The following is a 106260-nucleotide window of genomic DNA, read 5'->3' on the forward strand; positions in this document are numbered from 1 at the left end:
GCCTTCATCTCCTCCTCTTCCCCCTCTTTCCACCCTTCCCCCCAGTTGTACCTAAGCATTATGATACAGTCTTTAAATGAACTATTCATCTACCCTGTGCTCTGAATGAGGCAAGACTCCTATGGAAAAAATAGTATGTGAACACTTATTTAATGAGGAGCTATTCAATAGTTTGTTGTATCCTTATTGTTCAGTGCATGGTCCCTTGCCTTATTTACTGCATACTACTCAAACCCTGCTCATGAGCTTTTCTGTGGCGTTCATCACTGTAGAATCTGAGTGCTTCACAAACATTAATTTATCTTCACCTGTGTGAGGTGAGGGAGTAGTATCCCATTTTACAGATTACCCAAAAACTACAATCGCACAGTTGAGGAACCAGACTGTATTGGGTTAAAAAACAACCTGGCTTAGATGGAAGAGAAGGCAGCTATAAAAAATTATATATAAGAAATAGAAGGGGAAGTTGGTAATGATCAATCAGAAGGTAGGAATTATAAAAAAATTGATAAAGGAAGCAAAGGAGAAATCTATGCCCAGCAGAGGTAGGGACAAGTTAAATGGCCCTACACTCATTAACATTTTTATTAATGACCTGGAAGAAATCATCACTGAAAGTTTGCAGATGACCCAAAAATTGGGGGAAGACAGATCAATGATACAGAGTGATCTGGATCATTTGGAAAACTAGGGACAAGCAAATAATAGGTATTCTAATATGGCCAAATGTAAATGTATACACTAGGAACAAAGAATGTAGGTCATACTTACAGGGAAACTAGTTGACCCAGGGAAGCAGTGACTCTGGAAAAGAATTGGGGCTCTGATGGATAATCAGCTGAACATGAGCTCCCAGTGTAACACTGTGGCCAAAAGGACTAATGGAATCCTGAAATTCATAAACAGGGAAATCCTGAGTAGGAGTAGAGGTGTTTTTTTATTATTATTATTTTTATTTAAGAACATAAGCATGGCCATACTGTGTCAAACCAATGGTCCATCTAGCCCAGTATCCTGTCTTCTGACAGTGGCCAATGCCAGACGCTTCAAAGGGAGTGAACAGGATAGGGCAATTATCAAGTGGTCCACACTGTCATTCAGTCCCAGCATCTGGCAGTTATACTTTTGGCTTTCATGACATCTCCTGGCAATGAGTTCCACAGGTTGACCATGCATTATATGAAGTACTTTACTTCCTTATGTTTTAAACCTGCTTCTTACTAATTTCATTGGGTGACCCCGGTTCTTGTGTTATGTGAAGGGGTAAATAACTTTCTTATTCCCTTTCTCCACTCTATTCATGATTACACAGACCTCTCTCACATTCCCCCGCTTAGTCGTCTCTTTTCCAAGCTGAACAGTCCCAGTCTTTTTAATCTCTCCTCATATGGAAGCTGCTCCAGACCCATAATAATTTTTGTTGCCCTTTTCTGTACCTTTTCCATTTCTAATATACCTGATTTGAGATGGGGTGATCAGAACTGCATGCAGTATTCAAGGTGTGGGTGTATCATGAATTTATAGAGAGGCATTATGATATTTACTGTTTTTATTACCTATCTCTTTCCTAGTGGTTCCTACTAGGGCTGTCGATTAATCGCAGTTAACTCACGCAATTAACTCAAAAAAATTAATTGCGATTAACTCAAAAAAATCAGTCGCGCTGTTAAACAATAGAATACCAATTGAAATTTATTAATATTTAGGATGTTTTTCTACATTTTCAAATATATTGATTTCAATTGAAACACAGAATACAAAATGTACAGTACTCATTATTTTTATTACAAATATTTGCACTGTAAAAATGATTAATTGAAAAATACGATTTCTTTTGTTCATCTCAAACAAGTGCTGTAGTGCAATCTCTTTATCGTAAAATCGCAACTTACAAATGTAGATTTTTTTTAACATAACTGCACTCAAAACAAAGTAAAACTTTAGAGCCTATAAGTCCACTCAGTCCTACTTCTTGTTCAGCCAGTCGCTAAGAGAAACAAGTTTGTTTACATTTACAGGAAAGAATGCTGCTCACTTTTTATTTACAATGTCACCTGAAAGTGAGAACAGATGTTTGCATGGCACTTTTGTAGCCAACATTGCAAGGTATTTGTGTGCCAGATATGCTAAACATTTGTATGCCCCTTCATGCTTTGGCCACCATTCCAAAGGACATGCTTCCATGCTGATGATGCTTGTTAAAAAAAATAATGCATTAATTAAATTTGTGACTGAACTCCTTGGGGGAGAATTGTATGTCTCCTGCTCTGTGTGTGACCTGCGTTCTGCCATATATTTCATGTTATAGCAGTCTTGGATGATAAACCCAGCACACGTTCATTTTAAGAACATTTTCACTGCAGATTTGACGAAATGTAAAGAAGGTAGCAATATGAGATTTCTAAAAATAGCTACAGCGCTCAACCCAAGATTTAAGAATCTGAAGTGTCTTCCAAAATCTGATTGGGATGGGTTGTGTAGCATGTTTTCAGAAGTCTTAAAAGAGCAACACTCCAATGCGGAAACTACAGAACCCAAACCACCAAAAAAGAAAATCAACCTTCTGCTCCTGGCATCTGACTCAGCTAATGAAAATGAACATGCATTGGTCTGCACTGCTTTGGATTGTTATCGAGCAGAATGCATCATCAGCATGGGCACATGTCATCTGGAAAGATGGTTGAAGCATGAAGGGACATATGAATTTTTAGCGCATCTGCCACGTAAATATCTTGCAACACTAGCTACAACAGTGCCATGCAAATGCCTGTTCTCACTTGCAGGTGACATTGTAAATAAGAAGTGGGCAGCATTATCACCTGCAAATGTAAACAAACTTGTTTGTCTGGGTGATTGGCTGAACAAGAAGTAGAACTGAATGGACTTATAGGCTCTAAAGTTTTACATTATTTTATTTTTAATGCATTTTTTGTACATAATTCCACATTTGTAAGTTCAACTTTCATGATAAAGAGATTGCACTACAGTACTTCTATTAAGTGAATTTAAAAATACAATTTCTATAAATACAAATATTTATAATAAAAATAAATATAAAGTGAGCACTGTACACTTTGTAGTCTGTTGTAATTGAAATCAATATATTTGAAAATGTGGAAAACACGCAAATTATATTTATTCATCTATATCTATTGTGATAGGGTCGGGCCAGATGGCTACAGGAGATTAATAGAAGGCAGATATATTAGCCCCAGATTAAGTAGGTCCCTTTTCCCTGGGTAAGGTAACAGGGAAGTTTTTTTTGTTTGTTTTTTTTTGAAACAGAAAGAAAGTTTATTGGTAACGCTTACAGAATTACCAAAGAAAACAAAACAACTATGCAACAAAACAACGCAATCAGAAGGTATAACACAGCAGCTTTCAGGAGGGAGAACTGTTCAGGCTAGCCCGGGCCCAGAGCGGGGGGGCTTCCTCGACACTCGTGGTCTTCCACCCCCTCGAGTTACCTAGTGCCGCGCCCAGTGTCACCGATCCTCCCTCTCCTGAGATTGCCCGGTAAGATGGGCACGGCTGCGGGGTAGGCGGTTTAGGGGGGGGGGGGTAGACACCCATGTATTATAGGACCCCTCCTAGATGACAGGAATGATGGTATCCACAGCGGCAACGGCTGGGGCTGGCATCTCTCACTCTTCCCCTCAATCAAAGGGTCAGACGGAGGGAACCGGACGGGGTCACCGAGCAGAGAACCCCAGACAGCACCCACCGCTCCTCGAAGGCGTCAAGGGAGTTGGTGGACGCCGCCCAGAGGAACTCCGCCCGGATACGTGAATGTACTGAGGATCGAAAAACAGGGAAGTTTTTTTTTTTTTTGAAACAGAAAGAAAGTTTATTGGTAACGCTTACAGAATTACCAAAGGAAACAAAACAACTATGCAACAAAACAATGCAATCAGAAGGTATAACACAGCAGCTTTCAGGAGGGAGAAGTGTTCAGGCTAGCCTGGGCCCAGAGCGGGGGGGCTTCCTCGACACTCGTGGTCTTCCACCCTCCTGTGTTACCTGGTGGCCTAGAGCGGGGGGGCTTCCTTGACACTCGTGGTCTTCCACCCCCTCGAGTTACCTAGCGCCGCGCCCAGTGTCACCGATCCTCCCTCTCCTGAGAGTGCCCGGTAAGATGGGCACGGCTGCGGGGTAGGCGGTTTGGGGGGGGGGGTAGACACCCATGTATTATAGGACCCCTCCTAGATGACAGGAATGATGGTATCCCCAGCGGCAACGGCTGGGGCTGGCGTCTCTCGCTCTTACCCTCAATCAAAGGGTCAGACGGAGGGAACCGGATGGGGTCACCGAGCAGAGAACCCCAGACAGCGCCCACCGCTCCTCGAATGCTTCAAGGGAGTCGGTGGACGCCGCCCAGAGGAACTCCGCCCGGATACGTGAATGTACTGAGGATCGAAAAACAGGGAAGTTTCCAGAACAATCAGGAACCTTCTGGGGACAATTAAGACAGACAGGCTGATTAGAACACCTGCAGCCAATCAAGAAGATGCTAGAATCAATTAAGGCAGGCTAATCAGGGCACCTGTGTTTAAAAAGGAGCTCACTTCAGTTTGTGGTGTGCAGGTAAGGAGCTGGGAGCAAGAAGCGCTAGGAGCCAAGCGTGAGAATGCAGACTGCTGGAGAACTGAGGAGTACAAGCATCAGACACCAGGAGGAAGGTCCTATGGTGAGGATAAAGAAGGTGTTGGAAGTAGCCCAGGGAGTTGTAGCTGTCACGCGGCTGTTCCAGGAGGCACTCTGAACAGCTGCATTCCACAGGGCCCTGGGCTGGAACCCAGAGTAGAGGGCGGGCCCGGGTTCCCCCCAAACCTCCCAACTCCTGGTCAGACACAGGAGTTGACCTGGACTGTGGGTTCATGAAAATGGCCAAACTGAGGGCTGCTGTGAAGCTCCAAGGCAAGCAAATCTGCCAATAAGCGCAAGACCCACCAAGGTAGAGGAGGAACTTTGGCACACTATATAGTAAACAATAATAGAATAACAGTGCAATTAATTGTGATTAATTTTTTTTAATCTCTTGGCAGCCTTAGTTCTTACCAGTTAGCTTTTTTTGACTGCTGCTGCACATTGAGTGGATGTTTTCAGTGAACTACCCACAATGACTCCAAGATCTTTCTTGAGTGGTAACAGCTAATTTAGAGCCCCATCATTTTGTTTTAGTTGGGATTATGTTTTTTCATGTGCATTACTTTCCATTTATTAACACCATATTTCATTTACCATTTTGTTGCCCAGTCACCCAGTTTTGTGAGAACGCTTTGTAAACTCTTCAGTCTGCTGCAGAATTACTCCAGACAGTTAAATTTACATCATCTGCAAACTTTGCCACCTCATTGTTTACCCCTTTTTCAGATCATTTGAGTATGCTGAACAGCCCAGGTCCCAGTACAGATCCCTGGTGATACCACTATTTCCTTCTCTCCATTGTGAAAACTGACCATTCATTCCCACACTTTATTTCATATCTTTTAATTAGTTACTGATCCAGGAGAGGCCCATCTCTCTTATCCCATGACTGCTTACTTTGCTTAAGAGCCTTGGGTGAGGGACCTTATCAAGGCTTTCTGAAAGTCCAAGTACACTATAGCCACTGGATCACCCTTGTCCACCTGTTGGTTGACCCCCCCCTCAAAGAATTCTAATAGAGTAGTGAAGCATGATTTCCTTTTACAAAAGCCATGTTGACTTCCCCCCTGACCCCCCAATCATGTTCATCTATGTATCTGATAATTCTGTCCTTTACTATAGTTTCAGTCAATTTGCCTGTTACTGAAGCTAAGCTTACTGTCCTGTAATTGCTGTGATTTCCTCTGGAGTCTTTTTAAAAAATTGGTGTCACATTAGCTATCCTCCAGTCGTCTGGTACAGAAGCTGATTTAAGTGCTAGGTTACATATGACAGTTAATAGTTCTGCAATTTCATATTTGAGTTCCTTATGGGAATGCAGTTCCCATTTGGTCCTGGTGACTTATTACAGTTTAATCCAGTGTTTCTCAAATGCAGCCACCAGGGGTTTTTTCTTGTGGCCACAGCCTCCTGGGCGAAGATTTACGGGGGTGGGGATGTTGCAAAGCATTGGCCCCTCCTCTGAGGCAATCAGTAGTGGTTGGACCCTGCCCCCCTCTGGAGAGACACAAGCTGGAAGAGCAGGCAGCCAGTGAGTTCCTCACCTTCCTGGGGTCAGTGGGGTCACCTTCAGACCTTGGGTTGTGGGTGGCAGGCTCCAGCTGTGGGGCTTCAGGTTCCGTTCCCTGGCCGTGTGGTAGTGGGTTTGGGCCCGGGTGCTTCCCCCAGTGCCCCGCTGCCACTGGCCCCCACTGCCTCCATACCCACCTCCCCATCCAGGGCTTAATTTGTCCCCAGGTTTGCCGGACTGAGTAAGTCTGCTGTGAAAAGTGATATTTATATGTTTGTTAATACACTTTTCACAACAGACTTACTCTCTAGCAATTCTTTTTTAAAAAAAAAAAGGCAAAAAACCACAAGAAAAAAGACAAGAATGTGCAAAGCACCTTATTTGTGTTTCTGTTGTCTCTATTCTTTAGGTTCAGTAAATAGAGACAACAAACAGTACATTTTTAATATGATCATTGGTGTGTACCCAGCACAGTTCAGGAACTCCCCTGACAGCTGTCCTTTTTGCAGCGAGAGGGAGACCCTTACACATATCTATGTGGGATGCATCATGTAGCAGCCCCTTTTCTGGCTCCTCCAGGAGGTCTTAGTGGAGTTCTGGCTGCAATTCTCCCTGCATACCCTGATTTATGGACACGCCATCTCTGACCCCACAAAATTGCAAGACTTCCTCATCAACCTCCTCCTGGCGCTGACCAAGTTTTGGCCATCCATCACTCCAGGAGGAGGAAGTTGGATGGGTGGGTGCTTTGCAACTGTGGGGCCTATTTCTGTTCCCTCGTGAAGTCATGCCTCTGGGAAGAGTTCTTCTTGGCAGTGTCCAGTGATTCCTTAGACACCTTTTGAGGAGTTGGGGGTTTTCAGCTCAGTGTCCCTTTCTAGTTCCCTGATCTTTATTTCCCCCTTTTATCTTCACTCCTACCACCCCCCCACCCTTTTTTTTTTCCCATTTGTTGTCCACGGTATTTACTTGGGGCTTGGATTCAATGGTTCCTCCCCCTCAGTTGAGGCGGAGGGCCTTTAGTATTGGGCAGGCTTAAGCCCACCATCTCCAGGTAACCACAATAGGTATGCGCCTTCCATGCATGTAGTCCAGCATGGAGTGTGCTGGCACATCTTCCTCCACGTTCTCCAATACAGCTGTCAGCTCTTCTTTTTCCACGAGTAGGGCCCTACCAAATTCACGGCCATGAAAAACGCATCACAGACCATGAAATCTGGTCTTTTGTGTGCTTTTACTCTATACTATATAGATTTCAGGGGGGAGACCAGTATTTCTCAAATTGGAGGTCCTGACCCAAAAGGAAGTTGTGGTATTGCCACCCTTATTTCTGCGCTGCCTTCAGAGTTGGGCAACCGGAAAGCTGCAGCTAGTGGCCAGGTGCCCAGCTCTGAAGGCAGCACCGCCAGCAGCAATGCAGAAGTATGGGTGGCAATACCATACCATGCCACCTTACTTCTGTGCTGCCGTAGGCGGTGACTCTGCCTTCAGAGCTGGGCTCCCAGCCCGCAGCTACTGCCCTCCAGCTGCCCAGCTCTGGAGGCAGCATCACCATCAGCAGCAGTGCAGAAGTAAGGGTAACAGTACTGTGACTCCCCCTACAATAACCGCATGACCCCCCACAACTCCTGTTTGGGTCAGGACTTCTATAATTACAACACCGTGAAATTTCAGAAGTAAATAGCTGAAGTAATTACATTTACAATTTTTAAAATCCTATGGCTGTTAAATTGACCAAAATGGACCATGAATTTGGTAGGGGAGATGTCTCATGTGTAACACCCTGAGAGCTCTCTGAGCTGCTGGTCATTTATCAGGATGCCCTCAGGACCTGGAAGCTAGATCCTGTGACTAGGTCCATATTGGCCACCAAGGCGGAAGACCTCCTAATGGAACCACTGCTACACAACTGCCATCTCTGTGTGCAGGTGCTGGAGTCTCCCTTGGTGCACTGGAGGATGGTCCTGGCTGGTGCCACCAGAATCTGAAACCTCCTGGACTATGGCCAGAGGGCCTGGGTGAACCCCATGATGCTTGGCCAACATATAGGGTTGTCCATCCTGCGTGTCCCGTTATGTGCTCCAGGAGGTGGGGGCAGCTTTGCCTCTTGATTGGATCCTGAGGCAGGAAGCTTCCCACCCATCTGCATCCTTTGCCCTCCAGAATTTGCCATCGGAACCTTGCCCTGCAAGCCTCTCCAGCTGCCCACCCAACATGCCACCTGAGCTGGCTGCATGACATCCAGCCAAGCCACCTCCAAATTGCACCTAAAGAACATCCATCTGTACTCATGCTTCACACCATCCACTTCCTCATCCCCATGGCTGACCCCAACAGCAAGTGGCAGGACCTGTTGCCACCAAAGGAGGGCAAAGAACTCTGGTTCAATTGGCCCACAAGGGGCATTAGCTGGTGATTGCTCCATGGGACCGTAAGCATGGGCATGTCACCTGATGCAGTTCATGATTTCCCTGGCACTTGTCCCTTTAGCGGAGAGAGGGAGATCCTTGCACACATCTATGTAGGGGGCATCAGGTTGCAGCCCCAGTAAGGTTCTCTCTTACTGATATTCTGGCTGCACTTTTCCCTGCACCTCCTGATCAATGAGAACCCCATCCATGCCCCTACAAAGCTGTGAGACTGCCTCATCAACTTCCTCCTGGAGCTGGTCAAGATGGCCATCCACCATTCCAGGAGAAGGAAGCTGTGTGGGTAGGTGCTCTGTAACTGTGGGGCCTATTTCCATTCCCTCCTATGATCACGCCTCCAGGCAGGATTCCTCCAGGCTTCATCCACTGAGCCTCTAGACCCCTCTGAGGAACAGTGGGTGCTGTCAGGGTTCTTCACTCAATATCCCCCACTGCATCCCTGACTTTCAACCTTTGACCCATTCCTGCTGCTGTTTGTTCATTTGGCACATCCCTGACCCCACTACTTCAAATAATACAGGCCTTCTATGCACATAGCCTGGGCATGGAGCATGCTGCATGCCTTCCTCTGCTATCTCCAAGGGCTCCACTACAACCAGCAGTTCCATCTCCACCCACATGCCTGTGTTCCCGGCTCCGTGGAGCTGCCAACTAATATCTCTGGCAGGCTGTGGAACTAGAGTGGAGTACAGACTGACCCACCAGGCTTCCCCACCCTCCACAGGTGCCAACAGGTATGGGTATTTGACATCCTGGGGACATGCCCCTCCATAATTAAAGGCCCTCCCCCTTAGAGCACATGGGACATGAGAGTGAGGAAATCGACGGTGTGAAGCACAGCTGGGCCCAGATGTTCCCTAGGTACGGTTTGGAGGCAGATTGGCTGGAAGTTGTTCCACCTGCTCAGATAGCACGGGGCGGGGTGGGGTTGGGGAGGCTTATAGGGCAGGGGCCCAATGATGAGTTCCAGAGGGCCAGGGAGCACCCTCCCACAGAGCCCACTTGAGAGAAGCAGGAAGCAAGGATGCCTTCACCTCCTGGAGCACAGAACACCCAGGGTGGGCTGCCCCATGCTCTCTAGCCAAGCAATCCACCCACTTCCTCTGGCCAGAGTCCAGGTGGCTTCCGAATGTGGTGACAATAGCCAGAACCATTCTCTGGCTCCATTTCCTTAACTTCATTCTTGGAAATGGCTGAACCATTCTGGTTGAAACTTTCCAAAACAATTCACCTTGAGGCAGACGCCCAGCATGTAAAACTAAAGTTTGGCAAAGTTATAAGCAACTGAAAACAGAGTCCTTCAGTGGAGGGATGTTAGAACTAAGCTGCCTCCTGGCTCAGTTGCCTAGCAACCATGGGCAGCTGGTATAGGCCAGGGGAGGCTCAGCCTTCCCTGGTGCTGCTGTGGCCACCAGACCCTCAGTTGCAGGGTTTTGGGGGGGGAAGTTTTCAATTTATTATGTCCCATGCAGGTTCTGGGGCAGCTGAGGAGGCAGTATGTGCTACCATCTCCTCAGCCACCCAGGAACCTGCATGGGGCATAGCAAAAGCTTCTTCTGGAGAAGAGAGAGACACGCTTTTGGGGAGGGGAGGCTGCAGCTGGCCTGGGCAGGGAAGCTCGGGGTTTCGGCTGGTTGGGGGCTCCTCCGGGCAGGTGGCGGAGGTGTCTCAGGATTAGGCCAGCTCGGGGGCTCCTCTGGCTGAGGGGTGGAGGTTTCGGGGCTCCTCCGGCCGAGGGGGGGGTGTCTCGGGGCTTCAGTTGGCTCAGGGCCCCTCCGGCTGCATGGCTGGGGGGGGGGGTCTTGGGGCTCTGGTGGGCTTGGGGCTCCTCTGGGAGATGTGGAAGTGAATAGGCATAAACATTGTCTGGCATTAAGGAAAAGGTGCAGAGTTGCCACAAATACAACCATTTTGCCAGGCAATGCAGCTAAGGCGTCCAGTGATAGTGCCAGTGATGATTCCCTACACTAACGGTCACAGGTGCTGGTAAACAGGGAAGTGCATGCCACTGCAAACTAAACAGAACTGGGAGAGTGGCTGCCCAGAGTCCAGTGAGCTAAGTGCCACTGAATCCACAAATGAGACCAAGTGAATGTCTGAATTTCAACCGAAAGGAGACACACAGAAGTCGGAACCAGCTTCTTGGCACGAAGCCTTTTCCAAGAAATACACTTCCCCCCTTCTCACCCAGGGAGACAGAAAGCAGGAGCAACATCCGGAATGCAGTCCCGCTGCTCCGGACACAGGCGCCAACTTTTGTCAGTGCCAGTGGGTGCTCGTGCCCCGCCCCAACTCTGCCCCTATTGGATCCCTCCCCAAATCCCCACCCCAGCCCCGCCTCCTACCCCCTCCCTCCCAGGCTTGCACCGCAAAACAGCTGTTTTGTGGCACAAGCACTGGAAGGGAGGGGGGAGAAGCAGGACCCAGTGGCGTGCTCAGAGGAGGAGATGGAGGCGAGCTGGGGTGGGGTGGGGCGGGGGGTGCAATTTTTCCCCGTGGGTGCTCCAGCCCCGGAGTACCCATGGAGTTGGCGCCTATGGCTCCAGAGGCACCTGGACCCTGAGGAACTAAAACTCCTCCACCAGACAGCTGGGAACAGGTTCGATCGAGCCTTGCAGAAGTTGCTTCCAGAGGAGCAATAGTGACCAGTAAAGAATTCTCCAAAGCAGTCAGAGAGCCAGACTTGCAGCAAACATCTTTGAACACACATGGCCCAGCCTACAGTGAAATACAGTTTCAGAAAGAAAGGACTTATGGAGGATCTTAGGTATGACTTTCTTGGGAAAATTCATAGAAAATTTGTCTGCTAAAACTAAAGATATGAAAGAACTGCTCCCGGGTTGGAATGGAAAAGGGCAGCTGAACATGAACAAGAACACGGCCACACTGCAATATTTGACATTTCCTGCCCTACAAAAAAGTCTACAGAGACCGCAAAAGATGGACTAGACACAGTACTACTTCAAAGGGAAGGCTGTGATGGGAGACCTGTAGCTCACACATCCAGAGCTTCACAAACATTTTAATTTTGGAGAAGGGGAGGATGTGTAGAACAGCTTTCATGCAATGACGTGGGGTGAAACCAAAGATCCTCCTCCATTTTAGAAGATGGGGCTCTTGACTGCAAGGGGCAGATCAGAGAGAGGCAGTCTGCATCTTCTGGTTTCTGTGTTATGTAATGTTTGAATAAAAAGCATATAATTGTTAAATCCACACTCTGATTGATGTGATACAAAGATAACATGGGGAGGTGGTGGGCTGCAGACTGGCAGAGGGATTGGGGCAATCCAAGGGACACTAGAGGGGTGAGACAGGCCATGAGACAGCAAAAGCAGTGGGGCAGGCTAGGGAAAGAGAAAGCAGTTGAGCAGACCACATGATAGTATAGGCCCAGCTCCTGAAAGTTCTGTCTCCTACACTCAATTCCCCAGCCCCAAAGGCTATCTTGGGGATCACAGTTGAGAAGGAGAGTCAATCTCCCAGGTAGGAAAGGCCAGCCCCATGGAGGGGTTTGAAACCCAGGACAGAGTCCCAGAACCAGACGTTGCATTCATAAGAACCCAGGAATTGTCAGACCATGGCTCTATCGAGCTCAATTTTGTCTCCCCAGCAGCTGCTTCAGAGGAAGGGATAAGAAAACCCAGAAATGGACAATTATAGAATAAATTGCCCATCGAGGAAACTTCCTATTAATCCCCTGTGTTAGGCAGGGGATTTTATGCCTTGAATCAGAAGCATGTGACATGACTGAACACAACATCTGGGGGCTCTCACCCCAAAATACTATTAATCAAATCAGAAGCAAAGTAACAGGCTCCCCACAGAACCAACATTGCTTTCTCAAGGCACCCTATGTACATTTTATTATTCTACATAGTAGTTCAGCCCCCTCTCCCTGTCACAGGCCCAGGGACCTTAGTGCTGAATCTTTGGTCATTTTGACCTAGGAGAAGAGGCCTGCCTTCACTGAGGACAGCATGGTCCAGATAACAATGGACTAGGAGTCAGGACACCCGAAGTCAAGACACCCATTTCTGCCACTGAATGGCTGTGATACTGGACAAGTCCCTTCCCCTCTCTGGGCCTGCTTCCCCCTCACCCTTTGTCTGTCTGGGCTATTTAGATTGTAAGCTCTTTGGGGCACAGTCACTGCACATTTGTATAGTGCCTATCTCAGTCTGGACTGTGATCTTTAGACAGCACTGTAACACCAATGAGTATGAAAAATAATTTTCCCCAAAGGTGTGGACTCCAGGAAGCCTGGCCTGGAACTGTCCTCAGTTCTTATGGGAAGGCTCCTAGATGAATGGGCACCAGCCTCTTTCAACAGTTGGCTCCTGCAGCAACATTGGTTGGAACTGAGGTGATTCGGGCGTTGCTGTTCTCCCCAGGCAGATGACCACTAATCTGACTCTACTTCCTACAGCACCTACCTCCACAGAAGTCAAAAGTTCAAAGTTCTTCCAAGCCAATAGCTCATCGGGCTGACATGGTAAAGACATGTTTGTAGCCAGTGGTACACAACGGAGGGATATGGCCAGCATCATGTCCAACTGCCTTTGACTGCCCCAGTCAGATGGGTTAGGCACCCATTTTATTGCTGGGTGAATGGGAGGCGGCCTTTCAGTGTGGTAGCCGAGTGGTTAAGATGCTCGACTGCCGAGAAGGAAGCCCTAGAAATCACAGAAATTACTAGCAAAAGACCAAACTCTACCAACTTTAAGGGTCACCTGGCAACATGCCAGGAACCTGAGGGCAGCAACTAACTGGAAAAATTCATTTCCCCTTAGAGATAATATGGGGATCCCATCAGAAGAACACAGGACTCTTGTCTCTCCCCCTCCTCATCCCGCTGCTCTCTGGAGCAAGGCAGTCTCTGCCTGCCCCCTCCCCACAGTTCTCCTTTGGTGGATGTCTCCCCCAGTTCCTCTGTGCAATAGGAAATGGACTGCTCTCTGCAGCTTCTTTGGTCCTCTACCACCATGCAGCTGCAGAGAAGGAAGTTACTAGCCAGGCTACAGGAGCTCTTCAATGAAACAGCCCCTTACCTCACCCCGGCTGTATGATGCAGATCAGTGAAGACAACAGATGTAGTCATTCTGGAGAAAAAACAGTCAAGGGGCAGAGAACTCTGCAAAAGGGGATGTTAGAGAGAGGAGCAGACTTTCCAGAGCAGAGGAAGGACCTGAATCCCCAAGATGTAGGGGACTGGGCATCACAGAGGAAAGGCCCATAGTCCTGGGGTGGAAGGGATGGGGCACTACACAGATACAGACGGAGCCTACAGCTGCCAGGACAAAGGAGATGGGGCACCTGGGGGAAGAGCATGTCAGGGCCTGTCACAGAGAGACTTATGGCCTCAGAGCAGAGGCGATGGGACACTAGGGTAGCACTTACGGCCACAGAGAAGAGTAAGGAGAAGTGAGAGGGATACCCAGAGAAAGGTCCACAGCCTGAGTGGAGGGGAAGGGCCTATGGCTTGGGGTCAGAGAGGGGTTCGTGCAGCACCGCAGCTCCAAAGCAGAGGGCAGATGGCTATGAGCCCACTGGCTCATAGCTCACAAGTGGAGTGGATCTGCGCAAGGTGGGGGGGAGTCTCATGTCACTGCAGCAGGAGAGACAGGGCACAAGGAGAGGGGCTTAGGGCCCTGGGCTAGAGGGCTCTATGATGGAGGACAACAGCTGCTGGGGAAGAGATAATAGCCCTGCTGTGGTGCAGAGGGGGGTGCCAAGGACCCATAGCTGCTGAGATGAGGTAGATTGGTTTGAGGAGGGACTCGTGGCCCTGAGGCAGAGGAGACAGAACATGGGGGGAGGGGGAAAGGGCACATGGCCTTAGGGTATAGGGAATAGTATGCTAGGGGGCGCAGCTCCTAGCATCAGGGGAGGGGCCAGGGCAGAAGAGACAAGGGAGGGTTCCAGTCCAGGGCAAAAAAGGGGACAGAGTGTGGGGAGAAATGAAGGGACATGGCCCTAGGGCACTGGAGGGGAAAAGGGCCCAAGGCAGGAGGGACAGTGTACTCAGAACAACATGGGGAAGAGAAGGTTCCAGAGCAGAAAGAGGAAAAGAGGTTGGGGGATCTGGGCAGAAGGGACAATGTACTGCATGGTGGGGTGAAAGAGCCCAGGGTCCAGCTCATGGGGGAGAAGGGACAGGTCTCTGGTGGAAGTAGGTGGGGGAGGTAGCTCAGAGTACAAGGAACAGGGCGCTGTGAGAAGGAGGAAGGGCACTAGGGGGAAGGGCAGAGGAGACAGGGTGCTAGAGGGAGGGAGAAGGCACAGGGCACTGGAGGGGTGTGAAGGCCCAGGGCAGAGGGGACAGGGACTACAAGAAGGGCAGAAGGGAAAAGGGCCCTGCAGAGAGTGGGGGGTGACAGAGGGGACAGGGCTCTGTGGTGGGGGGGACGGCAGACAGGACAAGGTTGTGCAGGGCAGAGCCATACTGTGGGATGAACAGAGTCCTGTGCTGGTGGGGGGCAGAGAGAATAGGGCTGTGCCTGTGCAGTGCAAGGGCAGAGCCTTGGGGGGGGGGGCAGAGGGGCCACAACCCTGTGCTAGTGGTAGGGGGCGGAGCCCTATGGTGGCAGTGGGGGGACAGAAGGGACAGGGTTGTGTGGTGGATGGAGAGGCAGAGGGGACAGCGCTGTGCAGTGGGGGGGGGCAGAGGGGACAGGGCTGTGTGGTGGGGGGAGAGGCAGAGGGGACAGAGCTGTGCAGTGCAGGGGAAGAGCCCTAGAGAGGGGATGGGGCTGTGTGGTGGTGGGGGCAGAGGGGACGGGGCTGTGCAGCGCAGGGGCAGAGCCCTGGAGAGGGGACGGGACTGTGTGGTGGTGGGGAACAGGGCTGTGCGGTACAGGGCCAAAGGGTACAGGGCCCTACCATGGCAGTGGAGGGCTAAGCAGTAGTGAGAGCAGAGCCCTGGAGTGGGGAACAGAAGGGAAGAGCTGTATTGTGATGGTGGGGGCAGAGGGAACAGGGCCCTGTGGAGCAGGGGCAGAGCCCTGAGGTGGGAGAGGGCAGAGGGAATGGGGCCCTGTGCAGTGGGTGTCAGAGGGACAGGGCTGAGCAGTGGGGGGAGCAGAGCCCTGGGGTGGGAGGGCAGAGGAAACAGGGCTGTGCAGTGCACGGGCGGAGCCCAGGTGTGTGTGAGTGAGGGGACAGAGCGCTGTATTGGTGGGGGTCAGAGGAGCAGGGCTGTGCGATGTGGGGCAGAGCCCTGTGGGGGAGCAGAGGGGACAAGGCCCAGTGGTGGGGGGCAGAGGGGACAGAGCCCTGCACTGGTGGGGGACACAGGAAATGGGGCTTTGCCATGCAGAGGCAGAGCCCTGGGTGCAGGGGGCAGAGGGGACAGGGCTGTGCAGTGAAGGGGCAAAGCCTTGGGGTAGAAGGCCTGCAGTGGCGGGGGGGGGGGGAGCGGAAGGGATAAGGCTATGCAAGGGTATGGGGCAGAGGGGACGGGGAAGAGCCTGAGGGTGGGCTGGAAGACAGAAGGAGCAGGGCCCTGTGCAGATGCGGGTGCAGAGAGGACAGGGCTGTGCTGAGGGGACGCAGAGCGCTGGGTGGAGGGAGCAGAGGGGACAAGGCCCTGCGGTGGTGGGGCAGGGAGAACGGGGCTGTTCGGTGCAGAGCCCTAGGTGCGGAGGACAGGGCCCTGCGGGGGACCGGGAGCGAGGTCCCCACTTCCCCGGTGGAGGGAGGCGGCGGGGGAGGCGCTGGCGTGGCGCGGGGGCCGGGCTGCCCAGGGTGCTGAGAAGGGCCGGGCGTTGCCCTCGGCTCGGCCTGCGAGCTCGGTGCCCCGGGGCGGGGGCGCGGCGGCGGCGGCTGAGGAACTTGCGCTCCGCAGCCAGGGTGCGCCGGGCCGAACGCGGCGGGTCAGGAGGCACCGGCCGGTTCGCGGCACGGCGGGGCAGGCGGGTCGGTGCCGCGTCTCCCCAGGCAAGTGAGCCGCCCACACGCCGCTACCCCGTCTCCGGGCGGGGCGCTCGGGTCAAGCCCGGCCGGCTGGGGGCGCCTGGCCGCGCATCCCCGCCACACAGGCGAGGCGGCGGGCTGCCCGGGGGGCCGGAGACTTCTCCTGCGTCCCCGGGCCGGAGGGACCGTGCCTGCCCTCCCGGGGCGCAGGCTCCGCCTCCGACTGTGGGCGCCTGGCTCCGGGCAGCGCGAGGAGAAGTTCCTGTCAGCCCGGCCGGCCGTGGCCCCCCGAGCCCGGTGTGCGGCGCCCCCGTGGCTGTGCACCCCGCCCCCTCCCTTGGGCAGCGCCCGTCCAGTCTAGCCCGCCCCGCCGGGTAAAGCCCGCTCCCTGGGCGTGGGGCGCCTACCCGCCCCCCTCGAGTGTGAAGCGCGGTTCCCCGCCCCGGGTGTGGAGCCCCCCGACCCGGCCCCGGGTGTGGAGCCCGGCCCCCCGACCCGGGATGCAGCGCTCGGAGGCCCGGCCCCTCCCCGGGCGTGGAGCCCCCTCCCCTGGCTGCGCGGCGCTGCGCTGCTGGGTGCGGAGCCCCCTCCCACTCGCTCCCTCTCCGGACTCGGCTGGCTCTGCACACCCGACCCCCCCCAGCCGTGCGGGCAGGGCTAGGCGCGGCGCACCCTGGGAGTTGTAGTCCCCAGGGCTTGGCCCAGCCCGAGAGGGCGCGGGGGCGGCGGGAGGCTGGACTACACTTCCCGTCAGGCCCTGCGGCAGCTCCCTCTCGCCCTCACACTCCGGCTGCCGCTGCCAGTGTCTCCGCCGCCGAACCCTCGCTCGCAGCGCCCAGTGTCCGACCCGCAGCCTCGGGCAGGGGCCCGGCTCGGCCCGCAGCGCCGCGGCCCGCCCAGCTCGGGAACAGGTGCGTGCCCCTCCCGTCCCCGTCCCCGCCGCCCCGCTCCGGACACCCGGCCCCTGCTGCCCGGGCACCCCGGGCCCGTTCGCCCCGCACCCACCACCGGGGAGCCGGACCGAGCGGGCGGCCGAGCGGGCGGCCCGACCCATCGCCTCCGGCTGGGTCTCCATGGAGACCGGCCCCGGGACCCCCTCCGGGCAGCGGGCGCTGCTGGCGGCTGGGGCTCGGGCTGGCAGGGAGGGGGAGCAGCGTCCGGAGTGGGACGGGGAGGAGGGCAGCGAATCCCGGAGCGGGGGAGGGTGGGGACGGGGATCGCGAAGGCTGTGACAGCGGAGGCGCAGCGAGCCTGGAGCCAGCGTCGCTGGGCACGGAGGGATCCCGGCGGGGAGCTGCTGCTGCCTCCTCTGCACGTACCTGGGACGGGCTCCGCGTGTAGCCGCCGCTCCTTCCTCGCTTCGCGCCCCATCACCTGCCGCTCCCAGATCTAGCCGGAGGACGGACCCCCAACTCCCGGAGTGCATCCCCTCGACCTGAGGGGCCCCTTCTTGTGGCGGGGGGGGGGAGGGAATCTTCCGTGCTTTGCTCTCGACTCTTCTGTGCATGTGCACGTTGTTCTACGGGCTACACAGCTGAGACCCGGACCTGGCCCCTCGCTCCTTAGACAACGGGACTGGATAGCGTGGCTCCTGGAGTTTCGCAGCATGGCCCCTAGCGACCTAATCTCTAGCATAGGGGGTGCCCAGCAGAGACTCGAGGTCCCAGCCTGTAGTGCTTCATCTTGCTCCCCAGTGGATTCTGTAATCCCTCTAGGTTGGCAGAACCTCACTAGTAAAGATAAAAGAGAGGAGTCAGCTCCATATTTTGCCAATTAGGTGTTGCCCTTGGGGTCCTGGCATGTTGCTCTGGTGGCCCTTAGTTGGCAGAGTTTGGTCTCCTGCTAGCACTTTGTGATTTTTTTTTTTTTTAGGGTTTCCTTCTGTGGAGGTTGGTGCTGTAGGAAGTAGCATCAGATTAGTGGCCATCTACGTGGGGAGAACAGCAGTGCCCAGGTATCATCAGTTCTCCCTGACCTAGCTTCAGGAGCCAGCTGTTGAAAGAGGACAGTACCCATTCATCTAGGAGCCTCCATATCGGAATTGAGGACCATTCCAGGCAAGACCCCAAAGAGGGGCCTGGGCAAGGGAGAGTAACACTAAGTGCATATATTTATTGGTATTACAGTAGTGTATAAAGATCCTAATCAGGATTGTGCTAGGCACTGTACAAATGTATAGTAAGACCTTGTCTGCATTGGAGTTCTTTAGGTGATATCGCTTATACCAGTTCCCCAGTCTAAATAAGCTAAACTTGTAAAAGGACTTTTTGCCAGTGTAACTATCTGCAACTGGAGCTTTTCCTGGCATAGATACATTGGTTAGGGATGTGATTTCCCCCTGCCCCGCACACTACCAGCCAACATATCTATGCCAGTAAAACTCTTGCGTGTAGTCCAGGCCTCAGCAACAGTTTCTGCCCCAAAGAGCTTACAATCTAAGTAGACTAGACAGACAAAAGGTAAAGGGGAAGTAGGCACAGAGAGGGAAGGGGACTTGCCCAAGGTCACACAGCAGGTCAGTGGTAGGATTAGGAACAGAACTCAGGAGTCCTGATTCCTACTGCCGTGTCCTAGTCCACGTTGCCACTCAACATTACTTTCACTTTGCTCCTGGTGTGATTAATAATGTTTTGGAGTGAGGAATTGCTGGAGAGGGCTCCCAGATGTTATGGCCCATTCTTGTACACTGCATTCAAGATGAAAATTGTGACATAATCAAATTCAGGGGAAGAGCTGCCTTTTGTACAGCTAGGCTCATTGGGGAAGACATTGATTCCTTTCATTTAACTTTGATTTTTTATGGTGGATTTGAGAGAGCACCAGGATAGACTTTTATGGGGTCGTACCAAGATGGGAAGTATTGGGATAGTCTTTTGGGTCCTGATCTTGCAAGGGAATCTATATTTGTGGCTCTGTACGTCGGTGGGGGGAGGATTTGCCCATGTGAATCCCTCTGCAGATTTGAGGCCTTAGGCTGTATCTACATTAGCTTTTTTGCCCTAATATTTCCCACTATTGCTGCCATCAGTATAGATCCTTTGCCAGTACTTTTACCAACATGTCAACTATCTCTGCAAAGAGCAGCTCTGAGAAATTTGAGAAAACTGAATCTAGTGTAGACAAAGCCTTAAAGGAATAAATTAATGGAGGACTTTGAGGGGGTAGGACGGAACTGGGGGTGGGGAAGCATGCTTTGGGATAGTATCATATGTCCTGGGCAAGGAAAACTAAAAAGATTGTAAGATTATGTGCAATGTGTGATTTTCTTCCGATGTCAGAGATTTTGCAAAGATTTTCCACCTTTTGGTGGATTCCCCTCCCTCCCCCCTTTTTTAAACCACCTTAAGAATCTGCTGTGATAGCCTTCCACGGGGACAGGCTTTTTTGTTAGGCTGCAGTCAGTGACTTAGGTACTAGCTATAGCTTTAGCCAGTAGGGAGGATGTACTTTTTAAACACTGCTAAATTTTCAGGAAACTTTCCTAGTTCAAATACGGATGTTTTTTTTTTTTTAATTTAACGTTTCTGTGTATTATGCTGGTCACTGCAGTGACTTAAATCAGGGTTAGTGTGTCTTTAAACTGGCACAGGTAGATTCATGCACACAAGCTCAGCACAGCTGTAGCCAGTGGTCATACTATGCAACAGAATGGAAGACCCAAGTTTAGATCCAGATTATCATCTGCTCTGCAGGCCAAATGCAACATGAACAGTTACTACTGAAGACTAGGGTAGATGTAGCCTGGCTTATCCAGGACTGAATTTGGCTAGAGATTGGTATGACTTTATCACAGCTATGGTTTCCAAACTCTTTAAGGTAAGTAACATGATATGGTTTGCATTCAGTATTACATTTTTAAAACCTTTTTTCCAGTTGGATTCAAGACCCATGTATGACCCCTGCGAGGGGTTTTTATAGTTCTGTTGCAAACAGTTTAGTTTAAATGGTTTGTATGAAATGTGGGTGGAGCTGAAGCCATGTGTTCGGACAATTCTGGAAACTCTTTCAATTTGTGCTTATTTGGACTTCAAAGGCACTCTGTCACCTCAAAGATCACATATGGTAAACAAACATAATTCTTTGCCTGTGTTACTAATGGTATCAAAGATAGTTAAACTGAAATTTTTAAAAAGTAAATGTGATTATTACTGGTGATGCAATTTGTTTCCCTTTGGCATTTCTGTAAGCTTCGCTAAAAATCAGTCAGTTTAACTTTTTTTTTTATAGTCACGCCCACTCAGGTTCTCAGGAGAAGCATCTGGGTTGTATTCAATATAGATGATCATTGATTTGTTCAAAACAGTGGTTTCCACTGGAGTTTAAAAATATAATAGAAATATCATATTGGGCTTAGGTTTTGTAACCCCTTTTTAATGTATTGTACATTTTGGTCATAGATTTTATTTGCAATATCCAGTCTCAGCTATCTTGTGTTTCCAGGGTCAAAGTGCAACCCTTCTTAGCATTCCACAGTGCCCCCTGGCCAAATGAGTTGCAGAACACCTTAAAAAAAGAAAGTATCCATGTGCTCATCCTCAGAAATTCTTGCTACAGGCTGGGAAATCAAAAAGGAAAATTTCAAGGTTGATGATTCCCAGTCTCCTTCCAGTCAAGGCAGACTTCTAGGGTGTCTCACTTTAGAGAAAGCAGTGGCTGAGAGCCCATCACAGGGGGAAAAGGAGGGACGGCAGGCAGGCAGGGTTTACAGTGTTCTTCAAGTGCCTGAACTCCAGCTGTGTGTTTTTCTCAGGCTGCTCTGTTAAATAGTGTTAGCATTGAAATGGTCCAAGTTAGGCACTGAAGTGAACATCATTGCCCTCTGCTTTTCTAACATTTGCACCAGGCACAATCACTGGTGTAGATGCATCCTAGTGCAGATGAGCAGAGCCACTATTGGCACTGGTGGAGCTTACCCTTACTTAACCAGGATGTGCTGTAATGATGCAAATCTTGGCTCCCAGGGGCTTTGCCTGTCTGCCTTAGGCATGGCACTAGTGCACCTGTACTACTGGCTGGCCACTGGGCAAATCCCCAGTGGAGACAATCCTTTGTGCAGATCCCCTGGTGATAGCAATGGTGGGAAAGCTAGTGTAGACTGTCTGTCAGTGTTTTTACCACCCTGCCATCTGGTACTTGCTCTGAGCAAGGCTTGGATGAAACTCTGGTAAACTGCTGGCAGCTGCTTTACATTAGTGTTCAGATTGGTACAATAGCAGTGGTCAGAGAATTCCCTAAAAATCTCAGACCTTGTTGATACATGGATGTGTGTATACCAGTATAAGTAGAACCAGTAAAGTGTGTAAAAACTATACTAGTATAATTAAAGCAGTACAGATTCCTAATGTGGGTGCTTATACTGGCATAGCTTATTTCCATAAGGGAATGGGAATATGCTATACTAGTAGAAGGCAACTTTATACTGGTAAAATTGCATCCACACTGGGGGCTGTACCAATGTAGCTGCTTTGGTAGAAAATCATGCCCCCAACCAACAGATTTAAATTGGTACAAAAACTGTATGTGGACCAGGCCTTAGTGCAGCTGTGTCCTCTCATAGGCAAGTGGTTGGAAGAAGGGGGAGTTCACTAAGGGCTTGTTTTCCCTATTAAAAAAAAAAAGTGTGTTCTTAACTCAAGTTGGCTGACTTGAGTTGCAATCCTAATAAGACAAGGCAGTTGGTTTAACAGGAGTTAACAGGTTGAGTTAAACCCTAGGCCCCTGTACAGTCATAAACTTGAACTGATAACTCATGTTAAAAATACAACTGCCTGGTCTTCTCTAGGATATAAACCTAAGTTAGAGTATGTCTACAGAGTTATTCCAGAATAGCTCAGTAGTGTCGAAGGGGCTGGTGGCTCCGCCCTACGTTTCTCAGATAGATTTATCTCTGCACCTGGCACCTCCTGCTTCCAGTCCATCTTCTTGAGAGTCCTCTGATTCTTTTGTTGCTTCCTCTGGAATTGGGGTTTGAAACCACCTGAGTCAGGTGTTTTATTTTGTCTCTACATTTGAATGCCTTGATCCCTTCTCTTGGTTGGGATTCTAATTTCCCTCCCTATTTCTTCTTCATTCCCTGGGAAATGTCTGCCTTTGGCATTTATCTTGCATCCTCCTTGGATAACAGAAATCAAGAATTCATTTAACAATGTCTATTCTGTCACTACATCTTCCTAACTTTCTCCTAGAGGCCCTGCAGGTTTCATCATTGATCTCTTCTTCCTCATGCACTCAAAAATGTTTGTTGTAACTGCTTGTGAAATCTTGCTATCAACCTTCTCTCTTTAATTGCAAGCCACAATGGTTCTGCCCCATCAGTGCTTTCCTAGAGGTTTCCTAGTTCAGTCTCTCCACAAGTTTCCATTCTGTTTAGCACAGTGGTACATGTCTCTCTCTCCCCACTCCCATACAAGATTCTCTTGGAGCGCTCCTAAAATGTCTGTGCTGCCATTGTACCCTCACTGTCATATGCTTTCCCTTTCCCTTTTTTCAGTTCAGCCCAGGATGGTGACACCCCGCAGATTGATTGTTCCCCTATTTCCTTTGGGTTCTTTCATTTCTCTCCAACCATTGCAAGACTCCATCTCTTCCCACCCCAAGCCACCTTTCATTCTTTCCGGGTACAACCCAGTTTTCGGGGGTCTCTCACTCTGCCCAGGTACCCATTTCATTACTTAGTATTTCTTCCCTTTCCAGGTGTGTTTATTTTGGCTGCTAGTTTCTCTTCTCATTTTCTGACTTCTGGGTAGCTTCTCTTCTCTGCAGTCTCTGCCTGCTCAGCTAAACTCTTTCCCTCATCTGTGGCTCACTCTGTCCTCTCAGCCAGTACACTGGTATTTCTCTGGTTCCTCCTGCTTCTATGGCCCTTGTCTCTTCCCAAAAGAGTCCCAGAAACACCCCACTGACCTAGACTGTGCCTCTGTGTACCAGGTGTGTTCATACCTGACACTGAATGAGCACCTTCAGCTTTTTAGCTTTCTATCTGATTCCTCAAACCTTCAGTCTTCTTATCCCTATACAACTGATTCCAGTGTGGACTGATACTACAGACCATTCCTTGTCCTACCAAGAGCGTATGTTCTTCTGATATGTCATGTAGGCTGACCAGACAGCAAGTATGAAAAATCGGGACAGAAGGTGGGGGGTAATAGGCACCTATATAAGACAAAGCCCCAAATATTGGGGCTGTCCCTATAAAATCGGGACATCTGGTCACCCTAATGTCATGAAAGAAAAAACTATATAAGACTTTGGATCACATGCTGTCTTTAGATTTCCTTTCTGCTCCCCCAAGGATGCTGCCCATTTGTACCTCTTTTGCTTCATGTATGTAACATCTCTGATACAGGAACCTGTCTGACAATTTGCCTCCTTAATCTCTCTTGCCCAGTCTAACCTAGCCTGCTCCTGCTGGCCATGCACTTCAGATCCTTCCCTTCCCTCATTGCTCTACTAGTTTTTAGCTCAATTCATTCTCCTGAGCGATGGGACTCAAGTAGCAGCCCTGCTCTTAAAGTGCTCAATGAGACAACACTACTGCAATGGCAGGCGTGTCTTCCCCCGAAAAATTCCATCACAGAGGCAGGTATCTTGAGAGTGATTTGAGCATCAGCCTGCTAAACCCAGGATTGTGAGTTCAATCCTTGAGGGGGCCATTCAGGGACCTGGGGCAAAAATTGGGGATTGGTCCTGCTTTGAGCAGGGTGTTGGACTAGATGATCTCCTGAGGTCCCTTCCAACCCTGATATTCTATGATTCTATGACTCTCAAATCTCAGGGTTCTGCTCTACTTTCTGTCTCTAACCCTTTAGAATGCCTGTCACTTCCGAACAATAGTAAAGGGGAATTCTAGCAGTGAAAGCCCTGCAAAGTTTGTCAAGCAGTGCCCCCCACATACTCAGAGTTGGTTCCATGCAGGTGTACCCTAGGCACTTGATTGCCTGAACAGTCATCTTCCTCTCTGTACAATTGTCTCCTGAGCTGGTTAGTGTTGACTGATAAAGAAATATAAAAGATTGGACAATTCTGCGGTTTTATAAGTCCGTTGTCTTGGGTAAAGCTGCCTTCTGCCTGCCTGCTGTGTCTGGGAGACCTTCTTGAGGAAGTACAAAAGGGTACAGGGGGATGTAGAGGTGTCTGCACAGAGTGCTTTTGGGGGAGGCCAAGTCCTACTACAGATTGAATGGGTTTGGTGAAAAATCCTAGCATGAGTGTAAGCCTTGTGTATTGTCCCTGCCCTGAGTGTACCCCTCTCCTGAGGGCTTTTTGCAAACAGACTTGTAGCTGCTCAAACTATGTACCCCAGTTGCTTGGAAAGGAATCTGCAGTTGGCAAGTAAGGAGGAGGTGTTGCCCGCTCCTTTTCTCAGTGGTCTGGCTTGCAGGTGACCTCTCTGAACTGTACCACAGACTCACAACTTTGTTGGAGAACTCCAAGGAATGGAACTTAATGCAGGCTTTTGTCTTTGTGTTTTGTCTTTGCAGGTGGAGTGGCCCCGTGAGCCCCAGCAGGTCCTGGTTGGTGGTGAGCAGCTGTCATGATCTCTACAGCACCTCTCTACAGTGGGGTGCATAACTGGACCAGTGCAGAGCGGATTTGCATGTGTGGCCTCAACGAGGAGAGGTGAGGTGCGTGGGTAGCTTGTTAGGGGAAAGACTTTAAGCAGGGAGCTTGGGTCAGGGAATCGGAGAGGCTAGAAGCAGAAAGCATACTCAATCCTGTTTAGTGGCTCTCTTTGGGGCCAGTGCAAGCCTATTATCTGTTACAGAGCTGAGCTCATAAGGAGCACAGGGGTAGGACAAGGATGCATTAAGCAGTCAAGCCTTCTTTATGGTCCTTGTGTTCCATGCCCAAGGAAAAGAAAGGGTCTGATGCTTGCAGGGGAATGATACTGGAGGCTCTCTGTTTTCTGGGCTTTCTGGGCAAGAGCCACCAGCTGTATGGAGCCAGGGTGCTGCTTGTGGCCTTGCTACCCCAGTGTTAAGGCTGCTCATGGCGTTGTTGCTACACACTGTACCTTTGCTCTTTGACTTTGTTAGATTTGTGCTCTCAACTGACTGCCATTCAGCCTGACAGGTTGGGACCTGGGAAGAGGGCTACGTGGACAGTACAGGCTATGGAACTGAGAAGTGTTTCCAGTACGTTTGCTTGGGCAGTGCAGATTAGATCAGTGGTACTCAGCCAGGGGTATGTGTATCCCTAGGGGTAGGCAGAAGTTTTAAAGGGGTACATCAACTCATATAGATATTTGCCTAGTTTTACAACAGGCTACATAAAAAGCACTAGCTAAGTCAGTACAAACTAAAATTTCAAACAGACAAAATGCGAAAGTCAGCAATTTTTCATTAATAGTGTGTTGTGACACTTGTATTTTTGTCTAATTTTGTAAGCAAGTTGTTTGTGAGGTGAAACTTGGGGTACACAAGACAAATCAGAATCCTGAAAGGGGTACAGTAGTCTGGAAAGGTTGAGAGCCACTGGATTAGATAATTAGATAGGTGAATTGCATGAACACCACAGTCTAGGGCAGGACCTGCTCCTTGCAGGAGTCCTGATCTGTCCCATTTACTTGCCCTGGCAGTCTCCTCCAAACCCACAGCATTAGCACCTATCTAATCCTGCAGTTCTCAGGTGTTGTCCTCAGAACTGGCCAGCTGTTGGCCTCCCTGGTGTCAGGATGCAGTGGAGCTTTTTCAGCTGTGGGAAATGCTCTAGGAGGGTCTGAAAAGTCATGTTATATTGACTAAAATGAGCCATGTTTGGTGCACACTGTCCTTCATTTGGGATGGTAGGGTCTCAGGCATTAGGGATGCTGATAACTGCTGTAACAGACAAGCAGGAGAACAGTGGGGTAAGGGAGATTTTGGCATGTAATGTACGGCCTCTCAGCTTAGTTACCCCTTCATAAAGGCTATGCAGGCCTACTTCTTGATCCTAATAAATTTCAGTGTTTCAGGCACCTGAGCACTGAGGGGTCTAGTACCTTAACAGAAATACCAAACAGCCCAAATACAAGATTAAATCAAGACAGACAAACCAGGTTGATCATAACTGAATGGTGGGTTGTTGTTGTTGTTTTTTTTTTTTACCAGTTGTTGGCCCCTACGTAAAGTGTGTGGGTGGGGATAATCATTTGGGGGAACGCTCATTCCATTTCCTTCCTGGACCAGGTTTCACATCACGGAAATCATTGTCCCAGCTGGCTCCCTTCCTGGCTGTCTCTCAGCGCAGAGGCTAAGGGCCCATGGAACCTAAGCTCTCTCTGTACCAAGAAGTGGCTTCCCTAAGGCCAGGCTGAGGAATGCTGGCAGTGAGCAGTGTGGGTGCAGCTTGTTACTCCAGTGCCCAGGTTGTATGTGCTCTGGGGCTAAGGAGAAGAGCTCAGTCTCTGGGGCTGACTCTGTGGCCCCCTTTGCCTGCACCAGAGTCATTGTACTTCCACCTCCCCTCCCCAGCAGTGTGACAAACAATGTAGTTTGTATCTCCATTAGCTTTTGGAAGAGCAAGCTGCTAGTTTGGCTTTTGAGACAGTGGCAGGAACAAGAGGGGGTGCTTGCCCTGAGGCTGTCTCAGAAGCTGAGTGGCCAGCTCAGCTCCTTGCCTGGGCTCCCAGCCAGCCATTAACCTGTGCATCACCAGCCTGGGTGTGCTGATCTGCTGAGCCTTCTGAGACAGGTGCTGCCCTGGGGGAAGGGAATCGCTTCCCCTCCAAGGCAGAGGGAATGGCGTTGGGGGAGCTTGAATGGGATGGTGGTCACCTCTAGGGGGAGAGGGGTTATGTAGAACAAGGGGGTATGTAGGACATGCCCCTCTGGCAGGCAGGCTGCCCTCACCTGTTGGAGCCCTAGGATGCCGGAGCTGCTTGGCTTCACTGACTAGCTCAGTCTTTCGCCTGGGCCTGACTGTTGAAGCTTCCTGGGCTGTTGCAGGGCCAGGAACTGCACTCTAGCTCCACCTGCTGCCCTTGCCACGTCCCTGCCTCTGTCTCGGAGGGGACCAGGATTGGCGTAGGAGCAGGAGGTGGAGCCAGAGCGGGGCTCCCAGCTCTGCTGCATAGTGCATAGGCAGCTCTCTGTGCCAGTTATCCAGCTTGTTGTCACGGAGATGCCTGCCTGGCCAAGGTCTCAGCTCCCTAACACCCCTGCTCTTTCACTGATCCCATCCAACTCCTCCAGAGCCTACCCTGGCTCAAGGCATGTGCTGCTTTTTGGCAGAGATCCCACGGGACAATAGTTGCGGACGGGGTAAAGGCCATGAGGTTTTTGGCTCCTCTCAGCATTTCAGTGGGGGCAGGGTCGAAAAAGTCCCCTTAACTCTGCCTTTCCTGTCATACCAAGGCTCCAGCTTCATGGCCTTCGGAGGAGGGGGAGGCACAAGGGTCGATACATAGACACTGTCGATACCTCTCTTGCACGTTTTCAAAAGTCCCCAGCCTCTCAGTTAATGCAATTTAGATGTCTCACAGGAGGACACTGGGGGGGCCAGCTTAGACCTGAGGTCCTGGGGAGTTCCATCCGTGCCCAGCTCTGTGGCAGTAACAGAACACACATGTTTGCTGGGTAGAAACCCACAAGTTCTGCTGGGTAGAATATGTGGCCTGGCTACAAATCCTACCTGACTGACCTTGGGCATGTTCCACCCTTCTGTCTCCATCGCCCTGGCTAGCAAACTGGGCAAGAAGCAGGAACCTGATTCTGCATCTGAGCTATGTTTTCCTGGGTTACAAACTACTAAAAGCCTATCTCAGGCGTTAGTTCTAAGGGCCGTTCTCTTGCGATTCCAGCCGCCCCCCATCCCATCACCTCTCAGCTGCCGTTGGATCTTGCTGCTGCCTATTGCAGAAACCTGATCTCCCCTTATTAATAACAATCCTCTTAAGCCTTTTGCGGCCTGAGTAACTCTGGAAATCCAGGTTTAAGAAATCCATGTCAAATTATGTTTGTAAAGAATAACAGCAAAGATGATGTCTGGTGGAAAGGGTGCAGGGGGCTATGCGAGGTGCTGTGCTTTTGCCATAACACAAAGGAACTAGTGCAGCTGTGGGGAAAACCAGCATTGCATTTGTAACGTAGCTGTACCATGAGGTGGGGAAGCTGGTGTGGGGTCATGATACTGAGGGCATCTGAAAAGGTGTAATGGGCCAATACCAAGATGTTTAAACCTGAAGGTCATTATTCAGGGTACAGCTGCAGCAGATGTATCCCTTCGAGGGCAACCTTTGGGTGGCCAAGAGAGTGGAGTACCAGTACTGGATCCTGGAGTGATGGGGTTGGAGGTTTGCATTGCTTAATCCCTGTAGTAGCAGACAAGGGGAGAAAAGAAAAGACCACCAGCATCACAGTGTTTGTTCTGCCCCCACTAGCTTCTCCTGTACTTAGCTCTCACAGGCTGTTGTGTCAGCAGACAGAAAACATTAGGGTGGGGCCTCAAACCCTCCTAGGATATTGAACCCTGTACTGGGCACAATGCTGTCTCCCATGGGTATAGCTCCTGGTTCAGATGTTGACTTAGGCAGAAGTATTGTTTGTTTCCATCTCTCCAGTGTGACCATATCATGTGCACAGTTGTTGTCATTGGCCTCCCCCCATCTCCTTTCCTTGGAGCTGGTCACGGTCCTTACTCTGAATTCACTTTTCACCTGGAGAACTCCTTTGTTTGAAGCAGTGAACTGCCCTCTTTCTGTCTTGCGGAGGATAAGGGGTTAAAGCTCCAATCACACACTCCAGGTCCCTCCAGCCTCAAAGCAGGTCCCTCCAGCCTCAAATGTGCTCAGGCTCCTGGAGCAGTGACAGGACTCCGCAGCTATCTGAAGGGTCTATGAGGTGGAGACATGAATGACACTAGTGCCCTAGGGATGGGAAGAGAAATGATAGGTGAGAAGTATAGATGGTTCTCAGAGGAGTGTAGGGGAGATAAGACTGGAATACTGGGTGGGTGTGGAATTAAAATTACCTGGGGTGGGGAGGATTTGGTTTTGGACCAAAACCAGGGTTACTGGTTAGTGTGTGGCTGGAAGATGTGGGGGTGGGGGGGCGGGAGAGGAATCAGGGAGTAGTATGCCTGGTGGGTGGGGAATGAACAACAGATGTAATGTGTGGGTGTGTGAGAGAGACTGGGAGGGTGGGTGGGATAGGAATGTGAGTCTGGTGGGGAGGGCAGGATTGGAAGGTGGGGGTTGCAGATTGGGGGGGGGGGTTGTGGGGTGGGCAGACCTAGAATGTGCAAATGGGGGAAGACAGGACAAGAACATGAGGAGGCTGTGGGAGGGTGAGAACTCCGAATGAGTATGGGGCAGGCAGGACTGGGCCTGGGGGGATTGTATGGGGCAGGGCTGGGGGAGGGAGGGACTGCGGTTAGGAGGGGGAGTTGAGGGATGATGGGACTGCAAGTGGGGAGGGAAGTTCTAGGGGGACATTGGGGGAAGGTGGGACTGCCAGTTTGTGGGGGGGATGGAGCACCTGTGGGGTGGTGGGAGGCAGGACTGGCAGGCAGGAGTTTGTCGGGAACACTAGAGGGGTTGGTATGGGGGGGTGGGGCAGCTCCCTGCCCTTTGGGTGATGGTCATTTTGTGGGTCTCCCCATCCCCCACTCTGCCACTTTATTTGCCAACTGTCACTCCCCAACTGCCGTGGAACTTTTAGGCCAGTGCTTTCCATCTCCTTCTTAAAGGGGCAGAAGCCTAAAAATTACCTGGTGGCTGTTTCCCGGGACCTGGCTTTAGAGGGATCCCTGGGCCCCCACTGCCTGTGCACCTGAGGCGCTGGCTGGCTCCCCAAAGTGTGCCTGCTGTGCTGAATTTGGGAGCTTGGAAAGCAGCACAGGGGCGAGCCTGGAGAGGCAGGGATTTGGGCTCTAGGGGAGGAGTCCCCGCTCCCCTATGGCCAGCAAGCCCCTTCTGACTCCCTGTGTGCAGCACGGAGCTAACGGTGGGCTAGGAGAGTGCCTCTGGGGTTCATTGTGCCTCCCTTGTCTTGTCTCATCTCTGTCATAGGAGAGCCCCGCTATCTGATGAGGAGTCTAACAAGAGCAGCTCCCAGCACTTGGGGTCCCAGGAATTTTGCGTCAGCAGCAGCCTTTCCAAGGTGAGCTCCTTATACAGAGTGGCTGGGCTGAGGAGCCAAGGACTGCAATGGAAGGGGCCATGCATGGGAGTCTGACCCTGACCTGGGCCCAAGTGATGAGTGCTCTATGACAGCATGGTGTGCAGGGCCAGAGACTGTCGAAAGCAAGAGTGCAGGGCCTGGAAGCAGCACTGCTCCCCTTTCCTGTGGGCTTCTTTCTGTCCCATAAAGACCTAGCAGAGAGAGGGAACAGCCCTTCCCATTGGGAAATGCTGGCTTAGCTTCCAGGGAGTCCCTTCTCCCTTTCTCATTGCAGGTGGAGCTCACAGCAGTCAGTGGTGGCAGCAATGCCCAGGGGCTGGACGCAAATAACAGCGTGGAGGAAAAACTTGGGCCCAAGCTGGAAGAGCAGCTACCCAAACCCTACCCGAAACCAGAGTGTGCTGGGAAAGCAGTGATAGAAGATAATGTACTGGGCGCTCTGGCAAACCAAGGAGATGGCAGAGAGCTGGAGCCCACAGCCCCAGGAGCTGTGGAGCCTGAGACCAGCAGCACTGACAGTGCCTGGATGCCTGCAGAGCTTCACAGTGACAAACAGGCTGATGCTTCTCCTGCCTGCCCCAACGCTCCAGACAGTGAACATGCTGGGAAAGAGAAGGGCACCCTGAATGCTGAAACACAAGAGGCAGGAGTGCCGGTGGAGGAAACTCTGCCTGTGGTTGCTTCCAGCTGCAACACCCTTGCATCAACCCCAGCCACCTTCACCTTGAATAGAGTGTGTTTTTCCACATCTCAAGCCCCAGCTATGCAAAAAATGCCCCTCTCCTTTCAGTCCGGGGCAGTTCTGGCCCCAAGCCAGCCCCTTGTGTACATCCCACCCTCCAGCTGTGGGCAGCCACTCAGTGTGGCTACTCTTCCGAGCCCCATTGGGGTCCCCTCCTCCCTTGCTCTCCCAGTTCATCCCTCCTACCTGCAGGAGCATGGCCCGCCAGGCATTATTGCGCCCCCTGAGCTGCGCTCGTTTCCCTGTACCTTCTCCGTAGCCAGGCCCTTGCCTTCGGATTCCAAAGTGGTGTCTGTGGAGGTGAACCAGCTGAGTTGCCCTTCACCTTCAGGTGGGAACAGCACACAAGCTGCTGCAGCTGTTGATGGCCCTTCCCCACCCATGGAGGGCTCTTCGCTTTCACCCAGCCAGCCTTCCCTGACAGCGTCATGTGGGAGTGAAGCTCCCCCACCAGGTACTGGCCTACACACCAGGGCCTCTGGTGCTCAGGAGCAGGTTGCTCAAGGGGCCACCACTTCGCTTTCTCCCCTGAAGTCCCCCCCACAGCTGGAGCGTGAGATGGTCTCCTTCTCAGAATGTAGCGAGATGCCTCTTGATCTGTCCTCTAAATCCAACCGCCAGAAGCTGCCTCCACCAAGCCAACGCAAGACACCCCCCATGCCCATCCTAACACCAGTGCACACCAGTGGCAAGGCAGCACTCACTACGGTCCTGTCCAAGTCCCAGCGTGCAGCCCAGAGTGCAGGCAGCAGCGTCACCTCATGCCTGGGCACCACTCCCCCCTTAGTAATTTTTCCTGACTTCCTGCGCAATGGTGAGCAGGGCTCCTGGATGAAAAACTCAACCGCACTGATTAGCACCATTCCAGGCACCTATGTGGGCGTGGCCAACCCAGTGCCTGCCTCACTACTGCTTAGCAAAGACTCCAGCATTAGCTTCACCAGGGACCCACAGCACCTCCCCAAACAGGAGCCCATTTCCATCATTGATCAGGGAGATCCCCGAAATGTTGGGCCACCCTCTGGGAAAAAAGGCAGCCAGGCTAGTGTGGAGGGTCAGCAGGACCCAGCTAGGCGGTTCCTCTATGGCAGAGTTGCCCCAGGGGCGCCTTTGTGCCAATCCAAAGAACTCTCTCTCTGGAATCCTGGTCAGGGAAGCATTTACCCCCGATGCCCAGTTAATGGGAAACCATCCAGTCCCCAGCTTCTGCCCGTTGGGTGGTCTCCCTATCACCAGACCCCTCTGCTTTCAATTGGTATCTCCACAACCGGACAGCTGCCCCTGAATCAGAGTGGCTCCTCCAAGCCATCTGGTGCAGGTGAGTTCCCTGTGTTTCCCAGCATGCAGCCTGTAGAGTCTGGCATGGCAGCCCCCAAGGCCCCAGAGGGACTGCCAAGGCTTCCGTCTCTGGAATGGGAAGCCATGTCCAAAGCCAAAAACTGCAGGGTCTTGCCCAAGTTCTGTGAGGAGCCCATCAATCCAGTCCCCATGGCTGTAGCTCCATCTCTTCAGGCCAATACTGTGGATGCAAGGGGCGGAAAGGGGAAGGCAGAAAGCCCTTCCAGGAGCCAAGGGTGTGATGAGCCAGGGGCTGACTCTGCTAGAGACAGCGTTGTACAGACTGAGGCTCCCCAGGGGAGCTGTAGCCTCAAGCTGTTAGGAGACTCAAAACCTAAAAACCAAGTGTTAGCTGCCTATCTGTCACATGACCTGCCTGTAGTCAGTCAGCAAAGCCTACAAACAGCCTCTGAGCTACCAGTTGCACCTGTGGAGAGTCAACGCAAGGAGCTGGGATATGAGGCGGCCCAGGAGCAGCCGGCCTCAGAGGCCCCCCAGTGTATGCACCAGGTGGACCTGTGCAGAGTCAAGAAGGAGCGAGTGGAATGTGATGTGCCATTTGCCTCTGGGGCTTGTCTGCAAGCTGGGGTAGCCCCCAACGGCTTTCCTGAGACCAAACTCAAGGGAGCAGCCCAAATCAAACAAGAGGGCAATTTATGCTGCAAATCCAAACGGCAACACGATGGGCGGGCCAAACAGGCCCACAAGAGGCTGAAGTGCAGAGCCAGAGCTGGAGAGGAGGCCCCAAGCAAGTCGGGCAGCCGGAGCTTGCATGGATGGAAGGTGGGTGAGGAGCCACTGAAGAGGGTCACCAGCCCCACAGAGGGAGGCAGGCACAGATAGTTCTAGTGCTGGGACTCTGTACTTCCTAGAATAATATTGGGGGTCAAAACCAAAGTAAGGGGGGAGGGGACAGCAGTGTAGGGAAGAAGAGGAATCTGTCATTGGGGCAGCAAAAGGGAATGGCAGCTGGGTGCAGAAATCAGTTTGGGGAACCTCACTAGGGGCTTTTTCATTCCAGGCATCTCAGTATTGCCTGGCATTGGATTTATGACTGGAATATCAGAGTCTGCGGGTTGGGATTGAGGGGCATTGGCAGAGCTGAGTAGCTGGGAGGGCTGTGGGTCAGGACTGACAGGTATTGATACAGCTGGCAGTGGGGGACACTATTCTGGGGTCCTTCCCTTCCTGCTGTCCCAGCATGATGCTTGTATTGAAGTTTGGACTGAAATCTGTATCTGTCCTGTGTTTGCAGTGGCGAAAGCATCGTGGGGACCTGCATGAGATCAGCAAACGAGAAAGCCGGGTGAGCCCAGGATCCATGAATGAGCACAATAGCCTCAGGGTAAAGCGCAAGCGCAGGAGGCCAGCAAAGACAGAGCTCCAATCTCCAGGGCATCGTGGGGACAGCCATGAGGAAGGTACTGTTACAAATTCTGAATAGTGTTCTTCCCTTGCAAACCCAAACTGTAGCATTGTCTTGGCACTCTGCTCCCTTGCCTGCCAGAAGATCTGGCTACCAGTTTTCCTGGAGCTGAGTTCCTGTAGGCTGTGGAGCTGGACACTACATACAGCAGGTTAGAATCCCATGTAGGGGTCCGGTATAATGTGGTGTGTTGTCATTCCCAGGCCAGCAGTCTTCTGTCAGCTCCTGGATTCCCCATTAGCTTTTCGGTGGCGTTAGTCCTCAGGGTTCTCCTCTCTTCCCAGGTTACCTTGAGAAGAAACCCAAGAACAATTTCCGTGACTTCATCCCAGTGGTGCTGAGCAGCCGGACACGCAGTCAGTCAGGTTGGTGATCTCAGCAGACCCTGGAGGCCAGCCTTTGCCGGGGAGATTCAGCTAGCCCGTATGGCTGAGTCTGAGATGTCCTGTCCACTAGGCACTACAGGCCCTGTGCCTGGCAGATGGGAGCAGAGCACTTTACTAACTTGGTCTCGTGACAGGCTCAGTGGGGAGTTGGGGGTGGGGAGAGCGGGATCATGTCACTGTCCACATAACCCAATCAGTTTTGGGGGCAGGAAGGTCTTGTGGGGTGCTAAGGAGGGGCTGTCCTGTCCCCAGTTTCCTAACTGGGAGTGTTCTTGTGGGCACTTTTGGCTCTGCTTGTGTCTAGAGGTCTCTAGTCACTGGACACACCTCGTGTGGTCCTCTCTGCAGGAAGTGTTGGCGGCTCCTCTGCTAGTGTGAGAGGAGAGTGCGAAGTGACTGGCCAGGAGATCTTACCGCTGCTGGAGGAGGAGCAGGAGGAGGAGACGACCTTGAAACGCCGCAGGCTGAGGAAATCCCACAGAATGTCCCACTATCACAGCCGCAGGGCCAGAGACAGGTCTCAGTCAGAAAAGGGCAGCTGCCACCTGAGGAGGGCCCGGGAGCTGCCCTGGAGAGTGGAGGCACCAAGGCAGCTTTGGGACCCAAATGAGGAGGACAATGACAGCCACGTCAAGAGGAAGAAGAGGAGACGGCAGAAGAGCCGGAAATACCAGACTGGGGAGTACTTGACTGAGCGGGAAGAGGAGGAACATATGAGCTGCTACTCCCATAGGAGGCGGAAATCGAAAGCAGGTACCGGCACTAGCAGAGGGGAGGGGTCTTTGGCCCAGCTGGCTATTCTGCAGGACCTCCTCCAGGCCAGCCTCTTGTTCCAGAACTGCTCTTAGAGTTCTGGCATAGAACCAGACCATCAGCTCCAAGTCCTATGGGCCAAGTGCTGCATGTACTGCTGTTCAGGGACCATTCCCTCCATTGTGCTGCCACTGCAATGGGCCATCTGTCCTTTACAGGATAATTACTGTAAATGATGGGGCAGGGAACCCCAAATTATGTGGCAATGTTAAATGGGTGCTGACCTCACGCCACAGTCATAAGCTGGGCTGGGCGCAGGGAAGGAGGAGGCCCAGTATAATTGTGCTGGGTAAGTGTGGACCCTAGGGAGAGGCATCCAAGGGTAGTGCCTGCCTGACAGGTATAGGGGGAACTGAGGCCACTACAATTCAGACTGGCTTTTACACATACAGCTAACGCTTTATACACAAGTAAGCTCTAAGCCTTATGCAGGGGAAGCTTTGTCCAGCAGGAGCCTAGGAGAGAGGGTGACTTGGAAGCCAGGGGTGTGACAGAGCCAGGCAAAGTGCCTGGATCTGTGGTGTGAATCCTTTCCCACAGTGCACATACAGAGCTGTAATAGAAAGCTGCAGTTGTTCCCCTCCCATCTCCTCCTGTTCCAGGCCCCAGGTCTCCATTCACCATCTTCTGAGCTTCCTACCTGTGGCTCAACCAGTGACCCAGATCCTCCTGAGTCTAGGTAGCTGCTTGCCCCTCCTCCCCCCTCCCCTGATTCTTTTCTGGGCATTTTGAGATATCTGCTGCTTTGCAGGCCAGCTCCCCCTTTCCGTGCTGTGGAGGTGTTTGTGAAGCTTTTGGAAATCAGTGAATTTTGTCAGCTTCTGGAGCTGCGGAACAGCCTGGCTTGTTTGTACATTGCTCTGCTGGTAACCTTCTGGCTTTGCTTATATGTGCCCGTTGTGGGGCTGCTGGTATCAGGCAGGAGAATGCTGCTGTGATTGTACCAGAGGGGAGTGCCTCTTTGGAGTGCTCCCACTCTTGACCCTCTTCTTTATCAGCAGCTGCATGATGAATTTGAGAGTGAGCCAGCCACCTTCTCCTGGGAATGAGGCACAGTGCGAAGACACAGCTGGAATATCCAGGGGTGTAAACCTGGGGTTGGGGCAGGGGAAAAAGAACTACCATGGCCCTTGAGGGACTGCAGGAGCTACTAATGACTTGTGATGGAGGGAGCCCTGTGGAGCTGCCTGGGAAAGTCATGTAGCCTGCAGCCAGACCACCTTCTGAATGGATGAGTGCTAACTCGAGAGCAGTTTGACCAGTTTTCTTCAGAAAACTTCTCCTTTGCTTGGCAACTTGGGCCAAACCAATGTTTCCAAGCAAAGTTATTGATGGAAGGGCTGGGGGCCACTCACATAAGGCTGGTGGGGGAAGCTGGTTGCAACCTTCACTGTGAAGGAGCCATCATCTCTTTGCAAAGTAGGAGGACAAAGTGTTACCTATGGAGTTATAGTTATGAACTGCACCCATGTTGCCCTTACATAACTGTCATGTGCATGCATTTCCCTGGGAGGCAGGTGGCCTTGTCTCCATGGAGCAGAGGTGGAGAAGCAAAGTGACTTATCCAGAGTGACTCTCTTGCCCTGCACTTACTCTCCTCAGGCTTAGCCTTTAACCCAGTCAAGCAGATAGTGGTCTTCTCAGGCAGTGTTCCTATGTTGCCTGCAGAGAACTATGTTCCCCTGCAGCCCACTTTAAAGCAATTGCTAATCTCTACCCACTGGAAAAGGGCCAGCACTGCAAATGCCTGTGCATTGCTCTGTGCACAGGGGTTTTATTCTCACCTTCTTTGCACACAAGGGCTTTATTTCCTCATCACGTACTTTAATATCTTCCACTTATAATTGTGCCCTCACTGTAACAAGCAACCCTGTATTACATAGTAGGAGGGAACAGTCCATATTTCCATTGAGAACCTTAGCTCAGAATGTTCCTACTTCTGTGCATGTAAAATCAGAGCCTTAATATTGCTCTTAAGAGGAAGAAATAAGAAAAATCACTGAAAAGGCAGCACAGACAGCAGTGCAGGGCATGGTTTGGCAGGAAGTGGAATAGCAGTTGCCATCTGAGGGTAGGAAGATTCCCTATTTTTCCCTTTAGTTGTCTCTCACCAGCACTACTTAGCTTTCAAGATCCTAATAGATCACACCCGTGGCAATAAGGCTAAAGGATACTGGTTTTGTTAATGCCTTTATTAAACCACTGGAGAACATGCCAACAAGATGAAAAATCAGACTCTGTTCTCCTGGGTACAGTCACAGTGCAGGATAACAGACACGCGTTGTCTGGAGAAAAGGCATATCCAAGTGAGTGTATAACCAGCTCCACACATGCTCAGCTTAGAGACCTGCATAGGGTCAGACCAGTAAGGCCTTCTGTCATCATGCATCCCACTGATGCACTTTCATTTTCAGTGTGCTGTGTTCATCTCCATATACCCGTATTCTTCTGTACTCTGCTTCTAGGCAGAGTAACCGTGGCTTTGGTGGAGAACAACTCTAGAACCCACTAGAGTTAAGTTGGACCTGGGCCCAAGCTGTCAGGTGTGGCCAATGAAGTGCTGCAGGGGCTGACTGCTCTTGACCCACAGAGGGAAGTCTGGGCCCCATAGTCTTTGTCTCTGCATCCTGTGGACCCTGTCTCTCCTTAGATTTCAGGTACCGGAAGCAGAAGGAATGTACCCAAGGCAAAGGCTCAGAGCTGCGATTGAGGAGCAGGCTTTCCCCATCGCCCCGGAAGTCCCAAGGGCGCCCAGACTTCCGAAATGGTTTTCTCCTGGATCACCCGGACAACTCCTCCATCCAGGAAGCACTGGAGAAACCATCAGGAAAACGCAAATGTAAAACAAAACATCTGGCAGGGATCTGTGAAGAGGGAAAGGTATGATTCAGGCCTAGGGAAGGGGGATCATCAACCCAGCATGTGTAGGGGGGAGGGGATATGTGGACCCAGCCTCGTCCAGCTACGCTGAGAAGCTTCCTCCATCTGTATTTTCCAGGTGAAAGGGCACTGGAATCAGCCCAAGCCACGCTCTGTGAAGAAGCCCCAGGAGCTGTGGCCGCTCTGCAAGTCACGGCGGGCCAGCCCAGGAAACTCCCCTGAATTGCCCGTGACCCAACATATCCCTCCTGAGGCTCGGCGGCTGATTGTGAACAAGAACGCTGGGGAGACTCTCCTTCAGCGAGCGGCAAGGCTTGGCTACAAGGTGAGTGCTGGGCCAAGAACAGCTTTTACCCCACATCCTTCTGCTGGGGTTTGCTGCTGAGTACCTCGGGAGCCATGCCCCTCTCTTGTGGTTTGTGTAACTGGGCCTCTGGTGGTGTCATTCCTCCAGGACGTCGTACTCTACTGCCTGCAGAAAAAGAGCAGTGAGGTGAACCACCGTGACAATGCCGGCTACACAGCTCTGCACGAAGCCTGCGCACGAGGCTGGATTGACATCCTGCACATTCTGCTAGAGCACGGTGCCAATGTGAACTGCAGTGCACAGGATGGCACGAGGCAAGCCAGCTCCCAGTACTACTAGCCCAGAGAATTTGGGGCGGAAGCTAGTGAGACAGCAGGGCTGTGGGTCTGGGAGTCTTTCAGGCAGCATCATTAGCCATCCTTTGGCAGTATAGCCACCTAGCAAGAAGCAGATTGTTTGTTTGCTCTGTGGACTGCACAGACCTCCTTTTCCTCTGGTAACGCTCTTGTCCCTTGCCAGGCCTGTCCATGATGCAGTGGTGAATGACAACCTGGAGACTATGTGGCTTCTGCTCTCGTATGGGGCTGACCCCACACTCGCCACTTACTCAGGGCAGACAGCCATGAAACTGGCCAGCAGTGAAGTGATGAAGCACTTCCTGAGTGGTAAGTGGGGCATGGTAATTACTGATGTTTATACAGAGTACCTTCCACCCCAAAAGAACCCAAATGCTTTACAAGCTGTAGTGTTGAATACTGCCGTGCAGCTTTGTATTTAAGGGGCCATAGTTAGACACTCAGTCATCAGTAGATGCCAGAGTGAAGGCAGATTGAATAAACGTACGTCTGCCCCGGTGCACATTGGTCCCCAGTCCAGTCTATACTGTTTCTCAAATACTACAATATAGGACATGAATGCTTCTCCAATCATAGATGCACAACCATCTGCAACAACCTGTGATCATGTAACTAAAGGTAGTATCCTAATTCAGGGCAGGGCTGATATGTGTTCAAACCTAACTGGCAATTCCTGCCTTTACTATGCAACCTCAGCGCTCCATTAACACGCACTTTTGCAGCTGAGAAGTGATGTTCTCAATTCTAAAATTACTCCCTTTGAAGCATGTTTACCTGCCATTGTTAGCAGTAATGCTTCAGGTCACTGTGACTGCACGCTTAGAGTAAAATGTCTGTTTGCTTCCTGTGCCGTTTGTGTGGAATTAGTGTTGCTATTTTCTTGTTGTTGTGGGTCTTGCACAGAAGCAAAGCAGAGAGAAACAGTTAAAAAAAGTAACTGTAACGGGTTGACACAGGTGTTGCCTGAAACTGTATTTAGCTCCTTTTTGTTCCTCACTAGATTCAAGTTGATAGGTACCTTTTGTATTCCTGTAGTTTTGGAAAGTTGTGCCCCTGTACTCTTCTAGACTTAAATAAATTCTTAAGTGTGTGTGTTGGGAACCACCCCTTTCAAATAGCTATAACCTGAACTCTAGTGGGTTCTAGATTTGTTCTCCCCCCACATACACTTTTTCTCCTGTTTTCAGTCCCTGGTCACCCTTTTGGAGGTTGGAGGGCATGTTCCTCATGGAGTGTGGTCCCTTGTCTACCATTGCCTTGGGCTGCGGGGGGGAGTGAGTCACTTCAGCTCTCTGCAGCTTCCCCCAAGAGAATGTTGATGAGAATGTTGTATAGCTGCTCTATGGGTGCCTCCCTGCCTTGCTTTCCTCTTGCAGATTACCTCTCGGATCTGCAAGGGCGTGCTGATGGGGACCCCCGAACAGCATGGGATTTCTACAGCAGCTCTGTACTGGGTGAGTTCAGCTGATTCTATCTCCCCCTGCAGGACAGAGCATGGTGTGGCTGCTGGATGCGGACTGGACAAGGGTCACACAGGCTGGAACTTGCTTAACCTGTGGGCCTCCCTCCCAACCCATGTATAGAAGGAGAAAATCATCAGGGAGCCCTCACTGGCATGTGATCTGCTATAGTTTCACACCATTCACTGGCTCAAGAATTTACTAGTTCCTGAAAGGGACTTTTTCTTCAAATATTTGTCCATACGGATCCCAATCGAGGGTCACACGTACCGTACAAGCATGAGGTTAGCTTCTTTTGCCCAGTGTTAGTTGGAGCTATGCAGGTACCCCGCATGCTCTTGAGCTCCTCCTCCAAAGGCATAAAGGACAAGGGGCTCCAGCCACCACTCTCTCTCTTCCTGCTGCCCATGGCAGCAAGGTAGAACTGCCTCAGTGTGTTTCACTACCCTGTAGCTATAACTTCTTTGTTACTCTAAGTGCAGATGATGTTTTTATAGTTAATGTCTTGGTAGTCCATTGGCAAAATAAAGAAGAGAAAACCTTTTTATTCCTTCAGAGAGTCTTCCAAGGTATTGCAGAGGCTAAGTCTCTAGGCTTTAAGTCATGCCCAGCCTGCAAGGCAGACATTCTTTTAAATGATGGGTATTTTAAATGTCTAGTGTTCAATTTTTGTATCTTTTTTGGCACAAATTCCAAAGGCTAGAGATGCACATTTAAAATTATTTTTGTTAGATTACTCCATGAAGGGAGGGTCTGATTCAGAGATCCTTTGGCAGAAAGGAGCCCCTACCACTCCATGACCGCATTAAATCAGTGCTTCAGCTATTTGTGAGGTTGCTCCCAGATCTCAAGTCTCTTTGTGGTCAAAAAGACCGGGTATTTGTCAAAGGCTGCTGATACTCCAGCACAGATCCCCTCAGGTGAGTCTGGCTCCTGCTGCCCATGACAGGGAAAAAAAGCTTCTCTGAAACTGTCCTGGCACTTATCACCATCCCCAATACTAGTTTAAAAACGGAGTGAAAACATAGCCCTCATCTGACTCAGTGCAGGCTCTGTCTTCTAAATCCTGATCTGCTGGCTACAACAACTATGGTACCAATTCAGCACCATTCCACATCAGCTACCACCACTTCGTCTATCTTGGGTGTCATCTTCTGTGTCACTCAAGTTGTTCCAGCACTGTGCAGTGACGAAAGACCAGCATTGGTGACCATTTCTGCTCCAGTATCTATGCAATCAGTATCGCAGATCTTGAAGTCAGCTGTTTTAGGCATATCTGGAGACCTGAGCTGGTATATCCTCTACTTGATGTTTCTCCCTTGTCAATAAATCTCTCATTGATACTGGAGCCAAGAGTCCCAATAATGAAGATTTCACTGCACCCAATATCTTCGGTTTCAGTTTCAATATGGCATCACATAGTATCAGGTTCTCCACAATTTTCCTCAACTCCACAAAGATCAGCACCTCTTTCAGAAGAGTGTATTCTTCTGCCTCATCATCATTTTCAATCTATAACAGAAGTCCATTGCCTAGCACTGCCTCCTTTTCTCCTCAGTCAACTTGTGAAGGGGTCCCTGAGAAAAGGGTTTCAAGATGTTGTTCTTCTTCTCATCATACAAGACAGTTCAGGAAGATCTCAGAATTGTTGGATCCCTCCCTCTTGGACCCACATGCCATATCCATATGGGATGCAATCCTGGCCATATGTCCTCCTTGGAGACAACAGCTCCGTTCACTCCATATTCTTCTAAAGCTCCTCTAGTTAGATCCACCTTAGGATATTTATCTGTATCACAACCATCTCATCCACCCCACAAAGTGCTTCTCAACACCTGGATCAAGAATTCCTGAGAATTCCCAAGGCATCCAAGAGGATGACAACATGGATTGCTATGATGACACTTTGGTTCCATTAGCTATTTCTTCATTTCCTTATGAAGTTATTAATCCTTAGGTGCCTTCCACTGTCAAGGACTTAAAGGCCTTGCAGAACCTTCTGAAGAGGATCGCTGACACCTTAAAAATTCCTAGCAGGTGGTGCAAGAACAGTCACATAGAATGTTTGATTCTATTGCACACTGTTTATGAGGGCTGTTTGGTGATACCCATTAATGGAGGCATTCTCGATCAAAGAATGGCAGACCCTGGCCTCCATCTCAGCTACCTCCAAAAGAGCAGGCTGTTGCTTTCATTTTCCAAGTAAAGGCTCTGAGAACTTTATACTCACCTGGTTTCAGGTTCATTGGCTGCTGCCTATGCACAGTCAGCCAAGATTTACTCTTGGAGACAAAGAACCAAAGAAGTTGGACCTATTTGAGAGGAAGGTCTATTCCTTGCTTAGCCTTCAAGCCAGTATTGCAAAATGCCAGGTTTTGCTACCCCAAGTATGATTGTCTCCAGAGGGAGCGTCTGCCAGTTCTTGTGTAAAGTTCCACAGGATTCTAGGGTTGAACTTTAAGTTCCTGTATTTAGTGGGTCCTTGCAACAGTGGTTCTTCAAGCTGCATTTGATGCCTCCAACACTGCCACAAGTTCAATGGTAACTGCAGACACCATGTGTACAGTGTCTGGGCTCCAGACAGCCCAATAAAGGATTTACCCTTTGATGCTCATGGCCTCTTTAATTCTAAAGCACATGAAGCATTGCACGCATTGAAAGATTCCAAACTGATGCTTCATTCCCTAGACCTTTACACCCCAGCCCAAAGGAGGAAACCATTCAAACCACAGCACCAAGTGAGATAGATGCCTCCTTCCTCTTATTTTTAACAGCGGGAACCATCAGAAACCTTTAAGAAGAGGCCTTATTATCAGAAGCAAAGGGGTTCTGCTGTAGTATCTCACAACACATCAGGCCCGAGGCAGCAAGTTTGATGCCACAGTTGAATGCCTGAACCAAATCGAGCATTTCTTCCCTCCATTTGACATTTGCCTCTCTGATGCATTGGCTGCAATTACTAGACTGCTGGGTCTGAGTCATCCAGAAGGGCTATGAGATACAATTCCAATCTGTGCCTACTCCCCGCCCTCCAAACCATCCTTTTTCAAGGACCCCTCTTGTGAGAGCATGTTTTCATCACTAATCTCGTAGAATTCCCCAGAATGGCTGTTAGGGATTGATGTTTGCATCTCGAAGTCCCACAGACAGTCTGGTGACAGATGTCCCCAAACAGGACTGGGGAGAGCACAGCTAACTCATCTGCTAACCCAAGATTTATGGTCCACCTACAGAATCCTAACTACACATAAACATACTAGAACTTGAGGCAGCTTGTCCAGTTTGCAGAGCATTTCTATCTCTGATTCATGTCCATCTCATAGCCTTACTCTTATCTGAATTCTAAAATAATGCAATGGATGTTCTCAGTAGAAAATGCTCTTTTCCTATGAATGTTCCCTCAAAAACTCAGTTTTATTGAGAACTTTTCAGAAGTGGGCCCTTCCCACCATAGATCTGTTTCCAACCAGTCTAAACAACAAATGTCCCATGCTTTGCTCCAGGGGAGGAAGAAGTCCGGGCTCCCTCTCAGATGCATTTCTGATTCATTGGGACAGGACTCTGCTCTAAGGGTTTTTCCCGCGATCCCTCTGATCCACAGTGTTCTTAGGGAAATAAAACTAGACAGGGCTCAAGCCATCTTATAGCCCTGGCATGGGCATGACAATTTTTGTACTCAAATATGGTACATCTATTGATTCAACCGCAATTCAAGCTACCAGTCACTCTAAACATCATATCCCAGAACTGAGATCTGATTCTAAACCCAGATCCAATGTCTCTACATCTACTGGATTGGAGGCTCTCTGCCTGAGCTTGAAGATAGATGTTGCTCAGCAGAGGTACAGAACATTCTCATTCAGAGCCAAAATCCTTCAAGGCTTATGGGGCCAAATGGAAACGTTTTCAGTATGGGCTTTCCACCCTAACTTTTCTCCTGTGGGTGTGTCTGTTCCTCTCCTCCTAGATTACCTGTCTGTCATTGAAGCTTTCAGGATTCTCCTGAAGTTCTGTTAAGTTCACTTAGCAGCAATATCTCCAATACTACAGGGATGCATTTCCCCAGCCCCCCCTCCCCCTGGTTCTCCAGTAACCAAATTTTGGTAGGGGCTGTTCTGTCTGTTAAGGATTCCCCCCTTCCCCCTTAGACATACATGTAGTCCCCCTATCTCAGAGCCTCCGTTTCAACCTACATCGTTCTGTTCTTTGTGTTTTGTCTATTACGACAGCATTCTTAGATTGGTGCTCTACTCGCAAACCGAGACAATCCAAGCTCTGATGGTAGGACCACCTTCCATACGGACAGTTACTCCCCATTCTCAGTCTAAATTTCTGCCTCAAATGTTCTCGGTCTTTCACTTTAATCAGTTTATTCTCTTACGAGTGTTCTTTCCAAGACCTCACTCATCCCCTGCAGATGCTTCAGAGTTTTAAGTGCTATCTTATATTACCTCAAGAAGACAAAACCATCGCACAGAACACCCAGGCAATTTGTCTTCTGGTGATTAAGTCCAGAGGACTGGCTGTTCTGACACACACTCTCTCAAAATGGATGTCAGACTGTATTAGAATTTCTAGTGAACTGAATAAAGAGTTCAGGCAACCTCCTCAGCCCCTTTAAGAGGCATCTCTGTACTCAAAATCTGTAGAGCAGCTCCTTGGATGTCCATACGTTCCTTTATAAGCGGCTATTCTTTAGTGTCAGCCTTTAGATCTGATACACAGTTTGGCAGGGCATTCTTACAGATCTTATTCAAATAGGACTCCTGGCACCCATCTGCCAGACACCTAAAGTGGGATCAGTGTGGGCAAATACTCAAAGAAGAAAGAATGGTTACTTACCTTACAGTAACTGGATTTCTTTGGGATCCTTTGTCTACACAGATCCCACCATCCACGCTCCCTTCCCCTGACTGTGGAGTCTCTTTGCCTTGGGATTTCTGTATTGGTGAAAGAACAGAGTGGAGGTTGGGGCCACTGAGCCCTTTATGTCCTCAGGTGAGGGGCTTGAGGACATGCAGGGGCATGAGTGGCCCCAACAAATACTGCTGGCAAAAAGAGCTATATCTCATGTGCATAGGGCCCAGAATGGGATCTGTGGAGGTAAAACATCCCAAAGAGTCACAGTTACTGTAAGGACAGTAACTTTTCCCAGCTTTTCATGAGCCACAGGACAGAGTCACCACCACAACTTGACCTGCTGAGTAACTAGCTGTCTGGTGCACACAGCCCACTGCAGTGCTCCAGCTTGAGCCATGGGATTGGGCCAGAGGCTTAGGCAGAATCTGGTGGCACTGGTCTATTAGCGGCTGGAGGGCATGGGCTCAGGAAAGATGTTATCGATTGAACAGTCCTGAGTCAGCATTGCAGGGAGGGACGAGAGCAGGAGCCCTAGGAGGGACTCAGCTGGTACTCCCAAGTCTGCCATTTGATTCAGAGCAGGGCAGGGAATTGCTGGACAATCTCTGGGGCTGAGCCCTTCCAGTGGGAGATGCTGGGGTGGATGGGAAGTGTGAGACTCGACTGGGTTTTGTTTCTGAATTTGTTGTGGTATTTTGTACTCGTGCAGGTGAGACGTTAGTGGCACTGGGTAGAGCTGGGCAGTTTGGGCAGACGTGCCAATTTCCTCAACATGCCCCTTTGCTAGTAACCCTCAATCCTGACCTGCAGTTCTGAGCCACATGTACCCTGTACTTCCCCTAGACTGGCTTCTCAGTCATGTCAGATTGATCTGGTGGCTTGTGATGCACATACATGGGCACTAAAGTAAAAATACGTCCGATTGAAGCCTGGCTTCTAGCAGTGGCTGTTCAGGGCAGTGGGCAGCTGTGTACGGGGATTCCTCCAGCAGCGTTTGCAGCCAGCAGTGCAGGTTTCATTTCTCTGATGGTACCTTTGTGACACAGATCACAATCTAGCAGGTGAAACCCCTTCTTTGGAGACCTGGAACACCACCTATAGTGTCCCGAGTGGGCTGGGAGCAGAAATATGCAGTAAGATACCAAGCCCAGATTCCTGCCCAGGGACTCTGAGCTTCACTCTTGGTGCAAGAACAGTTTCTGTCCCTCCCTCCATCTCCTCCCCAGTTCCTAGGGAAACACTGTGCACCGCAAGAGTGAAAGTATGGGAGATGCCAACACCTAATTTTGCTTGTTTCAGAGGGGAAGGATGGGATTGGGTGCGACCTTCTGCTCAACCCTCCAGGAAGCTCTGATCAGGAGGAAGAGGAGCAAGAATCAGACAGCTTCATGTTTGAGTTCTCAGACAAGCCCCTGCTTCCTTGCTATAACCTCCAGGTGTCGGTCTCACGTGGGTGAGTGTTACTTTCTCTTTGCATAGCAAATCCTGGGCAGAGCAAATTTGGGACCAATTTGGGCAACCAGTGAGCATATTGAGAAGTGGAAGCAGGAACAGAGAACATGAGTCCTCAGGGTTAGCTGAGAGTGGAAGTAGGCCCCAGGCTGCCCTCAGAAGGGGGAAGAGCAATATGCAGAGTACATGGGCTGTCTCTATACTGAGCAACAGATGATGCCTGCTTGAGCGCTTTTGAGAGCCTTCGGCGGTTGCTCACCAAGGTAACAGGCTCTGTAGAATCCCAATAGAGAATGTTAATGCTTTGCACGTACCTTGCATATTCCATTGGTAGGTCTCAAAGCACTTTGCCAAGATGGGCGAAATGTCATTATCCTGATCTGACCAACTTCTGTTGGTGAGAGAGACAAGCTTTTGAACTTACACAAAGCTCTTCCTCTGGTCAGAAGAAGAAGAGCTTTGTGTAGCTCAAAAGCTTCTCTCTCTCTCTCCAACAGAAGTTGGTCCATTAACGGATATTACCTCACCCACCTTGTCGCTCATATCCTGGGACCAACACAGCTTTAGCACCACTGCAAACATTATCATTATGTGATAGTTGGGCGGTGGCAGCATGGAGAGGTTGCAAGTTCCCCAAGGTTACACAACAAGTCGGTAACAGAGTCAGGAATAGTACTCAAGTCTCTTGGTTCATTTTGGTGCACTACCCACTGCACAGAGTTGTCTCATAAAAGCATAGAATATGGACCATTGTTCCATTCAGGAATGGAAGGGAGGACGCAAGCCTTACAAACCCCAAATAAAAAGACAAAAATAAGAGGTCAGAAATCCTGAACTTTTGGGTGGAGAATAGCACAGAGGTGTGAAAGGTCCAGACAAGAGCAGAGTTGTGAGACATGGGGGGAATTCCATTCAAGAAGAGAATAAAACGCCCCAGGCTATGTGGTTTAGGAAGGAGCTCAGACAGAGGCCTATAAAAGAATGAAAAATGCAGATGAGAGCAACAGTTTCAGTAGTTCATTTGTTTGTGAACTTCCTGTCCTAAACTCTTGTTTAGTATTGCTGAACACTTTTACAGCTCTGACTTCCTGCCCCAGAGGTGGGTGTGTTTCAGTGTTGTAAAGAATTGGGTGGAGATCTTTTGGGATACATTTACAAATTTAAAGTTATTCTTATTTACCCTTTTCCATAAAACAAGCACAGGAGTCACTGGATTAAAAGACGTGTCATTTCAAAATACTTAAGAAATAATCTTTTTCGAAGTGAAGTGCTTTTAAGAACTACTTAGGATGCAATATGAGTTCCCTGATGAACTCTTTGCTGCAGGACATTGAGGCAAACAGATGGATACATTTCATAGCTAGAGTAAATGCATGTATATGAGTGACATCTACAGTTACATTAGCTAGGATAAAATCACAAGGCCTATCAATCTTTAATCTTTCTGGCATAAGCACATTGCCAGTTGAAGACCTGCAGGGATATCCCTGTGGGACAGTATGGCAGTGGTAGATGCATTCTGCTAGGAATTAGTTACTCTTGGCTTGCCATACTCAGGAACCTGAGCTCTTCATACACTAGGAAACCTGTCTTCGTTTTTCCCTCCATAGCTGCACTTGCTTCTGTTCAGCTCCAAGAGTGGCAGTAACAGCAGCAGCTTGTGGAGACTCGCCTCTGCTGCTGGGTTTTTTAATCATCATGTATGTCATCTGACTCTGCTCAAGTCTAAGCGACACAGTACTTAAACACCCCCATGCCCTGTCTACACTAGCACCCCCACAAGTTGAGCTGTGCCAGTTGTAGCAATGGGGGGAAGCATCCTAGCGTAAACAGAGCCTTGAGTTGAGTGGGGCAATTAAGTGGGGGGTTTCAGTTCGTTGGCAACCCTGAAAAATCAAAAACAAATGTCAAGTCATGGTGAGGACAGACCCACACTTACCGGTTTGTGAATCTAACCTGAAAAGTATTTCTGGCCAAAACTATTTAATGAATTTGTGTCAAATTCAGGGAGAGTTTTGAGACTACCAAAACTGAGGCTTTTGGCAAATCTATTTCTCTGAAAAATTTTGCGCAGCTGTAATTTTGAGTATTCATCTTTGTTTTCTCCATCTGTGAAATGGGGCCAGTGCCCACTTCACTGTGTGGGTGAGGGGTTGAGGCTTAGCTGATGTATGTAAAGCACTCTGAACACAAAAAGTGTTAACACAGGGCTCAGTCAAGGCTCCCTAGTTATGGCTGAAACTATGCTTCTCTTAGAATCAAGGCATCTGTCATGGCAAACTGAACCTGAATTCTCCTGCATGGGCCATGGATTCTTTTCAATATGCCACGGATTTTTTGTGTTGACACCATGTAGCTGCACCCTATACGTATGCAGGGGCAGCTGAGGAGAGGACAGTTGGGCCACTTGGCACCCGGGAGATTGCTTCAAACTGTAGGATAAGTACAGTTCTTCTTCGAGTGCTTGTTCACATCCATTCCACATTAGGTGTGCGCGCGCTGCATGCACGAGCGTTGGAAACTTTTTCCTTTAGCGGCTCCTGGCGGGCCCCCCGAGTGGCGCCACTGCATTGTGCATGTATACCCGTGCCGGCCCGACCCCCTCCAGTTCCTTCTTACCGTCCATGGCGGCGTTGGAACAACCTCCCCCCCCACCCCATAGAAGAGCAGTCCCTTAGCCTTTAGAGTAGCTGTTATCAGTTAGTCCACATACAGACTGTGGACACTTAAATCATTAGGTGCTTGGAGGCCTCCAGCACCTGCCCCGGGCCCACGGCTTCAAGGCTTGCACCACGTGCCACAAACCTATGCCAGTTAGTGACATTCCACGACTCGTGTCTACGTAGCCTGGGAGACGGACATCAAATTGAAAGGTGTAAGATTTGCAAGGCGTTTAAGTCAAGGACAAGGAAAGAAAGAGACTTTTGCCTAAAGCAACTGTTGATGGAGGCCGCATTGCAGCTGCCGGGCCTGGAGCCCTGGATGTGCGTTGAGCGCTGGCGTTCTATTTGGAGCTCTCCAAGCCCTTTCGCAAATCCACGTAGCTATTTGTGGCTGTAGCCAAGAGGATAAAAGGCCTCCTAGTGTCGGCGCAGCGGATTTCATCTTGCTGCATCCGGGCATGCTATGAGCTCGCAGGTGTTCTGGCCCCGATGATCACAGCCCACTCGACCAGGGCGCAGGCGACTTCCATGGCGTTCCTGTCACAGGTCCCGATCCAGGAGATCTGTAGACCAGCCACCTGGTCCTCGGTGCACACCTTCATGACCCACTATGCAGTCAACCAGCAGGCCAGAGAGGACGCAGCAGTTGGCAGAGCAGTCCTCTGAGCAGTTGTTCCGTGACTCCTACCCTCCTCCAGAAATAAGCTTGTAATTCACCTAATGTGGAATGGATGTGAACAAGCACTTTCTCATAACTGTTGTTCTTCGAGATGTGTTGTTCACTTCCATTCCACCACCCACCCTCCTACCCCTCTGTCGGAGTCGCCAGCAAGAAGGAACTGGAGGGGGTCGGGCCGGCAGGGGTATATATGCACGGGACAGTGGTGCCACTCGGGGGACCCCGCCAGCCCGACGGGAGCCGCTAAGGGAAAAAGTTTCTGATGCTCGTGCACGCAGCGCACGCACACCTAATGTGGAATGGATGTGAACAACACATCTCGAAGAACAACAGTTACGAGAAAGTAAGTAACTGTTTTTTGCAGTTAAAACGCTCAGTAGTAAGTGCGTTAATATGAACACTACCATTATGTTGGGCTTCAGTGCTAATTTCCCCTTCGGATGAACGAACCATTCCAACTGCTAAGTGCACATCCATGCTACAGCTGGAAGTGTAGTTCCCAGCTTGGGTAGATAAACGTGCTAACAGTATAGCTCTAGCAGCTTAGGCTAACCACCTGAATACGTACTTAGGGTGTATGGGATTGTACTCTGGGGTGCTAGCCTGAGCAGCCGCCCCTGCCACCGTGGCTACTCTGCTATTTTTAACTCACTACCTCAATAAGAGCTAGTGCGTATTCATCTACACAAGCTGGGTATTGCACCTCCAGCTTCCACGGCTAAACAGCAGAGTAAAAGAGGCAGTTAGAGGCAAAAAGACATCCTTTAAAAACTGGAAGTCAGATCCTACTGAAGGAAATGGAAAGGAGCATAAACTCTTGCAATCAAGTGTAAAAGTATAATAAAGCAGGCCAAGAAAGACTTCAGAGAGCAACCAGCTAAGGACACACAAACTCATAGCAATAAATAAATTAAGTACATCAAAAGGAGGAAGCCTGCCAAACAGTGGGGCCGCTGGATGGTCGGGGTGCTAAAAGAGCACTCAAGGAAGACAAGGCTGTTGTTCAGAAGCTAAATGAATTCTTTGCATCGGTCTTCACTGAAGAGGATATGCGGGAGACCCCTACGCATGAAACATTCTTTTTAGGTGATAAATCTAAGGAACTGTCCCAGATTGAGGTGTCAGTAGAGGAGGTTTTGGAACAAACTGATAAACAGAAATAAGTTACCAGGACCAGATGGTATTCATCCAAGAGTTGTGAAAGAACTCAAATACGAAATCGCAGAACTACTAGCTGTGGTATGTAATTTATGGCTTAAATCAGCCTTTGTGCCAGATGACAGGAGGGTAACTAATGCAATGCTGATTTTTTAAAAAAGGATCCAGAGGCAATCCTGGCAATGCCTGGTACTAAAGGTAGTCTTACTAGCCTGTAAAAGTGGTTGAAACTATAGTAAGGAACAGAATGATCAAACCCATAGATGAACACGAGATGCTGGGGAAGAGTCAACAAGGCTTTTGGAAAGGGAAGTCACGCCTCACTAATCTATTAAAATTCTTTGAGGAAGTCAACAAGCATGTGGACAAGTATGATCCCATGGATACAGTGCCCTTGGACTTTCAGAAAGTCTTTGACAAGGTCCCTCACCAAAGGCTCTTAAACAAACTAAGCAATCATGGAATAAAAGGGAAGATTCTCTCCTGGATCAGGTTTCAGAGTAGCAGCCGTGTTAGTCTGTATCCGCAAAAAGAAAAGGAGTACCTGTGGCACCTTAGAGACTAGAAGTGAGCTGTAGCTCACAAAAGCTTATGCTCTAATAAATTTGGTAGTCTCTAAGGTGTCACAAGTACTCCTTTTAAGCAGTTACTGATCCAGGAGAAAGAAAAGATAGGAAACAAAGGGTAGGAATAAATGGTCAGTTTTCACAATGGAGAAATGGAAGTAGCAGGCTCCCTCAAGGATCTGTACTGGGACCTGTGCTGCTCAATGTATTCAGAAATGATCTGTAAAAAGGAGGTGAACAGTGAGGTATCAAAATTTGCAGACAATACAAAATTACTCAAGATAGTTAAGACCAAAGTTGAGAGTGAAGAGTTACATGGGAGTCTCACAAAACTGGGTGACTGGGAAACAAAATGGCAGATGAAGTTCAATGTTGATAAGTGCAAAGTAATGCACATTGGAAAACACAATCCCAACTATACATATAAAATGATGGGGTCCAAATTAGCTGTTACCACTCAAGAAAGAGTCACTGTGGGTAGTTCTCTGAAAACATCCGCTCAATGTGCAGCGGCAGTCAGAAAAGCTAACGGGGTCAGGAACTATTAGGAAAGGTTTAGATAATAAAACAGAAAATATCATAATGCCACTATATAAGGCCATCGTACACCCACATCTTGAATATTGCATGCAGATGTGGTTGCCCCATCTCAAAAAAGACACATTAGAATTGGAAAAGATATAGAGAAGGCAACAAAAATGATTGGGGTATGGAACAGCTTCCATAGGTGGAGAGAATAAAAAGACTGGAATTGTTCAGCTTGGAAAAGAGATGACTGGGGTGGGGGGGATTTGATAAAGGTCTATACAATCATGAATGCTATGGAGAAAGTGAATAAGAGTGTTATTTACCTCTTCACATCACACAAGAATCTAGGGCTCACCCAATGAAATGAATAAGCAGCAGGATTAAAATGTAATGCATAGTTAACCTGTGGAACTCATTGCCATGGGATGTTGTGAAGGCCAAACCTATAACTGGTTTCAAAAAGAATTAGATGAGTTCATAGAGGATAGGTCCATCAATGGCTATTAGCCGGATAGTTACGAACCCAACCCCATGCTCCGGGTGTCTCTAAACCTCCAACTGCTAGAAGGTGGGACTGGACAACAGGTGGTGGATCACTCAATTGTCCTGTTCTGTTCATTTCCTCTGAAGCATCTGGCATTAGCCACTGTCAGGGATAGGATACTTGGTTCTATGGAGCATTGGTCAGACCAAGTATGGCCGTTTTTATGTTCTAGCATAAATGCACTCTTAGAAATATTCTTCAGCTGAGATTCTGGAGTACGGTGATGTGTCAATAGGTGGATTTTCCTGACTGAGTTCATGGCATGCACCTTGACTTGCAAACCTTAGCTTTTGATGTGAAAAGGACTTTTCTTTTGATGTGAAAAGGACTGCTATTGATAGGACTATAATATTTTGCTTAAACTGCAAAAAACAAACAAACAAAAAGGCAACATAAAAATGATCACTCCTCTTTCGGTCCCTGCATACTGGAAAAATGTGAATGTTTCCCCATTTACATATTCCTACTGTCTAAATGGACATGTGCTCATGGATAGGATTGATAGCCAGAAACTCAAAAGCCCTTAGCATTGCTCATCACTAAGTGGGTTACTGTTATAGCAGACAGACATTTCAAGTGGCAGTGTTTAGTGTTTAACGTTCAATTGCAAAAACTGAAAGGCTCCAGTGTAAGTAATTTTGACAGGGAAATGTGTCCAGTGCCAGTTTGCAGAGGACAGAGAGGAGGTGGAAATAAGTGGTGGTATTTCCTCAGACTGCCATATTCTGAGCTTCACCCAGTCGTGATGCCAAAATAAAACAATGCAGATCTTCATAACAATCGCCCCTCGTTTTTCTTGCATGCTTTAACTGGCAGTGACCATGCAAAAGAGTGTTTAAAAAATTGGGTTTATCCTGCTGCATTGTTTTTGTTTCTTTGACTTATAAAGGAAGGGCTGGAACGTGAAGGTTTTTTCACTAGTTTTTTGCCTTAAGCCTTCTTTACACACACACATTGTACTGTTTAATTAAATTAGTTAGGCCCTGACGTAGTTGAGTGGTGCAGCCCCCAAGTATAGATGCTCTGAAATAGATTTGAGAGGCCTGAAAGTGACTTTAGCTTAGTGCCCACATGAGGGGCTTGGCACCAGTTAAACTAAACCAGTTTCTAAACTGATTTAGTTATAGTACAATCCTTGTTACAAGATGTAAAAACTCCTTTCCCTTAATTGCTCAGCTTTTACTCTCTTGACTCTTGTGATTTCACCATTGCACTAGTTCTTCAGCCCATCAGTCTAGACAGGATCTGAATTTCTCATGCTTAAAATGAAGTAGAAATAAAAACTCCGGTGGGCGGCAATGGACACTTCAGCTTTTCTTGATGCATCATAACAAAAACTGGGAGGGGCACCACCCCAGCTTTCCTTTGGTACCTGGTCCGCATTCCCACCCTGCTTGTCCAGTCCAGGCAGAGTTTCTCACATCCACATGGACACAGTACAGCCCAGTACATGTATTGTTTGTATATGCAATGTATGACTATACTTCGCTGTGGAGGACCGCAGCTGTTGTGAATGTGGCACTTGGACATCACACTACATTTGGAGGAGGGAGGTCTCTGGCAGCTGTGAAGGAGCAACCAGTACAATTCAGCTGGTGAAGTTTTTGGCATCTACATTGTTTGCTCTTGCCCAGAGACTGCCCTTATGTGCTAGCTGTTACACAAGAACACAACATGACAAGTCCCAAAGAGCTTACATTGAAGTCTTTTCACCACATGTTGTGGTAGGCACATAGGTCATTATGTGCTGCAAATAATTTGACACACAGTTTTTATGCACATAACCCTATATCTGACAAAGAGAGCACAGTTCAGGAAGACTTCTGCATTGGATGCTTTATTTCAAAATAAGATAGAAGCTGAATGGTGCCTGGTTTGGCCTTCCTTCTAGCTGCCACTGATTTCCCCACCTCAAATCAAGTCTGTGTGTTAGGCCAGCAACTTGTACCAAAGACTGGGCCTGAGACCTTCCTGGATATGTCCCTGTGCAGCTTCAAAATACCACCTGGAGTAGGTTTACTGAGGAGGAACCCAGTGAATTCCAGACTGACTTTCCTCTTTGGAACAAGAGGAGAACTGGGCCTCCTCGGTCCCTGCCTATCTTGTAAGGATAGTTCTTAAGGGCTGCAGGAGAATGAGCTCCCACAGTGGATTTCGCAAGGTTCATGGGAGCATCCTTTCTTCCTTTTTATAGACCTAGGAAATTCCATCAGAAAACACAGGGCTCATTAAGGCTAGACAGTTAGCAGCCAGAAGTCAGAGGATGCCAGCCCTCATGTAATAAGGCATTATGATAGAGGCTTAAAGACATGCACATACTGCATTATTGAAAAAATAGTATATCATACAGCTGTTCTGACAGCCTTGAAAGCTGAGCAGTGACTGAGGTGGGCTCAGTGCGAACTTTGGCCTTCCCTGACTTCAGAGTGTTTATGAGTGCAACTTGGACCTTCACCCAACACAGTGCAGTTGATGGAATTTCTCAGGATTTTTGTGTACTCCCCATAAGTGTAAGTTACTGAAGCCTGTGCCTGGGAATGACAGAAGTGCCAAGTGTTCTCTTGCCATCACCAGAGCTGGACTACTGCTGATAGCTGGATTTTCCAGCATCCCAAGCATGTGTACATTTATTGCTACATCTGGCAGGCCATGAGACCACCAGATCTTCACTCACATGCTGATTGCAGGCTTGCTTTTGTCCTGTTTGAGTTCCAATGCAGTGTTAGAGACCACTATCACAAAGCAGTGCTGTAACTGTCTTCTCTCAAAGCAACTGGCAGACAGTTTCCAAATAGCACCAACTGCTAATACCTAGCTGGAACACTTTGTTAGACCAGCTGCTAGCGCCTTCTTGCAATTAAAGTGAGTTTGATGGTAATGAGACCAGGCCCTCACTCAAGAAGCCATCACTAGACATTAATGACCTCACTAGTCTATTCAGGGGTAGTACCATATGACTGGAGAATAGCTAACAATGTACCCCTATTTAAGAAACAGGGGAAAGTGAACTGGGCAATAACATACTCGTTAGTCTTGCAAGGCTTTAGAACAAATTGTGAAGGAAAGGATAATTACATTCATGGAGTTAAATGGTAGAGTTGGATGTGATGCAACATAGATTTACCAAAGGTAGATCATGCCAGGGTAACCTGACTTCCTTCTTTGAGACAATAACTGATTCTTTTAGAGAAGGGAAGTGCAGCAGATCTAATATACTTGTGCTTCAGTAAATCATTTGGCACAGTACCACATGGGAAATTATTAAATAAATTATGGAGAATGGGGATCAGTACAAGCATTGTAAGGTGGATAAGGAACTGACTAAATGGAAGAAGGCAACAGGTTGTTGTGAAAGGTGAATTATCGGACAGGATGGAGGTTACTAGTGGAGCGCCTCATGGATTGGCCTTGGGACCGTCTTAGTCAATGTTTTTATTAACGAGCTTGGCACAAAAAGCAGGAGTGTGCTAATGTAGTTTGCCAATGATACAAAGGTGGGAGGCATCGTCAGTACAGAGGAAGATCAGAACATTATACAGGAAGATCTGAATAAACTTGAAGACTGGAGTGACAGAAATGGGATGAAGTTCAATGCACTTAGGGTCTAATAATAAGAATTTCTGCTACAAGCTGGGGCTCATCAGTTGGAAAGGGCAGAGATGGAGAGAGACTTGGATGACTGGGTCGTCAAGATGACTATGAGCCACCAATGTGATGCAGCTGTAAAAAAGGTTAATGTGATCCTAGGATGTATCAGGCAAGGCATTTCTAGTGGAGGCTGGGAAGTATTAATGCCATTGAAATTCTGTGTACAATTCCAGTCACCCATGCCTGGAACAGGTGCAGAAAAGACCAGGAGAATGGAGGGCCTATCTTACAAGAGGAGATGGGAAGAGCTTGGCTTATTTAGCTTAGCCCTGAGAAGACTGAAAGGGGGATCTGTTTGCTCTCTGTAAATACATCAGGAAGGTAAATACCAGGGTTGGAGAAGAGCTCTTTGAGATAAAGGATGCTGTTGGCACAAGAACAAATGAGTATAAACTGGCCATGAACAAATTTTGGGCTGGAAGTTAGAAGAAGGTTTCTAACCATCCGAGTAGTGAGGTTCAGGAACAGCCTTCTAGTACAAGTTGTGAAGGCAAACAACTTAATCAGTTTTGAGAGAGAGTGGGACAAAATTTCTGAGTCTGATTGTATGATGGGGTTGCTTTTGATAGTGGGGGATGGGCTTGGTAGCCCCAGGGGCGGAGGGTCTCTTCTAGATTATTTTATGTTTCTAAAAGTTCATGCTTCAGGGCTTCAGACCGCCATCTGCAAGGGTCAGGAAGGGATTCTCCCTCTTCCCCGCCCATGTATTCTATCTGTTTTTTTAAAATCTCTTTCCTCTAAAACATCAGGGATGGCCTCGGCTGGAGATGGGACATAGGATGGGGTGGGCCAGTGCTCTGAGGTGGCACTGAGCATTCTCTCTCTCCCAGGTGCTTGGCTGGATGGTTCTTGCTCACATGCTCAGGGTCTAGCTCAGAGGTGGGCAAACTATGGCCTGCGGGCGACATCTGGCTCGCAGGACCCTCCTGCCTGGCCCTGAGCTCCTAGCCGGGGAAGCTAGTCCCCAGCCCCTCCCCTTCTATTCCCCCCTCCCCCCCAGCCATGCTGCCGCCGCGTGGGCAGCAGAACTGCATGCTCCTGCCACTTTGAGTGGCATGGTAAGGGGGTGGCGGCGACACACGAGCGGCAGTGCGGGGGTTTGGTACGGAGTCTCAGGGGTCAGTCAGGGGACAGGGAGCGGTTAGGGGTGGGGGATCCTGGGGGGCAGTCAGGGGACAGGGAGTAGAGGACGGTTGGACGGGGCGGAGGTTCTGGGGCGTTCGGGGGTGTTAGATAGGGCGTGGGAGTCCTGGGGGGCCTGTCGGCAGGGGGGTGAATAGGGGCCGGCGGTCAGTCAGGGGACAGGGAGCAGGGGGCGTTGGATGGGGGTGGGTCCCGGGGGGCAGTTTGGGGCAGGGGACCCTGGGAGGGAGCGGTCAGGGGACAAGGAGCAGTGGGGGTTGGATGGGGAGCAGATAGGGGGCCGGGGCTAGGCTGTTTGCGGAGGCACAGCCTTCCCTACCTGGCCCTCTATACCGTTTTGCACCCCTATGTGGCCCTCAAGCCAAAAAGTTTGCTTACCCCTGGTCTAGCTGATTGCCATAGGTGGCTGCGAAGGAGTTTTCCACCAGGTCAGATTGGCAGTGACTTTGGGGGGTTTTGCCTTCCTCTGCAGTGTGTGTGGGTGCGGGTCACTTGCCTAGATTATCTGGGTATCTCTCACTTAATCATCTCCCTGCCATAGCAGAGGCCTCAGATACAGTGTGCCTTGTTCTCTACCTGTAGCACATAAGTCTAGTCTCCTGTGGACTGAGATACTTTGGTCTCATCTCAGTTGTTGGGTTCAGTGTGTGAGTGCTGGGTGGTGTTGGTGGCTTGTTATATACAGGAGGTCAGACTAGGTGATCCTTTCTGGCCTTACACTCTATGACTTTGACAAGACAGCTCTGGATTAATCTGGAGTCCTCCAGGCCTGGATCCCTATCATTCTAGTTTCTGGCCTGGGAATAGTTCACAGACAGGACCGGGTCAGGGTCAGTGATCTTCTGGCTGTGCAGACACATCACATGTCCGGGCTGCTGCGGTTGGCAGTCTTTCATTGATCATGCTCTGCTACTTATCTGCCCCTGAGGGTCCAGCAGGAGGAGATGGTAGTTGGTAGAAGGCTCTGCACCCTTCTACAGGGTTTTAGGGGCCATGTTGGGCAATTTAATATCCATCAGAGGTCCTTCTCATGGGGGATCCTTTCAGCTCAGCATTTACCTTCAGGGGTTCGTGAGCTATTTGGGGCTTCCATGACACTGCTCCATATCTCCTCATCCACTTCAGGCAGTGCCTGCTTCAGAGGGACCTGGCTGGCTCGCCACCCTCAGAGTGGTTAGAAGGGGAAAGTACCATGAGGAATTGATGAGGCTTAAGGTTGCTCCACTGCTACTGTGGTACAGCCATCCCTTGCCAGAGAGATTCACTGTCATAGCCATGGGGCCCCTGGCTACTCATGGGTTCCCAAGGAGCCTCAGTGAACGAACAAACAAAGGGAACCAATGCAGAGAGAGACTGACTGGAAATCCTGTGTGTTATAGGAATCTGGGAGATTGCAGGTAACTCTGCAGGGACCAAATGCTCAAACCGAGCTGCGCTTTCCTAGCGGGCTGTCCCTTTAAAGCAGCTGTTGGCTTTAATCCTGAAAGCACTGCCTAGTTTGGGATGTGGCATCTGTAGGGACCACATCAGTTACTGAGATCAGCATCACACTCTTGCTGACAGTCCTAGATCTGCCCTTGGAGCTGGGGGCAGGGAGCACTGCTGTGCAACTTGGTCACGAGCATCTGAGGTGGCTGACTTGCAGAGCTTGTTGTGAGATGCATCTTCCTGGTCCAGCCCACACTAGCCAATCGGCTTGGGTGAGCCTGTGCAGGGAGAGAAGCTGCCGTGGTGCCTGTTTAAGGTATCATGCTGCTGCTGTTACTTTGCAGGGAGAACTCAAAAGCAGCAGGTCCCAGGTGCATGAAAGCCAGTCACTCAGGGTCATTCCACATGGGGCTTGAGGACCTGGGGGTGTGCAGGAAGACTTGTTCCTTTGTGGGGAGAGAGGTCTGGAGGGATGTCAAGCCCTGCGATCATGCAGGGCATGGAGTGACTGAACTTCCAGAGTGGGAAAGTCTTGGGCATTTATCTCAGGAAGAGGGAGTGTGAGGATGAGCAGGGGACAATTGGGGGCATTCAAAAGGTGTGCATGGTGGGGAGGAGAGGCGGTAACTGCTCCTCCCCTTCCTTGACTCCGTGAGTTGGGCTGGAATGGGAGGCAACCAGTTCAAGCCTGAGGGGAGCACAGGGGCCCAGCATGTGAGTGCTCCAGTGGAGATTAGGCCATGAAGTGCACTTGCCCAGCAAGGTGTCAGTTTCACTAGCCAGTCTGGCCAATGGCTTCTTCCTTCTGTAATGGGCTCCAACTCCCAGGACAAGACAGAGTCAAGGGCAGGCCTGAATTCTTGATCCCTGGCATTGTGGGGGATGGGTTGTTCAATGTGGAGGGGAGGCCCTAGCCTCATAGATTCTAAGGCCAGAAAGGACCATTGTGATCATCTAGTCTGATGTACTGTATGCTATAGGCCGTAGAACTGCCCCCAAATAATTCCTAGAGCAGATCTTCTAGAAAAACATCCAGTCTGGATTTAAAAATGGTCCTTCATGGAGAATCCACAATAGCTCTTGGTAAGTTGTTCCAATGGTTAATTACCCTCTTTGTTAAAAATGTACACCTTATTTCCAGTCTGAATTTATAGAGCTTCAACTTCCAGCCATTGGATTGTGTTATCGCTGCTAGATTGAAGAGTTTACTATTAAATATTTGTTCCCCATGTAGGTATTTATAGACTATAATCAAGTCACTCCTTAACCTTCTTTTTGTTAAGATAAATAGATTGAGCTCCTTGAGTCTGTCACTCAGAGGCATGCTTTCTAATCCTTTAATCATTCTCATGGCTCTTCTCTGAACCCTCTCCAATTTATCAACATCTCTCTTGAATTGTGGTCACTAGAACTTGTTGCAGGATTCTGGTAGAAGTCACATCAGTGGCAAATACAAAGTAGAATAACCTCTGTACTCCTACTTGAGATTCCCCTGTTTATGCATCCCAGAATCGCATTAGCTCTTTTGGCCACAGAGTCGCATTGGAAGCTCATGTTCAGCAGATTATCCACCACCTCCCCCAAATCTTTTTCAGAGTCACTGCTCTGCAAGATGGAGACCCTAACCTAGAAGTATGTCCTACATTCCTTGTTCGTAGGTGTATGCATTTACATTTAGACATTTTAAAATACATGTTGTTTCCTTGCACACAGATTACCAAGCGATCCAGATCTCTCTGTTGTGTTAATAATTTACCTCTCCCCCAATTTTTGTGTCATCTGCAAACTTTATCAGTGATGATTTTGGTTTATTTCAGGTCATTAATAAAAATGTGAAATATCATGGGGTAAAGAACTGATCCCTGCAGGACACCACTAGAAACACATCCCGCTTGATGATTCCCTGTTCACTATTACATTTTGACATGTATCTGCCAGTTTTTAATCCATTTAATGTGTGCCATGTTAATTTTAATCTTTCTAGTTTTTAATCAAAATGTTATGCTGTAGCAAGTCAAATGCCTTACAGAAATCTAAGTATCAGCAGTATTACGTTTATCTACCAAACTTGTAATTTTGTCAGGGAAAAAAAAAAAGTTAGTTTGACAGGATCTATTTTCCACAAACCCATGTTGAATGCATTAATTATATTATCCTCCTTTAATTCTTTATTAATCAAGTCCCATATCAGCCACTCCATCATATGGGGATTAGTGTCAGACTGACAGGCCTGTAATTAGCCGAATCATCCCATTTACCCTTTTAAAATATTGGCACAATGTTAGCTTTCTTCCAGTCTTCTGGAACTTCCTTGGTGTTCCAAGACTTATTGAAAATTCAGTCAGCTCTTTTAAAACTCTTGAATGCAAGTTATCCAGACCTACTGAGTTACAAATGTCTAACTTAAGTAGATGCTGTTTAACATCCTCCAGCGAGAATGTTAAACAGAATGGAAAGAGTGTAATCATATGATATGTTTGTCATCTGTTTTTTGCCAAATACAGAACAGACATATTTATTGAACGCTTCTGCATTTTCTTCATTATTATTGATAATTCCATTTCCATCTAGTTAATGGACCCATACCATTGTTAGAATTCTTTTTGTTCCTGTTATACTTTTAAAACTCCTTCTCATTTTCCTTAACTCTACTGGCTGTAGATTTCTCCTTGTGTCTTTGCTTCCCTTATCAATTTTCTGCAATTCCTAGCTTCTGATTTGTATTTGTTACTATCAGCTTCCCCTGTCTTCTATTTATTATAGATATTTTTTAAAAAAATTTATAGCTGCTTTCACTTCTAAGTTGTTTTTTAAACCAATACTGCCTTCTTCCTTGATGGTTGATTATTTTTTTTAGGAGTCTAATAAAGCTTTCTTAAACAATTCCTAATGATCAATCACATTTTTCTGAATAAATTCTTCCTCTCAGCAGATTTGGCTCATAATTGTTTTCAGCTTTGTGAGCTTGGCCCTTTTTGAAGCACCAGCTACATATAGCACTGATTTGGACTTTATTCTACGTGCATGTTATAAATGTGATCAAGTCCTGATCACTTGTACCTAAATTACCATTCATTTTAGTTCAGTGATCAGGTCCTCTCTGTCTAGGTCTGTCATAGCATTCCCCAGTGTTAGCTGCAGTGCTTTTTGAGGTAGGAAATTGTTGTCTATAACATTAGAAATTACAAGGACATTTTAGTCCTGACAGCATGAGACCTCCAGTATATGTTGTTCACATTAAAGTCCCTTGTTATGCGGCTTTTTTCCCTTTCTGTCCTAGATAGGTGCAGAGGAGCCAATTTTCATGTGATTAGCAGACACCAACTAATAGCCCACCTTGTGCTGGATCTGTGTGGCTGGGCTGTTTCCTGTTGTGCTGGTGGGGGAGGATGTAGAATCGGTCCCTCCTCACTAATCTGTGCCTCTCTCACTGCTCTCACAGGCCCTGCAATTGGTTTCTCTTCTCTGACGTTCTCAAGAGGCTGAAGCTTTCCTCCCGCATATTCCAGGCTCGCTTCCCGCACTTTGAAATTGCTACCCTGCCCAAGGCGGAGTTCCAGCGTCAGGTGTCCTCGAGCCAGTTGCTGGCCCAGGAGGAGGTGCCAGAGAGCCCCGAGCCACGCCCCCAGGGCCCTGCAGAGACTGTGGAGCTGGTGCGTTACGAGCCAGAGCTACTGCAGCTCCTGGGCTCAGCAGTGGAGTTCCAGGCCTGGAGCAGCTGACGGGGGCTGGAGCTCTCCCCGCATCGGACTGCGTCATGAGGCAATAATATGGACTGATGGGAAGCAGCCTTTTCAATGCCAGCAGCGGGGCCTGGAGTCTTTGGCTGTTTTGCTCTCTCCTTGCAGCCCCTGAACTCCGACTGGGGAGAGACTCCACTTGTCTCCAAGGACTTCCCAGGGTCCCTTTCTAATGAGCAGCAGCAGATGCAGCTCTCTGCAGGTCCCCTTCTAGCTCAGCCGGAAAGCTTGGACCTGCCCCACTGGGCTACCTTAGCTGGGCCTCCTGGCTGTAGGACCATGGGCTCTGAAGTGAGGGACAGTGGGTGCTTCTGCCCTGCCCCGCCCCATAGAACTGCGCCTCTCTCTCAAAAGCTGCCCTCCCCGCAATGTCTTCCATAGTATTTATTTAATTAGTATTTAATTTGTAATGTTTCTTTTGTTTCTGCTGAGTCTGTATCACTGTGATTATTTGAATCCCAGGCTGTGGTGAAGAGGGCTTCCTCTGGCCCCTCTCCCAGGATGCGCCCAGAGGACACTGCTCTCCCATGAGTAGCTAGCTGTCCAGTGACCGAACTGCTGCGGCCTAGCAGCAAGGGACCAGCTCTCACAACAGTCCCCAGGTTAAATTTTAGGGCCTGTGGGCAGCCCCCTCCCTCACCAGCTTCTCTTGGGGCTGTTTCCTTTCCAAAAGCAAGGCCAGCTGAGAGCTGTTCTCCAGCCCAGGGTTCAGTCTCCCCCAGGTGCTCGCCTGGCTCTCATGCATTTCACTTACATCGCTTGTTTCTGGATTCTTCTGGGCCACTTTGGAGAGGCAGCTGCAGTCCGAGAGCCGCTCCAAAGCCGCAGGCAGAGACTCCAGCTGCCTCCCATCCTCATGGGCTCCTGCTGCTGCTGGAGGGCCATCCTCCTTGACGCAGCATCTCCATGCAGACAGGCCCCTTTCTCCTCCGCTGCCTGTGCCCCTTTCTTCTGTTCAGAGGAGCAGTTCTACTGCAGAGCGCTGGCCTGAGGGGGCAAGTGCCTGCCCCTGGCAGGAGCAGAGAGCAGGGCTGCACCGCTGTGTAGATGGTACAGTTTTATTGTACAGGTGCTAACAAGGATGCTGAGGACTGGACAATCTGTTTCCTAGCTCTCCCCTGTCCTGCCCTGCAGTGGGAGTGTTGGGTGGTTTTTTCTTTGTGTTGTGTTTCGTCCCAGCCGGGGCAGTTGTAGCCTCCCCCGACCACCACTTGTCTGCCTCCCCCTCCCTGGGACCAGACAGCTCCTTTTTTAAGCTGAGGGTTATTGCCTTTGGGTGTGTATTCTGGCTGCTCTTTCTGATTTCTGTTTTATTATAAACAACCGGCTGTGGTGTCAAAAAACACTTATGTACAGAAAAACCTGCATCAGGCCCTCTGCCTCCTGACTCTTCTCTCGCTGTGTGTGTAGTGTTCCGTTACCCGTGGGGGGGAGTGGCGGGGGGGAAAGCACTGTTCTTGGGATGAGAACGCCTGTGCTGGTGGGGTGGAGAGAGAGAAATGACCCTGCCCCTTGGGCTCTGGGAGTTCTCTGCTGTCTGCACTGTGAGATCCACTGCTACAGCCTCTTGTTACTGCTGAGTGAGAACCCAGTCCTGCACCCTTGCTTGCCTGAGGGTAGCATCCTCCTCCAGTGTGCTCTCCTAGAGCCTTGTATCTGCCAGGCTGGGGATCAGCTGAGGCAACTGAAAGCAGGGTGCTCTCTCTACCACTCTGGCCCTGTAGCCTGAACTGCTTTAGTGCAGCCTGCTCCTTTTCCTGCAAGCAGAGGGGCACCTATGTGTACAGTAAGATGACACAAAAAGGCAAGGCTGGGTTCTCGCTCACTCAGCGTTTTAAATCTTCAGCTGTGCTTCAGCCCAGTTCCATGGAGGAGCTGTTATTCCCAAGGAGAGTAGTACCGGCCTTGGAGCCTAGGCCTGGCCTCTCAATTTTTGTAACCACCTCAGCACACGTGTACAGAAGCTGCTGGGCACCTGCTCACAGGCCAGGGCAGCAGTAGTGAGTAGCATAAGAAAGAACTTCCACCAAGGGTTTGAAGGCCCAGGTATAGACCTCCAGCCCCAGGACCTTGGCCCAGGCATGTCTGCTCTCCAGGGCCTAATGAACAGTGGTGGCAGGGGAAAGAACTGAGCCCAGGCTGTGGTGGAGAGCAGGGGCAATGGAATGAAACTGGTGTGATGGGCCTTTTCTCCTGCCTCAGCCTGTGTATTCATGTGGGAGGGCTCAGTGGGTGGAGCAGGCTGCTCAGGGAGTGTCACAAACATACCCTTTTCCCAGGTGTAGATGATGATGTTGTGTGGGAGTCAGGGCATGTCAGGCCAGGTGCCAGGGAGATAAGGCCATGCTGCTGTACCACTCCTAGCAGCTCCTTGAGATGCTGTAAGTAGAGAGCCTGGTGCTGGGGCATTGCATGTAGTCTCCTAGCTGCACCTTGAAGGAAAGGTCCATAGGGCCGTGCTACAGCCCCACCCCCAGCAAGCTTGGAAAGCAAGCCTGAGACTTCCAGTGCAGCAGGGGCAGCCGGGGGGATGTATGTTCCCTGGAAGAGTGGGGGGGGGGAGTCCTTCCCCACAGAAGAGGGAAGGGATATGTGCATACTGCCCATGCCCTCCCCTCAAGAGGCCATGAAGAAGCTGGCAGGTGGGGCCTTAGCACCCCATGGCAAGTACCACTCAGAGAAAGCACAAGTGCTCGTAGTTCAGCTAAGCCCAGCTTCTATGGCTGCCTGTTCGTGAGGGCACCACTGGTGCCATGTGGACAGAGTGCAGGCTGGATGCCAGGCCCTAGTGCAATGGACCGAGCCGCTGGGAGCAGAATACACCAGCACAGCCACTCCCATGGAGGGGGCAAGTGTCACTCCGTGGTTTGTGGGGGGGGCCAGTGCATGTACAGTGTGGGGGGAGGGGGGTGGATGATGCTCTTCCAAAGCCGGTTTGCCATATTGCATGGCACCAGGGCTCTGAACAATGCTAGGCAGGCAGGCCTACCCCTGCCACATGATCGGTGGACCTGCAGCCCACATGCTATGGGTAATGGAAGGGTTAAATGCCCCTTGGTTGGGAGTGTGGTGGGGATGCTCAGGGCTGGGGGAGGGCACTAGCAGTCTGGGAGTGGGGGGGGGGGGTGTCTCAGGGCAGGGGAATAGGGCATGTGAATGTGAAACACCATGAAGCTAGTGTGAGTGGGAGCCTGAACCTGCTCTGCCCTGGCTCTCTGGGCCCCTTGCAATGCCTTCTGGGGCAGAGGCAGTAGGTGCCCAGGCATGGGCCCCTGACTGGCACAGAGGCCAGGCCCCAGCTTGCTGCTCTCGCTCCATGGCCCAGGTTACACATGGGGCTGCTCTATTCCAGTTCCCTGGTCATTGGGCCTGGTGGACACCACCAAGCTCCTGAAGGGCTGCTGCTATTCAGCACTGCTCTGTGACCACTGTCATAAAGGGCCCATAAAGCCAGCATTGCAGGGACACCCCATTGCAGGCGAGGCCCCCCCCAGCTCAGTATGCTAGGGGGTGTTGGGGCATAAGAGGTGGCCTAGGGCACCTTTTTGCCAGCCTCCCGCCCTGGCAAGGCCCACAGGCCATGGCACCCAGGACACAAGTTAGGGCCAGAAGAGGTCCCAGGAGCCCTGCAATTAGAGCAGTGCAAGCAGCACCTCTGGCTCCCTGCAGCAGCCCTAGTGCAGGGGCCCAGCTGAATTCCCTCCCTCCTGGATAATGGGGAGCAGCTCTCATTCCAGCAGCTGTACTCGGGACCAGGCCCAGCCGCTAGCTCAGCCCCTTGGCTCAAGCCAGAACACTGCATATTGGGGCCTAGCGTCTCTGCAGATGGCAACTCATGGATAAGATGAGGAGTGGCACAGCCAGGTGCTGCCACTGCCCTGCCACAGCCCACCACCAGAGTCTGGTGTAAAATGTCTCTTTAATGGGTGAGGGCAAGAAGCAAATGGCATGCAGCCTGTGAGGCTCCCCTCTCCCAGCGTTCCTGGCCCCAGCAGTCCCCAGCTCTGAGTTGGATCCTGTCAGTCCAGGGAACTAGGCTTTCCCAGCATCCTTTGGAGCCGAGGGTGCATCTGCGCACTTCACACCATATCCCAGCATTCCTCCTTGATGTCACCACTGCCTAGAGACAGCAGAGCTGCAGGGCCTGGGGCAGAGCTGGGCGTTGTCAGGAGCTGAGCCATCCGCTCACCAGGGAACGCCACCTCCGAGCTGATGGCTAATTCCAGTTCCACCACAGGTGTCAAGCCCACCTTTGGGTGGCTGAGTTGGGTGCAGCTGTCAGTGCCTCCTGCTGGCAGGGCTGCTGTTGCTTTGCCATCCTGGGAGCTGCTTAGAGCTAGTGGCTGGAGCTCCTGGACCTTTGCATGGTCGGGCAGGCTCTCCTGCTGGGATGCCTGTGTCTTCGGCACACCGGCGAACGTGGTAGGATCACTGGAAAGCAGGCTTGGGAGTGGGTGATCCAGCATAGCCAGGCAGCTGCCGTTGGCCTCCATTGTCCCAATGATGGTGGCAACAACAGTGCCTGGCTGGCCAGTCAGAGCTATTGGCTGGAGCAGACCAGACAAGGAGTGCTGGGGGGCAGCAGGCAGGAGGGGGCCTGCTGCTGGGATATTGCTGCCCGGGCCTGGCAGTGGCTGGGGGAACCCATTCATGGGGAACCCAGGCTGGAGCGGGATCCTGTCCAGAGCAGGGGTGCTGCTTGCAAAAGGAGAACTGGCAGCATTTCCCAGGGCCAGCATTGTGATGAGTGGGATGGGCTGGAGAGTCAGGGACCCCAGCCCCAAGCGACCGGGCAGGAGCGGGGAGCTGGGGAAGGAGAAAGGAAAACGGTCACATGCTGGAGTGAATGTGCAGACTGGGCCCCACCAACCACTGTAGGTGGGGGATGGGAAATCCACCTCCCTCCCCATCCAGGCCCCCACCGCACCCCATATCACCCCTCCGCTGACAGCTGGGGCATGAGCCCCAGTGCTTGTGACCCCCCAGCTGGAGCCTGAGTGCCCAAGGCTCTGTGCTGCCTGCCTCTGCTGACACTGAAATGTTGGCATTGATTGTCACCCATGCACCATAACCCCGCTGCCCTGCCCTGCCCTGCCGTGGCTCACTCAGCCTCGGGTCCCCCGCAACTGCCTCTCACTGTGCCGCCCCATCGGGCCTCCTACCACCTCCCCTTCCTGCCCTGCAGCACAGCTCTCCTACCATGCCTCGCCAGATCCCCCCTTTGGCTCCCCTGCCCCTGCAATGTCCCACCAGCTGGGCTCCCTGTCACCCTGTTCCCGAGCCGCTGAGCCCCTCACCACCATTGGCCTCCTCCAGCCCCATCATCTGGACTCATCACCGGCCCTCTTTCCACAACCTGCCTGCCCTGCACCCCTTGTTCTGGGTCCAGCCAACTTCTCCAGAGAGCTGGTAGCTTGGCCATGGAGGGTACCGCTGCCTGGGTGCATGATGGCAGCCATGGTCCTGTGCCCAGGTTTGGCACAGAGGCTGGGCAGAGCCTGTGGCCCTGGCTGGATCCCAACTCCCCTTGCCCAATGCTGCTCTCAGGAGAGCTGGAGGGTCCTGCCTGCAGTGGCCATGGCACCTTTGCCCTGCTGAAGACAAGCTGCCACTGTGAGGGGCTGCCCTGGGGCAAACACCTCCTCCCCCCGGGCCAGGCCCAGCCCTGGCCTGGAGGCTGGTCCACTCCACTCAAGGCAGTGTCAATGCAATGGTGGGCGAGACATTGTGTGGCCAGAGTCCATGCAGCCCCCCCAAGCCTGTGCTGGGGGAGAGGGGCTGGGGCATGGCTGGCATTCCTCAGCCCTGCATGTTGCAGAACCGGCCCTTCCTCCAGGCACTTACCCCACGGCATGGGCGGGTGGCATGCTGGCCCCCCGCTGCACCTTGGGGGCAGGACACGGTGCAGCTGTAGGCTCCCGAGGCTGGGTCACTGGTGCAGTCTCCCTCTTGCTGCGAGTGGGGAACAGGGCACTCTGGAGGGGGGCAGTCCTGGAAGAGGGCCTGGGGGCCGAGCGGCTGGCTCTGGGGTTCACAGTGCCCACTGTTTCCCCCTCATCCTCAATCACCACCAGGTCCTTGGGCATCTCCTTGAACTGATATACCAGCCGCTGCCCTTCCACCTTGGCCAGAATGCCACGCTGGTAATAGTACCTGGGGATGTCACCAATGCAGCATGGGACTGGGATCTCCCCATCCCCCAGTGCCACAACCTCCCCCCCCCCCGCCTCCTCCAGAGCCAAAACCCACTCCCCATTGCTCTCCTGCATCCCCACTCTGGCTCCACACCCTGGCCCCTGCACAGCCCCCCCTTATCCAATCAGCTCTGCACCCTCTCATGGGGCTTCCCCCAGCACTGTAACCCCCCCCACCGCTCCCCTGCAGCCCCACCTCAGCTCCACGCCCTGGCCCCTGCAGAACCCCCCTTACCCCATCAGTGCTGCACCCTCCGACACAGCTCTCCACCCCCCACTGTAGCCCCCCACACCGCTCCGCTCCTGCCACCATCCCTGCAACCCCCACCCCCCCAGCTGGAGGACCCTACCGCAGTGCCCGGCCCATGGTTTCATAGTTCATGCTGGGTTTGTTCTTTTGCTTTCCCCACAGCCTGGACACTGCCTTGGAGTCCACCAGTTTGAAGATGCCCCTGTCTCGCTGGGTCCATTTGATGTACTTGGGGCAGGTGTTCCTGTCCTGGAGCAGTGCCAGCAGGAACTCCCACAGGTAGAGGGCGTTACCTGGGGGGGGGGCAGGGAATGGTGGGCGTGAGGGGCAGGCAGTGCACAGCCCTGGGAAGGGGCATCCCAGACCCTCCTCTCCTCTGAACTGCCCCCTGTGCTGAGGAGCCCAGTGCAGCCCTTGTTGTTCTAAGGGCAAGGAGTCAGGGCCCTACTGAGCCCCCGTGAGCCAGCCCATTGCCCCATGCGCCACCCCATCGCTAGCCCGAGTGCCCTCCCTCTGCAGCAGTAGCGAATGTAAGCCCTAGGTCCACAGCCCAGGCAGAGTGGAGAGTTGTTAATCAGTGCACTGCGGGTGCGGGCCACTCCCAGCTGACGTGTTCCAGAGTCTCAGCTTTCCTTCACAATGGACTCTAACCCTCCTGGCTGCAAGGAAACCGTCACTGCATGTAAGGCACAGACAGGAGGGATGCATCTGTCAAGACCAGCTAAGCAGCTCAGAGCTGTAGGCGAGTGCAGGGGAACTGCTGGGAAATCCTCTCAGTATCAGCACTGTTGGTGTCCAAGCACCAAAGAGGAGGAGGAGAGGCCTGGATACAGCTGCACAGAACGTCATCGCCTGCGGGTGGCATCTCGTCCCGGCCTGGGCAGAGGGCAGAGCCTGGGGAAGTACAACCACGCATTTTCTCCACTCTGAACCCTGCAACTCTGTGCAGTACGGATGCTGCCTCCTGGCCCAGGGAGCCTGGACTGATCTAGGGACATTAGCAGGAGCCAGCAAGTTCACCCAGCAGCCCCTGGCAAAGAGCGAATCACCATTATCCACAGCAACACTGGATTGCTCCTGTCCCACTAGGCCTCCCCGCATGGGCTGGAGGCTAGAGCTTTCCCAGGCTGCCATCCTGCTGCGTGCAGTTTGTCATAGAATCATAGAATATCAGGGTTGGAAGGGACCTCAGGAGGTCATCTAGTCCAACCCCCTGCTCAAAGCAGGGCCAATCCCCAATTTTTGCCCCAGATCCCTAAATGGCCCCCTCAAGGATTGAACTCACAACCCTGGGTTTAGCAGGCCAATGCTCAAACCACTGAGCTATGTCTGCCCCCCAAAGCTATCCCTTTGTCCTGCTGTCAGGGGAAAGGGGACTCTGCCGGGGCTGGGGGAGCTGCCTGGGCTACATTCAGAGCCCAAGGTGAGAAGGGCCCATTGTGATCAGCTAGTCTGTCCCCTGCACTCCACAGGCCAGAGAGCTGCCCCACAGGAATCCCTAGGTGATGAGGGAGGGCACTCTGCTGCAGCTGCCGGGCTAGTGGTGGGATGGGCGTATGGGCAGGGCTCCCTGCCCTGAGTCAGACTGGCCAGGGGGCTCAGCCAGGCACGAAGTGTCTCCCATTCGCTCAGCAGCCTCTGGCTGATGATTTGCCCCATCAGGCGCTGAGCCAAACTCGTCTGCTCCCTGCCAAGCTACAGGAGCCGTTTGCTGTGGCCCTGTCCAACCTGACATCTCCCAGCCTGCCCCCCCTCCACGGGCCGCCATGCTGCTCACTACCTTTGCCGTCCTTGCTCTTCCTGCAGATTGGAAAGCCTGGGGTGGTGATGGGGGAAAGGCAGCGGGGGGACTTCGGCTTGCGACCTGCAAGAGGAAGACAGGAGAAAGGAAGAGCACAGCCTCAACCCTCCTACCACCCAACCTGCCTCTCCATGGGCCTCCCCTAGGCCGCCAGCTATTCTCACAGCAGGTGCTGGACCTCCTACTCCTGCAGCATCCTCTGAGTGGGGCCTGGGCACTGCACCTCCCCTGGATTCACTTCAGAGAGCAGCTTCCCTCTGACAGGTCAGGCTGTGGACACAGTGTCTGTCTGTCTCTCCATGGACACACTGGGACTGTGCTGTGTACACAGCCCAGAATCACTGCCCTCCCCACTGAAATGTAGCCATCGTCCGCTGGGGTAAGACTGCCGCTGTTCAAGATCAGGACAGCATGCGATCACTACTGCGGGGTTGCTGTCTTCTCATCACAGTCCTGCACAGCACCACACTCACCTCCAGTGTATCAGTGCTGGGTGAGTGGGGGGTGACCGGCCAACACTGTAGGGTTGGGTCTCAAGAGTCACACAATGGTGATGGAGACAGGCTCAGACCAGAGCAGCTAGTGGGGGTGATGTTGTCTCCACACCCTGGTGCACGGTACTGGGCAGGGGAGGTGGGCTAGGAGCTGGGGGCGGGGCCAGCACTGGTCATGGGGCAGGGGCGGGGAGGATACAAGATAATGATGTCTCTGGTCCATAGTGGCGGAGAGGCAGGAGGACAGCTGGTTTGGCCAGTGTGTGGGGAGCTGCAGTGCAGGGAATGGCGATGGAGGTGGGATGTCCCGGGCAGGTTGGGCAGGGCCCTGGGGCAGGGTTAGGGCTGGTAGCTGGGACTCACGGGGATGCGGCAGGTGCGTGCCAACGAGGAGGCTGGCTCTGCGCCAGGCGCTCCCCGCCAACAGAACAGGACATGTCACAGGCCCCAGGAGCCCTGCTGGGAGAGGAGGGCATAGCATGCACAGGATTTAGGGGACCCAGGTTACCTTTCCTCCTGGGCTGCTTCCCTGTTTGCTTCCTGGTGGACCCAGGCAGGGGATTCTCCTCATCCTCAGACCTGAGCAGGCCGCTGGCTTCCCCCAGACCCAGGGGGCAGGCCCCTCTGTCCAGGGAAGCCCCCGTGCCACCAACTACAAGGGATACAATGGGAGGGAAGCCTGGCTAAACATGGGGCACCAGATCAGCATCACGCCCCTAGGACCCTCACTTAGACTGGGCCATGCCAGCGACTCCCCCGCCCACCAAGATGCAGCCACCCTGAAAGAAGGCCTCTAACCTGCAAATAGACCCTATCTAGGTGTGAGCACCTCCAACCCTCCTACCCCGCCCACAGGAGGGGAGAGCCACCTTGCTCTGATGCTCCCCCGTGAGTGGGGGAAGGCCCCCAGCCACCACTCTGTGAGAGGGCATGGGCCCTTGTACTGCCTGTGAGGGGGTGGGGCCAGTTCCTCCTCCCCATGAGATGGGAAGGGCTCTTGCCTGCCCTGTGAGAGGGGAAGGCCCCCAGCCCTGTCCCTCCCACAACCTAAGAGGGGAGGGCCACTGCCCAGGAAAGGCGACTCACGCAGGCGCTTCTCATCCAAGATGTTGTTGGGTGACTCCACCCAGAGCAGGCCCTCGCCAGCTGCAATGGGGGGTAACGGCTGCTCAGCGTCACCTGCAGAGAAACAGCCTGTGTCAGTCCAGCCCCCCCAACTTCAGGGGGAACGGAACCAACCTGGGGCACTCACCTTCTGCCAGGCTTTTCAAAGAGCCCAGCCCCCAGCAGCACCTATTGTTTCGGTAGGGATGATGGGGCCGTTCCCCCTCTCGGTGCAGGCTCAATGCAGACTCTGGCAGGCAGTGCTGCACAAGGTTTCCTTGACCCCATCAAGGCTGGAGCCATGGCACTGCCCCTGCCAGTGGAGATGGTGGTGCATAAACATGCGGCTTGCTAGCTGCATCATCATATGCAGGGCTGGAGCTAGACTGGCTCTGCACACCAGGGGAGAGCCCTGAGCTCAGCTCTGCTGGGTCTCAGCAAAGGCCTGGCTTTTGGAGTCTTAGGGGATCTGCAAAGGATGAAATGCCCTCTTCCCCCTTGCCCCCGTATGACCCACCTGGCACTGTGACACTGTCCCCAACAACCTGCGGCTCGGGCTTGTCCAGCAGCCCATCTGCCATGATGCCACTGGGCACCTCATCCAGTTCCAGCCCCGAATACACACACAGCAGGTCTGTGCAGGGAAGCTGCTCCTCCAGTGGGGCAGGAAAGGCCAGTGGGTCATCAAGCTGCAGGGGAACAGACATACATCATACACAGTGCAGCTTGAGACTATCCCCCAGCATGCTTAGCACACACCCCCAGAGATCTCAGGCCCAGCCATTGTGATGGGATGTCTCAGGTGCAACCTGGAACTGTGGGACTGCTGTGCCCCCTAAACTCTCTGGCCTGGGCTGTCTCTCCAAATGCTTTGCTAGTGACAAGCAGCAAACCCCTCCAGACGCTGTTATCACTCAGCACAACAGCAGGGGGAGCCCCACACCCAGCTGGATTGCATGAATGCTCCCTGAGCCACTCACGAATCACACAGAGAAAGGCACTGGCCAATTTCCCCCAGCTTCCCATGCTTGCACCCCAGAGCTGTACCGTCTTGCCCTGGTCAGAAGCTTGACCAGTGTAAATTTATTACCCGGGCTACCCCTCCCTCAGCATGGAAAGGTCATGCACCAGCCTTTGTAGCCTGAGCTGAGATTTCCCAAGCACTTCAACCAAACCAAATTGTTTTAGATAAAATTTCAGGATCCTGACACAGGGAAGAAAGGAGAGCAGCAGAATACGGACCCTGGACTTCAGAAAAGCAGACTTTGACAACCTCAGGGAACTGATGGGCAGGATCCCCTGGGAGAATAACATGAGGGGGAAAGGAGTCCAGGAGAGCTGGCTGTATTTTAAAGAACCTTATTGAGGTTACAGGGACAAACCATCCCGATGTGTAGAAAGAATAGTAAATATGGCAGGCAACCAGCTTGGCTTAACAGTGAAATCCTTGCTGATCTTAAACACAAAAAAGAAGCTTATAAGAAGTGGAAGATTGGACAAATGACCAGGGAAGAGTATAAATATATTGCTCGGGCATGCAGGAGTGAAATCAGGAAGGCCAAATCACACCTGGAGTTGCAGCTAGCAAGAGACGTTAAGAGTAACAAGAAGGGTTTCTTCAGGTATGTTAGCAACAAGAAGAAAGTCAAGGAAAGTGTGGGCCCCTTACTGAATGAGGGGGGCAAATCTAGTGACAGAGGATGTGGAAAAAGCTAATGTACTCAATGCTTTTTTTGCCTCTTGTCTTCACGAACAAGGTCAGCTCCCACACTACTGCACTGGGCAGCACAGCATGGGGAGGAGGTGACTAACCTTCTGTGGGGAAAGAAGTGGTTCAGGACTATTTAGAAAAGCTGGATGAGCACAAGTCCATGGGGCCGGATGTGCTGCATCCAAGAGTGCTAAAGGAGTTGGCGGATGTGATTGCAGAGCCATTGGCCATTATCTTTGAAAACTCGGCGATCGGGGGACGTCCCGGACGACTGGAAAAAGGCTAATGTAGTGCCCATCTTTAAAAAAGGGAAGGAGGAGGATCCTGGGAACTACAAGCCAGTCAGCCTAACCTCAGTCCCTGGAAAAATCATGGAGCAGGTCCTCAAGGAATCAATTCTGAAGCACTTAGAGGAGAGGAAAGTGATCAGGAACAGTCAGCATGGATTCACCAAGGGCAAGTCATGCCTGACTAATCTAATTGCTTTCTATGACGAGATAACTGGCTCTGTGGATGAGGGGAAACCAGTGGACGTGTTGTTCCTTGACTTTAGCAAAACTTTTGACACGGTCTCCCACAGTATTTTTGCCAGCAAGTTAAAGAAGTATGGGAAGGATGAATGGACTATAAGGTGGACAGAAAGTTGGCTTGATTGTCAGGCTCAACGGGTAGTGATCAATGGCTCCATGTCTAGTTGGCAGCTAGTATCAAGTGGAGTGCCCCAAGGGTCGGTCCTCGGGCCGGTTTTGTTCAATATCTTCATAAATGATGTGGACGATGGTGTGGATTGCACCCTCAGAAACTTTGCAGATGACACTAAACTGGGAGGAGAGGTAGATATGCTGGAGGGTAGGGATAGGATACAGAGGGACCTAGACAAATTAGAGGATTGGGCCAAAAGAAATCTGATGAGGTTCAACAAGGACAAGTGCAGAGTCCTGCACTTAGGACGGAAGAATCCCATGCACCGCTATAGACTAGGGACCAAATGGCTAGGCAGCAGTTCTGCAGAAAAGGACCTAGGGGTTACAGTGGATGAGAAGCTGGATATGAGCCAACAGTGTGCCCCTGTTGCCAAGAAGGCCAATGGCATTTTGGGATGTATAAGTAGGGGCATTGCCAGCAGATCGAGGGATGTGATCGTTCCACTCTATTCGACATTGGTGAGGCCTCATCTGGAGTACTGTGTCCAGTTTTGGGCCCCACACTACAAGGATGTGAAAAAATTGGAAAGCGTCCAGCGGAGGACAACAAAAATGATTAGGGGACTGGAACACATGACTTATGAGGAGAGGTTGAGGGAACTGGGATTGTTAGTCTGCGGAAGAGAAGAATGAGGGGGGATCTGATAGCTGCTTTCAACTACCTGAAAGGGGGTTCCAAAGAGGATGAATCTAGACTGTTCTCAGTGGTAGCAGATGACAGAACAAGGAGTAATAGTCTCAAGTTGAAGTGGGGGAGGTTTAGGTTGGATATTAGGAAAAACTTTTTCACTAGAAGGGTGGTGAAACACTGGAATGCGTTATCTAGGGAGGTGGTGGAATCTCCTTCCTTAGAAGTTTTTAAGGTCAGGCTTGACAAAGCCCTGGCTGGGATGATTTAGTTGGGGATTGGTCCTGCTTTGAGCAGGGAGTTGGACTAGATGACCTCCTGAGGTCCCTTCCAACCCTGATATTCTATGAGTCTATGAGTCTATGATTCTATAAACCAGATTTATTAACTACAGAAAGATAGATTTTAAGTGATTATAAGTGGTAGGCATAAGGGGTCAGAGATAGTTACCAATGAAAATAAAAGATAAGTGCACAATCTAAATCTTAAACCTTATTACACTAGGCAGTATTTGGATCAAGCAATTTTCTCATCCCACTGGATGTTACAGTTCTTAATACACAGGCCTCCCTTAAGCCTAGACCAGTCCCCTCAGTTAAAGATTTTGTCTTCTCAGCGTTCCTGTTGCTTCCAGCGTAGGTAGGGGAGGAGAAAGGTCAAGGCATGCTGCTGCTGTTCCCTATTTTATATCCTCAGTCCGTGTGCCTAGAAGACACTTGCGCAGACATGTCCTGGTGGGCTTTGCTGAGTCACTGGGATGGGCAATTCCCCAGGGTGTGGTCTTGTGCAACTGAGATACAGAGTTGAGCAGTCCCATTGTGTGGTGTTTAGGCAGCCCTCTTTGAACTGTAAATCCCTTGATTACACTCCCCTGCTGATTAATGGTAGTTGAGTACCCTCCTGGAAAGGGGTCCTTTGTATGTCACTAGCAAACTTACAACATATTTCAGTAACAACCGTATAGCAAAATCTCATAGCTTCATACACACTAATGACAGATATTTGGACAGAGCAACGAGTTTCAGCAGAGCATGACCTTTCCTAGGATATTTTATATGGCATGCTTTGTACAAAACAGATCACAGTTACATGACGGTGGTGACTATGGGGGTTCCAGGGTTTTGCTTTGAGGTACAGAGTGCGACACCCATACATTCCAAACACACCTCTCCAGGGGCAGGCTCTCTCCCTGAAATGCATTGCACCCCATGCAACAGACAGTCATTCGCTCGGTTGGAAGGAGGGACAAGGAATCCCAAGCCCCTGCACAGCTCCCATCCCTCAGCGGCTCTGCTGCCTGGCTGCACAGAACCCCCCACCCCCACCTCTGCGTGCATGGCTGGCCAGTGTAGCCATTGTGGCTGCCCCACCCCACAGTAAGGCGCCCCACACACTCCTAGCAATGCCCCAAGGGGGACAAATTCCAGAGTGCCAGTGCTTGGATTGGCTGCTGCAGGACTCGCTGCTGTCGGGTCACTGCGAGAGCAGTCCTGACCCTCTCCAGAGATGCAGGCACAGGGCCCGCTCTGGCACCCAGTAGCGCTGCTCTGAATGCAGAGTAAGGGCCTCGCAGGCTGGCTGGCTACACCACAGATGAGAGCAGAAAGTGGCCAGAGCAAGGGAGATGCGGGTACATGCCACTGGAGGGCAGCACTGTGTCTCCTAAAGAAGCCTCCTGGAACAGGGGCTGCTGAGTTGCAGCCAACCACTGATGGAGAGTGCACTGCTCCCTCCTGCTACTCCTGGCTCAGTCTGAGTCGATCTGCACCTCCCAGCCCCTTGGCTTCAGCCCTGCAGCAGCTGTCAGCCCCCAGGAGTGCCTGGGCTGCTTCCCCACATTCTCCTCTCCATATACCATAGCTGGGTCTTTGCTGTAACAGGGCGACACCCGATTGCCTGCTTAGCCCGTATGGCTTACACCTGCCTAGCTGTGTCAGTATATCAGAGAGACAAGCTTGGCTCTCTCACCAACAGAAGTTGGTCCAATAAAGGATATGACCTCTCACATCTTGTCTCTCTAATAGCATTGCCATCACTGTGTAAATGTGTCTTCCTACTCTTCCAGATGTTTAAAAAATGAGAAAATGATTCTCTGGCTTTGCCAGTTCTTGCCTTCACTCCTTTAATGGGCTGGCTATTAGCAGACATTGTACTTACAAGTTAACCAAAGTCATCAACTCTTTCATACTCTTCTCCATCAGTCATACATGTGTCAATATTGACAGCATTCTCTGCTATCCCCATAATCTTGGTCTCCTGCATACTGACACGAATACTGATTGGCAGCTTTTACATTTATGCTCATAAAGACTCTTTGCATTCCATCCACGTTGGTATCCATATGACTATGTCATCTGCAAACTCTAGGACCCACAGTTTATCTCCCATCTCTCCGTCACTCATCTCATTACAAAGTCTAAGACAATACAGAAGAGAAGTGGGGAAAGTACACAGCCTTACCTTACATCAATAACAATTTTAAACTGTTCCTTGTCTCCACCACGCAGACTCGTCATACAAAGCTTTTATCCATTTGCAATTTTTGCTGGAATTCCATAGTGTCTTGGGATCTTCCAGAGGGCTTTTCTATGGAAACTGTCGAATGATTTGTGAAATCAATGAAGTAAAAACCTTCTTCTGCTGGTATTCTAAGCTTCCCTGGCGGTGAAAACCTGATCTGAACACAACCTTTCGGATCAAAATCCAGCCTGTTCATTCCTGGGTACTTTGTAAACGGCAATTTTCATCCTATTCAAAATGAGTGTGCAAAACACTTTCCCAGGTACAGGGAGACGTGTCATCCCACTCCACGTAACACAAAAAGGCTGAGTCCCCGTTTTAGGGATTTTTACAGGTGACACCTCTTCTCCAGTCTTTAGGGCAGGTCTCCTTTCCCCAGCCCATGCTACACAGCCTGCACATGTAATTCACCATGACTTCCTTTCCAGCACTTAACATTTCACTGTGCATCTTACCACAGCTTGGGGTTTTCACTCTCTTCAGCTGACTTATGGTCTTACTTGTTTTCTCAAAAGCAATTACTCCTAATGAGATGGGAGTACTCCACTGTTTCCTCACAACTCGCAATGTGTGTTAGTGGTTCTGGCTGACTGAGCACAGCCTGGACATGAAACACTCGGTCCTTCCTCTGTGGTTAAAATCATATCATCTCGGGCTTCACAACACGACAACAGTTTGAGAACTGTGAGAACAGTTGTTCGGGTATTAGGAATCCCCTCTCTTATACAATTCCTCATCTTCTCTCGCTTTGGTAGCCATCCAGTGTCCTGTCTCTTCTGGCTGATCTATCAACTTCCTCGTTTTTGTCATGCTGCATAGTCTTGCTGTAGAACAGTTCTTTTACTGCTAGCTTGTTCACACTGAACTCTTCTTTAATTCTTTCCTCAAGCTTCCCTGTATTTAGTTGGAGCCATTCTTCTGTCTTAGATTTTCTCACTCCTGCCCACAAGGCTCGTCGGGAGAAAAATAAATGCTCCCCTGAGCCAACAGAAAGGGCTCTGGGATGCTTAGAACTCCAGCGGGGACAAGTCATTGTGCAAATGCCCATTCCCTGCCAAACACTGCCCCCTGGTACTAAGGCAAGATCCTGCCATAGGGCTCAGCCCCAGAGCACCAAAGCACCAAGCTCAGAGTCAAACTCAGCTGGCTGATTCCCACTGGACTCTCAAGGGGGAACCCTTGCCCCCATTTGCAGCCCTTCCCCTGCTAACAGCACCAGCGGGGTTATGGTTTGATCACACGACCTCCCCTGGCAGGGATTTAGGACTGCCCCCCCCCTTGCACATTTCATAGTATCCTCCTGCCCCCAGACAGACACACCGGTGAGGCTGGTCCCCACTGCAGACAGGGTAGGAATGGGAGTGGAGTGCGTGCATCTGTCCCTAGACCCTACCTGGTGTATCTCCTCCAAGCTGCTGCTGGCAAATTCAAATCCCAGATCAGTGGGGTGGGCAGCTAGTGACATGGCCCAGCATCAGAGACAGGCACTGGCAGGAGAGATGGAGGGAGCTGTGGTGCCTTTGCCCTGCGGGACCCGGTGTGACAGGACTGCAGCTGTCCGCAGCTTCATAGGGATGGCAGGGAAAGGCTGCTCCGCACAACTGGCCCAGCCCAGGGATCTGGATGAGGGATCCCCTCGGCTACCGCTGCATGCTGAGCAATGTCACCACAGGCCAGGGCCTGCCAGAGAGAGAAAGAGATGTTACTGCTCTACTGTGCGGGAGCCAGCCAGAGGGAGCAGCTCATCGGCTCCCCAAGGGCTCCCCACGCCACAGTCCCCAGGCCCCACTCCCCTGCTTGCTCCCTGCCCCTATATTCTCCAGGCCTCCCCACCCTCCCCCACTCCCTACCCCCACACTCCTGAGGCCCCACATGCTCCCCAACCCTGCAATTCCCACGCCTAGGGTTGCCAACTCTGACTGAAGCTATTCCAGGAGATTTTTCCCCCGAACATGATGTAATGTCATTTTCTTAAAATATCCTACTAAAATCTCCTGGATTGCTTTCTGTAGTCACCAGGAGATGGAGGCCGATTCCGGGAGACTCCAGGCCAAGTCTGGAGGGTTGGCACCCCTCCCCAGGCCTCCCTCCCCCCACGCTGCAATTCCCAGGCCTCCCCCGCCCCACCATCCCCAGGCCTCCACCTCCCCAACACACTCCCTGACCCCGCACTGCCCAGGCCCCACAGCCCCGCATGCTCCCCGCCCCTGCACTCCCCAGGCCTCCCCCTCCCCGCAGTCTCCAGGCCTCTTTCCCAACCTCCCACATTCTCCTCACTGCTCTGACCCCCGATATTCCCCAGCTCTGCACCAAACAGGGTGATAAGAATTGGAACGTGTTCTGAGCAGCTCATGCGGGGGGCAGTGCATCACAAACCAATCCCAATATTCAGGAAACATGATTTCTTTACCCTAACTGCTTACTAGAGTCGTTCGTCTTCCCTCTATTAATCAGTGCTAATTTCCTTGTCACTCTGCTGAAGTTAAAGCAGAGTCAGCAGAGGAATTGCAGCGCATTCTGCATTCTTAAACCAGACATTTTCATCTCGGGGCCAGGCTCCCCCCAGGCTCCCTGCAGAGTGTAGGCATAGAGCAAGGTGCCCCACACACGTTCCCTGAGAGCTGCCAAGGCCAGGGCTCAGTTCAATGCCCACAGCATGTCGCCATGAGGTACCCAGTACTGTGGCAACACACCACCTGCCAATGTTCTGGTTCCAGCAGAGCCTGTCTCACTGCACAAGTGCTTTTCACTTGTAGGTGCAGTAGTTCGGCAACGCAGGGTACAAACTTTACACTGACTGCCTTTCTCTATCACTTCCCCAAACGGGCAGTGGGTGTCATGTCCAAGCAGAGAGAAATCCTTGTGACCGAGCTCAATTTGGGGAAGAGCCAAGCCCTTTTTTGAGCCCCGGGGGTGCGCAAAAAATGGTAGAAGAACAAGATGATTTTGTAAAATGCTGGTTTGGGGGGGGGAATATAACAAAGGAACCTCTTGTTCAAATAAACCCAAAGGTGGATCTTCATCTTCCCCCACCACGAGGCATAAGAAATTTCAAGCCAATCCAAGTCAGCATGTGGATTTTAGAGCACGAAGAGCCCATCTTTAAACAGGAAACCATGCTCAGCCTCAGTAACAGCCCAGCTGGTGCCATGCTATAACACAAGAGAGGCAGTGTGGCCTAGTGGATAGGGCACTGAACGAGTACACGGGACAGCTGAGTTCTAGTCCCAGCTCTACCACTGGCCTGCTAGGTGATCTTGGGCATGTTCCTGCACCCCTCTGTGCCTCAGTTTCCCCATCTGTAAAATGGGGATAAGGATGCTGACCTACTTTCTAAATCGTTTTGAGATCTGCAGTTGAAAAGGGCTGTCAGAGCAAGGTATTAGTATCTCTTGGCAATGAGAGCAGGGAGCCTTGTTCCTAAGTGCAGCTATTCCCATGTCTGTTCCATGTAGGGTGACCAGATGTCCTGATTTTATAGGGACAGTACGATTTTTGGGTCTTTTTCTTATATAAGTTCCTATTGCCCTCCACCCCCGTCCCAATTTTTCACACTTGCTGTCTGGTCGCCCTAGTTCCATGCAGTTGAGGTTGTGTGCTGTTGCATTGCCGGCAGGCCTGCAACGTGCAAGTGGGGGTCGTGCTAGGAAAGGCTGCCCAGACTGCAGTGGCTGAGCACAGTGCTTTGTGTTCTGCATTTGCATGTTTGCACTCTCTGCTCCCAGGCACAAATAGAAACGTCAGCCTCAAAATAGATTCAATAGGAAACTGAAACCAAAATCCAGCAAACATGTCACCCCGCAGCCTCCTGCCGAGACAGCTCAAAGCTGGAGGGGACAGCTGATCTAGCAACCATCTCATGCAAAGGGAGGCGACTGGGGGCAGACCCTACCCCCTGCTGCAGCTCTGGGGCGAATCCCTGACAAACGCAACACAGCAGGACAAATGGCAAAACACGTCCAGACTCCATAGAGAAGAAAAAAGCAGTTTTGTGCAACTCTGCCAAGTGCTGCGGCTTCACACATCAGCACAACCATGCCAGCTGCAAAGCAGCCACTGCATCCGAGAGCCGGGCACTGAGCTTCGAGTGGAATGGAAAGTTGAACGATTAGAATGGTTAGCCACTAGGTAGCACCGTGCATGATACGGTACAGTGCCATGTATCTGAACCCCTCTTATTAGGACCTTTGCATTATCTGGAATCCCTTCTGTCCGGCAGCATGTGAGACAGCGATACGCACCCTCTGCAGCATGCATCTCATGGGGGTACTGGCGAGGGGAGGGTTGCCAGGTGTCCGGTTTTCAACTGGAATGCCCGGTCAAAAAGGGACCCTGGTGGCTCTAGTTGGCACCGCTGACTGGGTCATTAAAAGTCCAGTTGGCAGCACAGCAGGGGGCCGGGGCTAAGCCTGCCCTAGCTCCACGTGGCTCCCAGAGGCGGCTGCCAGTTAGTTCCCTGTAGCCCCTAGACACATGTTCGGCCAATGGGAGCTGCAGGGGCGGCGCCTGCAGGTGTGAGGGCAGCGCACGGAGCCTCCTTGACCACTGTCGCAGCTCCCATTGGTCCCGGTTCCCAGCCAATGGGAGCTGTGGACTCAGGCCTTGGGGCAGGGGCAGTGCATGGAGGCTCCCTGGCCACCCATGCTTCTAGGGGCTGCAGGGACCTGGTGACTGCTTCACGGGAGACGCAGTAAGTGCCACTTGGACCCCACACACCGAATCCTCTCCCGCACCCCAACCCCTGCTCCAGCCCCCTCCTGCACACCAATTCCCTCATCCCCAGCCCCACCTCAGAGCCTTCACCCCTAGCCAGAGCCCTCACCCCCCTCCCGCACCCCAACCCCCTGCCCCAGCCTGGTGAAAGTGAGCAAGGGTGGAGGAGAGTGAGTGAGGGAGGGAGGGGGATGGAGTGATAGGGCGCAGGGCCTCAGAGAAGGGGCGGGTCAAGGTCAGGGCCTTGGGGCAGGGGCGGGGCAGGAGTGTTCAGTTTTGTGTGATTAGAAAGTTGGCAACTCTAGGGGGAGGTGCAAGGAAGGGAGACATGCAAAGCGTACCCTCGGCAGCTAAGGTTGCCAGGTGTCTGGTTTTCAATTGGAACGCCCGGTCGAAAAGAGACCCTAGCGGCTCCGGTCAACACTGCTGACCAAGCTGCTAAAAGTCTGGTTGACGGCGCAGTGGGGCTGAGGCAGGCACCCTGCATGCCCTGGCTCTGTGCGGCTCCCAGAAATGGCTGTCATGTCCAGCCCCTAGGCGCAGGGGCAAATAGGGAAGCTCTACGTGCTGCCCCACACCGATGGGAAGCCGCTCCTCCACTTAGGGGCAAGACATGCTGGCCACTTCTGGGAGCAGTGCGGAGCCAGGGCAGGCAGGGATCCTGCCTTAGCCCCACTGCACCACCAACTGGGAGCTGCCTGAGGTAAGCGCCGTCCGCACCCCAACCCCCTGCCCCAGGTCAGAACCCCCTCCCACACCCTAACTCCCTCCCAGAGCCCACACCCTGCACCGCTCCCTGCAGCCCAACCCCCTACCCCATCCTTGAGCCCCCTCCTCCACCCAAAGTCCCTCCTGGACCCTGCACCCCACACCCCCTCCTGCACTCCAACCCCCTGTCCCAGCCCAGAGCCCACTCCTGCACCCCCAACCCTTCATACCCAGCCCCAGCCCAGAGCCCTCACCTGCTCCTGCACCCTGAACCCCTCATTTCTGGCCCCACCCCAGAGCCCACAGCCCCAGCTGGAGCCCTCACCCCCTCCTGCACTCCAATCCCCTGCCCCAGCCCAGTGAAAGTGAGTAAGGGTGGGAGAGAGTGAGCGATGAAGGGAGGGGGGCTGGAGTTAGTGGTGGCAGGGCCTCAGAAGGGGCAGGGCCTTGGGGAAGGGGCAGGGCAGGGGACAGGGCAAGGGTGTTCAGTTTTGTGCAATTAGAAAGTTGGCAACCCTATCTGCAGTGTGGATCTCATGGGGGGGCAAGGAAGGGAGACACACTATACATGCCCTCTGCAGCATGCATTTCATGGGGAGTGGGAGGGAGCAAGGAAGGGATTTGGCTAATGCAGAGGTTCAGGTAACAGAGCAGAGACCCCAGTCAGGACTGCAAGGAGGAGGAGAAGGACAAGCCCCCAGCCGGGGGGAGGCCACCCTGCTGCTGAATGGCTCCTCCAGCAACACAAGGAGCCCTCTGCAGCCCCACTGTTATGGGAGTGAGTGAGCACAGCTGTGTGACAGCAGAGCTGAAGAGATTTCCTGAGCTGCTGCAGGATGGGTGACACCCGATCACTGCAAGCACAAGGTGCAGGGAAGGCTGCAGTCCTGGTGGGCAGAGCAGAGTCCTGGCCGGGGGTCTTTCCTCTGCCCCACCAGAAGCACAACCTCCCCCTTTCACCTTGTACTGGCAGGGATCGGGTGCCACTGGCCCTGCACGGAGGGAGTCCTCTGCAGTCCTGCTGTCACAGGAGTGAATGAGCAGGGTAGAGCAGAGACTCCTAGCCAGGACTGCAGGAAAGGCCACCCTATGGCTGCGTGGCTCCTGCTCTCTTGATTAGCAGAAGTCCTGATTAGCCAAATAAAATCAGTGTCCCCCAGACTACTTGGACACCTGAGAGTGTATCGTATACCTTATCTGAGCACAGAACCGCCCTAGCTGGCAGTGCATTAAAGTTTCTTAAAGAGGGTACATCTTCAAGTATCCCTCTGGGGTGGAAACTCTGTAACCAGTCACTATCTGATACATGACATGCAACAAAGGTAAAGGCAGTCTAGCCAGTGCCAGAGAACAGAAACAGAAGAAAAGCAGCAAGAAAGATTGCAGGGTCGCTCTCACCAACATGCCAGAGAACTTCAACTTCAGGGAACTTCACCTTTGACAGACCTTCACAATGGACAGACTGGAAGCAGCATTTTGCAAGATTTCACATTGCAACCAAACTCCACAAGAACACTGGAGACATCCAGGTATACTTTGTTAGTCTCTAAGGTGCCACAAGTACTCCTTTTTTCTGCAATGTATGTTATGGGAGAGATGGCAGAGCATTTACCTTTACCGAAGACAGTCACAAAGATGACTGGGAAAGTGTTCTGGCTATGTTTGATGCACACCTTGCACCTCAGAGAAATGTGGTTTATAAAAGGGCACGTTTTCACCACAGAATTCCACAACTGGGGAATCTGTTGAATCTTTTATCAGAGCTTCACATGCATTGGCTGAAAACTGTTATTTGGGGCCTGTAAAATATGAAAATATTAAAGATAGATTGGTTATTGGTTACAGATTATAGTCGGTCACAGCAGCTATAATGAAAACCAGACATAACCCTACACACAGCTATTCAAATAGCAAAGCAAACTATGAAATTGTGGCAGCAAAACAAACTTAACAAACTAGACAAACTAGAAACTAGCTTAGAAGCAGCAAACACGAGCAGCATGAGTGCTAGAAGTCATCATCATAAAAGCCCTGAGGCAAGGAGAGAGAAATTCCAGGCTAACTACAAAGCCTTTCAGACTAAATATACAAAGTGTGGGAAAATTCATAGCCCAAGAGATGTATGTCCAGCCAAAGGTGCAAAATGTCATAAATGCATAAAATATGGACATTTTGCAGTGTTCCCCATACTAAGGCAGTCAGGGAGTTGATTCACATTACAGCCAATCAAGGAGATATTGTTCCTGGGCTCTATCATGTGTGATGACACAGAGTCTACCTGGAGAGTGAAACTAAATATTCATGGCAAGACTATTGACTTTAAAATTGACTCAGGAGTGCACGTCACAGTCATCTCAGAAGGGACTTCCAATCACCTTCAACCCCTCCCAGAGCTGAAGTCACCTGACACAGCTCTGACTAGCCCTGGAGATATTCTGAACTGCACAGGCCAGTTCACCACAGAAACAACTTACAAGATAAAAGCTTTATATTCAGAGTGCATGTGATCAAAGGATCAAAGACCAGCAACCTTCTCAGCCACAGCATGACAACCAGGATGAAGAACTCAACGGAGTGCTTCAATAGTAGATGATATTGAAATTAGATCCAGTACAAATAACTTTAGGAGACAATCCTGAACAATAGAGTGACTATTTTTCCAGATAGAAATAATGTACATGAAATACAAAACATGTTGCAATGGTATCAAAAAACTGAAGTGCACTTTTACTCACTTCAGTATTCCAGAACAACTAGCGACAGTCAGTGGAGTACAATTCACTGCAGCAGAATTTGTCATTCCAAATGAAATGTCATTTTGATTGTATTACTAGCAGCCCACATTACCCACAAGTGAATGGAGAGGCTGAGAGAGCTGTACAGACAGCCAAGAAAATCCTACTGCAGGATGATCCATTCCTTGCTCTTCTGATACCAGCTACTGGATATAGTCCAGCACAACTCCTAATGAGGAGACAACTCAGAACTACTGCTCTGACTTTGGAAAAAGACCTATCTGCAAAGTGCCCAGACATGAAGAGAGTAGCCACATCAGCTAAAAGGGCACAAGAGTTTCTGAACACTTTTACAACACGTCACTCAGAGACCTGCCAAGTCTAGAACCTGGTGACCATGTTCATGTCAAACTAGAAGGAGAAAAAGGATGGACAAGTACAGCTGTTATAAAGAAAACTAATCACTCAAATTATGTGTGATTGAGACCAACAGCGAAGAGTTCAACAGAAACCATTGACATCTACAGTTTGTTCCTCAGAAAGAACCATCAACAGAGCGAAAGCTACCGATGGCGGGTACGGAACAAGAAAAAGAAGACTCAAAGATTCCAAATCGACCAGAGCCAGTCAATACAACTCATGGACAGACAAGGGACCAAGTTGTTATTCGTTCAGGTCTTGTCACTAGAAAACCCGTACAATTCAGAGACACTTAGACTGATACCTCCTGAACTTCAAAGCCAGCGAGAGAGTGTAAATTTTGGTGGGGATGTAGAATTTAAAGGGAGAGATGGAATGGAATGCTTAATTGTGGTGCTGTCTGTCATACACGTTATCTGAGCAGAGAACAGCCAGAGTAAACAGTCCATTCAAGTTTCTTAAAGAGACCACGTCTTTATTTCTCTCTCTGGGGTGGAATGTCTGTAATCAGTCAACATCTGATACAAAAAGAAAAGGAGGACTTGTGGCACCTTAGAGACTAACCAATTTATTTGAGCATAAGCTTTCGTGAGCTACAGCTCACTTCCGATGAAGTGAGCTGTAGCTCACGAAAGCTTATGCTCAAATAAATTGGTTAGTCTCTAAGGTGCCACAAGTCCTCCTTTTCTTTTTGTGAATACAGACTAACACGGCTGTTACTCTGAAACATCTGATACATGACACCAAGCACACCTGTGAAAGCAGGTAAGCCAGCACTCACAACATGCTCCCTCCAGAGGCCTTCAGCTGTGACATGCTGAGCTTTGTCCCCTTGGGAAAGTCACAAAGCTTAAAGAGCCCCAGGCCCAGCTGTCTGGAGCACTCACCCCCTATGGCGCCCGCATGCTTCTCTTAGGAGTCTCTTGCACACACACCTGTTGCACATTATACATCAGCATTACACAAAAACACCACTACTGCTCCTTGCAGAGCCCTCGTGGTGCATGCGACCCGAGCCCCCTGCTCAGCCCTCATGGTGCATGTGCCCCGAGCCCCCTGCTCAGCCCTCGTAGTACATGCACTTTGAGCCTCCTGCACACGCCCTGAGCCCCCTGCACATGCCACTGCCCATTGGTACTTTTCTCTATTTAAAATAAATTTCTGATTTTCCTGCTCACTTTTCCTTGCGAGATCTGTGCCCCACAGCTCCACCACTATGGCTGAGAGGAGCCCGGGAAGAGAGCTGACACTGTGCAGTGGAAGTTGGCATTGCAGGGCTCCTCTCCTTTTGGAAATGTAAGTGCAGTCCCCAAGTCTGTCCTGTAGGAGTGTTTAGGGCAACCTGGCACTGCCCCGTGCAGCACAAATTGCCAGGGCACCCAACAAGCAGACTCAAGAGACAGTGGCAGGGCCAGCCAGACAGGCCTCAGCAGTGCTGGTAGGGCCCAAGCTTAGCGTTTGGCTCCATTTAATAGAAGTCAAAGCTCTCTGGGCCCAGAGCAGAGAGCAGGGACTGCACAGGTCAGGTTCTACCACACTTCCACGCTAAGCCCGCTCTCGCCGGGTCTCCTGGGGCACTTCAGGGCCTGCAGCTACTGGGGTCCCTTGGGAAAGCAGCCATTCACTGGGTTTTGAGTTCTAGAGCTTAAAAAATGGCAGCATCTCTTTCTGGGAACAGCTGTACCCAGAATGGCTGGGTACAAACTGCACTGAACCTGCAGGGGTCTCGCTCAGCACTTTTGGAGACACTGGTTCCATCCATGTGAAAACCGTCACCTCTTCCAAACCTCACGTAACCCATGTGTAGCACCTGGCTGCAGCTCATTTCTAGAGCAGGGCCATTCCTCAGCCCGCTCAGTGCCATTTCCTGATGTTCTTTAGAAAGCCGCCAGTAGGGGGCAGCAGTTCTGCATGACCCACTCCTCGGGAGCTGTGCCAATCAGAGCTCATGGGTGGGGTTAGAAACACAGGAGTGACACTTGCTCTGTCCTATACCCCATGGAACAGCTTCAACAGGGAGAGACCTGCCCCCGAATGCCCCATTGGCAGGGGGCTCACCTGGGAGACAGGTGACCTAAGTTCCTGTCCCCACTCTGACTCAGGCAGACTGGGAATTTGAATGTGGGTCTCTCACATCCCAACATGGCCACCAGAGGGGCTTGGTGCAGGGGCTGATTCTGTGGATGTGCTCCAAGGAAGCCTCTATGCATGCTACTGGCTGGGGCCTTGCAAGCAAACTAGGCGGAGAAACCTCTAGTTTGAGGATCCCACCAGGGCTTAGACACTGGGCAGCTCAGTGGCAGCAGAATTTAGGTAGCTTTGTGCATGCCACCAGCAGAAATGTAGGTGCCATGGGAATTTACACACCTTTAGAGCAAATCAGCAGCTGAGAAGGGGTTGTGAGGATCTAAATTTTGGACTTAGGTACCTAACATAGCAATTAGGCCCCTAAATCCTTTTGTGGATCTAGCCTTGGTGGCAGAACAGTGGCGTGAGACCAGGAGAGGGAATTGCAGCTGTTCCCCGCCATGTCTTTAGCCAAAGTGTTCCAAAGAGTCTTTTCCATCAGAGAATCAAACTGAAAAAATTCTCAGCGAGCACTGCTTTGGGACACTGCTGTAACAAAGATGTGGCTAAGCCACACCGCAGGAATGACAATTCTTTTGTGTGAATGAGCATCATGTCATCAGAATACCCAGCTCTTTGATGGTTGGGATGAGGGGCAGCGTTAAGGTTGATATAGGAACTTTAACTTCAACAAGCTAATGGTTTCCTAGATAGACTCTTTGGGTTGCGTTGCATTTTTTTCTGAGGGAAATAGATTGTCCTGCCTAACTGACAGTATTTCTCTCTGAATAGTTTCCAGTTTTAAAAAGCCAAAACAGTGTGGCCTCCATCCCACTCTTCCAAGCAGGAAGCCTCTCCTGAGATTCAGCGGCACGTTCATTTTCTTGATTTCAACTCCTTGCTCCTAACTCTGGCACCTACTTACTGCAGTGATGGGTCCATTAGAAACTCTACTGCCTTGTATTGCTTCCTTCTCCGCATTGATGCCTTTGGATAGCCAGGCTGAATTCGGTTAGTCTCTCTGCACAGATCAGCGAAACTAGGAGTTTGTCACCCTTGCACTCCCACTAATTTGCCTGGATCGGTTCTGGTTCTGAGAGGAGCAGTGACACCCCAGCTGGGACTCTGGCCACCCTGCTCCACGGTAGGCGGTCTCTGTGTTCAGCATGCAGCCTAGAACCACAGTGATCTACCTTGGTGCCCACACTCACACCATGGATTTGTGTCCATCTCTCCTGCCACCCCTGTTCCCCCCTTTTCTGCCCTGCTGAATAGCTGGGTCTCGGGTTACTTTTCTCCCAGGTGGATGGTAACAAGTTGCATTTGTTTAGGATCAAGCATTTAAAACATATTTTGTGCGGAGTGGGTGCTACAAGAGATGAGGGCTGGGCCTTTCACCTCCACAGGGCCAGTTCAATTCAGTCTGGCTCAGGGGCAGCTCAGAGATGGGGTAAGAGCCTTTCACCTCTAGGTAAGCCATTCAGGGGCCTGCTTCAGGGACCTAGGCTGGTGCAGGGGGCTATTCTCCCATCCTGTTAAGGGCTCTATCTCTGACTATTGTCCTCTGCAGCTCCTTCAAGACAACCCCACATGTACCATTGTGATATGCAGAAGATCAGTGCCTCAGCCCATTTCTCATGTCAGGAACATGCATTAATGGAGGGAAGGGCTGGAAGCTCCATGGCTGGGTTTAAAAGAGCACAAGAGATACTAGAAAATGTATCGTGAAGAGCAATGCTGCCATGGCCACTGGAGAATGTGCTGGATGTCTCCCTAGACAAGGGCTTTTCCAGCTCTAATTTCTGTGATTCTGGGGGTTTGCCCTGACCACCCATGGGACTGAACTCGTCCTTGGGGGGCAGGATGCAAAGTGCCCGACAGGACTTTACATCGCTGCTGCAGAGGGGGTCCCAGGGGCTGTGCAGCTGTTTGAGTGCAGTCCCAAGGCATCCAGGCACCAAGCCAAACCATTGCTTCTGGCTGCGGAGGGCATGACCATGTGTGAAATTCTGTGCCAGGCCTCCAGCTCACAGCACTCAGCTACGCCTCAGCTGCGGGACGTCTGCCCAACTGACCACAAATGCGACAGCAAACTCCTTACGCTGTGTTCCTGTCAGGGAGCCTTCAGACAGGGCTGTGCAAACCCGGCAGGAAGAGGCTCAGAAAGAAGCTCAGCCACAGCCCTTTCCTCCTGCACAGCATATGCCATGCGAGCTCCACTTCTTGTGTGGGAGAGGAGGGCCTGTGCACATGAAATCTCCATTTGGGGGGGCCAGATTGTCTCTCAGCTAGGAGAACTCCCAGCAGATCTCACTCCCAGAACATGCAGCATGCACAGGGCCGTGGTAACTTTACAGATTATCAGCGGTAGATGGGCGGGCAGCGGGGGGGGGGCAACACATGGCTGTTTCTCATAGAAACGTGGCTGTTCCATCCACTGAGTCCTGGATGTTTGCTGCTGCTAACACAGCAGTGATACCTCTGCATGGGGCACCTTCTCACCCCAAGAATCCTCCCTGCGTTGGGGACAGCTCTTCCAGCCTGGGGGGTCAAACCCCCTCCCCAGCCCGGGATAAACCTCCCATCTCAGAGCATACATTGCCCAGTCCCAAATTAACTTTGCTGCCGTCCGTACCTGAGACATATGAGATGTGCATCTAAGGCAATGGAAAAGCGTGCATCTAAAATAATCTGTGCCCCTGTAATTACAGACTGTACTATACTGCGTACACAGAGTAAGGTTGTGTGTTCAACCTTAACTTTGCTATTTCCTGATTTCTGAGCACCCAGTTGTACAGCCTTAAATCTCATAGTGTGAGATCCTGGCCTCACTGAAGTCAATGGAAACCCCCCATGGACTTCCAAAAGGTCAGGAATTCACCTAGAGATTTTAAGGCCAGAAGGGCCCATTACGATCATCTAGTTGGACTTGTCTATCACAGGCTAAAGAAGTAGTAGGGGGAAGGGATAGTTCAGTGGTTTGAGCATTGGCCTGCTAAACCCAGGGTTGTGAGTTCAATCCTTGAGGGGGCCATTTAGGGATCTGGGGCAAAAATTGGGGATTGGTCCTGCTTCAAGCCAGGGGTTGGACTAGATGACCTCCTGAGGTCCCTTCCAACCCTAACCTTCTATGATTCTAAGTACACCCAGGGATTCCTGCAACCAGCCCCTCACTTTGGGTTCAACTAGAGCAGAGCTTTCAGAAAGAGATACTCAGGCTTGATGACAAGACTTCAAGTGATGGAAGATCTACCACATCCAGTGGTTGATTACCCTTATTGTTAAACATTTGCTATGCCCCATTCTAGTCTGAATCTGACTACCTTCAGTTTCCCGCCACTGGATCTTATTCTGCCTTTGTCTGCTACATTAAAGAGTCCTCTGCACTTAGAGATCTCCTCCATATTTAGATACTTATGGATCAGGATCAATGTCAGGCTAACTCATCTGTAGTTACCCAGGTCATCCCATTTACCCTGTTTACATACAGGCATGACATTAACTTTTTTCCAGTCCACTGGCACTTACCAATATTCCAAGAATTATTAAATATCACTATCGATGTCCCAGATGCTCCTTTGCCAATTCTTTTAAAACTCTTGAGTGTCAGTTGGATCCTGCAGATTTAAAACTGTTTTAAGTTCAGTAATTGCTGTTTAACATCCTGCCTAGTTGCAACTGGAATGGAAAGTATTTCATTGTCACTGTAAGGTGTACATCATCTTGCTTCTTTCTATAGACAGAACTGTTTATTGAACTCTTCTGCCTTTTCTGCACCATTAGTGACAATTGTAATGGCCTTGTCCAGTAACAGCTCTATTCTTTTCTATTCAGCATTTCTTAGGATTCTTTTGTTCCTGATGGATTCTTTCTTATTGTCCTTCAACCCATTGGTTGTAGATTTTTCACTGATTCCTTTGGCTTTCTTTGTCAATTGTCTGCATTTCCTAACTACTGATTTGTACTCATTGCTATCAGAGTCCTCATTTTTCCAAATTAAAATACAATTGTTGTATTTTATTTGTATTTTGTTATTGTTGCTTTCACTTTCTTTCTTAATTTCTTCTCACTTTTTTGAATGGAAGAGGCTTTATATGGATTGCAGAATTGTGATTTTTTGGGCATCTAAAAAATTGTTTTATACAATTCCTAATTATAATTCACATTGTTTTGTCTAATTTTTTTCCTCACATTTGAGTGACAAGGCCAACATTGGTAAACCTCTTGGACTTAGGTCCTATTTACATTTTTATATGAATCATGTATTTTAAAGTGATCCTTGGTCAGTTTTGACCACTTTGTTTTTTTTTTCCTATCTGTTTCCCACATCATACCTAATCTTTTATCTTTCCTGGTCTTCCCTACCTCACCCTTTCCCCCTCTCCCTCATGTCCCTGGAATGGAGAGAGGGAACCCAGATGCACCATGCCTAGACATGGAGCTAACAATGGCCCAAGCAAGGACACAATTCAGGCACCTGAGAAAGAAATATTTGGCCTAAACACTCCTTATGGCTAATATTATAAATTGTGTTTCCTGGACCAACTAAGGGGTGAATCACCTAATAAAAAGAAAAAGAATTATCACCCACCTAAAGACACTGAAAGCAGATATTATCATCCTCCAAGAAACTCACTTTAATGACTTGGAGGCAGAGAAATTTAGGAGTGGGTGGATGTGGGTAGCAGTGTGTAACAGTTTCTCCTCTGCAGCCAAAGGTGTGGCAATATTGTTTCACAAAAGACTCACTGTACAAATTCTACATGTAAATAAAGAAGAAGAAGGCAGATTTTTGCTGATGAGAGCTAAGATCTCTGACTCTGTGTATACCCTGATTAATATAGAAGGACCCAATAAAGAGGATCCAAATTTTTTTAAACAAGTTTTTGCCAAATTAATTAATATCCCTCTAGAATCACTCATCACAGCAGGAGCTTTAATGAGATGTTGAACCATTTTTTAGACAAGTGAGGCCGACTCTAGCATACACAATCCCATTGTAGAAAAATACAAGATACATTATGCAAGAATTAGGGTTTAAAAATGTATAACAATTGCTGAACCCTGCAACAAAGGCTTTTACTGGTTTTCCTTCCTACATTCTACATATTCATTAATAGATTTCTTCCTGATTTCTATGAATCTGGTGGACTCAGTACTTAATAATCAAATCAAGTCTATCACAATCTCTGATCATGCACCAGTGATACTAAATTTTTCCCCTCCCAAGACAAATTGGCCTTGTAAAAGATGGAGACTGAACTCCTTTCTTTTGAAAGATAAACATTTGTGTGTGATGGAACACATCCCTGTATTCACATTCTCCACACTACTGTAATAATCTTAGTACAAAGTATGCTTTATAAGGTATCATTTGAAAACTCATAATTTGCTGGATGTATTGTCATGGTAAAACATGTATGGCAACATTGTGGGCGAAGTTATAAGATTCCCCTGCATGATGTTATTAACACACGTTCCAAACCCCACAGCCCTGCCCAAACACAAGTCGGTAAACAGGTCTGCCCTAAAGAAAGGAAGGTGTGCTTGCCTTAATTTGTATTTATGCAGTAAGCAGAGTCATCGAGCAAGAAGGGAAGACAAAGGCAGCTCAAACAGGTGAAGGAGAAACAGCAGGGAACATCCTTCCACATAGATACTTTGTCTCCTGGATCTCATCTGGAAATGTTTTTTCAAGAGGGGGACTGAAACTATAGAAAGGAGGGACAAACACCCCAAGGCACCCCTCTTTCTCTCCCCACCTATTGCATTCACTGCACCTGAAGAGACAGAGGAAGCAGCTGTTGGACTCTGGGGGAAGGGTCCTGACCTACAGAGTTTGGTCAGTAAGACTGCTGAAAGCAAGTGGTGAGAAACCTTTGCTTTGAATCTCATGTAGTTTGTTAAGTTAGGCACCAGTAAGTGTATTATCTTTATTTTTCTTGTAACCATTTAAGAACATAAGACAGCCATACTGGGTCAGACCAAAGGTCCATCTAGCCCAGTATCCTGTCTTCCGACAGTGGCCAATGCCAGGTGTCCCAGAGGCAATGAACAGAACAGGTAATCATCAAGTGATCCATCCCCTGTTGCTCATTCCCAGCTTATCCCTCCACCATCCCTGCCCATCCTGGCTAATAGCCGTTGATGGACCTATTCTCCATGAATTCATCTAGTTCTTTTTTGAACCCTGTTATAGTCTTGGCTTTCACAACATCCTCTGGCAAAGAGTTCCACAGGTTGACTGTGAGTTGTGTGAAGAAATACTTCCTTTTGTTTGTTTTAAACCTGCTGCCTATTAATTTCATTTGGTGACCCCTAGTTCTTGTGTTATGAGAAGGAGTAAATAACACTTCCTTATTTACTTTCTCCAGACCTTATTTACTTTCTCCAGACCAGTCATGATTTTATAGACCTCAATCATATCCCCCCTTAGTCATCTCTTTTCCAAGCTGAAAAGTCCCAGTTTTATTAATCTCTCCTCATAAGGAAGCCGTTCCATACCTCTAATCATTTTTGTTGCCTTTTTCTGAACCTTTTCCAATTCCAATATATCGTTTATGAGATGGGGCGATCACAACTGTACACAGTAGTCAAGATGTGGGCGTACTGTGGATTTATAGGCATATCATGGATTTATTTCTGGCTTTTAGTCTCATCACTTGTACTCACTTGAAATCTCTCTCTTTGTCGTTAATAAATTTGTTTTACTGTTTTGTCTAATCCAGTGTGTTCAAGCTGAAGTGTCTGGGTAACTCCATTTGGGTAACAAGTTGTGTGCATATTATTCCCTTAAAGGAATAATGGACTTATCATATTTGTACTGTCCAGGAGAGGACTGGGCAGTACAGGACATACATTTATGGGGAGAAGATCTGGGACTGGGGATGTGTTGGAGTCACCCTGCAGCATAACCCTGGCTGATAAGAGCCAAGGTGTGGCTGTCTGGCTGCCGCACACACAGAGACATGGCTGGGAGTGACTTACTGCTGGATACTGTTTGTGAGGAGTCCAGGTTGGAGGTTGCAGCAGCAAGGCATGGTAAATGGCACTCCAGGTTAGAGGGCAGGGGTGACACACCCACTCGTTAGCCTGGATTGTCACACCCACTAACAGCTTTTATTAGGGGCAGGACCACTGCCTACTCAGCTGATAGGAAGAGGGCTAGCCAGGCTAACCAAACAAATCAAGCTCTGGATTTAGAATGTGCAAACTGCCCCACCCAAGGGAATCTTAAACAATTCACCTTCAGCAGCAAGGCAATTGGTCGACTTCAGGCCGATTTTGCTCTTGTTAGACTCACACAAACCTAGTGGGAGTCTGGGGCGAGAGCAGGGAGCTTTCTCACATACAGATTACAAGTGAGAGGTCAAAGATCATGAATAGTATGACTCAAAATCAGCACCAGGGCAGATTACGACTAATCAAAAAAAGCTCAGTGATCAGTTTTTGAAATTCTACCATTTACTATAATGATTCACCACCTGACCCAGAAGAACTGAATACTTGTGTTAAAACTGTTATACTCCCACAAACCTCAGAAGAGGAGTAGGCCAGACTAGACTCTCCCTTGCAATCAGAGGAAATAATTAAGGCCATGGAGGAAATGAGTCTGAGCAAGACCCTCAGCCCTTGTGGCCTACTGACAGAATTCTATCAAAGTCTCAAAGAAATGCTGGCTCCTAAGCTATTATATATGGACAAAGATGCCTAAAAAGAAAGATATGGTGCTGCCTTCTGTGCGGGAAGCCCTAATTAGCACTACTTAAACCGAGTAAGGATGTGGGAAAGTGTAATAGCTACAGATCCATCTCTCTAATCAGTATCCATACAAAAATGCTTTCACAAATATTGGCCAAGAGACTTGAACAAGTAATGAATGATGTGGTTCACCCCAATCAAGTGGGGTTTATTTTTAAAAGGCCTGGTTTAGGTAACAGACGTCAATTGATTAACGTTATGGCATTTAGGGTGACCAGATGTCCTGATTTTATAGGGACAGTCCTGATTTTTGGGTCTTTTTCTTATATAGGCTCCTATACCCCCGGCCCCTCTCCCGATTTTTCACATTTGCTGTCTGGTCACCCTAATGGCTTTCCACTGGCATTCTAGAAATTCCCACCCAATCATTTCACTCCATGCACAGAAAGCCTTTGACAGGGTGAAGTGGCAATACCTGTTGCTTACCCTGGATAAATTTGGGTTGGGGAAATTCTTTATTTTCCTGGATAAACCTGTTATATTCCAACTCTTGTACCCAAACAAATAGCACCCCCTGCCCTTTGATCTGTTTCAGGGAACCAGATATGGATTCCCCCTCTTCCCCTCCTTTTCAATTTAGCATTAGAATCACTTGCAGTACTAATTAGGGAATGCCAAGGGATCAAATCAGGGTCTCAGGAGACAAAAATCCTTCTATATGCAGACGACATCTGGATCAATCTATTCCAAATATCCTAAAAACGATAGATAACTTTGGCAAATTCTCTGGCTACCAGATCACTTGAGATAAATTGAAAACAATGAAGATCTCATTGGATTTAGTTGGAAATGGGTCTCCTATAGGGACATTTAGGTGGCAACAGCATCTTGGCATCTGTTCCCTAAGGAAATTAAAAACATACTCCAGGTTAATCTAGCCCCATTAATCATGCAGTTAGCAAATGATTTCAGCAGGTGGCAGGCACTGCCTCTCCCCCTTTGGGGACAAACCAACATCCTGAACCTGCTCAGGATCATTGAGATTCTGACCTCCCTCCCTAGCCATATTCCTCCCTTTTAATTTACCAAAATGAACACCAGGTCCATGCCCTTCTTTGTGGGTGCTGGCAACAAGCCCAGAATTTCCTTACACAGATTATAGCTCCCTGTCAGTACAGGTGGGTTCAGATTTCCCAATGTTACACTTCACCGTCAGGCAATAATTCTTATCCAAGCAGCGCAGCACCTGATTCCCTCATGCTGCGGAGCCCCCGACTGGCTTCAGCTGGAAGTAGAATTGATCACACCTTAACCCCTTTCCAGTGCACTGCACTAGGATTATGACCGATTCCCTAAAGAGCAACTAATACCAACCAGATTACAGCAGCCAGAAACACCTGGCGTACAATGTCTGCTGAAGTTAAAGATCACCCCCTTCTACACACCAAGGCCTCTATCGGAGGTAACTCAGAACTCTGTCTAAAAGGCAACCCCATCATTCGGCCAATTTGGATTAGGAAAGGGATTTTGACCATCAGCCAATTTATAGAAAATGACACCTCCCTCCCTTCGACAATATTAATGGAAAGTTCAATCTAGAGACTAAAATGGAATGGCAATACATCCATGCAATCTCCCATTTGTTTGGCCCCCATCCCTAAGCTACCCCTGAGTCACCTGAACTGCTTTCATTTCTCCAAATATTGTCCATATTGCCAAGTCCTATGGTAACACTATGTATACACTTGGCCAGCAAAACTGAATTAAACATAGATTCCCTAAAAAAGAAATGGGAGGAGAAACGAGGCCAATTGTTCTTTCCTAATCAATGGAAACAAATTTTAGTCAATGCTCTGATCTATTTCTTGGATCTCTGTTTAAGATTAATCCAGCGGAAAATCATATGGAGGCTGCATTGCATCCATCTCTGACTGTTCAAAACAGGCGCCTCTGAGCCACCAAATGTTGGCACCGGTTCAGCAGGTGCTAACGTAACCCATATGTTCTGGGAATGCGCCTGCATCCATATGTTTTGGGCAGAAATTAATTGCAGTTAATTTTTTCCTATCAAATAAAATTGCCTTATAAGCTAAACTTGTCATTTTAAATCTGATGGATGTTAATGGGAAACTGAATAAATCTGAAAAACTCTGGCTAAAAATTGCTATAGGACTTGTACTACAAAAATATAAATCCAAAAAGCAACCAACTTGAGGACTTGATCATAGGCCTAAACTAGGCAACCATAGAAATCATCATATACCGTCAGAGAAATATCCAAGAAAATTTCTCAGAGACATGGGATGCTTTCCTGGAAGTATCTGAATGACCCTATTAAATCCTTGCCACCCCTCCTGCTTCACCTTTCTCCCTGCCCACTTCCTCAGCTCTATCTCCCGCCTCTGAATGTTGCTTCTATTTTTTATCTTAATGTAATCATTTTTCTTTATTAGCTGGATTTTTATAAACAAATTTTGTGCGTGTGCAATACAAATAATTGATTTATATTTTAACCTTTCATATTATAGATATAATTAACTGTTTCAAATATAGTTAAGGTTAGTTAGTGAATGGTTAATATATTATGAGACGTTTATGTATAGTTTATGTTTGTATATAGATATATATTTTTAAAAAATTGAATAAAAAAGTTAATAGAAAATGTTTTTCCTCTCACACTCAATTTTGCTTCCAGCATTGGAAAACTGGCTCTTTTTAAAGCTTCAAGTATATATATATATATATATATATATATATATATATATATATATATATATATATATATATATATATATTGCCTTAACACAATTCTTTGCACTTGATTTCTTAGGTTTCAGAAGGAAGAATCAAGTCTCCAGTCCCAGGACTGAGCCCTAGGGAAACACACAGACATCAGTGGAGTGCCCACACTAGTCTTTAACAACATGTTACCTGCCTCAACTTAACTGGCAATTGCTTAACCAGAGGTAGAAAAGGCTAGCGTAGACAAACCTTGGGAACTGAGGGGCTCTGCTCTGTTCTGTTCAGTACAGACACTCCATACCTCTGAGCACCAGCCAAGAATGCATTGCATCCCATGACTGGCATCTGCCATGTGTGGTTCTCTTCAAGGAGAAGTTGGGGGTAGAGGTTAATATATCCTGTGTACTCTGTGCTGTGTCGCCAATCCCAAGTGATCAAACATCAAGAATCAGGCCCCAAAAACTCATGAACCTGTCTTTAAAATAACAAATGTTGGGTATTTCTCTTTGCCTTCTGGTATGTGAGCCTTCAGGCTACTCTTGGGTCCCAGTTTCCAGCTTTTCTCTGCAATCAACAGGACTAGAAACTGACTTTCTAATGCAAGCTGAGATTCTTAGTTTCACCTGAACCCAGGAGCTGGGACTTTAAGAAAACCATTGCATGTTCCTGCCCATGCTATGTGTTTATATTACACAATGCTGGGGCCCTGCAGAGCAGCTCACCTTTGGCAGGAAAGATGCTGAGGTGAAGGTTGTGGGGATTCTTAAGGTTGCCACAAAAGTGTCCCTGTTTTTGATCTGGAAGATGTGGTCATCTTAGCCCAGATGTGAATGACAGCATAAGGGTATAGGAGGACCGGCTCTAAGGGACAGGGGAGTGCTGTCAGAAGGACCTTGCTCTAAGCACAGTTCTAGCTATGCTATTTACAGAAGGGCAGGCAGCTATGTGTTCTTCCCCGCCAATGGGGCTGGTTTCGGGTTTGCATTTTGTGGCAGAAGAGGAGCACGGTCAGTTTCATTTCTCTTTATGGTCACTTGGAGCCAGACTTTCACAAGAGCTCAGCTTGGCTGCCCACGGGTGCTGAGCTCTTCTGCCTTGGGACTTTCTGGCCTAGCACAATGCTGCGGCATCTGGGCTGTGAGCCCCACAGAGGGAGGCATTTCCCCTTAAACACAGAGCTGTGTGCACTGCTGTCGCTGAAAACCATTAGCTCAGCTATTTCTATTGCTCTCAGGCTTCACCTTGGGGGCTTCGCCTTCCTGGCTGTACCCCCAGAGGCAGCAAGTTTCACAGCAGACAGATGGAGGGGTACATGCGGCTGCCGCGGTGGCAGGTGTGAGAGTGTCTGAAGGCTGTTGCATGGCTGTATGGGGCAGGGGCATGTCAAGGTGTTAGTAAATGCACTGCATGCAAGCAGTCTGGGCATGTGCTCTGTGACTTTCTTACACACCCCAGAGAACATCCAGGGGGCAGAGGGCCTAGACACCACTGATTAACAGAATTTCAGTTAGGGTTCCAGAAGAATTACAAGGGGTGGGTTTCTCAAGAGACTATTCAGTGAGACTGATATCCCGCTATTCTAAAGCTCCTGCCTGCTCTGGCACCGTAACAGGTAGCAGAGCCTTAAAGGTAGCAGGTCTCGTCCTCCCACTCAGGAGAGCCCAGGCACAAGGGATTCCTCAGCGAGTGTGTGACTGGCAGCTGGTCTCCACACTGCCCCCCTTCTACCCCCAGGGACTGCAGGCCAGACTGAGCACAAAGTAGAGCCGCTCGGAGGCTGAGCAAGCCCTGGCTGCCCAAGAACACAGACAGCCCAAAGGTGGCTTGGGCAGCCAAGGAGCTGGAAGAAGGACTGGCTATGGGGCTGCACATGGCACATGGAGATTCCCAGCTCACTTCAGGGACGTGCAGGAGGCATTGCCTTCCATTGCTTCTGACCTGTCACTGCTCCAGCTGCCCAGTGCATTTGAGTGAGAGAGCGTCTCCTGGTGGCATTTAACATCAGCGCTGTGTGGAGCTCCTTGCCCTCCCTCTTTCCCCCCCTCCCTGCTACTTTGCACAAACCTGATTGGCTGTGAGGGCAGTGCCAGTCAACCCCGCAGAATTAACTCTGACCTGTTGGGGGTGGCACTGAGGAGCAGACTGGGCGGGATGGGGAAGGGTTGAAAGAGGAGACACAGGAACAGGAGGGAAAGAGGCTGGCGCCCTGAGCAAGGGCAGGGAGGGAGTGGCTGGCAAATGGGGACTTTCATAAACTCTCATCCTGGAGCTGAGGGCAGGTAACCGATCCACCATCCTGAGCTCAGCCCACCCAGAAGCACCCAGCTTGGACTGACCCAGGACGGGAGGCGTTTGCATTGGTGCGGGGAGGGGCAGAGAGTCCATGTGTGTCTAGCTAGGGGGCGAGAGAGTCTGTGTAACCTTTCTAGAGATCCTGGCCTGGCTCTACTCCTGGCTTGGCCTGGGTTAGATAAAAGGGTGGTGCTATTGTTAAGGGCGGTGCTTGTTCCCAAGACTACCTCTGACCCCCTAGGAAGGAGGGCTGGGTTTGGGCAGAGGTGCATGGCTAGGAGCTGGGACCCCTCTCCATGGAAAGGCTGCTAGGCCTGGGAGCCTCATTCTAAGGGATACTGTGTTCCCACAACAGAGTGGCTTCTGAGACAGCCTAGAATGGAGATGCTCTCAGAGTAACAGACTCTCAGATCTCCAGGGAGCTGCAGGCCAACCTAACAGCAGAGACTGGCTCCTCTTGAGGCCAAGTTATAGTGATGGTGGGTGAGTGTGTGTGGACAGGTGCAGCCACCTCATGTACAACACAGGAGAAGTCCTGAGTGGGCTGGACCTGCAGGTGTTCCAGCTGCTTTGTGCTGCTGGAGTGAACCTGGGAACTGGGCCCCTGCCATAAGAGCTGAGTGCCTAGACTGGCAGCTGATGTGGATGGCTCATGGACAGCTTAGGCCATACCAGCTGCAAAGCTCCGTGCACAGAGGGGAGCAACTGCATATTGTGGTCTGTGCCAAGGGCCACAGCAAACCTCGGAGCTGGGCTGTGAGAAAGACCCTGCCCCATGCAGGCAAAGTGACCAAGCTCAGCCAAGACACTGATGCTGGTGGCTACGTTTGGCAGAGGATTTGGAGTAGCTGTGCACTCGATATGGTACTGTGGACACAACATACTGCTATACCTTCAGGTGCTGCTCTGAGACCCAGGGCAATGAGCGCTCAGCTACTTTGCGGAGCAGAACAAGCGAGGGCTCCTCCCACTCCTCCCCTTAGCTGCTGCATCGGGGCTTGGAGCAGTGTTGAGCTGGGAATTTGCTGCTGCAGGACCTTTTGAGCCTCACGTCACAGCTGTGGGATGTCAGACAGACAGTGCTAACGAAGGAGGAATTGATCACGCATTCAGCACCGCCTCACATGGGCTGGACTCAACCACCCAGGAAAAGGAGTGATTCCAAACAGCAGAGCCAAGCCGATGTCTCCATCCTAGAGCCAGGAGTTCGGAGCCCAGCTGGCGAGGAGTGAGCAGGGACTGGCCCTGTGTTCTGCCCTCCACAGCCAGCATTAGGGGAGTGGAGGAAGCATGATAGTGGTGACCCTGCGACTGTGATGGGGATACCTCATGCATTTGCTGTGTGTTAGCAGACATTGGTGGCTGAGACTGCGCCCAAGGATGAGGAGCGTGAAGAGCATGCTGGGCCTGGCTGGGAGGGTGTTCCCATTGTGCTCTGCGGGGAATGTGGAGACCGTACAGACAGCGCCTGCCCCTGGAGAGAGGGTCACAGAGTGAGAGTGAAGGAGCGGGCTGGGGAACAGCCAGCCCTGTTTAGAAATGAGCCCAGCAGGCAGGTGCTGGGAATCAGCCGCCCCCAGCAGGACAGCATTGGGATAGTTCAGTCTAAAGCAGACTGTGAAGAGCTACAAAAGGATCTCACAGAGCCGGGTGACTGGGCAACCAAATGGCAGGTGAAATTCAATGTTGATAAATGCAAAGTAATGCCCATTGGAAAACACAATCCCAACTATACATCTAAAATGATGGGGTCTAAATTAGCTGTTACCACTCAAGAAAGAGATCCTGGAGTCATTGTGAGTAGTTCTCTGAAAACATCCGCCCACTGTACAGCGGCAGTCAAAAAAGCAAACAGAATGTTGGGAATCATTAGGAAAGAGATAGATAATAAGACAGAAAATACCATAATGCCACTATATAATGCCATGGGAGTGGGGAGCTGAACGGGGCAGAGTGTTAATCGTGGTGGGGGGATGGGAGGCTGCACAGGACACAGCGTTAACGGCGGTGGAGGGGAGCCATCTATGCTAGGGCTGCTATCAGTGCTGGCAGCAGTAGGCTGCTGTCAGGAACCCCTCGGTGCAGCCAGCTTTTCATGCCCGCAGTCCCTGGCCTTTGGGAACACCCCAGTGGGGGAAGTGTCCCAGAGAAACAGCCTCAGGCCCAAAGCTAGCAGGAGGAAGCTGTGAGGTGGAAGGAGGGAGGCAGGCTGTGCTGACAAAGTTGCGGGCAGGGATGGAGAGTGGGTGAGGCCAGCAGGGGGAGGAAGGATGCTCTGCATGACAGGAGCTGCAGCAAAGGCTCTTGCCCTGCCCCAGTCCAGGCGAGCAGAAGGTCTGCACTAGGGGAGCAGGGAGGAGATTGGAAGAACAAGGCCTACGAGAGAGGCTGGACCAAGCACTGGGAAGTGCTGCTGAAATAACAGGGAGGGCTGGGGAGATGCGGGAGTGGTGGGTAGCCTACTGCTCAAACCACAGCAATGTGTGAGTGATGCTAGCTGCTGTAGGGGGCTGGCTACAGGATGTTGATACTGCCTGGAGGCCATTACTAGGAGGTACCTGCCTTTGTTATGTCCGGGCCTTTCCAGGGGCTGGCTGCAGGGAGCCCTTCTTGCTATCAGATGGAGGAGAAGGCTGGTGTGCAGCAGAACTGCTGTTGGTACTCCCGTCCAGACTAAGAAGGCTCGGGAGCCACAGCTACTCTGCCCTTGAGTGACGGCTCCTACCCTCCCAGCTGCTCACGAGCTCCAGGCTGGGCTCAAAGCTAGGCCTGGTGCAGCCCCAGACTCAGCTCTGAAATCAGTTGCGTCCAGTGCCCTGGACCGGAACAGCTGCTAGTGAGCTGGGCTGCTGTGCCTTGGTCAGTGAAGGCTCTGACCCTGTTCGCTGTGAACGTGCTCAGCAACCCCTTGAACAAACAAGTGACCCTAGCAATGCCAAGAACAGCTGCAAACAAGCCACTCCCTTAGACAGCAACAGCAGGGCCCTGCCCAGGCAGCCCCAGCCCAAGCCCTGCTGGGTCCAAACAACTGAGCACACACAGCCCCTCCTGAGCTCAGAGGGGCAGCAACACGGCACTCGGCTCCCATAAAACTGCACAAGGAGAGGCTGAGGCCAGACTCGTTCATCCTCTGCCCCGCTCCAGAGATGGCTCACTGCACGGGGAAGGGACTCCCCAACCCCCAAGTCCAAGGTGAACGGCCCTCCCATCTGGGGTGCTGATTACAGTGACTGACTCAACGTATTATCAAACATTAACCCACAGGAGGGGCAGGCTGGGTGCTCCAGCCAAGGAGTGTCCCTGTGAACATACAGGCCAGTGAGTGAGGCTGCAGCATGCGTGGTGGGGAGTGCAGGTGAGCGTAGGGGTGGGGGAGCAAGGCTGGCAGGTGCCTGGGGGGTGAGGAGCGAGCATGCCCATACCCCTGGGTGTAGGGAGTGAGACTAGGACAATGAACCCAGGTGTGTGGCTGTCCTGGGGGGAGGTGGCCTGCTCCGAGGTGGATTTTCTCAGGGCTGGAGATGGGCGAGGACCCACATGCTAATGTTCTGAGTGCCAGAGGCTGCAGGGCGGGTTGTGTCACTTCCTGGTTAATAGAAGGCTCTGCCCCAGGCAGGGCACATGAGCAAAGGATCCCAGCCACCTTTGCTATACATGGCCAAGTGCCCCAAGAAAGCCCTGCTGGCTGCCCATACTCCCAACCCATCCCCACCTCAGCACCTGCCCCCAAAGCACCCTTCACAACCAGCAAGGTCTCAGCAGAGCAAATCCCACCCCCGCTAGCTCTGTCTCCCAGCCATGTACCTGAGGGCGTGCGGCCATGCTCCCGTGCACGGTCCCTGGAGCCCCAGAAGCTGTGCAGGAAGCGAGGGCTTCCCTGAGTAATCCTGTTCGAGCAGGATGGGGAAGTGGTGACATTCAAAAAGGAGAAGTACAACTTGGGCTTGTGCAAGTGAGTCAGCGAGCCGGGCGTGTCCCCGGGGCCCGCCTCCGGCTCCCCTCGCCAATGGCAAGCGCTGCAGACATGCAAATACCAGGTGAGCCGGATGACTGTGATCCACAGTGAGGGAAGGAGAGTGCGATGGGGAAGAAGCTCTAGTCACCCAGCTGCAGCTGTCATCATGCCTAAGATCTAGTGCCCTTAAGCTGCAAACTGAGTGAGGGGGACTGAGTGTGCAAAACAGAGGGGTGGGGGACTCAGCATGCACAGTGAGTGAGAGGGCAGAATGTGCACAATGCACCAGGCCTCTTCACCACAGAGACTCTCTGCACACAGCAGCACAAAACCCAGGGCTAAAGCAGAGCTCCAGCCACTGTACGGTGAGCACATGAAACAAGTCAGAGCCAGGGGCCAGAACTCTGAGCTACGCCCTGCACATGCTGCAGGGACCCTGTCCTCTTGAAGCAGGAATGTGCCCAGGTGTGCCCCTAGGGTGTGATTAGAGGGCAAATCCTCTCTTCCCATCACTAATATCTCCACCTGGCTGGGTTCAGCTTCATCCCAGGATGACTCTGACTAGTTCTGGGAGGCGTCTATGCTGCTGTAGTAGGGGCCATGACATCTCATGGGCCCCACTGAGGTTGCAGGGAGATGCTAATGTGGCTGGGGCAGATGGGAGAGCCCTGTGGGACTCTACCAGTGAGAACTCTACAGCTGCTGCCCAGCTTGATCTTCAGGGGTTGTTTGGATGCTGGATCTGAAGCAACCTAGTGCCCAGCTGCCAACTCTCTGAGATGTATCCGTAGCAGCGCCTGGCCAGCTG

The 106260-nt window shown here is 50.5% G+C and overlaps 2 protein-coding genes across 8 annotated transcripts; one reads left to right on the forward strand and one right to left on the reverse strand.

Annotated features, from left to right (window-relative positions):
* The first annotated feature begins 17243 nt into the window (after window positions 1-17243).
* BCORL1 (BCL6 corepressor like 1) lies at window positions 17244-64086 on the forward strand. Of its 2 annotated transcripts, XM_048864207.2 has the most exons (15): window positions 17244-17408; window positions 18370-18451; window positions 24978-25116; window positions 30485-30575; window positions 30871-33459; window positions 33932-34097; window positions 34387-34467; window positions 34837-35241; window positions 37952-38181; window positions 38300-38506; window positions 38636-38802; window positions 39008-39153; window positions 40221-40298; window positions 46464-46617; window positions 62416-64086. In XM_048864207.2, the coding sequence occupies exons 3-15, from the start codon at window positions 25031-25033 to the stop codon at window positions 62693-62695; spliced, it is 4680 nt and encodes a 1559-aa protein (XP_048720164.2). In that variant the 5' UTR covers window positions 17244-17408; window positions 18370-18451; window positions 24978-25030; the 3' UTR covers window positions 62696-64086. The 2 variants fall into 2 exon arrangements, with proteins under 2 accessions (XP_048720164.2, XP_048720163.2); XM_048864206.2 differs by lacking the exon at window positions 18370-18451.
* Window positions 64087-66617: 2531 nt separating this feature from the next.
* ELF4 (E74 like ETS transcription factor 4) lies at window positions 66618-105429 on the reverse strand. 6 transcript variants are annotated; one of them, XM_075132363.1, is made up of 11 exons: window positions 105302-105390; window positions 92291-92379; window positions 85153-85339; window positions 79513-79799; window positions 73074-73245; window positions 72539-72631; window positions 71961-72104; window positions 70938-71021; window positions 69258-69450; window positions 68558-68866; window positions 66618-67519 (listed from the first exon to the last, which is right to left on the reverse strand). In XM_075132363.1, the coding sequence occupies exons 4-11, from the start codon at window positions 79582-79584 to the stop codon at window positions 66793-66795; spliced, it is 1794 nt and encodes a 597-aa protein (XP_074988464.1). In that variant the 5' UTR covers window positions 79585-79799; window positions 85153-85339; window positions 92291-92379; window positions 105302-105390; the 3' UTR covers window positions 66618-66792. The 6 variants fall into 6 exon arrangements, with proteins under 6 accessions (XP_074988464.1, XP_074988465.1, XP_074988467.1 ...); XM_075132364.1 differs by having other exon boundaries at window positions 92291-92393; window positions 105302-105385; XM_075132366.1 differs by lacking the exon at window positions 85153-85339.
* Window positions 105430-106260: the final 831 nt, after the last annotated feature.

The sequence above is a fragment of the Caretta caretta genome, chromosome 9 (assembly GCF_965140235.1).
Source record: "Caretta caretta isolate rCarCar2 chromosome 9, rCarCar1.hap1, whole genome shotgun sequence".
NCBI classification, from domain to species: domain Eukaryota; kingdom Metazoa; phylum Chordata; order Testudines; family Cheloniidae; genus Caretta; species Caretta caretta.

What these genes read in the sequence shown, in the direction of transcription:
- ELF4 (XM_075132362.1), bottom strand. Translation starts at nt 105,415, where the DNA reads ATGTCACCACTTCCCCATCCTGCTCGAACAGGATTACTCAGGGAAGCC. An exon ending in GAAGAGCAAGGACGGCAAAG is followed by an intron (nt 69,451 to 70,937) that starts GTAGTGAGCAGC and finishes CCCCCCCCCCAG; the next exon opens with GTAACGCCCTCTACCTGTGG. An exon ending in CCACCCGCCCATGCCGTGGG is followed by an intron (nt 67,520 to 68,557) that starts GTAAGTGCCTGG and finishes CTCCTTCCCCAG; the next exon opens with CTCCCCGCTCCTGCCCGGTC.
- BCORL1 (XM_048864207.2), top strand. Translation starts at nt 25,031, where the DNA reads ATGATCTCTACAGCACCTCTCTACAGTGGGGTGCATAACTGGACCAGT. An exon ending in TCAGCAGCAGCCTTTCCAAG is followed by an intron (nt 30,576 to 30,870) that starts GTGAGCTCCTTA and finishes TTCTCATTGCAG; the next exon opens with GTGGAGCTCACAGCAGTCAG. An exon ending in AGTGCACAGGATGGCACGAG is followed by an intron (nt 38,803 to 39,007) that starts GCAAGCCAGCTC and finishes GTCCCTTGCCAG; the next exon opens with GCCTGTCCATGATGCAGTGG.